Genomic DNA, 144179 nt, shown 5'->3' with positions numbered 1-144179 from the left:
GGGGCCAAGGGCACCACACCAAAAAATGGAAGGGTGGAACAAGTGCAGTCCTGTGATGTTATGCAATTGTGTGCTTGCAGTTTATGCACTCTTGACTAAAATGGTCAAGATCTCTATTACAATGGTTCTGTGCTGCTTAGCGCCAAAATAATAAGTAGGCCTAAGTAATAGAAATGGGGATTTTGCTGGGACAGTGGGACAAATTTGCAGCAGAAACAAGAAATCTGCTTTTTTTTTCTCCCAAGAGTATTTTTCAAAAAGTAGAGTGGAGGTAGAGTATCTTTTTTTTTTTAAATAGCTGGCATAGAGTATAGTCTAATAATTAATGAAATCACATATGTAAATAGAACTTTATTTTTTATTCAAATGTGAGAACTGAACGATGTCATATGGGAAATTTCAGTGTTTCAGCCATGTTTGGCTTTCAGTGCAAAGTAGTTTAGCTTATTGCCTTCTGTAAATGCCTCCTCGCACCTCCAAGTTCTTGTTTGTGCAAAAATAAGTTTCAGTATAAAGAAAACTAATCATAGGCACTTTGTAATGAAGAATAGTAAAAGGGGGGGGGGAATTAAGCACCCTTCTCTCTTCCTAGTTGCCCCATGAAGTATTACAAAATGTAGTTTACAACTTTCCAACCTGGATAATACTGAAAAAGCTGAATATGAGACCATTTACCTGTTTTCTTTGCTGTTGAGTTGCCATGCTTTTATTCTCCCCTACATCTCCTGGTGCAGTTAACAACCAAAAATTACGTTTTATATTCATCCCCCCCCCCCCCGGTTATGTATCATCTGCAAATGGAGGATAGCTGCTTCCTAAAAATAAGAACTTTATTTTTAAAGTAGCTTATGCAGCAAATGTATGTGATACATTTGTTTTTGTTTTTCCTTGCTCCTCCATAATTGATTGTACTAATAAATTTATTGCTTTGTTCTTGAAAATAATATTTCCTTTTTTAAACCATAATCATTTAACAAGCTTTACGGATTTTTGCTTGCAAAATAATGGGCAGCGAAATGTACTATTAGACACTTTCCTATTATTTCAGTGAAAAAAACTCTTTTTAACAGTTTGCAGTTTAATAACTTTTTCCCTGATGTATTGAAATGCAGTTGCCCAGAAGACCATCTAGTTTCATTTCCTTCTTTCACAGTAGCGACTTAGATAGATCTAGAAATCTGTATGTGGAATAAGAAAACAATAGGCTTCTTCCCTGCGGTGCTGCCCAGAGGTGTTGACAGTATAAGCCAGTATTCCCAACAACTATAATAGCTGTGAAGTTTGGAGATTAAGTACATCTGGATGGCACCAGGTTGGGGAAGTCTGCATTACATCTGGAACAATATTCAGTACTGCCTGAATCAAGGTTTCGCTTAGCCTTGTCCTCTATGAATTTAAAAATATCTAAGCCAGTAACCACTGCCGTCTTTTTGTACAAAATTATACTTTCTTTTGTCTATTCTGAACTAGTTTCAGCTGATTTCATATTACCTGAATTCTAGGGAGCTGTTTCTTCCATACAGTGCTTAATAAACATTTAGTCTCTCCCTCTCCCTCTCCCCCTCTTGGTAAATTACAGAGTACAATATTTCCACCCATGCTTGAAAAGGAAAAGCTAGAACCAATGCCATGGTCTGTACTCTTCAAGTTCTACATCTTTTCTGGAATGGTACCATGCCACTTGAATTGCGTTCTTTATTTCAGATGTGGTTTACCATATATTCACATCAATATATTAGCTGTTCAGTTTAATCCTGTTCACAATCATCCAAGGAAGGAATTGTTTCTTTTGCTGTTGCTGAATATAGTTTGTTTCATTGTGCTATCTACACATCACTAATATATTTTCCATATCTCCCGATTTACTCATTATCATTCTATATATATTTAGTTCCTAACTATATGTTGCATTCATGGTTTGTGCTAAGTAAAAAAAATTAGGCCAACCGTAGCTCCTGGAATTCGGGAATAGATTACAGACTCTTCTGTGATCTATTTATGCTAGCCTACCAACCTGGTATGGTCCACTTGTGCTATAATTATAAATCCCAAGCCACATAGCCAGAGTATAAACAGTGTATTTCCACACTGGACTGTTTGGGAAAACAAAGTTCCCAGTTCACCATAAAATGAGCTTCAGCAGCTCTCTTTAACTGCTGCTCCTGGCACAGGAAAGCCAGCTATCAAGTTCAAACCAAAATTCTGGGACCTTTTGGCTTATAGTAAGGGTATGGCATGTCAAGAATCACATATGTACTAAAAGTGGGTGGGGCTCAGAGCCATTTGAGGAGGACATTTTAACAGAAATTTTTCCCATGCAAATAGCCAAAATCTTTAACGTTGCCCATGTGGTCAGGCTTTGAGGGTTGCAAAACGCATGCTGATGGGTTTCATGTGTCTTGCAACAGTGCTCATGTCCCTGCATAGCTTAGAAAGCAATATGTGAATGCACTCATTGTGTCCGGAGGAGCTCCTTCCCCACAGAAATCCACTTTGGCACATATTTTAATCTCTCCGTATTATGCAAGGACCTTTTATTTCTCCAGACCTTTTAAGTCGTCTTCATTTAGAAACTGCAGTAAAAATTAAAATCCATATTACTTTTTATTTTTAGTATCGTTATTTCTGATAAGTGTTGCTTCCCTGTATGAAGAAATATATTTGCTATAAACTTCTAGATCTCTGGTTTAAAATGATCTATTCTGATTTCATAATTCAATATTTTGGTTTACTCAATTGTTCTACTGAAACTGATTTTTAAAACTTATTTCCTATATTAACCAGACAGTTATTGCCTTAAATGTTTTGTCAGTAGTATAATAGCCTCAATTAATCTATGTTAAATTGAGTAACCATGCAGTATCAGACCAAGATTAAATTAATGCAGAATATTGGGAACCAATATGTGCTTAAGTGATTTTAATAAAAATTTATCAGACTGTGATATTTCCTAGCTTTTCTGAGTCTTTAAAGTTGTATTTATAGATGCTCCAATTATGAATTATGAATTCTTCCTATGATGTAATACAAATGAAACATTCTCATGTGTGAAGCTTAACTTCCGTTGACTGTTTGGATAAGCCCATTTGTTTAAAAAAATACCAAAACTCTTTACAAAACAAACTACATGCGATGATGATGATGATGTAAATGGGGAAGGAAGGGAAGCAATCATTCAGACACTGAGCCTGGGAAATTACGTGCCAGGCAGAAAAACTAAATATATTTGATCATGCTGCTTTAATCTCCTTCCTTGCTCCTCTAATGACCTCCCCCAAAGAAACCCAATTCAAATGGTGGCTGAAACTAACTTGAGGGGAATTTTCAGAGGAGTATGAGGACATAATTCAGTTGAAGCCCAAATTGGCTTGCTTACAGATTTCAGTACTGGAGGCAGAATATAGAAGGCTAAAGACACTGAAGTTACAACCATTCTTTATGGACTTAGGCAAATCACCTTTTAACTGATTGATTACAGTGATTGTTTGACTCGATGTAAACACTAAACAATAGAATATAGCATCTCATGTAATTGATAAGTTTAGCCATATTGAGGTAATGCATATATCTTAAAATAGGTAATATGGAGTTGGAATACTTGTTTAATTTTTATCCTGCCTTTATTATTATTTTTATAAATAAAGCGGGGAACATACCTAATACTCCTTCCTCTTCCTATTTTTCCCACAACAAGAACCCTGTGAGGTGGGCTGGGCTGAGAGAGAGGGACTGGCCCAAGGTCACCCAGCCAGCTTTCATGCCTAAGGCGGGACTAGAACTCTCAGTCTCCTGGTTTCCAGCCTGTTGCCTTAACCACTAGACCAAACTGGCTCTATACAACAATTCCCTACAATTCAAAGAAAGGACCTGAGAATTTTTGCTTTCAAGAAAATGGTTTTACCCTAACCATTATCTGACAGCCTTGAGTTCCCAGGGCTGATCGTTCATTCCTAGCAGCCAGCCTTGCATTTTTTGTTGTTAACACTTTCACTTATCTTATTAGTGCCTGTTACCTTCTCTGTGCTTCAGCATTCTGATGCCTAATTGCTTTCTAGCTGAGCCAGTGTTCTTGATTGGACTTGAAATATGTATGGGCTAGAGGCTTGATGTTAGGCCTCTGTATTCTCCTACATTTTCCCTCTCTGCATCTTAAAGGGATATTTCATTTTAAGCTCCACAATTTATAGATTATATTTTAATTAAATTTATTGTAGCTCTATTATTCGTTACCTTATTTAATTATTATAAACACCAACATTCTCTTTTGGAAAACTGGCTTTTCCCTGTACATTTAATGCAAAGGAACATTATTATTTACTGACCCAAGGTAATTCAAGTAACTCTTAGAATTGAAGGAGAAAACAGGATTATGACCCATTTCAAAACAGATTTTCCTCATGCTCCTATATTGGGAAAAAAGTGAAGTAAGCCATAAAAGGCTGCAAAAGCTGTTTTCAGTAGCAGTCGCAGGTTCATGAGAGAAAAATAGCATTTTTAGGGATTTGCATATTTTGTTCAATTTTCCTACTTTTGTTTACATGGAAACAGCATTTATCTTGCAATAAAGCACAAGCCCCTGCATGAACAGCAGTTAATTCAATGAATTACTCTAAGTTAAGTACAAAATATTTTTTATTTTTTTTATAACTTTCCCTGGCTCTATAATTTGGATTACACCTTTTGAGAGGGCTGTAGGTGCGACACTGAAGGGTTTTGTGGGCTCCACTTCCAATGTCCACCTCTTTTTTTTAGATCATATATCTTCTCCAATATAAATTCCTAAGGCAATCACAATTGTCTCTTGAGAACAGAGCAACTGGGGGAGTTCAAGGCATTTTGCTGCTAGAGGTGAAAGTAAACAATCTCAATGCAACCAAGATAGCTTAGGGGTGTATCTACAGACTGTATGCTGTACAGTCCTTTCCTCCAACCTATTGTTGCTACTTCAAAGCATTTGATGCTTGAGGTAGCTGCCTCACTGTGCCTAATGACAGGACTGGCCTGGAAATAGAAATGTGGATCACCAAACCAGAAAACACTGTAGGGACACTGGTATATATTTTGCTATTCCTTCTGCATGTGAATTGCTTAAAAAAAAAACAGATTTATGTGGCAAGATAATGAAGTATTTGCTTGGCTTAAATATGGACGCATCACTGCTCCCCCCTCTCAAAAGTTAACAGACACAGCTGGAGTTTGGGGCCCTGACATTGCTGGACTACCAGCTGGGACACTAATGAGAAAGGGAGGAATGCTACTGCTTGAGAACCCATTGCCATTATGGTCCACAAGTTCATCAATATTGCTCCTGATGGTTGGCTTATTGTGGATTCCTGATTGGTTTGGGTGTGGCTGTAGGTCTTTGCCATTGTTGCTGGCATTCTTTGTGGCCTTTTTTGTCTAACTCTTGACTATCATCTATGCCACTGGGCATTTGTCCCTCTGGCTTTCACTTTCATGGCTTGTCACTGCTGCTGCAGCCTCTACTGTCCACACCTTCCATGGTTACCATGGCAGATATTGCCACTGTTTGAATGGATTGTCTTGCTCTCTCAAATCTGGTGTGGCCGCTCTGACTCTTGATCACTGCGCTGTGGCTCCACCATTGCTCCTGTGATCGCTGATTATTCATAGGACATGCTGGACAAAGGACTGAGTTGGTGCTGAGAGATGGGACGATTGGTCAGCCTGAGAAATTGGCCTACTATTGCCAGGAGTGTGGTGGATGCTTCAGGGGCTTATCAAGTGGGGGTAATGATGTTGGAGGGTGAATCTAGGTGGATTACTACTATTGTTTATTAAATTTGTGTAACACCTGACTCCTGGTGGTTCACAAATAACATGAAAAACAATGAAACAATAGAATAATGAGCAAGAATCAAAAGTGGCAAAAAAAAAAATGGACAGGAGCAAAACACAAATCCACACAACCTGAAAGGGGGCTTCAATCACCCTTCTCAGTATACCAGGGTGCACCTGGGATCAATGCACAGGGAGAGGTTGCATAGAGGCATGGTGGGACATCCAGATCTTGGGGGAAGCCTTATTCCAAAAGAAGGTGCTGCTACAAAGAAAGCAAATTTCTAGGGTCCCAAAAGATGTTAAAGGAGCCCAGAGCATGCCAACCCTGCTGGATCAAATCAACCAGGCACATAGTATGAGAGAAAGGTGGTTCCTCACATAAACAGGTCCTATGCCGTGTAGGGCTTTATAAGTAACAACCAGCACCTTGAATTGCACCTGGAAGCAAACCAGCAACCAGTGCAGCTCATGAAGCGGGCATTACATGGGTATACCAGTACCCATCATTGCCCACACTGCTGCATTCTGGACCAGTTGAAGCTCCTGGGTGGGCAGCCCCATGCATAGTGTGTTTTAATAATCAAGCCATGAGGTGACCAGGGTGTGAGTGTCTGAAGGGCCTCCTGATCTAGGAAAGGGTACAACTGGCACACCACCACACGAAACTGTACAAAGGCCTTACTGGCACACAGCTGCCACCTGCACTTCAAGCAGGAACTATGAGTCCAGGAAGACACCCAGATCACACACCACTCTTGAATGGGGAAGGGCCACCCCATCCAAGGTTGGAATGGAACAAATCCAGATCTGGGTGGCCCAAACACCCACAGCCACTCAGTCTTGGTAGGATTCATTTGGAGATGATTCCTCCCCATCCAAACCGATGATACCGAACTCAAAGGTTTCATGCAGATTTTGAATAGAGGGGGGAGTAGAACCCTGCAGCACCCCACAAAGGAGAGGCCTAGTGAATGATCTCCATGCTCAACCAACCCTGACTGGAGCCAGACTTGGAGAAACCCTAACCTTTGTAAAATGGTCCCCGCAATCCCCAACTCATAGAGCCAGCTGAGAAAGGATACTGTCGATGGTAGCAAAAGCTGCTGAGAGATCAAGACATACAGGGATCCCCAGAGCTTCTCAGTACTAAATTCCAGCATGAAACATGACTCATATGGGTCTAGGTAATCTGTTTCCTCCTGGGTTCTCATCAAATGGAGACCACTCATCTTCTCAACAACTTTTTCCAGAAAAGGAAGGTTGGCGACTGAACAACAGTTATCAAAAACTATAGGGTTCAAGAATGACCTCTTGAGTACAGGGCACACCCCTGTCTCTTTCAAGGCAGGAAGTACTATCCCATCTGTGAAGGAAGCCAATAACATAGCATGGACCCAACCGCAGGTCACCTCCCTAGCCACTTTTTCAACCCAGGACAGACCCGGATCCAGTAAACAAGTGACCGAGCAGCAGACTGAGGACCTGTAAACTTCCTTAGGAGTCACCAGCTCAAACTCATCTCAGAACACAATACCAGACTTTGCCCCAGGCACCTCAGCCAGCCCTATCATGTCTGAGTGAATCTGAGCAATTTCATTTGCCAGATAGCCTGGATAATCCTCACAGCTGCCTAGCAGATGTTCCAAGGGGCCTTCTCTATCCAATAGGGACCAGGTCACCCTGAACAGGACCACTGGATGGCTATTAGCAGATGCACTAAGGGTGGAGAGATACTAGTATTTTGCCACTCTTATTGCCACAAGGTAATCCCTGAAATGGGCTTTACCTATGTACAGTCAGATTCTCTTTGAATCTTCCTCCAGCGGTGCTCCAGATGTCTCTTCCGATGCTTTATCTTCTGGAGCCTCTCAGTATACCAGGGTGCACCTGGGATCAGTGCACAGGGAGAGGTTGCATAGAGCATAGAGGCAATATGATCCAATGCCTCAGCCACCTGTCCATTCCAGGCAGTGACTAGGGCCTCAGCAGAACCACCCACCAGATCCTCAGAGAAAACCCCATATTCTCTCTGGGATCCCATTGGGTCCATCAAACGCCTGGGTTGGGCCAATCGAATGGGCCCTGTCTCCTCAGACTTAATGTCACCAGATGGCACACTGAAATCCCCAAGCACCAACAGCCTTGGGAACTCTTATTTACAACCCAGCAATGGAATCCAGCAGCTTAGGCAAGGATGCTGCTGGGCAGCAGGGAGGGTGATAGCAACAATCTCAACAGTTCCATTGAGCCCAACTTCATCCAGAGAGCCTCACATCCAGTTGTCTGCAGAGTGGAGCCCATAAAAGCCTGTAACAATATACATGGATGACAACACCCCTCATTACCTCCCCTGGGCTCTCAGATGGTGCAAAACCTGAAACACAGGTTTGTTTGGATGGGAAGGTGACTTTCACTTCACTCCTCATTCATAAGGAGAGAAGTATATTCAGGGGAGAGATGAATGTTTGAGAGCTCCTGGGGTAGGAGGAGGTGTAATGGCCATTTCAGGAGGCAGAGAAGCAAGCCTGGTTATCAGCCCAAAGAGGCAGCGAAGCATCTCAGCAAGGCCTCTATTGCTTCTTTTTTAAAATGCCAAATTGTTGGCAAGTAAGGCCTCCCTCCCACTGGAAGATTAGATCTAGAATGAAAACTCTGACTTGGCATGTATGATGGAGACACGGATGACCAATATTGTCTGGTACCAGATTCTCTTGCCAGGTTTCTGCAGTCAGGAGTAGAGATGCGAAGGGCACCTTATGGAGGGGTTGACATGGTTGCAACAGATTCTAACCCAGGGCCAAAGTAAAATAAGAGTTCCAAGTCTGTGTACCTGATGTTTGGGGAGGGATTCTGTTGGTGCACTTTGTGCCCTGCAACCCAACAGTCTTCCTGTCTGAGCTGCAAAGCTGCTAGTATTTGGAGGCGTCAACATTCGCACCAAGACAATTTTTTCAGAACAGCTGAAGTGTCACGAGTGCACTGCCATGGGGCAAAACATGGCAGCGCCCACATGACAAAAGGAAGTATTAGTCATAGGGAAAAGGAGAAGTAGTTAGTAGGACAATAGGAAGCAATAGCCTGGAAATACCTTGGAGGGACTGAGCCGGCACTCAACCATCAACACCATTGTCCCGACAACGAGCAGGGCAGAGACAGGTAGGGCGAGGTCAAGACATGCGCAGTCACAGACCCAACAGCCCGGACATGACCAATTAAGGAGTTCCGGGAAGGAGGGCAGAGCAACGGTGGGGGGGGGAGGAACACTGGCGGGACAAGGTAATATATTTGAACCTGTTACAATGCCGCGCTACTCTCGGCTTTTTACCCGAACTGTACCTGTTCTGAATAAACCCGGAAACTCTTTTTGTAACTCAGCGTCTGCAAGTTATTCACGACAAGGCGATCCTTACATAAAGCCGAGAGTAACATCACAAATCCGCTAGCCTCTACTGAAATTTTTTTTTTTCGCGAGACACACAGCTAGCAATGACTACATGAGCCGAAACCCAGGCATCTGCGACCCAGCATGGAACCACAGAGGTCCCCACGAAACCGGCGGAGTTGACAATAGAAATCGAAGGCACGCCACCCTGGGGATCAACCACGGAACGGCCCATAGACTACAGCTGCAGCCCGGTGTGGGGCGCCCGGGAGAAAAGACGCCCCGCGAACCGGCTATTCCCCGGAGATGACGGCACAGCAGAACCCCAGCCGGAGATGGCCCCAGCAGCCTGGAGCCAACAGTGGTCACCCGTACTGGCAGGGGGATTAGTCGGATGGCAAAACGGGCAACGACCTGCAACGCCGCACACCATCCCCCCAGACGTATCGGCCAGCCTCACAGCCCTGCATTCCAGGATGGACGCACTAGAACAGAGGATAGAGTATTTGGTGATAGCCAAAAGAAAACGGGAGGCAAATCAGGCACACAGCATGACTCCAGAGCCCCGGACTGCTCCGGTGGATGGCATGACCTCTCACCTATGGGCTGAAGCCCCTAGGAACAGCGGGGGCACGGATGCCTTCACCGTGGAATTTAGAGGTGATCCCGTGACTTTATCCTTCTTCTTGAACAACGCCGCAAACTACCTACAGCATTATGGACATTGCTTCGCGTCCGAGGGGGCACGAATTACAGAACTTGCAGCAAAACTGAAGGGCAAAGCCGCCGATTGGTATGTGCAACTATCGGAGTCCTGAGATCCTGCCCTGGCATCCTGCCACACCTTCCTCGCGGCGCTGAAGCAACACTTCGCGGACCCGCTGGCGAAAGAAAGAGCAAAAAACGCGCTCAGAGTACTCCGCCAAGGGCGCAAATCGGTCGCCGACTATGCCCTTGAATTTCAGACCTTGGCGGGAAAGCTCCCAGACTGGTCAGAAGCGCCCTTGATCGAACGATTTAAAGAGGGCCTCAACCGGGAAGTTTTGCAATGGACATTGAACCACGAAGACCCGGGCTCCTTAAGTGCATGGATTTGAGCGGCTGGGCAAGCTGAACACGCGCTCAACACTTTTTGGCTGACGACAGAGAGCGACGGCCGCGTCCCCGGCGGGAGAGAGCCAACACCAAGGCCGGAGCCCTCCTGGGACAGCAACAGACGATGCCTCGCTCGGGGGCAATGCCTCCGATGCGGCCACAAGGGACACAGAGCAACTGACTGCAACATGCCTCGCAAGGGAGACCCGCCCCTTAGACCACCGCAGACGATGAAGCCCAGACCGCGAACCCCACCGCGGAACCTACCCGGAAAGGCGAAAACCCCAACGCAGATCGTAGCGGGAAAAATCGCTGCCACGGATGAGGCAGAAGACGACTACTTCACGGACGACGCGTCAAACTCACTAGCGCAGCCAGCGGGAAATGAATTCCACCTGTTCTGAACGGCGCGAAGGAGCAGATGGGAGAGAAGATGCGCGGAGCCGGAAACATGAGTAAATCCATCCCGATCCTCAAGATCGCCATTGAACTAACTTTTGGGGACCAGACTGTCACAGTCGGAGCCATCATAGACTCGGGATGTTCCAGAAATCTAATCCACCCTTCCATAGTGGCGGCACTGAAACTACCTTGTTTTTCACTCCCGGAACCACTGGAATTCCAGCAGTTAGATGGTTCCACAGCAGTGGGGGGACCGGTGACTATGGGGACGAGGGTGGTTGCCCTTTGGCTGGGCACACACCGAGAAGCCATACAATTTGTTGTCGCCCTGGTGGGCCGGCCCATGGTCATTCTAGGCATCACATGGCTCACTCGCAACAACCCCCACATCGATTGGAAGGCCCGATCGATCGCATTTGACGATGGGACATACAAAGTACCGGCCGAGGCCAAGAACATCACTGTGTCAGTGGGGAGGGGAGAAATCGTTCAACCTCCGGGAGAGGGATCCCTACTGGAGGGCCTGCCATCCCAGTACACCAATCTTGTGGACGTATTCGGTGAAGTGGAGGCGGACGAACTACCCCCCCATCGTAAAACAGACTGCCGGATCGAATTTCTTCCCGACGTGAAACTGCCAAAGCCAAGAACGTATGCGATGTCGCAGCGGGAAATGGCGGCTTTGAGGGAATTTATAGACAAAAACCTCACGCGGGGCTTCATCGAACCGGCAAACTCCCCAGTCGGTGCCCCCGTACTCTTTCGCGAGAAGGAAGATGGGACGCTACGCCTTTGTACCGATTATCGAAATTTGAATGCAATATCTCTATGTAACAAGTATGCGACGCCCCTGGCAAAGCAATTACTAGCACACCTATGCACGGGGAAAGTCTTCTCCAAACTGGATGTGAGGGAGGCATATTACCGTGTGCGAGTTTAAGCGGGTGACGAGTGGAAAACGGCTTTTAACTGCCCCTTGGGCTCCTTTCAATACAAAGTCCTACCATTCGGTCTAGCGGGAGCCCCGGGGGTATTCATGCAACTCATTAACGAGGTTTTACATGAGTTCTTGTTCAAAGGCGTACTGGTATACTTTGATGACATTCTGATCTACTCGGAGAATGAAAGGGACCACGTAGAACTAGTGCGGCGGGTGCTTGCCAAACTCAGAGACGCTAAACTGTACGTTAAACTATCGAAATGCGAGTTCCACAAGTCCAGTATAGACTACTTGGGCTACAGGATCTCCGTAGAGGGGGTGGAAATGGACCCGGGGAAGGTCAGGGCTGTCCTCGAATGGGAAAGGCCCCGGAAACGACGGCAACTACAATCATTCCTGGGATTTGCAAATCACTACAGAAATTTCATACAGGGGTTCTCTGAGATAGCACTACCATTGGCGAATTTACTATGCACGCGGGGCACAGGGGAGACCCGTAAAGTGAAGAACCCAGGGGCGGTACTCAACTGGACCCCCAAGTGTCAGGCAGCGTTTGAAAGTTTGAAAACCCTATTCACATCTGAACCCATTTTGGCCCACCCAGACCCCGACAAGGAGTTCGTAGTGCAAGTAGACGCCTCTGACTTCTCCACAGGGGCCATCCTACTGCAAAAACACGCTGCCGGAACCCTCAAGCCCTGCGCATATCTGTCTCGGAAGTTTTCCGAAACAGAGAGGTGCTGGCATGTATGGGAGAAAGAAGCATTCGCCATGAAAATGGCCCTGGAGACTTGGCGCCACTTCCTGGAGGGGGCAACCCACCCCTTCAAGGTATGGATGGACCATAGGAACCTGGAAGCCCTCCAGGCGCCTCGCGCCTAAACCCAAAACAGATCCGCTGGGCACAATTGTTTAGCCGGTTCAATTTTAAGTTGAAATACATCCCCGGGAAGAGAACCTCCTAGCAGACACGCTCTCTCGACTCCCTCAGGATGACGAACTGGCTCCCGAAGTCATGGGAACAATATTCTCCGCAGCCCAACTGGGCCTAGCCATGACTACCAGAAGCCGCACCGCGGAACGGGCCAACCCTCCCGCCCCACAAATGCCGGCGGAGCCACTCAACCCGAACCGCAGGCGCGCGCAGACACTGGGGGGGCTTCAAGCGGACTTCGCCTCCACACTGAAATCCAACCCATGGCTTTTGACGAACCCTGGGAAAGTATCCATGGAGCAGGGTCTCGCATGGGTTGGAAAGCGACTGTATGCCCTGGACTCACAGCGAACGACAGTACTTGGCCGATCGCACGACAGCAAGAAGGCTGGGCATTTCGGATTCCTTAAAACCCTCCATTTGATCCGGCGCCAATTTTGGTGGCCGTCGATGCAGAAAGACGTCAAGGAATACATCAAGTCCTGCCCTGTTTGCGCAGCGACCAAACGACTGCCAGGAAAGCCCCAGGGATTACTGCAGCCAGTAGCTAGCCCCGCCCGACCATGGGAAGAAATTTCCATGGATTTCATCGTGGACCTGCCACTCAGCCAAAAGAAGACGGTCATTTGGGTTGTCAAAGACTTCTTCTCCAACAGGCGCACTTCGTGCCCTGCACTTCTGTTCCAACGGCACAGCAACTGGCGAAATTATTCTTGACCCACATGTACTGCCTGCATGGCTGCCCATCCCGTATAATCATGGATAGGGGGTCAAACTTCACCTCCCAATTTTGGAGGGCCTTTCTAAAACTCATCGGTACCAGACAGGCCCTCACAACGGCGAATCATCCTGCGGGAGATGGCGCGACCGAAGTTCTTAACACTGGAACAGTTCTTACGTGCTTACGTGAACTACCAGCAATCCAACTGGGTCGAGCTACTCCCCCTCGCAGAGACGGCATACAACAACGCCGTCCATCAAAGCACGGGGAAAACCCCATTCGCTGTGGTCTCAGGAAGGGACTTCGTCCCCATCCCCGAGCTCCCGCAGCCACCAGAAGCAGCAGTGGACGCTGGAGAATGGGGAGCAAAGATCGCGGAGTCCTGGCCAGTCATCAAAGATGCACTCAGGGAGGCGCAAGCCGCATACAAGCTACACGCAGACAAACGCAGATGCGAGCAGCCGACTTTTCAAGTAGGGGATTTGGTATACCTTCCCACAAAATTTATTAAATCCACCCAACCATCAAAGAAGCTGGCGCCAAAATTCATAGGACCGTTCCCCATCAGAGGGATCATAAACCCGGTCACAGTAAAACGGCTGCACCCAGTGTTCCACTGCAGCCTCCTCAAGCCGGCAGTCCAACACTCACGGTGGCACCCACAGGAACCAACCCCAGTGCCCATCATGATCGATGAGCAGCAGCATTTCGAAGTAAGGGAAGTACTGGACTCCCGCAAGTGTAGGGGAACCCTCCAATACTTAGTAAAATGGCGACACTTCCCACAACCCGAATGGGTAGCAGCTTGCGATGTGCGAGCCCCCGATTTAGTCCGCACTTTCCACGAGGCATACCCTGCCAAACCCGGGGTTTAAAGATTTTCCCCTCCTTGGGAATCCCCCTCCCCTCCCCGCTCCCCCTCCCTCTTTCTTCCATTGGGGAGGGCGGTATGTCACGAGTGCACTGCCATGGGGCAAAACATGGCAGCGCCCACGTGACAAAAGGAAGTATTAGTCATAGGGAAAAGGAGAAGTAGTTAGTAGGACAATAGGAAGCGATAGCCTGGAAATACCTTGGAGGGACTGAGCCGGCACTCAACCATCAACACCATTGTCCCGACAACGAGCAGGGCAGAGACAGGTAGGGCGAGGTCAAGACATGCGCAGTCACAGACCCAACGGCCCGGACATGACCAATTAAGGAGTTCCGGGAAGGAGGGCGGAGCAACGGTGGGGGGGGGGGAGGAACACTGGCGGGACAAGGTAATATATTTGAACCTGTTACAATGCCGCGCTACTCTCGGCTTTTTACCTGAACTGTACCTGTTCTGAATAAACCCAGAAACTGTTTTTGTAACTCAGCGTCTGCGAGTTATTCACGACAAGGCGATCCTTACATGAAGAGTTTATGACTGCCATGACTTCCATGGGCCTGTCTCAAATAATGTCTGCCACCATCCATTAAGCTGGCTTTTCCCCCCAAACTGGGTTCTGTGGGCCTAAGTGGAGAGGGGGAAATCTTTTTAAAAGACTAAGGAGGGGGGGAAAAAAACCTTAGACCTGGGCAGAGAGGGTTTTTTCCCCCTTCTTAGTCTCTTGCAAGGTACTAAGGGAAGATCAATCAATCAATCAATTTATATAGCCACCCATCTCACACTGGTGACTGTGGGTGGCTAACATAGGTTTAAAAACCAAACAATTAAAAAAGCAACAATAATAGAACAATAGTGTCCAAGGACAAATTTAACTCAAACCATAACAAAATACAGAATCACACTGGCAGGTTCATACAATCCCAGACCTCATGTCCAGGGGAACATCCAGGTCTTTAAAGTCTTAGGGAAGGCTAGCAGGGTCAGGATCAAATGAATCTCAAGGGGTATGGTGTTCCAGAAGGCTAAGCATGCTTCTGTCAGCCCCACTAGGTATACCAGACCATGAAATCAACTCCACAGGAAGGCTAAAGACTAAAACTACTTTTATTAGGATTGGCTGTAATAACAGAATCTTGCAAGTCTGTGCTGTATTTCCTCCTCCTCCTCATACTTCAGTGAATTAGGGAGGTGTCTGTCTGAGCCTCTTTCAAATGTTACCTGGCCATTCTGGGCTTAAAAATGCTTCAGCATCTTTCGCCTAGGCAATAACTTCTGCGTATCTCCATCAAGGTAACTTTCCTTACTCTCTACAGGTTTTCTTAACCAGGGTTCTATGGAATCCTAGGGTTCTGCGAGAGGTCACTAGGGGTTCCCTGGGAGATCACAATTTATTTAAAAAATTATTTCCAATTCAGGCAACTTCACATTAAAGAGGTAAGTTTCATTTTTTTGTTTTTAGTTTAAGAACACTGTTAATGCATATTTAGAGGCCTACACATGAAACAAATATAATAATTTTGTAACTTGTGGCCTATGTTTGAGCCTGAATGTGTAGGGGTTCCCCAAGGCCTGAAAAATATTTCAAAGGTTCCTCTAAGGTCAAAAAGTTGAGAAAGGCTGCTCTACAGCTTCCTGGCTCCTGCCAGATGGCACCATCTAATACTACGCCCACCCTGTCAGCCTTAGTGGGATAAGCAGAAATGATCAGAGAAATGGTCCTGCAAATAACCTGGCCCCATGCTGTGAAAGGTTTTACAGGTGAAAACCCTTTGAACTGAACATGATGTCCTACAAGGAGCCAGTGCAGCCTGCCGAGCTGTGATGTCATATGGGCATACTGAGGTACATACATAATGGCCTGCATCAGAATGCCCATTCTGAACTAGTTGCAGCTTCTGAGTGATTTTTAAAGGCAGCCCTATGCAGCCCTATGTCTACTTTGTAGTCTACTTTGGAGATGACTGAGGTGTAAGTGACTATGAGTTGTGCTTCCCAATCAAGAAAGAAAGGGTACAGTTGGTGCACAAGATGGATTTGTGCAAAGGCCCTCCTGGCCCTGATTGCCACCTGTTCTTCAAACAGAACTTGTGAATTTGAGAGACCCCCTCCCCCTCAGTTGTGCACTGGTTTTGTCTGGGGCAGTGCTACCCCATCAAGAACTAAAGGTGGAAGATCCCCTCATCTAGGAGGGCCTAGAACACAAAACAACTCTGTTCTGCTAGAGTTGAGTTGAAAATTGTTCTCCATCCCAATCCCCCACAGCCTCCCAGAACTGCGAAAGTACCCCAAAAGCATCACTGGGTCAGCCTGGGATAGAGATGTAAAACCGAGTATCATCAGAGTACTGATATTAACCCTGTGCTAACAAATGACCTTACTTAGCAGGTTCATATGCAGGTAATCCTCACTTATTTTATTTATTTATTTTATAAATTTATTCACGGCCTATCTCTTCCCAATGGGGGGACTCTGAGCGGCTTACAATAAAACAAGATTAATATATAAAACCATTACAATTACAAAATACAATAAAAATATAAATATAATAAAATCTACATGGTGAAGAGATCTTAATCAGACCTTCAGTGTGGTAGGTCCCTCTGGATCACTTCACAGTGCTAGCCATCCCCAGGTGTAATTATTTGCCCTCCCATTGCAGGCCTGCTTACCTACCACTGAACACCCACACTTTTCTGTAAGAGACTGGGGGGGGGGGTGTCTTAGTCCTCTGCAGAGAGTATTTTTCCCATAGTCCCTTGCAAAGACACACACACACACACACACCGGTTCACTAAGTTCCGGCAGAAGGGGTAGGGCTTGTACCTGGCACTCAGAAGCCCACTCCTCTTGATCAGGGGTTCCAGGAATTATTTTTTTACAAACAGATTCTGCAGCCTGAAAAAGTTTGAAAATCCGTGTAGAACTTGGCCTTTTACGTGGAGAGTGCTCTCTCTCTCTGGAGGAGGCAGACATGATTCCTTTATTCAGAATTGTAATGGATGGCTCCATCCCTCCACTGTGGGGATGTGACTGATTTTCATCCTAAAGAATTCCAGCATGTGCTAGCATGGAAATTTAATGTGTGTGTGTGTGGGGGGGGGGAGGGTATTTAAAAAAATGGGCTCAGGAAGAAAAAAAGTATAAAAAGCATAAAGTACATAGGAATGAGATTTACAAGCATTATAAGATTAAGTAAAAGAAATTCAAAATAACTAACACTATTAATAATAAATCAAGATTAAAAATAATAATTTCTATCTAGTCTAAAAAACTATCCTTGCTTAGCCAATCAAATAAAAACGTAAATGTTAAAACCTTATGTTTGAAGAAACCTAAATGTTGGATGCCGCATAAACCCATTTGTGGAAGTATAATCCAAGAATGGTTTCCACACGGAACTGAATTCTATATCAGATTTGTTTTTCAAATATAAGGCTGCTTTTAACTTTGATGCAGACTCCCACGACTTAATTTGTCATTCTTCTACAGAGGTAGGTAAAGGTAAAGGTTTCCCTTGACGTAAAGTCCAGTCGAATCCGACTCTAGGGGGCGGTGCTCATCTCCGTTTCTAAGCCTTGGAGCCGGCGTTGTCATAGACACTTCCGGGTCATGTGGCCAGCATGACGACTCGGAACGCCGTTACCTTCCCGCCGAAGCGGTACCTATTGATCTACTCACATTTGCATGTTTTCGAACTGCTAGGTGAGCAGGAGCTGGGACGAGCAACGGGAGCTCACCCCGCCGCGCGGTTTCGAACCGCCGACCTTCCGATTGGCAGCTCAGCGGTTTAACCCGCAGCGCCACCGCGTCCTTAATTTGTCATTCTTCTACAGAGGTACTATATGCAATTTCTAATGAGAAGCAAAAGATTCTGACAGCTGTTATCATATAATAAACCCGTTTGTTAAATACCTTGTGGTAACATTTAGTACAGTAATTTTTAACAGGAAAATAGAAGGTTGGAAGGAAAATTTAAAATCTGTTTTATTATAAATCATTTTCAAAAATTTTGGGGCTTTACAGCATTGCCACCAAATATGAAAAAATGATCTAGCCTTATTGCTGCACGATTGATGTAACAGTAGGGTTTCTTTTTCCATAAGTGTTCAACTTCAGCTAAGACCTGTCTGATATGGTTGCATCTGTTTAGATAGACCTTAGCATCACTAGAGCATGCTGGGTCCTCCACAATAATGAGGTACTGTTTCTTTTGAGGGGATTATTATATAATATAATAACGATATATATATAATATTTACACAAACAATCTGCAAGTCTTGTTCACTCAATAGAAGCAAGCCAGTCATAAGGTGATATGATCCAATCTATAACCCAAGTTAAGTAATTAGCTTGATAATGCAGTTTAAAATTTGGCACTGCCAGTCCACCTTATTCTTGTAGAATTTGAAACTTAGTCTTTTACTGGACCATTTAAAGTTAGTTATTGGTCTCTACTACACATTTAATACTTTGTCTTCAATTCTTACCTCAATCTTTTTTTTTTTATCGTATGGCATAGCAGTTTGGTGTTCATGCTGATTTTTCTTGGTGGGAAATCCTTATGTGGTCCAGGAGCCAGATGTGTAGACTATTTAGCCATGACAAGTCACGTTGCCCAGGGTGGCTAGTCTACATTGCACCGAGTTGGGCTGAGAGAGTGTGACTGGCCCAAGGCCACCCAGCTGGCTTTCATGCCTAAGGTAGGACTAGAACTCACAGACTCCTGGTTTCTAGCCCAGAACCTTAACCACTAGACCAAACTGGTTCTCTACTGCAATCATTTAAAATAGGAAATTAAGTCTTGGCAAAAAAATTGTTTTTACTGCTGCAAATCTTAACTAAAATAATTTTAACTTTCTCCATCTTAAAATATCTGCCATTATACATTTCCAAGTCTGCAAATAATTATTCATAAACAAGTACCTATACATTTCTTTTGTTTGTTAAGTAAATTGCCAGGTATCTGACCTTTTTAACAGTAATATTAAATCCTGTTAGTTGTTGCAGATACTGTTTTTCTTCTTCAGGTATATTCCATGTCATCATTTTGGTCTTACTCTTACTAATTCTCTTCAGCAAAGGATCGTTACCTTGTCGTGGTGCTGGAGCTTGAGCACCTCAATGATGCCATGAGCTAAACCGTGAAGGGCCACCCAAGACGGGAAGGTCATGACAGAGAGGTCAGACTAAATGCGATCCCTGGGGAAGGTAATGGCAACCCACCTCAGTATTCTTGCCGTGAAAACTAAATGGATCAGTACAACCAGAGATATGTCGGTATACCATCGGAAGATGAGACCCCCAGGTCGGAAGATGGTCAAAATGCTACTGGGGAGGAACAGAGGATGAGCTCAACTAGCCCCAGACGTGATGACGCAGCTAGCTCAAAGCCGAAAGGACGGCTAGCGGCCGACGGTGCTGGTGGTGAACGGCGAATCCGATGTTCTAAGGATCAACACACCATCGGAACCTGGAATGTAAGATCTATGAGCCAGGGCAAATTGGATGTGGTTATTGGTGAGATGTCAAGATTAAAGATAGACATTCTGGGCGTCAGTGAACTGAAATGGACTGGAATGGGCCACTTCACATCAAATGACCACCAGATCTACTACTGTGGACAAGAGGACCACAGAAGAAATGGAGTAGCCTTCATAATTAATAGTAAAGTGGCTAAAGCAGTGCTTGGATACAACCCAAAAAACGACAGAATGATCTCAATTCGAATTCAGGGCAAGCCATCTAACATCACAGTGATCCAAATATACGCCCCAACCACAAATGCTGAAGAGGCTGAAGTAGAGCAGTTCTATGAGGATCTGCAGCACCTACTGGACAACACGCCTAAAAGAGATGTTATTTTCATCACAGGAGACTGGAATGCTAAGGTGGGCAGTCAAATGACACCTCGAATTACAGGTAAGTATGGCCTGGGAGAACAAAACGAAGCAGGACACAGGCTGATAGAATTTTGCCAAGACAACTCACTCTGCATAACAAACACTCTCTTCCAACAACCTAAGAGACGGCTTTATACATGGACTTCACCAGATGGACAACACCGAAATCAGATTGATTACATCCTTTGCAGCCAAAGGTGGCGGACATCTGTACAGTCGGTAAAAACAAGGCCTGGAGCTGACTGTAGTTCCGATCACGAACTTCTTCTTGCACAATTTAGGATCAGACTAAAGAGATTAGGGAAGACCCACAGATCAGCTAGATATGAGCTCACTAAGATTCCTAAGGAATATGCAGTGGAGGTGAAGAATCGCTTTAAGGGACTGGACTTAGTAGATAGGGTCCCGGAAGAACTCTGGACAGAAGTTGGCAGCATTGTTCAGGAGGCGGCAACAAAATACATCCCAAAGAAAGAGAAAACCAAGAAGGCAAAATGGCTGTCTTCTGAGACACTAGAAGTAGCCCAAGAAAGAAGGAAAGCAAAAGGCAACAGTGATAGGGGGAGATATGCCCAATTAAATGCAAAATTCCAGAGGTTAGCCAGAAGAGATAAGGAATTATTTTTAAACAAGCAATGCATGGAAGTGGAAGAAGACAATAGAATAGGAAGGACAAGAGACCTCTTCCAGAAAATTAGAAACATTGGAGGCAAATTCCAGGCCAAAATGGGTATGATCAAAAACAAAGATGGCAAGGACCTAACAGAAGAAGAAGAGATCAAGAAAAGGTGGCAAGAATATACAGAAGACCTGTATAGGAAGGATAACAATATCGGGGATAGCTTTGACAGTGTGGTCGGTGAGCTAGAGCCAGACATCCTGAAGAGTGAGGTTGAGTGGGCCTTAAGAAGCATTGCTAATAACAAGGCAACAGGAGACGACGGCATCCCAGCTGAACTGTTCAAAATCTTGCAAGATGATGCTGTCAAGGTAATGCATGCTATATGCCAGCAAATTTGGAAAACACAAGAATGGCCATCAGACTGGAAAAAATCAACTTATATCCCCATACCAAAAAAGGGAAACACTAAAGAATGTTCAAACTATCTAACAGTGGCACTCATTTCACATGCCAGTAAGGTAATGCTCAAGATCCTGCAAGGTAGACTTCAGCAGTTCATGGAGCGTGAATTGCCAGATGTACAAGCTGGGTTTAGAAAAGGCAGAGGAACTAGAGACCAAATTGCCAATATCCGCTGGATAATGGAAAAAGCCAGGGAGTTTCAGAAAAACATCTATTTCTGTTTTATTGACTATTCTAAAGCCTTTGACTGTGTGGACCATAACAAATTGTGGCACGTTCTTAGTGGTATGGGGATACCAAGTCATCTTGTATGCCTCCTGAAGAATCTGTATAACGACCAAGTAGCAACAGTAAGAACAGACCACGGAACAACAGACTGGTTTAAGATTGGGAAAGGAGTACGGCAGGGCTGTATACTCTCACCCTACCTATTCAACTTGTATGCAGAACACATCATGCGACAAGCTGGCCTTGAGAAATCCAAGGCTGGAGTTAAAATCTCTGGAAGAAACATTAACAATCTCAGATATGCAGATGATACCACTTTGATGGCTGAAAGCGAAGAGGAACTGAGGAGCCTTATGATGAAGGTGAAAGAAGAAAGTGCAAAAGCTGGTTTGCAGCTAAACCTCAAAAAAACCAAGATTATGGCAACCAGCTTGATTGATAACTGGCAAATAGAGGGAGAAAATGTAGAAGCAGTGAAAGACTTTGTATTCCTAGGTGCAAAGATTACTGCAGATGCTGACTGCAGTCAGGAAATCAGAAGACGCTTAATCCTTGGGAGAAGAGCAATGACAAATCTCGATAAAATAGTTAAGAGCAGAGACATCACACTGACAACAAAGGCCCGCATAGTTAAAGCAATGGTGTTCCCTGTAGTAACATATGGCTGCGAGAGCTGGACCATAAGGAAGGCTGAGCGAAGGAAGATCGATGCTTTTGAACTGTGGTGTTGGAGGAAAATTCTGAGAGTGCCTTGGACTGCAAGAAGATCCAACCAGTCCATCCTCCAGGAAATAAAGCTAGACTGCTCACTTGAGGGAATGATATTAAAGGCAAAACTGAAATACTTTGGCCACATAATGACAAGACAGGACACCCTGGAGAAGATGCTGATGCTAGGGAGAGTGGAAGGCAAAAGGAAGAGGGGCCGACCAAGGGCAAGATGGATGGATGATATTCTAGAGGTGACGGACTCGTCCCTGGGGGAGCTGGGGGTGTTGACGACCGACAGGAAGCTCTGGCGTGGGCTGGTCCATGAAGTCACGAAGAGTCGGAAGCGACTAAACGAATAAACAACAACTTACTAATTCTATATCCTGATATGAAGCCATACTGCTGTATATATTCCATTATCAGTTCTAGAGACTGGTTTGGATGAGTAGTTGTGACTACAACATCATTTGTATATAATTTTAATTTATATTAGTGGCTTGCTAATTTGATTCCTGAAAAATTATTTAACTGTCATATCCTCTTTGCCAAGAGTTCTAATCCCAATAAAAATAAAACAGAGAAGGGACAGCCTTATTTTATTCCCTAGTAGGGAAGTTTGCTTTTATGCTAAAGTTGAAGCCTTGGTGGCTGAATGGAATGATCAGCTGTCCCAGCCCAGGGTATCAACTGAATAACTTCTAAGGGTTTATTTTCTCTTGAAGGAACAGGAACACAGCCTGAAAATGCTCTTGACCCTATGCTGTCACTGAGCACTCCAGCTGGTGCCGTGGCAAGGAACATTTTTTTCCAGCTGCAAATTATCTATCAATTGCATCACTTCTCTGAAAAGTCTAACCTGGCCACTATTACTGATGCTCCAGTTATCTCCCAATTAGACAACTGAAGGAAGCTGAGAAATTATAACAGGTCCAGAATGTGGCAGCCAGGCAGGAGCGTATGTTGCCTGTTTGGTAGAGTTTCAGGTTAAATTCCACATAAATCCCTAAATAGCTTGGAACCTGCCTATATGAAGGAGTGGCTTCTCAAGTTCCAATTGTCATTGAAGAGCTTATTGCAGGTGTGAAAGGTGAAGACTTTCTCCATGGTGGCACCAGCTGTATGGAATTCCCTGCCTACAGAAGTTCTGCCTGCTCCCTTCCTTGTCTTTTAAGAAGAGGCTAAAGACCCATCTCTACAGTCATCCATTCTTATCTAGTCATTTGTTTTAATCTTGGTACTACAGTATTATGGTTCAAGCTATAAACCATTGTGTTTGGGAGCATTCTTGTTTATAGATTTATGTCATGTTTTGATTTAAAAATAAAAACTATGTTGAATTCCATGAATGATATTTTTGATCTGTCGTTAACTGCCACAGGCTGGCTTGCTGGGACATGAGGATTATAGATATGATGAATTTCAGTGCTGCTCATTGCTGATGCAGTGTTGTTTCTACCACACAGTCAGTACTAATGCAAATTAATATGAAACTAAAAATGAAAGGGATTCTTGACTGAAGGTACTACCTCACTGTGAATTTTAATTAGTTGTATTGTCCAAAAAAAGGACATGTGGAAAGAAAAGATATTTCTTCTTTCTTGGGAACAAAACAAGCTTAACTAGTAAAATCCAGTGTTTTGAGGGCTCTGTACTATTAACACCTGTGGCATGCAGAAATTCAACCGATGCAGCTTCACTTCGCCTACAGATGCAACAATGTGGGAAACAGAAACTGCATATTATGAACCTGTTAAAAGACCATATTTATGGAGTGGATGAAAAGATGACAATCCTGTTACCATTTTGATAGTCCAGAATTACACCATGAGTTACCTTCATTTTTGCTGCAGTCAATTACCAAACAGCAGTTCTTATAAGAGCAACAGAAACTTCTCTCATTCAGAAACTTTTAAGGCACAAAACCGTGATTGTTTTGAACTTAAAAAATAATGGATCTTAGGGGTACAGTCAGTGCCCAAAATATTGCTGCAGGAATCTATCCACTTCAGGGCTGGAAGCATCCCTGAAAGGAGAGGTCGTTGTGCAACTTTTAAGTTCTGGATAAATAATAGGGCTGGATTGTGGTCTAGCCAAAATAACTGCATAAACAGCCGCTCAGATTTAGCGCACTGACTGGGTAGGTGGCGGCTTGAGGGACTCTTCAGGGTGGAGATGCCTCATAAGGCTTCCATTGGAATTAATGCTTTTCCTTACACGTCAACAGAAAGTTGTCGAAAACGACGTTTGGAATTATGTAAAAACAAGTTGTTTGTAGTGACAATCAAAAGGCGGATTTTCGAATTTTCTGCAGGAGCAGCAGCCTTCCTTCGCTGAGAGACAGAGAAACAAGCAAGCGCGCTCTGGACAGTCTGGACCGGACTCAAACGATACGCTGGCAAGGTCAGCTTTACTCAACACAGCCCAGCTGTACAATAGAAAGCAATTAGGCGGGTCACGTGGGCATTTAGGAATGCGATGCATGCGTGTATGGGGGTGGAAGGGAAGGATCTGCAGCGGCCTCACCACAGCGCCCTATGCTTTTGCAGCAGGAGCAGCCGCTGGAGTGGCAGTCGGGAGAGCCAACCGGAGGGGGCGATTTCTCCCCCGGTCCTCCAATCATGGGAAGCTTTAGGTCCAAGCTACATCCTCGGCTCGGCAGGGTCTCGTGTGCGGGAGAAGTGCTGAATGCCTGCGTGTTTTGGAAGGGACGGTGCAGCCCGCCTCAGCATCTGTGAAGTGAGAGGAGCGGGTGACAGTGGCGGTAGCCGCCGCTCGAGGTTGCAAAGGTGAAAAAAGCGATGCTAAACAAGCTTTGCCTTCCGCCTAGGGGTTGAGTGCGTCCCTTTGGGCATCTTCAAAGGCGAGGGTTTGCCGCGACCGGGAAAGAGAAAGGCTTTGTGGAGGAGAAAGTTTGGGGGCGCGTAGAGACGGACTCCGAAGTGGCGAGCCTGGGCTGCACCCTCACGCCTTTTCCCTCCATTCAGTCGCGGAATCCTTTGAAGGCGGATGCCAAAGGACCTTCCTCTGGGCGCGCGTCTTGCTGCTGCTTGTCTAAAAAACAAAAAAGGGGGGGGGAGTTACGGGTTGTTCCCTTTTGGAAGCCCCACCTGGTATGTTTCTCTCCCTTTAATCGCCCGTTGGAGCAGTGATTCATCAACAGCGGGAGGGGGTTGAGCCTCTTGGATCAAGAAAACTGATGGTGTCATGGTGAAAAAATTCGTATATATGCATGCAGTATGGATGCCAAAGCAGTAAGAGTTTTTGTGGGATTTTTTGCTCAGCACGTCTCTTTGGAAAATAGAGTTGGGAGGATCTATTTTTAACGTAAATATAACACGGGGAGGGAAGTGGTTTTTTTCAACATAAATATTTAATGTATTGTCAGTTAATAAATGTATCTAATTATATCTGTGGGTTTGAGTTTCAGTTCTATCCAGAGAGAGTTATTTGCACTTAGCATTTCTATGTGCAGGATGATGCATGTTTAGATAGGAATAAAGCAATTTAACAGTGCAGGATTGAGTTCTGAATGAACTGTGCAGGAGAGCAGTCTAGAAGCATTGATTTATTTATAATTTTGCTGTCTGTGGTTGCCCACTTTACACTGATTGTGGTCAGGAATGTAGTTTTACAAAGTGTAAAAGTTTCTTTGAAAAGATGGTGGTGATAGCAAGTGTACATCCTGACATCAGATTCCTCCTTAACCCTCCCCTGTGTCTACTGCAAAAGAGGGAAGCTTGCTATGGGTGTAGCAAAGGGGATGAAGTCTGCACAAGAAAAGGAACAGTTTAATTGCATGCAGAAAAGGGCCTTGTTTCATTTACTGACCAGTTTTATTCACCTGCCAAATTGCAGTACACCTCGAAGATGCTGCATGGGGCTATGGAAATGTTTTCTTGAGTACTGTATTAAGAGTTCTTTTCAGCAGTAATAATTTTAAGTGGAAACGATAGGTTTGGGGATGCAATAGTTAGATGGCTGTCAGACAGGTGTGTTCTAGTCTGGGGTATCTGAGCTGGTGCTTGACAGGGTAGTTGTGGCAATACAGTGAAGGAAATTTCCAGATAAGTCATCTTGAGCTCTTGAAGAATAGGAGTGATAGTAATCTAACAAGCAATATTTTATACAGAAAATTTGTTTAAGATGGCCCATGCCTCCCTGGGGATAACAAACAAACAAACAAACAACCCTCTGCTGCCATTATTGAATTATCAGCAAATCTAGACCATTTCTGCCATTTTAAAGATGATTTTTTTACAGAAAAATAACCAATCTTCTTTCTGGGTAATTACAAACTATTGAGAAATAAATTACCAACAACTTGAGACTCTACCGATGCCAACTTGAAGTAGTTTAATGTGGTTGGACCCGTCAGTGTGTACCTATCTCCCTGTGAAATGTCGCATTAATATCTGTGATTTATTTTGGAACTGGTTTCTGTGTGTTCCCTGGAATGCTGGAAAGTGAAATGGCATGTCAAGTGGGTGGCTAATAAATTGATTAAATAAATAAATAAATTTATGCACCTGCTAGATTTCTCTTCTGGAGACTTTGGGAGTAAAAATGGTGGGCAGGTGGAGGTCATTGTTTTCCTTTACATTTCTCCTAGTTATTAGGTATGAGAAGGGGTCTTGGGGATTGTGGCTCAAAAATGGGAGGAGCTGGGGGATTATTTGAAAGAGGGCCTTAAAAGGCTGGGGTTAAGGTTCTAAGGCTTTCAGAGAACAATGGGAGGGTTTAGGATGAGTGCAGAAGATGAGGTTGTAGTGTTGAATGAAGCCTCTGAATTGTTAATTTTGAATGACAGAAGGGAGAAAGTATTAAATGTATAGATAGTACTTAAATTAAATATACTAAATATATGTATTCATATACTAAATATAAATTAGTTGAAATAAGATGTCAATTTTAGTTAAGTGTTCATCCTGACCCAACCAACTTTTTGGAATATGGCTGCTGGCATAATTCTTATTTGAAAACTCTTGCTTAAAGAGACTGGGAGGAACTCTCATTGTTTTAGATACGTGTCACTTGCCTGTATTGGGGGTGGGGAATGATTTTAAAAAAGAAAAATGAATTATTGGGCTGAATGGATCTTGTGTGCTAAGAATGCTGGATGAGTGAGAAGATTTGGAAAGGATGTTTCTGTGAGAAAACTCTTGAATGAATTATTTGTGTTTGGTGGCGCAGCCCTGACTTTTGCCATGTGTTCATGTCTTGGGCAAGTCATTTGCCTTATCCTCAACAGTTTGCTAACAGTGTAATGATGATTTGTGATTAATTGCACTTTGCCTCAACTAGATATCACTTGAAAGGAGCTTGAAAATGTAAGAAAGAATATTCAGAGGGACATTATTTTATTTTTGATTGTAGGCATTTCACCCAGGAATAATTATTGTCCTGAAACATAAAGATGTATCACCTTAAAGAAAACTCCTCAGCTAGCTGAACTATAGAATGTTTTTAATTATCCAGTCTTTTATTTGAAATATTGATCCAACTGACTGGAACAAATTGACCCTGATACTTAATCAAGCATAATTTGGAAAGGAAAAGAGTTCAGACTCTACTCCAGAAAAGATCACAGAGGAAATATAATTGTTTATTTCAATTACTGTAATAGAGAATATCAAACCTAGCTTCTGATCATCTTTTCCTAAACTATATTTCAGACTAAACACAGTTTTGGAGGGAAACATAAGAGGAAAGACTATTTTAGTTTTTAAAAACATATAAAAGTTTCTAATGTTTTCCTTACAGGTTTATAACAAACTTTAAGATAAGTCAACATTATTTTTGAGATAGATTGTTTGAAGCTGAGAAAAGTGTAATATAATCTAAGAAATAAAAGACTGATATAAGATACCTTATGGTGTACAACTTGGTCTGCTCATCATTATGCTATGCCAATATTTCCTGATTCGTAAAATGTGGAACATTATATTACAGATGAAGATGAAACCAGACTATGTATGTTCAATTGCTTTTTTAAAGTGCTATTTCCCACATTATATAGCTTTATGAAAGCTCCTTTTGAGTCCCAGAGGTGTAGAAAGGTGAATTTTAAATCTTTTAGATAAAATATTTGGAAGCATTGTTTTCAGGTTAATTCTTCTTTATATGTATATCCACTTGACAGAATTCCTTTTAGGAACTGGGGATACTTTGTTAAAATACTGTATCTGGCAAGTCACTACTTATTTCAACATTCAAAGGAATTAGGAAATTCCCAGAATATTTGCATAATGAACACTTGAGGAAAAGAAAAGCAGCCTTTGTACAGAAGCTATCTATTGAGAGATATTTTTTTTTATTTCTGCAGAATCCCAAGTATTTTTTTAAAAACCCATCTGAGCAGAGTTGCATTTGATACAAGCAATGAGGGAAAGCCGGCTTTAGTCACACACAGCTCAGTAGCTGGGCCACGTTTCCATTTTATGTTGCAGGTCAGAGCAAGAAAATTGGCTAATTGGGCAGGGGAGGGGACTGGATCCAATTTTAAAAGAATAAATGAGCTTGGTGCAATGAAATTTATGATTGGGTATAATGTATTGGTGGATGATATGAGTTTGGAGGCTGTCATTGTTTTGGAGGATTTTAAAGAATAAAGATGTGCTTAAGGCCCCTGGGTAACTATAGGGTCCATTGTGAAGTTACAGAACGGGTGATTGTAGATTGTAATAGGAAGGTAGAGAAGGGATTTACACACTGCATTAATTCAAATTATTTTGAATAAAATCAATAAAATTCAATCATTTATTGAATATACACAATTAGCTGGGTTTACTCACCACATTAAACAAAAAACATTAGGGCTTAATGTGATGGATGAATCCAGAGTTGGGGAGCAGGTGCAGATAGAGAACTAAGATTTGGAGTTTATAAGGAACTCTTGAGGCTGAATCCTGAAGCTGTTGCAATTTGTAGGTAGCTGATGCAGATTTTTGTATGTGGAGAGGCTGTAAAGTAGTGGAAGCTTTTCTAAATAAAATACCTTATGAGAGTTTAGGTAAAGGGAAGATTCTGAACAATGTGAGTCTTAGATCAGTATATTATATGTCATGTGAATATTGTCAGCCCACTGGAATGGTAGGTTGTTCTAGGTCTTATAGTCCATGAAACATTTTGGAAGTAAAATTTCAAATAAAATTCCAAAAAGATTCTCAAGCTACTTAAAACAATCTTGTAATGTAACCCTCCTTTTTAAAAGAAAAGGTATAGTTAGAAGGGAACTATCATATTGTACAAAAAATGATTTGCAGGATTAGACTGGTATGATCATTTATACTGGGGCCAAACTTTACAGCTTAAATAGATAGAAAATGATACAAGAACTGATATCATTAATAGGTTGCTATGTGTTTTTAAAAAAGAATTGGCTACACTTTTTCCCCTTGCTCTAGAATAAGTGCAGGTAATTTGATTTGAATTGGGGCCCTGATTGTTATGAGAAAAAGTTTGACGCTTTGGTCCACACTGCAGTTAGGATGACATATCAATATCTGCCACTTACCTTGCCAAAATGCAATTGAATAGTTTCAGCTCTTAAGTATAATTAATCTTGCTTGTAATCCAGACAGGGCCTGCTTCAGGCTAAGGCCAAGTAGTCACTTGTCTAGGGTGCCAAAGCTTAGGGTGCACCAACACCGCCCCTCCTTCTGAATCAATCTAAAAACACAAATCTTTGTATTGGTGGGAGGTGACACCATCAGTCAGTACAGCCAAGGATGCTATATAAACCAGCCTATATTCTGAGATTTTTCTTAGAAGTCCTGTCATACATGTAGGTCTCAGTTAGTGCAGTTAATGAATCCCATGAAATGATCACATTATTTGAATTAGCACTATTTGAAGTGATATTTCTATGGAAAACACAGTAATTGGTTCCCATTCAACAGAAATAGGCAATGAAAATTTTAAACATAAATTTTTAGATGTGTATTAATGAAATATTACAGTAAAGGACATGAATATATAATTTAAATTTATGGTTTACAAAGTCAGAGTAGTTACAGAAACCAAAATTTAAAAAAAAAGTCTACCATAGATTCAAGCATTCCAACATCTTGTCCTATTTTAGCCTTGACCTTGTTCATGTCATTCAGTTACATCAAATTGTTGCAGAACAAGGCTCTTCTTTTTTAAACTTACAGTGGTTTCCTCTGACGTTTTGCACTTACAAAGATTAGCAGTGCTTAAAACCCCAACCACAACTGCACATGTGCTAGCCTCAATTGTGTACACACTAGCCTTGTATTAACTGAATTTTGGGTTGCATTAAATGTGACCTGATACCAATTTACAATTTGCACTAAATTGAATATTGCATTATTCAAACTTGCACTAATCGTGACCTATGTGTATTTGTAACTTCTAAGAAAGACTGTTCTGGTAGAGGCATGAGATGTCAGTTAATGAAAAGCAAAACATGTGTAGAAACAAATATTAAACCATTGCTTGAGGTGTTTTGGAGGATCTGTAAGAAAAGCCCTCTTGTTAGAACTAACAAAAGTGAATAAACTGGGAAGTACAACCACAGAAATGCCAGGATGTTAAATTGATACATTATCATTCATCTGATAGCCATGATTCAGATTTAGAGAATAGTCATTCTAATGGACTGCTGACCCTTCAGTGTAAGCAGCTAACCCACACAAGCAGCACTGGATGGTGAGCAGAAGTTCTGCGTTTAGAAAAATATGTTTCACTTGTTACATCGTACAAAGCTTATGTTTTATGAGACAAACCTCTGAATATACTATGGTAACTTTCAAGGTTAAGAATTTGCCCTGCTTTCTCTTTCATAATACTGATAGGAATAATTAAATTACAGTATAAAGAGTAGCTTAGAATTATTTTCCAGAAGTTTAAAATGTTTTTGTCTTACTTAAATGGTTATAATAAGTGTAGAACCCAAGCAAAAATATTGTAGTCTGCAATATTATTTTAGAAATATTCATTGCAATTCATTGAGAACCATATGAAAAAAGTAGTTCATTTTATTCTAAAGTATAGAGAGAAAATCTGTTGAGCAGAATCTATAAAATAATTAAATTAGAATTCTGCACTTCTGTAGTTTTTACTACCACAACAGTCCATATCACCTAGTAAGAGAGGTGCTTAAGGTTATTCATTTGCAGAAACATGACTAATTAATTGCTAGTTAAAATATGTATTTTGAGTGCTGGAAAAAATAATAAAATTTATTCTGCAAGCTTGCTTCAAACTTGGTTCAGTTTATAATAATGTTACACAATCAAAATAGCAAGCAGTATGGTTAAGAGAAAACAAATATATTAAGTGATCAAGTTATTATTCACAAGTTTGTCTCAAATAACATCAGGCCCTATGTAGTAGTAAAAACATAGCAAGTTATTGATGTTGGCTTTTATCTCTTAAAGTAATAAGGAAGAGGATATGAAAATGGAACATAAGTAATGGAATCACACACTATTGTGGTATAGAAAATTGCTAGAAATTCACAGACATTGAAAATTGCAATATTATGTCTTTGATATAACCTGATTCCATTCATATTATTGTATAAGGCTCAGGATTTGTAAGGTAGATATCACAAAATTGAAAGGTAGTTGGAATATATTTTGTTTGTTCAGAATATTCTTGTGAAATTCAAAACAAGTGCTTTATTTTTTTCAGCCCAGGCATATTTAATTAAAATTTCCACTGTGGGTTTCAGTTCTGCAGCCTCATAGCAAAGAACTCATTTAGTATGCATTGTAATTATCCAGTACTGAAACAAAAGATGAGCTTTTTCTCTTTGATTCATAGGTAAATGAGACAAATACCCAAAACAAAAACTTATAGTGGTTCATGACATGCTAGATCAAAGTTTTATTATATTAAATTTAGGGTATATCTCTCACATAATGTACATGCTTAAATTCATGAATTCAACACATGAACTCAGTGTGCTTCCCAACATGGGACACACACCAAAACTAACACTTGTATGTGGTTCTCAGATATCCCTCAGCATCTCTGATGAAAAAAGTATTACATACTATAGTCTTTTCTAAGGCTGTATCATGCAATGTGGTTCCTTTCCTTTGCATTTTAACATGGCGATGTGTCGTTTCTCAATATGATTTTAGCAAAGCAAAAATCTGAAGACAGTAAGAAATTTTTGGCATAGTCCTAGCAAAAAGTTGCTAATATCATAAGCAATTTGGAGAGAAGTACTGGCGATATGCCTCTTCCTTATAAATGAAAACTATTGGTAGGGCTAACAGGGTCATACTGCAAAAATGCATGGAAATGCAGAACAAGCAAGCTGTAAACTTTAGGTTTGGTGTTTTAGAATTGCTTCTGAGTTTAAGGCTTATTGACTGATACCATTTTTAAACCATGTGTTTCTTGTTCTTAAACATCTAAACTCTGTCTTTGATTCTGTTGTTTGGGATTATGAATTAATTTGAGGTTAGGCTCATCTGGGCTTAAGCCACATGCCATGTAATCATGAATCTGTCAAATTATGTGTAGGAAGATTTCTTTTATTACAGAGTAGCCCTAGCCCATAATACAGGCTTACAGAAGGCTTAGCAGTATCTTCTATAAGAGTGTACACTTCTGATGTTGGTAATGGCTGTTGGCTGGGTGCCTGACAAATTGCTGAGTTAGGGTAGCATGGTAACACAAGCACAATTACACTGCTCCAGTACAGAGGCTTCAAGCAGTCACTTCTGTATCAGTGCAAAACATGGAAGGTCTTGGGACAAATGGAGGAGGGTTTAGGTTTGTGTGATAGAGATGGATTTGCTGGCACTTAGTATTAGTCCACAGCCCCCTCATTGAGTGTCTGGCAGCAATAGTCCTCCCTTGCCTTCGTGACAGTTTCTGCTACGGAGCATAGGCAAAATGGAATCAAGTGCATTAATGATGTGATATGGCTATGGTGATCATATTTTCTTGGAAAAAATAAAGGACAAACCTGAAAAAGGGGCAAACCTGAAAGAGGTTCATAAGCAGAAAAAAATTGTTTATAACTTTGCCTTACAAAGGAAAATTCAAGAGCAAAACCAAGAAAAGTTTTACAGAACCACATACTTTAATAAAAATATATAAAATCAAACGGTGTATGTAAATTTATTTTAAAAAGACAATTTAATTTCCATATTTTTCTCATGAATATGAAAGATTGTGCATGAAGTGGTACCGTTTGTATGGTAAAAGTTAAATGACCGAAATAAAGGACAAAAGTGACTTTTTGGAAAATAAATCTAAAGACAGCTCTCTGAAAAAAGGACTGTCCTTTATAATAAATGGTGTATGGTCACTGTAGGTATGGCATAAGGCTGGTCTGTTGTACTATAATGGCTTCTGCTAATATGCCCAAACTCTGTCTTTACGAAAAAAAAAAGCCTACCAACAGGCATCTTCTGTCTTCGAACTCTTTCTTGAAAATGTAGGCAGTTTTGTGTAGCAACTGTGGTATGTGATATGTTCTAAAGTGTGAAAAAGCATTCACCTGTTTTAAAAAATATTTTATTACAGAATCATTTATTGTATCTTGAAAAGAAAACACATTTGGGAAAGTGTGCAATAGCATGGAAATGGAAGGATTCCCTCCACCACCACCTCCTGAAGGTAATAAAAATATTAAAAATTTGTATGTTTGTTCATGTTGAATTGAAAATGCTTGCATTTTAAAATACTTTTATTTTTATTTATTTATTTTGTGCCTTCAAGTCAGTGTTGACTCCTGGTGACTGTCTGGACTAGTCCCTGCAATTTTCTTGGCAAGATTTTTGGAAGTAGTTTGCCATTGCCTGCTTCCTGGGGCTGAGAGAGAGGGACTGGCCCAAAGTCACTCAGTTGGCTTCATGCCTAAAGTGGGACTAGAATTCATGGACTTCTGGTTTTTAGACTGGTGCCTTAACCACTACACCAAACTGTCTTTAAAATAACCTGGTTAAAATAACCTGGTACATAATTTCTTAAATGTTGTTTTACAATTCTGAATTATATTGTTTTTTTCACTGCATTATTTGTTTTCATAAACTCATAGGCAGAAGGTTCTGTGTATAGCATGTGTTTTGGATTTCCTTAGATTCCATTGGGTGACATCATTCATTGGCACTGGTTATTAAAGATGAGAAGTTGTTTCTAGTAGTTTTTCCATTTGTTATATATTATCTCCTGTCTGGAACTGGATTTCTATTATTCTGAGATGTGATGGGCTGGGTATACTTATTTATTTTTCAAATTTAATACAAGGCTATTTAAAATGCAATTTTTATTTAGGGTGGATAAGTCAATATACTTGTTGGGACAGAGCCAGTGAAAAGAATATGTGAATGTGTAATTTTCTGGAAAATGTTGGCTAACATAACTTGGGAATCTCTTTTCTGTATCAGCTATACCTGTGTGTGTTCTGGCTATGGTTTTAACTGTTTGACATCTACATGGAATCACTGGGTGAGGTCATTGGTTTGGGGTCAGGAATCATCAATATGCTGATGATACCCAATTATACTGCACATCTTGACTCCAGGCCAAAGAAGTGATGCTATCGAAGTCCTTGCCCAGTACCTGGAGTCTGTGCAGGTCTAGATGGGGAGGAACAGATTCAGGCTCAGACGTGACAAGAATTAATTCTGTTTGGTTCTCCCAGTTCTGGAGATATTCCATCTTTGGTATTTGATGGGTTTACTCTTCCCTTTGTGAGACTGGTCACAATCTGGGGGTCGTCTTGGACTGACAGCTCCTGCTGAAAGAGAAAGAGCTTTTGCACAGGTTCATCTGGTGTGCCAGTTACACCCCTTCCTGGACTGGGAAGCCCTTCAGACAGTCACTTACACCTTGATCACCTCACAATTGGATTACTGTAATGCCTTCTACATGGGGCTGCCCTTGAAGACTACCCAGAAGCTACAGCTGGTCCAGAATGCTGTGGTGTGGGCAGTGATGGGCATGTCACAGTATCAGCATGTGTCCCCACTGCTTTATGAGATGCACTGGTTACCAATTGGCTTCTCGGTCCAATTCTACATACTGGTTATTAGCTATAAAGCCCTTCATGGCATAGGACCTGGCTACTTGATGGACCACTTGTCTCCATATGTTCCCACCTTTCCAGTGAGTTCTGGTAGTGTGGACACATTCTGAATCCATTGAGCAAACAATGTCATCTTGCAGGACTCAGAAAGCATACCTTCTTGATGGCAGGTCCTGTCCTTTGGAATATTATGCTCAGGGATTCACACTGCTTCTACCTTACTGAATTTCCACAAACTATCAAAAACCTGGTTGTTTTCCTCGGCTGTGGGATAGGATGGTGGTCATGTCCCTTTAGCTTTTTGATTTTATTTGTATTAAGGCCTTATGTTCAGCTGTACTCTCTTTTTGATATATGTTATTCTCTTTTAATTATAAGTGCCCAGAATTACTGAGGAGTTGGCAGCTTCAAAAATTAAATTAAATTAAAAGAATAAAATATGGTTTGCTCAGTATTTTGATCTTTGGCCATGAGACTCTCTGGCTTTGAAAAAAATGATTGTTTTTCTTAACTCTTAGAGTATCTGAGAAGATGAGTCTATTTAAGGTTTCTCTAACCTAACACGATATTTTTATTAAAAAAACAACATAGCTGAGTGCCTGGTGTTTTGTGTTTTTTTGTAATTACAGTGCTTTTGGTATCTTTCATATTCTCATGGCAGGTGGTGTTGGGCAGGCTCTGGATTCACGTGAATGATGGAATCCATAACACCCTGACTGATACTCACTGAAGGATATCCGATATTTGCTGAAAATTTGCTTTTGCTGTGTTTTATATGATGCTCAGTCAGTGCTGTATGCTCACACATGTAATCGCACATGCCCAAGTGTTTGAAAGGGATCACCACCTTTTAATTCAGCCATAAATAATATAAATTATTATTTTGCTGGAAAAGTGTGAAAATACTGCCCAGCAGCAGTCATCGTTTTCTTCTAGTATGTATGAACAATAGTTTAACCCCAAGTGTAAATAGCTGTCTCTTCTGATGTTGCTGCCACAGACTTCCATTGTACAGTGTACATTATACAAATGCTTGTGAGTCACGTATCATTAGGTCATTGTCTGGGTTATCTCTATGGCTTCCTTGCAATGCAAAAAGGTTTTATTTTTTCAATGTGAGATAGTATATCCAGATCTTCTGGGTCAAGTTTAGGATGAATCTGATAGATTTAATAACTGCATTGTACTATACTGTCTTGTAAAGCAAAATGTATTTTTGTTTCATAACCTGGAAATGCCACTCTACCAAAAAAACAAATTACTTATTTTCTGAAGGTTTGGGAAGGCCTGGTCTGGGTGGAAAGGCATCAAAAGTTAAATCTGTTCTCTAAACCTTTGGCTGTGGCCAGAAGCACTGATACAGCTTTACCAGTGTTCAGAAACTTTATTTGTGGCCTGGAAGTGTTGTGCAAAAGCCTCTGTTGAATGGAGAATGTGAAACTGCAGCTTTGGGTAATAATTTAATGATACTCCCTCTAAAGAAAAATATTTAGAAAAAGTAGAGTACTACTCTGAATTACAAGACTATATTGTATGCCATTTTATAACTTAATGAAACGAAGTCTGACAGCCTGCAATCCTATATATGACATCTCAGAAGTAAATTCTACATATGATTGCAAAGTAGTAATTAAATTGTGCCCTGGATGTTGATCATATTTGTAAACTATGGATTATTAACATTCATGTCATCTGGGATCAGGAGTTTAACAAAGAACTTAATAGGAAGCCTGCATGACAGAGCCTTCTTTGAGGATTGTAAGAATATTGCTTAAACTGAACTTTGTACTGTATGGCATTTGTTTGTGAGAAATGCCCATTTATGCACACAGACAGTTACAAAGGATGGTATAAATAGAGCCAAGATTTAAGTTGAATGAGAACAGCTTCTGAATTGTAGCCCTCAATAGTCTTTTTTGTGGAAGCTGCTGGTAGATTGTTTGGTGTCTGAATTTCTGTTTAAAAAAAGAAGAGTCTTTTATAAAGAAAGGGAAAAACCAAAGTCTTCGTATTTAATTTAAAAAATCAGAAAAATAAACTTAGGTAAACTAGCTTTAATTATTTTTATGTAACAGCTATGCTTTATAACAGAGAAATAGAACAGAAATCTTTTTTCTTTCCCCTTAGTGTAAGCAAGACATTGTTCATTGTTTGCTTATACATGAAAGAACGTATTTCCAAATTAAAGATAAATCTCCCAAGTCATGCTCAGCTCCTGGTGACTTCATAGACATGTCCAGCCAGTTTTCTTGGAAAAAATACAGAAGTGGGTTTGCCATTCTGGGATGTTTTTTTTGACTTCCGAGTGTATCCTGTAGTTTTGATATACTTTTAAGGCCCTAGAAGTTTTCCAAGAAAACTGTTAGTCTTAAGGCGTACATTTTGACTTTAAAAACTACCATTGTATTGATTCCTACTTCAGCAAAGGATCGTTACCTTCTCATGGTGCTGAAGCTTGAGCACCTCAATGATGCCATGAGCTAAACTGTGAAGGGCCACCCAAGACGGGAAGGTCATGACAGAGAGGTCAGACTAAATGCGACCCTGGGGAAGGTAATGGCAACCCACCCCAGTATTCTTGCCGTGAAAACTAAATGGATCAGTACAACCAGAGATATGTCGGTATACCATCAGAAGATGAGACCCCCAGGTCGGAAGATGGTCAAAATGCTACTGGGGAGGAACAGAGGATGAGTTCAACTAGCCCCAGACATGATGACGCAGCTAGCTCAAAGCCGAAAGGACGGCTAGCGGCCAACGGTGCTGGTGGTGAACGGCGAATTCGATGTTCTAAGGATCAACACACCATTGGAACCTGGAATGTAAGATTTATGAGCCAGGGCAAATTGGATGTGGTTATTGGTGAGATGTCCAGATTAAAGATAGACATTTTGGGCGTCAGTGAACTGAAATGGACTGGAATGGGCCACTTCACATCAAATGACCACCAGATCTACTACTGTGGACAAGAGGACCACAGAAGAAATGGAGTAGTCTTCATAATTAATAGTCAAGTGGCTAAAGCAGTGCTTGGATACAATCCCAAAAACGACAGAATGATCTCAATTCGAATTCAGGGCAAGCCATCTAACATCACAGTGATCCAAATATACGCCCCAACCACAGATGCTGAAGAAGCTGAAGTAGAGCAGTTCTATGAGGATCTGCAGCACCTACTGGACAACACACCTAAAAGATGTTATTTTCATCACGGGAGACTGGAATGCTAAGGTGGGCAGTCAAATGACACCTGGAATAACAGGTAAGCATGGCCTGGGAGAACAAAATGAAGCAGGACATAGGCTGATAGAATTTTGCCAAGACAACTCACTCTGCATAACAAACACTCTCTTCCAGCAACCTAAGAGACGGCTTTATACATGGACTTCCCCAGATGGACAACACCGAAATCAGATTGACTACATCCTTTGCAGCCAAAGGTGGCGGACATCTATACAGTTGGTAAAAACAAGACCTGGAGCTGACTGTAGTTCAGATCACAAACTTCTTCTTGCACAATTTAGGATCAGACTCAAGAGATTAGGGAAGACCCATAGATCAGCTAGATATGAGCTCACTAATATTCCTAAGGAATATGCAGTGGAGGTGAAGAATCGATTTAAGGGACTGGACTTAGTAGATAGGGTCCCGGAAGAACTCTGGACAGAAGTTCGCAACATTGTTCAGGAGGCGGCAACAAAATACATCCCAAAGAAAGAGAAAACCAAGAAGGCAAAATGGCTGTCTGCTGAGACACTAGAAGTAGCCCAAGAAAGAAGGAAAGCAAAAGGCAACAGTGATAGGGGGAGATATGCCCAATTAAATGCAAAATTCCAGAGGTTAGCCAGAAGAGATAAGGAATTATTTTTAAACAAGCAATGTGTGGAAGTGGAAGAAGACAACAGAATAGGAAGGACAAGAGACCTCTTCCAGAAAATTAGAACCATCGGAGGTAAATTCCAGGCCAAAATGAGTATGATCAAAAACAAAGATGGCAAGGACCTAACAGAAGAAGAAGAGATCAAGAAAAGGTGGCAAGAATATACAGAAGACCTGTATAGGAAGGATAACAATATCGGGGATAGCTCTGACGGTGTGGTCAGTGAGCTAGAGCCAGACATCCTGAAGAGTGAGGTTGAATGGGCCTTAAGAAGCATTGCTAACAACAAGGCAGCAGGAGACGACGGCATCCCAGCTGAACTGTTCAAAAACTTGTGAGATGATGCTGTCAAAGTGATGCATGCCATATGCCAGCAAATTTGGAAAACACAAGAATGGCCATCAGACTGGAAAAAATCAACTTATATCCCCATACCAAAAAAGGGAAACACTAAAGAATGTTCAAACTATCTAACAGTGGCACTCATCTCACATGCCAGTAAGGTAATGCTCAAGATCCTGCAAGGTAGACTTCAGCAATTCATGGAGCGAGAATTGCCAGATGTACAAGCTGGGTTTAGAAAAGGCAGAGGAGCTCGGGACCAAATTGCCAATATCCGCTGGATAATGGAAAAAGCCAGGGAGTTTCAGAAAAATGTCTATTTCTGTTTTATTGACTATTCTAAAGCCTTTGACAGTGTGGACCATAACAAATTGTGGCAAGTTCTTAGTGGTATGGGGATACCAAGTCATCTTGTCTGCCTCCTGAAGAATCTGTATAACAACCAAGTAGCAACAGTAAGAACAGACCACGGAACAACGGACTGGTTTAAGATTGGGAAAGGAGTACGGCAGGGCTGTATTCCCTCACCGTACCTGTTCAACTTGTACGCAGAACACATCATGCGACATGCTGGGCTTGAGGAATCCAAGGCTGGAGTTAAAATCGCTGGAAGAAACATTAACAATCTCAGATATGCAGATGATACCACTTGGATGGCTGAAAGCGAAGAGGAACTGAGGAGCCTTATGATGAAGGTGAAAGAAGAAAGTGCAAAAGCTGGCTTGCAGCTAAACCTCAAAAAAACCAAGAATATGGCAACCAGCTTGATTGATAACTGGCAAATAGAGGGAGAAAATGTAGAAGCAGTGAAAGACTTTGTATTTCTAGGTGCGAAGATTACTGCAGATGCTGACTGCAGTCAGGAAATCAGAAGACACTTAATTCTTGGGAGAAGAGCAATGACAAATCTCGATAAAATAGTTAAGAGCAGAGACATCACACTGACAACAAAGGTCCGCATAGTTAAAGCAGTGGTGTTCCCCGTAGTAACATATGGCTGTGAGAGCTGGGCCATAAGGAAGGCTGAGAGAAGGAAGATAGATGCTTTTGAACTGTGGTGTTGGAGGAAAATGCTGAGAGTGCCTTGGACTGCAAGAAGATCAAACCAGTCCATCCTCCAGGAAATAAAGCCAGACTGCTCACTTGAGGGAAGGATATTAAAGGCAAAAATGAAATACTTTGGCCACATAATGAGAAGACAGGACACCCTGGAGAAGATGCTGATGCTAGGGAGAGTGGAAGGCAAAAGGAAGAGGGGCCGACCAAGGGCAAGATGGATGGATGATATTCTAGAGGTGACGGACTCGTCCCTGGGGGAGCTGGGGGTGTTGACGACCGACAGGAAGCTCTGGCGTGGGCTGGTCCATGAAGTCACGAAGAGTCGGAAGCGACTAAACGAATGAACAACAATTGATTCCTATCTACTCCCAGTGTTATGTGGAGGCCACTTAGAAGGCCATTGTTTTCCCATCCCTATTTTAAAAGAAAAGGCTGGTGTCAGAGAAATGGATTTTAGTGCTCAAACTACATTGTGCAGCTATTCTATTTTTCAGTCTTTAATAAATTATTTTTCTGTAATGAAAAAATAAAGGCCAAGGAGTGCGAAAACATGGGAAGACTACAAATGGAATGCATACAGTAACTTGAAAATGTTAATGTAGGTGAAGTTCTTGGTAACACAAATTTCTTCCATTTAATTTTAAACATCAGTATAAAATGAGGGTAAGAATATAGTCCTAAGTATACTCTATGAGTAGAAATGTACTCAGAAATAAACAGAGCTATTATACTTGTTTTCCAAATGGCTACAACCTAGATGTCTACTGTTCGATAAATTTGAGAACCCTCTTATATGTTCTCAAAAAGGCCAGACTTTCCATTCTTAATCTTTCTTTTTTTGAGATGTTGATTGAATTTAAATAGATGAGGATATGAAAAGTACTTATTTCCCATTTAATTACTGCAGACATTCCCTTGTCATGGCTCCATGTCAAAAGCAGAAGTTAGGCAGGACCATGATTCAGATAACATTAAATATGCATGTGTTGCTAATCAAGTTCTGAGTTTTGTCTATGTTAAGTATTTATTTAAATATTTTTTTTGTTTTATTGCTCTGAATTGAGATCTAAATCAGAAAAGTCAGAAGAGATCCAAGTCAGAAAATGATAGCAGCTGATAATATTAATGTTTAATGCTGATTGAATGGTAAGAATCAAGACTTTGATCATGTTGAGAGTTATGAATAAAGAACAATATCATCAAGTCCTGTTAATTGCCACCACTGGACAAGATAAAGGTACATAGGATAAATAAGAATGATGCTGACTGGGACAGGGCAAAATCTGATCTTGCTGTAGAGTCAATCAAAATAAACTAAACGTTTAGCTGGAAGGATCAAGAGAAACTGACAGTTCCAGATAGCCTCTAGTATTGCTTTGTTCATTAGAAAGGCAAAAGCTTTGAGAACTTCCCCAAGGATGCTATTAAATAACATAGCTATCTTTAGCAGATTATAGACTTCATCTGTTTTGGAATCCATCTTTATTTAATATATTTCAATACCACTCCCCATAGGTTTACATTTGGATTAAAGTTTCTCTAGCAATATAAAATCTCTGGATGTTATTAGATCAGTTTTTTCCTAGTAAACACCCAAGTCTGACATCACTGATCTTTTGAAATATTCCAGATATAATTTTTAATTAAAAAGAAGCTTATCTAATGTCTTTGTGTAGGTATCTGTTGTCTTTCCCTTGCCCAGTAGTTTATTTCATGTACATACGTGTGTGTGTGTGTGTGTGTGTATATATATATATATATATATATATATATCATGTTATTAAATTAGTAATGTATTGTGAGCCAAGGTGCTAAATATTTTATCAGAGTTTACACTGAACTAACATGTAACTTAAAATTAAAGCACTGCATGCTCATAGTGGAGACATGTTCCATACAATGGGAATATATAGTCATAAGAAGGCAAGCTTGTGAATGTTTCCTGACAGGATTTGTTTGAACCCAGACTGTTCCTTTCAAAAAACCAAATTTGTTTATTGTTTTTGCCAGCATATTCTCATTCCTTAGTAAGTAGAGGAAGTAGATACTTTCCTGTAATAGATGTACAATCACTTTCATATCATTTCCATTATCTTTTAAAAGTACACAGGTTGTCAGCTAATATTTTCTTGAACTCTCTTCACAGGATTGAACTAGAGCGGTGTTTCTCAACCTTGGCAACTTTAAGACATGTGGAGTTCAACTCCCAGAATTCCTCAGCCAACTATGCTTGCTGGGAATTCTGCGAAGTCCACACATCTTAAAGTTGCCAGGGTTGAGAAAAACTGAACTAGAGTATACTTTTGAATTCTTCCTGACCTGAGCGTTCTTTCCATGGTTAATCTAGTATTCTATCCATTCCGAATATTTCTGGTTTCTTGCTGTGCTAGCCAGTCAGAGTCTTAAACCAAGAGTCATTTTGATGTCCAATCCTAGTTTTGTAAGAAAGTAACAAGGATGTTACTTCAGACATAACACTGACCAAGTAAAAGGGGAAGTTTTGACAGGAATGATTAAGAACAATTGGAAGGTATGTATGTTCACACCTACACCACTCCTGAATTAGCCATTAGTAAATCTAGATTTAAATAAAGAAATGCCAGAGATATTTTTCTTGCTACAAAGGTAGCTAGTGCCAAGTCAGTGAAGTCAGTTCCCAAATATGGAAATGCTAAGGCTTTTCACATACCAGTGTATATTCTACATTGTAGGGTTATTGTGGTGATGAAATGAAGGGAAATCCCTGGGTAAACCTGGAAGAAAAATGGGAAATGAATCAAATAAATCAGTGTATTTCAAACTTGGCAACTTTGGATGTGTGGACTTCAATTCCCAGAATTCCCTAGGCAGCATGCTGTCTGGGGAATTCTAGAGTTGAAGTCCACACATCTTAAAGTTGCCAAGTTTGAAAAACCCTGAAATATGTTTTTAAAAAATGTAACATGGAATTTAGTGAAGGAACCAGTGTTGTCAAGGTTTTCTGGCAAATGTTAACTTGTTTCCCTCCTTGCAATGTGAGTCATGAATCTCATCACCTTCACAAATAAACACGGTGAAACCTGCTCCTTGGCATATTTATTTAAAGTAAGTCCTCTTGCATTCCCTATAGCCAAAGGATATGAGAAGTGAGAGGCCATAGAGAAATAATACAAGCACAAAGCCAAAAAGTTGTTCTTCTATACTTTACATTCTCTTAGGTTAAAGCAAATGAGAAAAACAAGAATTTCCCAATCTGATAAATAAAAAGGGAAATTCTTTGATCATGCGGAGGGTGATCATGACCCTCACCCCCATCAGTCATCAAGATACCATCTCCTACAACAGTATTTTTCAACCTCAGCAACTTTAAGATGTGTGGACTTCAACTTCCAGAATTCCCCACCCAGCATGCTTGCTGGGGAATTCTGGAAGTTGCAGTCCACACATCTTAAAGCTGTTGAGGTTGAGAAACACTGACCTACAAGATTAAAGTAAGATTTTTTTTTCTTCTGCTCCCCGCTTTCTCTTCCCAGGGTGCTGAGGAGGGAATGAAATCTGCCAGATTCTGTGATTTCTTGGGGACTCCTTTTAAGGCATAAAGTAGTAATCATTCCTCCTAAGAGAGACTAACATAGGAGTTAGCAACATGGCCAAGATGTCATAAAGATTAAATTTTTTAAATTACCAAAATATTTATTTCCAAATCTTGTACAGTTTTTTTTAACTAAGTCCTTGGATCAGAGTCTGCAATCCAGGGCCCTAAGAAGTTGCAGAATCCTGTTTAAATCATTTCAGTAAGATTTCTTAAGAAAAAAGATTTCCTGCAACAACTTCTGCCTTACCAAAATCAAAATAAAATGGACCTTGCACGAACCAGAAATAGTCGTGTTTATATATTTGAACCAATGTTTTAGCAAGCTCTTTTGACAAAATCAAGAGTTGCTTTGATATGCATGTTGATTCATGCACAGGTAGATAAAATTTGCAGGAAATTCTGGTTAATACGAACATTGGGGTCCTTGGTATGCTTTTAATTAATTGTATAGTTATTGTAAAATGCAAAGAGAATGGAATTTGTTTCATCCAGATTGTTTCATCCATCTCATAATATCTGTTTCCTTAGAATAGTACATTCTGATGGCTCAGTTCCTCAAGGACCTCTATACTGAATGTTGCAACAAAGAAAACATTTAACATCTGCTACATTCACCAATTAGTTATAATTTTCTTGGTTGCCTTTTAAAACAGATTTATTCTGATTATTATAGTGTGTGAGTTCCAGTTGCTCAGTTTTTCTTTATTGTCCACTGTGGATGTTGGTTCAATCCCCAGAGACTTGTAAAAGAGGATATTTAGTTTTTACATTGAAATTCTTTTTGGTTAATGATTTTCTGAGGGCACAGAAAAAGATTTTAAACAGACATAAGAAAACTATATGATATGCTAGCAGGAATGTAATGTCTAGTGAATATTCTTTGTAGTCCTTAAGGGCAATAATGTCAAACAAGCTAATTAAGTAAAGGCATAGCTACAGTGTTAGTAAAATATGCTAGCTCAATTTGGGTGAAAAATATTGCAGGATGTTTGAAAGGGCTCAATTAGTTTCAGTTTTGCCAGAGGAATACGCAGAGCGTGTCTTAGGTGATGAGCAGCTAATAAAAAATTTTTATAGTTCAGGAAAACAAAACAGTTTTGCATGGGTGGCCTTAACTTTGTTATGCTTTTAAAAATATTGGATAAACTTAGTTGCTGATATGTTCCTTTCATAACTGTATTTGGGCCTTGCATGTAAAGCCTTAAGAGAAGTGTTTCTACTTGAAGGGAAAGGTTAATAAAAACATTATAAGAAAGTTTGATACGCAGACACACACAATTAGCAGGTTGAAAGTTTCAGTAAAGAAATTGTGAGCTGCCATAAAAATTCGTTCATTATGGTTTTCAAGAAGTGTTCATGCCATGATATTGGCTATACGGAAAATCACTTGATATGAAACAATTTAAATGTTGAACGTGTATTGGAGATTCATACTGGCTTTATGCACCTTTTGATAGAAGTGTAAGGATGCTGATCACTGAGATTAGATTGCCTGGATTCTTCTGTATCAGATCTGCTGAATTTTTAACATGTACTTCCTGTACACTTTCAACACCAGCTCCAGTCATCAATGTACATTATAATTTTGAAAATAGACATTCTTTGGATTTGAATTTAAGACTGATATGTGAAGCGTACTGAAGCCCAAATGTTAAGTGTTAAAAGTGTCATTGTTACTCATTTCATACCCATTGTTGGTGAAGGTTTTGGTTTGTCTTTTAAAATGTCCACTTTTTAGTTTTAGGAAATGACATACCAATCACTGCTGCTAATGAAGATGAAGAAGAAGGAGAACAGTTTGACTTTGATAGTGGGGATGAGATACCAGAAGCAGACAGACAAACTATTTTGCTGCTGCAAGAAGAGACAAATTTTATAGGTAAATGATTCCATGCAAAATAAGCCACAGGAATGTTAATTTTTTGTGAATATGAATTGCCTTTTAAGGTAACTCTCTAGTCCTTGCAAATATTCACTCCCCTGGGAATCATGGATTGAATCAGAAAGCAGTTCAGCCCCTCAGAAATTAAAACTGTTCATTGCATGAAAGCCTAGATGAGCTCTGTCCCAGGAAAAACTGCACATAGATTACTCTTAGGAACCTATGCATATAGACCACTTTCAATGTATAGATTCAGAGATTCACTCAAATGCCAAGAGATGCAGTTTTCTGGAATTCTCTGCCCTGCCTTCCATAAGAATTTGCAAGGGCAGTCCAAGATAGAAACTTATAGTATAAAAATTGTCATATTTTCTAATGCTCCTACATTAAATAGTAAGAGCTGTATAATTCAGGACAAGTCACTGCTTGAGTTGCTAAAGTTTTCCTATCTATGTCAGCCTGGTTCCCAAGAACCATGAATGGAAAGAAGTTTACAAGATTCAGGACTGTAGAAGAAAATTCTATTTTACTCCTGTACCATTTTTAAAATCTTAAGAGGCCTTTGGGGCCTGAAATGAGAGGTGGGGATTAGCTACAAATATTTTTATAGGTGTTATACAGAGGACCAATAATAATGAGAGTGAATTTAGGTGTCGTTTTAAACTAGCTTGCATACAAGTAGAATCCACAGTTTGAGCATTCAGTGTATTAGGCAAACTTTAGATTAACTGGTTTGGCCTCAAGATTTATAACAGAGTAGAGGTGTTGAGTGCTTCAAATCTGAAGAAAAAAAGGATGTGTTAGAGTGTACAGGGCACTTCTCTGCAATTCCTTAAATCTAATGGGTCTTTTCCTGGGATCGTATGGTGACTGCCCAAGTATGAGGGAGTTCTTTGGGGAAATGGTGCAAGCCACCAACAGACAAACTGATTTTATCTTCCCTATGTTTCCAGGGAGGCTGGAATTAGGAAAATAAGCAAGTTTGTTAAAATTTATATAACTTCTACCTTAGCACTTATTACTAAGCCTATGCTATATACTTACACTAACATCTATGTGCATATCCTATTCCTAAACAGTCCTGTAACAGTTCTGTTCTCCTTTGTTGCCTGAACTAATACCAAAATCTTTAGTCACTTTCAAGATGGTTGGCTTCAGCTGCTGTCAGCCACTGTTCTAGACTGCTCCTTTGCAGTTTCTCAGTCTGTGCTGAGGTGGGAAAAGGAAGGTACTTTACCGCCTGTTGGTTGGCTGTAGCTTCTCAGCACTTCTGCTGGAGTGGTGAACCTGCTGGTCTCTGCTTCTCCTTTCAGCTTGTCTACTGTTAGTTTGCTGGGGTCCAAGCCTGCTCCTCCTTCACCATCACCTTCCTGTTGAGTTGATGACTGCAAATTCTTCCTCTCTCCTTCTCCCACATGATATAAATCTTTCTCCAAACACACCCATGCTTTAGTGCTTTCAGAGTTTTCCTTTTATAATTGGAAACCAGGTGTGGTCCAGTGCTCTTTAGGCTGCCTTAAAGTCCCAGGGGATAGAACAAAGGGAAAGAAGAGCTCACATTGGTCACTGCAAGGCTTTTCTTCCCCAAGAAGTGAGCTGCATTATCCTGGGAAAGGCACAGCTGCTTTAAGGAGCCCCAGACCAGTACTATAGAATTACCCCATGTGTTCGTCAAGCACCTTTTTGCCTTCAGGTCTGAAGTCCAGCACAGTCCTAGAAAGTAGCTTGGTTTTGAAGGGAAGGAGAAGGCATATTGTAGAGGGAAGCTTGGTTTTCTCTCATTATGAGAAGAGTGGTTTTGACAGCAGCGTGTATCTTTTGTATTCAAGGGAATGAAAATCTAGAAAACATAGAAGAAACTGAGAAAATGCAGAGCACCAAAGCAGAGGGCATCCTACCACGGGTAAACCCATACTCTGTCATAACCATTTCGCCAGTGCAGGAAAAGGAGCCATTGCTGTCACCAGAGCCAAGCGCACAAGATGGAACTATAAGTCCCACCCTCTCAAGTGGATACTCGGTTCCGGTGCCTTGTGGCTATGCTGTGCCATCCAATTTGCCATTGATATTGCCAGCGTATTCCAGTCCTGTTATAATACGCAACCTATCTGTGGATGAAGAAGGTAGTGTGGAGCTATGGATGACTACATTCAAAAAGAAAGAATACAATTTTATCAATAGTCCTCTAATTTCTTGAATGTTTTGAAGCCTCCGTGTAATCCAAAGCTTTGCATATTGCTCAGGGGGTTGTGCTTTGAGATTTGCAACCCACAACGCAGCTTAAATATCATTGTTAATATCAGTAAGATTTCTATAGATTAATCCTACTGATATCGAATCTAATGGAGACGGATATGCTGACAAGCGGACCCTGCCATAGCGCGGGAATAACGCTAGGAAGAAGAAGAGTTTTGTGGAGTTGAGAACTTGTTTCTTTTCTACTAGAAAGTGTCTATTTTATTAGGATTGTGTTCTTAATAAACTTAAGAAAGAATTTATTAATAGGAGCCACCCCAAATCTGCTCTTCCCCCTCAAATTCTCTCTGCTTGGTTTGTCAGGCTTTTGGAAAACTTTGAAGGGTGTGCAAGAGGTATATGGGAAGAAGAAGAGGAAAAAAGTCTTTTTGCAGAAGCAGAAGTCTATTTATTTTATATTGGATTTCACTATATAAATCCTTATCTGTATTTCTCAGTTCTTTGAAATGTGGTGTCTATTCCTAAACTACAATTAGATCATATATTTTGCTAACAAGTTATAAAATGAAATGGGTTTTACATGTGTTCATAGAAGGATGTAGCATGTTCTATTTCATTTTGCTTACTTATATGAAATATTTATAATCTTTCCCATATCCAGGGGAGCTCATAAAATGTAGAATTATCAATGGAGGCTTTTAGAAAACCACTGAACTATATTTAAGAGCAGGAAGTTTTACTATAATGAACGTTAATTTAAAATGCTTTCACTTTAATATTACTGTGACTGAGAGATTGTATCTTTTCTTTAGCAAGTGTTCATATTACAGCTGAAGATGGTCATTCAAATTCTCAGAGTTCAGAAGAGCCTCAGAACAGGTAAGTCAAATACTTAACGACATTTATTGTGAAAGTACTGCAAAATTGTAGTCTCAGTGTATCTGGAGTTCAGTGAAGAAGGTGGCAAGTGTTTTAGTCTTAAACTGAGGACATCAGTAGGATTAGTATATGTTCAGGAAAAAGTTAATCCTTCCACAGTCCATCTTTTCATAGTCATATTCCACTTCTTTAACATTGCAGTTAGACAAGACCATGGCCTATAATGCCTGTCTGTTGATGGAATGATATCCATCTATGAAATAGATTCCTGCTCTTCTTCAAGCATGTCCAAAATCTGGTCCAGAGGACTGGTGATGTCTGATTATGTATCGTTGGATATAGGCTGGTATATCTATTGCTACAAATGCCTTATTACTTCTTTGAGGGTAGTCAGGCTGTCATGTCATGCCTATGATATTTCCAAAACTATCTATTTGACTATTGAACAAATAGTCAAAGATGCTGCACTAAATGAACTTTCTTGTCTAGCAGACATATGAATAGAGGTTTTATCCTTTATTTTCTCCTCTAGTACCTACTATATAGCAGATGCTCTTTCTGTGCAAAACCTGTTCTGTTCGTTCCTTCAGCCTGACTTTATCTGCACCTGCGCTTCCACTTGATTATTATTGTGACTCATTTCTGAGTCATCTTCAAAACCTTCCCTTTATAATATGTTTTATCTTTTGTAAGCAGTTTGGGTGGAGATTACCCATTTAGAGCTGTAGACAGTGCTTTTCAAATCAAGGTATTTTGAGGGGGGCGGCAATGAAAGGTAAACATTTGCTAGGCAACATGGACAAAACCAGATTCCTAAATTTAGACTTCTAGTGGAAACATACTGGCAATAATCCACATGGCCTTATTTAAACAAAGGCCACCTGGTCTCTTGAGTCTGTGAAAGCAAGGCCACTTTTGCAAACATTCATTTCTGGAAGAAAGTCCTCCTGTAATGGCTAGAGATTCTGTTTGTTCCTACCCTGTCTCTTCCTACTGACAGAGCTGCATATTAATCCATCTTTTCCATTTGTTTTGTGTGAAGGAGACCATGATGAAAGCAACCACTCTCAGTCTAGATCAGAAAGAGGGTTGAGGAAATGGTTAAATGGATTCTTCAGTAGCTTCTTGGCAGTCAATGCAATCAGAATGTGATTTTTCACACCTGCTAGTGAGTAGTAAAGATGAAGCAGAAATGTAGCACAGACCATTAATAAACAGGCTGCTTTTTACTAGGGTTCTGGAATACTTTGGATTTGATCTCCAAAAGGTGTTTCAGAGTGCCCAGGTCTGCCAGCATGGTACTTCCCTACAAAACTTTAGAGGATCCGCATCTTTTCTAGTTGAGAGATGATATAAAGTGTTGCACAGCCCTGTTTTATACATGCAAGGCCTTAGGTTGAATTAAGACAACATTCTTTACATTTTAGATGATGAATGAATAATAGTATAAATATAGGGAAGGTAAGGGAGGCAGCTGTTTTAAGGCCTGCTGGACTCCCCTTTTCATCCAGTCCTTGTCCTATACTTCAGCATACCTGATCATGTGGGGTAGAGCTGTAATGTCTGAACCGCAAAAATCCACGTGATCCTGTGATGGCAGCAAATAGTTAGATTCTTCTGTATCTCATTGCCATGTCTACTGGTCATCCAGTTGTTGTGCAGCCAAGATATAGTAACCCAAAATGCAGGGCCTCGGTAGAAAGGAAGGAGAACACTTCAGGGATTGCTGCTAGCTGCTTTCTTCATTTTCTCACTCTCTTCCTTCCTCCTTCTGGAGGAATGAGGAGAGGGAAGATAAGCATACCTTATTTGGTCTACAAAAATCTGGATTACCTCTAATCTAGACAGAGGCAAAGAGATATAGAAAACTCTCACTCTGCAGAGTTATAGAGAAGCTTAAGAGAGGGAGGCTGACTAATGAGGGGCTGAGCTGTGGGGGGGGGGAATGCTATGCAAATGTATGACTGTTTTCTAAATGGGAGGAGTGAAGCTGTCCCCCCTAAATCGAACAGTTGAGCATTACTTTAGGTGACTTGGGAGATGAGGGGAGATCTGTGCCAGAGGCCTTGTCTGAAAGCGTTGCATTGAGGCCCAGAGAGCTCTACTGATGTCCCTACTAAAAATATGCTTGTCTGTGTTCATTTTTTTCCTGCACAGATTTCACTTTAGCCCAGTGAATCAGGCTTGCTCGCCAGTTCTCTCAGAAGCAATTTAGATTTTTTGAAGCATATTTTAAGTAACAACAATATATTGCTGAGGACTACATTTCACTCTCTAATTTCAGTAACTTATATTTTAGTAATTAAATGGAATCCCATATTCCCTTAATCTCATTAAACTTAGTGGAGGTTCCAAGTCAACATGCACAAGATCGTGCTTCAAGTCCAATTGAAAACATGAACATTATCCTTATATTCTCTCTGTATGCTTAATTTATAGTGAAGATAATCAGGGGAGCAAAGATGAGAATGCCTTGGCCAAATGGGTGGCTGATCCTGCAAATACAGAGTGGATGGAGAGTGAGTATGGATGATCAACAGTTCTTCTGAAGGAATTTGTCGGTCTTGGGTCAGTGGCTCGAATTGCTGCTTTTATCTGATTGTTTAATTACAGTCTGGACCAACATCTTCTGGATGCCTGGACTGTTTTCATTTATTCAGATGATATTTACAAATTCCAAGTAGGGGATGTAAAATGCTCTGGAAAACATGATAGTCTGAGTATGTAATGAACTGTTTCAAGCAACTTGGGAGTCTTTTAATCTCAGAACTGTTCTGTTCCAAGTTTGAAAGGCTACTAAAATATTTGAAATAGTCTGTCTGGTGCTGGGGTGGGAAATTTCATGACATTTCAAGCTTGTAACAGTTTGAAAGATTATGTTTTGCACACCCTGAATTCAGAGATTGTTTCTCTGTTTGCAGGAATGCTACAGTAGTTCACAAAAATAAATATTGTATTATGTCCAATTATATCTTAGTATTCTTGAGGAAAAATTGTTGCTTGATATGGAAATGATTTACGTGTGCTAGTTAAGTGAAATAAATAAATGAAATTGGAAGGCATATATCTTGTACAAGTTCAGAAAGATGTAAACAAAGCCTGAAAAGCAAAATACTGCATTTGTTGTGTGTTTCCTTGTATTTCTTCAGTGAATCTGGAAAACCTCTTCACTGTAGGGATACCTGATGATTTAAACTTTGGAAATACTAATTTGAATTGACCTTCTGAAATAATATGTGCATTAGAAATTAATTTCCCTTTTTGTTGTAATTACACCCACTTCTTGGCTCAAAATCTCACCTACTAGTGAATATTTGTTCATTTTTTAAAAACTTTATACTATGACAGAAATGAGAAAGAACAAATATGAATTCATAGACATCTGAAAGTGTACTAGAAAGACAAGTTAAGCACATATGCTACAGTTTAAACAATGCTTCTGAAAAGGATGTAAAATAAAAATGGATTGCTTTCTGTAGCGTTTATACTTAGGCTAGATAATGAGGTATCGGTGCTGAAAATGTAAATTGTCACATGAGCAATCGTATAACGTGTGAAATCACAATATAGAATGTGCATTTTCAAATCTAAAATGCTTATTGTTTAATTTTTACAGAGTGCAGTTATGCAAATGTATTTATTAGAACATAAGTTTATAGCTTGGTGAAAGGTGAAAGGTCCCCTGTGCAAGCACCGAGTCATGTCTGACCCTTCAGGAGGATGCTGCTTTTGCGATGTTTTCACGGCAGACTATATCGGGATGGTTTGCCATTGCCTTTCTATTGGCAGATTGCTGGGAAAGCCTTTGGCCCAGGAGAGATCAGAAAAGTCACACACCAGGCATTTCTATAAAAATAATTTATTTACAGAAAGCAAAACAAAAGCAAAACATATTTAAAGGACTCGGCTCTCAATGAGAGCAGCCTGGCTTACTACATGCCTGCACAAAAGGAAAGAGGAACTAACAAGAAGTTCGGGTGAGTTCCTCCCCCCCCAGGTGATGCAACCATTTAACTCATGAAATGGAGACAATTAAATTCAACCTCTTCACTTTCCCAGTTGTCATCTTCCCCAACAAGCTGGGTACTCATTTTACCGACCTTGGAAGGATGGAAGGCTGAGGAAGGTTTCCGAGGAAGGTTTATAGCATAAGTATCCAAAATGCTTATTTAGATATATAAACCATAAACGTGTTCTAATGAATACATTTGCATAACTGCACTCTCTAAGAATTAAATCTTTGCAGATTTCTTTGCAAAAAAATAAAAGTATCTCAAAACTTTAGACCTTCTGCAGATATCTCATAATGCAAAGCAGAAATTCAGGACAGTGCAGAGGAAATCAAGAGGCTAGTTCTGAACATTCCTTTTTGCATCTTGTTAACTCACTTGAAGTTGTGAAGCAGCATCAGATGATATGCTTCTGATTAGAAAAAAACCCAGAATATGATGTGTGTGTATGAGTGTGTGTATTTACCATTATTTTATTGTCCTCCATAAGCTTTCTCTAAGTGTTTGTCTTACTAATTTTTACTATTTTTTAAAGGAATCTCTCCAATAATAATGCACTGAGGGTTTTTTCTTTTTCTTTTTTTGGTTTTAGATCCTCATGAAGTAATATATGATGATGTGCCAAGAGAAAATTCAGACTCTGAACCAGGTATAAGTTTAAATTCAACCTTTAAGATTTGGAATTACTAATATTAGAGGGGGAAATGGACATTCCAAGTAGAATAAATTTTTAGCTTTTCCCTACCTGTCGTTCTATTTATACTTATATATTTATCCTTATCCTTATATACTTGTACTTACATACTGGTCCTTATACTGTATGCTGTCGCCATATAGAATAGTGGTGCATAATTTCCAGGTTGAAGGCTTCATTTGGCTTTAGAATAGCATGCTGGGGACTATGCATCCAAACTGGTAGATGGGGCCAAGATAAAAATGAAATTTTATTTCACTTCATTTGCATATAATTAAAATTATTAAAGATTATTACTCTCCAGGCACATTAAAAATTATGATTTAATAATTGCTGGAGGTTTCTGAAAGTTCACCCAAGGACTCTGGGTTGTGCATCTCTTCTTCAATTTTGTGTTTACAGGCAGATCAATCCTTACTGAAGTGAGAAATTTAGTTTGGGGTTAATTTAGATCAGGGAAATCATTCGGAATGTGCATGTCAAGGTTGGAGTGCATTTATTTATTTATTTGTTGCTTTGTTTCAATAATTTATATGGCTGGCTATCTCATAGCAGTGACTCTGGGCAGCAGCTGTGTTCTGAAGAACCCTGGAACATTCTGTTTTTCTTTCCAACTACAGATAGACTCATCCATTTCAGAAGTGGTTATTATAGTTGGTAATTTTCAGGCAATAGTTTGTGGTCCAGAAAAAATATGGAATGTTCCAGTGTTCCCTGGAATGTTCTGTCACTGGAAGTTTTGTACTTCCCTAGAAATGATACCCAGCAAAAGGAGTAGTCACTTCTCAATTCAAAGGGATGGTCATAACATTTAAAGCCCTAAACCATGCAGCACCAGAACACATCAGGCAACGCCTTGCCAAAATTGAATCTGCCCATCCTGTTTGAGTTCTGTCTGGTCATTGAGGGAGGGTCTGTTGAAAGTTCTGTTGAAATGTTCAGGTTCTTTTGAAGGGTCTGTTGAAATGGAGTGTAGGTACCATGTCAAGCCTTCTCTGTAATAGCCCCTGCCTTACGTTCTACAAACTATGTGCAGAACTGTGTGCAGTTTCAATCCATATACCAGTTAAAGTTGTTTTATTTCAACATGCTTTTGGTCTCAGCTTATGGCTTTTCCTTTTTCCTTGATGTTCCATGCTGTTGCACATCATCCTTCAAATCAAATATCATATTGTTCAAGGCTGAGGGAGGATGCAGCCCTGTTGAAGTGGCACAAATACAATTCTCAGCAGCTGCAGCCACCATAACATTTGGAAGACCACAGAATGCTTAGTCATATGTGTGATGTTGTTGTGACACTATGGTAGACAATGTGATATGCAAACTCCTCACTCTAAGTAGTTCTTCCCCTCTTGTTATCATTACCATAAATCAGGTTGAATATGTATTATTGTAACAGAATGGACTAGCATTACCATCTCTTTTCATCCTTCATCTTATGCCACTTCCCCTCTCTTCTTTACACTAGGGTGGATGGGTAATGTTTTTCTAAACAAGTGAAGGGTTTGCCAAAAGCCAGTTTTATCTCAAACCTATTGTTTTGTGCTTTTGTATATTGACTTATATACAGTTTATGTCTACCATAACCCATAATTTTTTTCCGGGAATACTACTTCATGACCACTTGTCTGATGTGTTGATGCAATGTGTTGTGCTGTCTAGATCTTTCTTCTGGACTTTCATCTCTATATAGGTTATCTTTTATTGATCTTAGTTGTATTTCATACTGTTGCTCTCTGCCATAGTTCATTTAGTATGTTTAGAGTATTTGCAACCTGTTCATACTTTGTGTCTCACGTGATAAAAATCACTGCCAAGGGATGATTCCTTGATTTTACATTCAAGCATAGATATATTTTTTCTGAAATCCTATGTATGGTGACATTGTATGCCGCCAGTACCTACTAATGGGGGAAAAAATACACATACGCAGTAGTCTGACTGAAATCATTTGTTTTTAATCTCAGTATTTAGCTGGGTAGTTCTTTTATAGTGTTACCTATCTTAACCCACCCCACCTCCCTTTTGTTTATTTATCAAATTTGTAAAGGTTCCTAACTCTATGATGACTTTGAATGGTGTACAATATTAAAGACAGATTGAAATAATCAAAAGACCAAAAAATGAAACAATAACGACTGAGTGTTCAGTTGGAACAAAGCAACACACTATCTTTCACAAAACATTCCCCAAGGGACCCTGCTACCTACTGTAGCCTAAGGCCTGGGTGAAAAAAACCAAATGTTAAGAGCTTGTTGAATGAGGTCAAGGTAGGGGTCATACGGAACTCTGAGGATGCTGTTCCACAAGGCAGGTGCTATGACAGAGAAGACCTGCTTCCTGGGTCCCATCAAATGATTCTGTTTAATCAATGGGACACAAAGCATTTCAATTCTAACTGATCACACAGGATGGGCAGAAACTACAATAGATGGACAGTCCTTCAGGTAGTCATGCTCACTGCCATGAAGGTGGTAACCAGCACCTTTAATTCCACCCAGAAACCTAGTAAGCAGGGCAGTTCACAAAACAGATGCTAGATAGACATCCTGTGGCATGCCATAACTGCTTGTGCTGCTGCTTTCTGGACCAGCTATGGCTTCTATGTGATCTTCAAGGGTAGACCCGTGTAAAGCATGTTGTCTAATGTAGTCTAATGCAAGGTGACCAAAGCAATAGCCTTCAATACCACAACTGTGGTATCCCTCACCTGTTTGCAAGGGTTAGGTATTGGTGGCACTGTTTTACAGTGGCTCCATTCCTTCTGCAGTGGACAGTTCCATTTAGTAGCTGTTTTGTTGTTTATTCGTTTAGTCGCTTCCGACTCTTCGTGACTTCATGGACCAGCCCACGCCAGAGCTTCCTGTCGGTCGTCAACACCCCCAGCTCCCCCAGGGACGAGTCCGTCACCTCTAGAATATCATCCATCCACCTTGCCCTTGGTCGGCCCCTCTTCTTTTTCCCCTCCACGCTCCCTAGCATCAGCATCTTCTCCAGGGTGTCCTGTCTTCTCATTATGTGGCCAAAGTATTTCATTTTTGCCTTTAATATCCTTCCCTCAAGTGAGCAGTCTGGCTTTATTTCCTGGAGGATGGACTGGTTTGATCTTCTTGCAGTCCAAGGCACTCTCAGCATTTTCCTCCAACACCACAGTTCAAAAGCATCTATCTTCCTTCTCTCAGCCTTCCATATGGTCCAGCTCTCACAGCCATATGTTACTACGGGGAACACCATTGCTTTAACTATGCGGACCTTTGTTGTCAGTGTGATGTCTCTGCTCTTAACTATTTTATCGAGATTTGTCATTGTTCTTCTCCCAAGGATTAAGCGTCTTCTGATTTCCTGACTGCAGTCAGCATCTGCAGTAATCTTCGCACCTAGAAATACAAAGTCTTTCCCTGCTTCTACATTTTCTCCCTCTGTTTGCCAGTTATCAATCAAGCTGGTTGCCATAATCTTGGTTTTTTTGAGGTTTAGCTGCAAGCCAGCTTTTGCACTTTCTTCTTTCACCTTCATCATAAGGCTCCTCAGTTCCTCTTCGCTTTCAGCCATCAAAGTGGTATCATCTGCATATCTGAGATTGTTAATGTTTCTTCCAGCGATTTTAACTCCGGCCTTGGATTCCTCAAGCCCAGCATGTCGCATGATGTGTTCTGCGTACAAGTTGAATAGGTAGGGTGAGAGGATACAGCCCTGCTGTACTCCTTTCCCAATCTTAAACCAGTCCGTTGTTCCATGGTCTGTTCTTACTGTTGCTACTTGGTTGTTATACAGATTCTTCAGGAGGCAGACAAGATGACTTGGTATCCCCATACCACTAAGAACTTGCCACAATTTGTTATGGTCCACATGGTCAGAGGCTTTAGAATAGTCAATAAAACAGAAATAGACATTTTTCTGAAACTCCCTGGCTTTTTCCATTATCCAGCGGATATTGGCAATTTGGTCCCAAGCTCCTCTGCCTTTTCTAAACCCAGCTTGTACATCTGGCAATTCTCGCTCCATGAATTGCTGAAGTCTACCTTGCAGGATCTTGAGCATTACCTTACTGGCATGTGAGATGAGTGCCACTGTTCGATAGTTTGAACATTCTTTAGTGTTTCCCTTTTTTGGTATGGGGATATAAGTTGATTTTTTCCAGTCTGATGGCCATTCTTGTGTTTTCCAAATTTGCTGGCATATAGCATGCATTACCTTGACAGCATCATCTTGCAAGATTTTGAACAGTTCAGCTGGGATGCCGTCGTCTCCTGCTGCCTTGTTATTAGCAATGCTTCTTAAGGCCCATTCAACCTCACTCTTCAGGATGTCTGGCTCTAGCTCACTGACCACACCGTCAAAGCTATCCCCAATATTGTTATCCTTCCTATACAGGTCTTCTGTATATTCTTGCCACCTTTTCTTGATCTCTTCTTCTTCTTCTGTTAGGTCCTTGCCATCTTTGTTTTTGATCATACCCATTTTTGCCTGGAATTTACCTCCGATGGTTCTAATTTTCTGGAAGAGGTCTCTTGTCCTTCCTATTCTATTGTCTTCTTCCACTTCCACGCATTGCTTGTTTAAAAATAATTCCTTATCTCTTCTGGCTAACCTCTGGAATTTTGTATTAAATTGGGCATATCTCCCCCTATCACTGTTGCCTTTTGCTTTCCTTCTTTCTTGGGCTACTTCTAGTGTCTCAGCAGACAGCCATTTTGCCTTCTTGGTTTTCTCTTTCTTTGGGATGTATTTTGTTGCCGCCTCCTGAACAATGTTGCGAACTTCTGTCCAGAGTTCTTCCGGGACCCTATCTACTAAGTCCAGTCCCTTAAATCGATTCTTCACCTCCACTGCATATTCCTTAGGAATATTAGTGAGCTCATATCTAGCTGATCTGTGGGTCTTCCCTAATCTCTTTAGTCTGATCCTAAATTGTGCAAGAAGAAGTTTGTGATCTGAACTACAGTCAGCTCCAGGTCTTGTTTTTACCAACTGTATAGATGTCCACCACCTTTGGCTGCAAAGGATGTAGTCAATCTGATTTCGGTGTTGTCCATCTGGGGAAGTCCATGTATAAAGCCGTCTCTTAGGTTGCTGGAAGAGAGTGTTTGTTATGCAGAGTGAGTTGTCTTGGCAAAATTCTATCAGCCTATGTCCTGCTTCATTTTGTTCTCCCAGGCCATGCTTACCTGTTATTCCAGGTGTCATTTGACTGCCCACCTTAGCATTCCAGTCTCCCGTGATGAAAATAACATCTCTTTTAGGTGTGTTGTCCAGTAGGTGCTGCAGATCCTCATAGAACTGCTCTACTTCAGCTTCTTCAGCATCTGTGGTTGGGGCGTATATTTGAATCACTGTGATGTTAGATGGCTTGCCCTGAATTCGAATTGAGATCATTCTATTGTTTTTGGGATTGTATCCAAGCACTGCTTTAGCCACTTGACTATTAATTATGAAGGCTACTCCATTTCTTCTGTGGTCCTCTTGTCCACAGTAGTAGATCTGGTGGTCATCTGATGTGAAGTGGCCCATTCCAGTCCATTCCAGTTCACTGATGCCCCAAATGTCTGTCTTTAATCTCGACATCTCACCAATAACTACATCCAATTTGCCCTGGCTCATAGATCTTACATTCCAGGTTCCAATGGTGTGTTGATTCTTAGAACATCGGATTCGCCGTTCACCACCAGCACCGTCGGCCGCTAGCCGTCCTTTCAGCTTTGAGCTAGCTGCGTCATCATGTCTGGGGCTAGTTGAACTCGTCCTCTGTTCCTCCCCAGTAGCATTTTGACCATCTTCCGACCTGGGGGTCTCATCTTCCGATGGTATACTGACATATCTCTGGTTGTACTGATCCATTTAGTTTTCACGGCAAGAATACTGGGGTGGGTTGCCATTACCTTCTCCAGGGATCGCATTTAGTCTGACCTCTCTGTCATGACCTTCCCGTCTTGGGTGGCCCTTCACGGTTTAGCTCATGGCATCATTGAGGTGCTCAAGCTCCAGCAAGGTAGGGGTAAATGATTAACCAGGTGGTCACTCTCCTGTGGGGCACTGTAAGGTTCAGTTCTCCCTTACCTTCTTTTTAATAGCTACCTGAAGATACCAGGTGGAGGTTATATACCGGTTTGAGGTGTAGTATAATCAATATGCTGATGATACCCAACCTTATATTACCCCACCAAACTGAGAGGAGATGCCGTCAGTATTTTGACCTAATAGCTGGTGGCTGTTAAGGACTGGATGGTTTGAAACAAGCTGAAGTTGCATCCCAGCAAGATAGTGCTGCTGCTTGTTCATCAAAGTGCTCTGATAGTTCTAGTGTCACTTCTTGAGGAGGTGTCATGGTCTCTTAAAGAGTAAGCCTATGACTGGGGAGTCTTCCTGGACTGTTGCCTGCTGTTTTATGGCAAGTGGAGTCTGCAGCCTTGTTTTGGCTGGTGTGCTAGTGGTGGCCTTACCTGGGTGGGAGAACTTACAATGCTGACTCATGCCCTCAACATCATATGGCTGAAGAATGTACTTCAATCCACTCTACATGGAGTTGCCCTTGAAGACCATCCAGAAGCTTCAGTTAGTCCAGGCTGCAACAGCCCATTTATTGCCTGTCACTCACTACCACACTCCAAGCCCTAGTCTTCAGTTAAGTTCCAAGTGCAATTCCAAGTGCTGGTATAGCTTGGCTCCAGACTATCCTCAGGACCATCTTTTCCAAGTAGACTTGACCTGGGCAACTCATTTTTCCTGGGAGAAACTTCTGGTAGTCCCCCTTTCCATGAATTATATAGTATGGAGGCTGGTACGGAGTGCTATTCTGTGGTAGCATCTGTACTTTGGAATAGCCTTCTGCTTGAACTGAGGTTGACCTTTACAGTTTTTGCCTTCAGAAAACTGCTGAAAAGCTGTTTTGGAGGACCAGTGCCTAGGATGTTATGTTTTTTGAGCTTTATGATTCTATGATTTTATAATGTAATGATTTTTTTTTTTTTTACTAAGAATGTTTTATTTTTTTGTTTCAATAATATAAACCATCAAGAGTCTTGGAATTGTGGTAGGAAATAAATAAATAAAAATGAGGAAGTAATGAAGTAATGGAAGAAAATACTAATCATTCTTAAACATGCACATAGCAGAAAAATATAATAGCTTATGTCCAAATTATACAAGATTTAAAATTATGACTTTTTATTTAAAAAACAGAAAGAAAAAAAGCTGCATTTCCTAGAAATTATATTTCCTAAGATTCTAAGCCTGAAGCCCAAATTTTAAAATTGGTGGTACGATAATAGACCTTTCTTTATAAATCTCTCATTACTTTTTATTTCTTGGATTGAAAATTGCAAAGAAAATAGTTTTATTTACAGGCATGGAATTTGGGGTAGAATTTTCAAAGAATATAACAAAATTCTATTTTATATTTTAATGGATGCAGAGGAGATGATTTATGATGATGTTGAGAATGGAGATGAAGGTGGAAACAGCTCTCTGGAATATGGATGGAGTTCGAGTGAGTTTGAAAGCTATGAAGAACAAAGTGACTCAGAGTATAAAAATGGAATACCCAGTTCTTTTCTACGTGGCAACCACAGAAGACAAGTATGTAATTCTAATAGCTTTCTCTAGCTTAGTTGTGCTTCCTAAAGCTGTAGTAGGCCAAACTGTATGTTATCCAATTGTTCTCATTATGTAATTCCAAACCATAACAAGTAAATTAAATGAGGAGCAGCTTTGGAAAGAATTATAGGGTTGCAGGAAAAAGTAGAAAATCCCATGGCACTGCATAAATGGATTTACACTTAGGCAGTATTAGAGTCCACCCTAATATGGATGCTCTTATTTCCTGACATTCCATGATGTAGTTTATACACAGTATATGGTAGAAGTTACTCTGTCACCTCGTTATGAAATCTCGATTATTTAATAGAGTGTTTAGTTTATTCCTTTATAACTCTCTATAACAACCAGTTGTACCCTCAAAATAGAGATACCAGTAATGTTCTATGTTTCACAGTCCTATAGTAGAAGTTAACTTCATTTTACTTTTTCAAAACTTGGTACACTTCAGGTCTGGGCTGAAAGAATTGGATATAGAGTGAAGAAAGATTCATAAAAGTAATAATAAGGAAAATTTTGAGATCATAGACTGAGGATAGATATTCTTTACTATACACAGTTTAACAATTTAACAATGATGTATACAGGTATCATATATTTAAGATTATGAACATAAATATGAAAAAGAGTTTTTTAATTGAATGTTATACCAATAACTAATTTTAAATAGTTAGAATAGTTAGAAAATTTTATATAGAAAAAAATAATTTAAATAGTTAGTGCTCCTTACTTTTAAAAACAGCCATAATAAAATCCTAAGCATAATTTGACTAGGATTGTTTCAGGACTAAAACCAAATTGATTGCAATGTTCAAGATCTTAGGGACAATAATTGGCTCCATCTCCTGGGTCCTTCTGGAAACTAGAATCAGCTGTATAAAACCCTAATAAAAGAAGGAAGTGTAATTGTATCACACGCAGCAATTTATTTCAGTTCTCTGAAACCAATAATTCTATGGCTTTCTAGCAGTTTGTAGCTTAATCTTTCTAGAAAGGGGTTCCTAGAGAAGGAGCAGTCCTACCTACTGTCTGGGAGAAGAGTTGTCAAGCTAATTTTGGTGATGACTCAGCTAATATACTGACCTTTGAATTGAATAAAAATCATTCCCAACTACCCGCTTTGTTTCCTTTGAGAATCCTAAATTAATTCATTGAAATTGAAAAACAGAAAGGAAAGTATACAAGTTGCTTAGATGATTTGAGATGAGGTGCTTTGTACTTGCTCCTGTCTTTTGCAGAATACCTCTTGCAACTGTTTTGCATAGCCCTATCACTTACAGCGAGAGCCATTTTGGTGTAGTGGTTAAGGCACCAGGCTAGAAACCAGGAGACCGTAAGTTCTAGTCCTGTCTTAGACATGAAGTCACTTGGGTGACTTTGGGCCAGTCACGCTCTGTCAGCGCCAGGAAGAAGGCAGTGGCAAACCACTTCTGAAAATCTTGCCAAGAAAACTGCAGGAACTAGCCCAGGCAGTCGCCAGGAGTCAAGACTAACTCACTGGCATATATGCACACAAAAACACGCATGCACACACACACAACTTGGAATGGTACAATATTGTGTCTGAGAAGCAAGTGGGTTTCGTAGGGGAAAGATTAATATCTTGGGTTAATGCTATCTCGTAGAAAAGTATACAAGTATTGCCTGGTGTTCCTGCATCTTAAAGGAATGTTCAACTTGTCCCATAGAGAAAGGTTGCAGTAGAGATTAAAACATTTTTCCAAGGACTGGTAATGATTAATTCCTGATTAAAATGCTTCAGGATGATCCCAGGATGAAGATCAGATGGGACAGCCAAAGCCACCTGTCTCTCAAATCCCTAAAAAAGGGGTCAAGCAAGGTGTATTTTAGTTTCAGCGATTTTCATTATCTATGCTAACTCTGTAGTGAAAGCAGTGTCTAAAATGGTGTTTCAAGTGGTGTTTCATACTCCCAAAGTTATTAGACAGTCCCATATCTGTGCTTTTATTTATTGACAGTGTAACCATTCTCTCTGCCACTCAGGTTGAGTAAGTGGCCCGAGGAACAGTCTTTGGGCTGTTCCTTGCAGTGCAAAGATGAAAAATGAATTATAAATCACATGAAAATGAAGCCTGTAGCTTTCTTAAATGGGAGATAAGTTGTAAAGCAGATGGATTATAAATAAGAAAGTAATTTAGGTCCTTCAAATATCTTGGGTTAATTTTCAGTTCTTTGGACTGAAACTCCTTTGAACAGAATAGTAAAAATTTCTATCTGTGCCCAAAGTTCTTATCCAAAGCTTCCTTTTCATTCATTGCAGTTATATACTTACTGCCCTTGAAATTTCTTCTATCAGCCTAATGCTATATGACTTGCATGTTTGCAAGTTGCTGGAAGTTGTTCAGTCAGAATTGTTAAGAACTCCATTTCAGGACCCTCAATCTATTACCAGTGTATCTTTACACTTGGAATCTGGGATGGCCTCCATTGATATATGGATGCTGGCTTGTCATGTTAAATTTTGGCTTCTCAGCAAACCTTTTTAACTGGTTCCCTGATATTTCTGGATGATTTTGCTTTATCATGGATGAAAGGAACTAGAAATTACCTTCAGCATTGTGGATTCTCAGGGGAATGTTTGATTGCCTTGTGCTGAAGTCAGCAGTGGTTGGATATAAGTAATCAAAAATAGTTGAGCATATCTGCTATCTTTCATGGGAAGGGGCTAAAAGAGATTTCTATACCTGCTAAACTGTATATTTACTGTTGCCTGTGTATCACATTGCAGAGCTTGCTTCTTAGCTAAGCTAAATGTTTTCTTCTCAGTGTTTATGAAAGAGAACTACAGCCATATACACATCACAGAACAAATTTGTCCAGATTGGAACAGATTGAAGTAACAGAGATAAATGTACATTGCTATAATGTCCCTCTAATAATTGGTTTAAGACCATAAATAAAGACTATGTCCTGTGCATTTCAAGAATGTATCTTACTAATAAATTGGAATTTATTTTATTTATTTTTATTTATTTATCAAATTTTATCACTGTCCATCTTCCACCAAAAGGGGGAATCAAAAGATTGCTATATATGAGTTTTAGAAGCAAAAAATACATATTCTTTCATGTTACCATTCTTTTTGTTATGTGGCCCCCAGCATGCATACTACAGCACAATCACTTTAAAGTAAAGTTTAAGATTGTATCTTTTTGTATGCTATAGCTCTCTCATGACCTAACCCGTTTAAAGGAGCACTATGAGAAAAAGATGAAAGATTTGATGGCAAACACGGTGGGAGCAGTAGAGATTCAGCAACTAAAGCAAAAACATGAGCTGAAGGTAGCGTAGTTGATTTTTGTGACCAGATATATGTTAAAATGATTGTTCTTCAGACACAGTGAATGTGTGTTTTAATAAACAAAGCTGATGAAAACAATTAGTATGTTTTCAAATTGTGCTGTTTGCATTACTCTCACCTTAAAAGAACTTTGTCAAGGATTTTATGCCAGCTAACTTCTCTTTGGACTACTGTTTTTGATATTTAGAGAATGAAAACCAAAATTAATTTTCTGTATGGATTTTTAGCTATGCTAATGCAGTCTAATTCACATAGATGAATTAATTGTTACTAAGGACTGCTTCAGTGACTAAGGTGGATGTCTCTCTGGAAGACCATATAGGTTTTAACTGTTTTGGAGTTTGAGTTTAAATAAATATGGTGGTTTTTCTTTTTCAGTTTAAATATGCTTTAGCATAAAGTAGTTAACATCTAATTGGGGATACCAGCATTACTTTGTCTTGTTATGGAATCAGAGGGGAAAACAGTTTCCATGAAGGAACAGAGATATTAAAACCGCAAATGCAAGCGAAAATTGAGAGCACTGTCCCTCTTTCTCCCCAAATTCAGCCATGCATGGTGAGCTGTGCAAGGAAATTCTGATACTGGTTGGCCCCTTCCCCAGTTTCTAGGTCTAGAGATTCTTGCAAACAAAGAAGGAGTATGATGATTTTTATAAATGTTAATTTGTTCTACTTATTCCAGAATTAGAGAGCTTCACAAGGGATCTAAGTTCCATGAAAATAAACCATAAGCATTAGAAGGTGCAGCAGTGTTTCCGAAACACTATAGTTCAATGTTCTGATCTCTTTGAGTGCATATTAAAGCTAACCTGGAGATATGGTGTCTCAATATTAAGATAAGTCTAGAGGGAGATGCAACAGGTGTGTGTAAGAATTGCAAGCGGGAGAATTTTTACTTAAATTCTGTTAAAGAGAAAAATGCTGCTGTTAAGGGAAAATAAACGTTGCGCATATAATTTAATTGTCTCTCTGTATAAATATGGAAGATACATTTAAAAAAATACTATAGAAGCTGGCATATTAATGACCAGGCATTAATCATTAGCATAGACTATTGACTTTGGTCTCCAGAACTTGACACCGTTCTTTTTACAAGCAATGCTTGTCATGTAGTATCTGCTATAACATTTGTAACATTTTGAATTTGACTCTTATTGTTTACTGAACTTGCAGGATCTGTTTGTCGCTGTCTTGCAGATGCAAAAGCTCATGAGAGCAGCAAGGGAGGGCACCAAAGATGGACTTGAAAAAACTAAAGCTGCTGTGAAGAAAGGTCGGTCATTCATCAGAACTAAGTCCTTTATTAGTCAAGGTATGCACTGATTGTCATTACTTTTTTAGATGGCTATACTAATTAACAATTTATGGGAAAATAGTATTAAAATATAATATAAACTGTTTCTCTTTCAAACCACATGTATTAAAACATTGCTTCAGAAAACTGAATTAGCTCATATGTATCCTTATGAAATATCATCCAGATTTTCAGTTAAGGAAATATTGATAAAGTATGCCCCAACCTCTTATTTTTTGAAAAAAAAATAGAATTGATCTTAAGATTCATTCCTCGTAATGAACCACATGCTTCCTACTGCTACCTTTATACTAGCATTGCAAGTCTTAAAATGTCCATTTCTGCATCTTTAGTAAACATTCTAAGATATACAAATCCTTGTCCTTGCTCTAATATTTTGCCCTTTATGTAGAACTGGCAATTCTTTGTTCCATTTCCCTGTCAAACCTCTACTTTAGCCTTTGATATATTAATTTTCAGATCCTAATTCCTTGTTACATCATACAGTTTATCTAACATTCACTGCAAAACATCTCAGCCAACAACCAGAATATGTCTACATAGAAAAGCACACAGACATTCATGTCCCTGAATACATGTTTCCATGAATACACCACAGATCTGTCTTACTCCCCATTCATTGTTGAAACACTTGCTAAATGTTCCATTTACTCTTCCACGTGCTGTCCTTCCATCTTACTCTGAATCACAGTCAGTGAACAACCTACGACTCTGTAGTTTCCCACAGTTTCTGTCAGTTAAGCCTTTTCATGTTATCACTACCTCTTAATCAGAACATATACAGTCAACCTCCTTTCTCATTCATATGTCTCCCAATGACTTGGTGAAGAACAACTATCTGGTCTGCATAGCCCCTGCCTGTGTATACCTGAACTGCACTTCCCAGATGCATGGCAGCATTCTGTATATTGTAGATTCGTGGAGGGAGTATATAGAATTAATTTCCTACTTTAGAGGATTGGTTATTCAAAAGAAATATTGCTGCACAAAAATTACTAGTAAATTTATCCTGAACTTTTCTTTAGAGCAATAAACACAAACAGAGAAATTGGACATTGTTACTCAATAATGGTGAAACAAATGCAAATGCTTACCTGAACAATTAATATTTTCCAGACTAATTCTCTTAATATATATGTAGATGAAACTGTAGCATAATAAATCATTTCTAGATCACAGAGCTACCTGTCTGGAAGAAGAGGAGCTGTTTATTGATGTAGATTGCATGCACACAGAAGCAATCATGACTCCAATGCCAGATGGATTATCCCAACAACAGGTTTGTGTGTCGGATGCTATTAAAATCCAGTCCCCAATCTTTCTGCATGTACCTTAATCTCTAATAGTCATTTGTAGATTCACTTTGCTACATCTTATGTCTACTTTATGTGCATTTGTCTCTGACAAAATTTAAATTCAAATGCAATTGATTGTCTTGATTGGTGAGGCAAATCCTGACATGTGATAAGGCTCTTAAGCAGAGTCTTTTAAGGGAAACTAAAATACAACTTAATTGCATGAACTTCTATAATTCTGTTGAACTCTGTGTAGACTTATATTTTGACATGCTCTTTCCTTATGGTGATTTCCTGCAAATCTGCAAGTTTAATCTTTCAATTAGTAGCAGACAATTCAATATATTATGGGGATGAAAGATACTTAATTATGAACATGTAGCTGCTTGCCACCAGGTGGCATAGTTAATCACATATGTGCGTCCTTTGCCACTTCCTGAGATAAGAAATGCTAGATCAAACAATTTAGTACAAGTATGAACTGACCCAAGATCTGGGCCCAGTTTAGCACATTAGAAAATACCTTGATTTATTTTAGGGACTGACTTCAAAGTGAGATTTTTGCCTTCTTCAGCTAGCTTGGGAAATCATGAAGGGCTGTACATTTTTATTTTTTATTTTTTTTAATAATTTTATTAAGTTTAAAAGAAACAATAAAAACTACAAAAAACAAAACACTACAAAAAAGAAAAAATAAAAAGTGCGAAACACAAGAAAAAAGAATTTTAAAGATTACATAAAGTGACTTCTGACTTTCAACAACAGGAATATACAGCAATTTCCATATTCAAACCCTTACTCTACATCAAACCCAGCTCACATTATTTCTATAAATCCTTCCATCAGCACATATACAAATCACTAATACAATTGCTCCTTCCCCTTATAGAAAAAAAAAGAAATAATACGTAAATCTATAAATCAATTTCCCTTCCTCTCAAAAAAAACCATTTAATTATTTCCTTCCTGTTACTACAATACAATACTTTATTGGCCAAGTATGATCAAACGTACAAGGAATTTGACTTCAGTGGAAGAGCTCTCAACATACCTACACAACATCAAAAATAAACAACAATAAAGCAACAATGTTATTTACTAAAACCATACACTCAAGAAAGGAAAAAAAATGAAGGAAATAACACTACAGCTATCAACCAACACACACTCATATTTAAAAGGAGAATTAAGGGACGGCATACTGCATCTGTTGTCCAACATATGTTCACATCCAACAGAGCATTACCGGTCACATCCAAGCAGTCATGTCTTACCATACATTGTCAATCATTATATCAGGCTACATTAATTAGGAATTCAACAGAGCAATGGCACGAGGAAAAAAACTGTTTCGATGTCTAGATGTTTTGACATACGGTACTCTGTAGCACTGTCCTGATGGTAGAAGTTGAAACAGTTTATGTCCAGGATGTGAAGGGTCTGCAGATATCTTCTACTATTCTATATATTTCTGTCCACTAGAACAAATATCAAACCGAATATATATTCTTAATTTTTTTTATCCCACATCAAAATAATCCATAACATCTACTTGTCTCCATGTTACACATAAGGCATTTTTCATAAAAACATCAAACAGCCCAACTGCCACCCTTAAAGAATCAAACTGCTCAGTAGAAATCCTTCCCCAAAGCAAAACATTACATTGGCCCGCCCCACCCGATCATCCAGAGAGGGCATGTTGCAGACCCCATCCATAAGAGAATTTCATCTGGCGGGGTCCAGGAAATGGGCCTTCTCTGTAGTGGCCCCCGCTCTCTGGAATATCTTTCCCCTGGAGGTGAGGCAGGCCCCCTCACTCCTGACCTTCCAGAAGGCCCTTAAGACCTGGTTCTGCCATCTCGCCTGGGGCAGGAAAGTGAATAACTATTCTTGGGGGTGGCTGGCACCCTAGAGTCCCTCCCACCAGCCTGGATTTTATACCTTTCTTGGATTCTATATTTATTTATGGTATTTTATAATAATTGTTTTTGTGAGATTTTAATGTTTATATTTGGAGCCTGATTTTATTGTAAACCGCCCAGAGTCCCTCTTTTGGGGGAGATGGGCTGTGGCTAAATTTGAATAATAAAATAATAAATAAATAAAACCATTTTGTTCCCAAAACAATCCCTTAGAGGAAAAAGCCATCAGTATCTTGCAAGTCAGACTGTAATTCCTTCATCACCAAAGTGTATTCATCGCCTGGCATTTCTTCGAAGAGTTCACTGTCGGGAGAAATATCTTGCTCTTGATAGAACTCTTCCTCTCCTTCCAGAGCATTCACAAGCAACTGACACATTTTGGAGCAGATATTTTCTAAAATATCCCGAGTATCTTGCAGAAAAACTTGAAGGGTATCATGGAGAGTCTCTCTGAGATCACAACGAAACCCAGAACGAAGCTCTGAGAAGATTTCCTTAAGGTCGTCCATCTTTCAGGCAGTAGATTATGGCACCCCTGGAAGCTTGGCTAGCACAGATCACAACTAGTGGGCTAATGAAAGGCTTCCAAAAGTTATTGAGTGATCTTGGGAGATACTGACAAAGAGAAGGTGTTCTAACCAGCGGCTGCAGCGCCCAAAGGAAGTGGATAGAAAAATTGAAGACTCAACATGGCAAAGTCAACGTGTAGGAGAATATTAAATCCTTCAAATTAAATACAAAAATAGTAACAGGGAGATGATTATTTATTGTCAGTCCTCCTTAAAATTTAAATGGGAAATAAGCTAACAATTAAAAAAAAGTTTTAAGATTAATCCAGAAATAACAATAAGCACCAAGAGATTCGTTTCTTCTTGCTGTGGAAAGCCTCTCTTGGGGTAGAAAAACTTAAAAATATATACATTGGGTGATTTGGAAATGGGAAAGGCTCGACCTAGTGTCCCATTAGGCTGCAGCGTGGTCTGGAAAATGATGGCATCCCCGACTCCTATCGCCTCTTACCAGATTGACACAACGCTGTTTGTGGTCCTCAGGCTACAAGGTGACATTCTGGAGCACAAATGGGATGATTCCAAGCATTTTCTGTCCATGAAAATGCTCTAGGGCATCAGGAAAAGCCTGCCTGCGCCCTCAAGAAACCCCCGCTGTCAGGTCTACTCACTGAGCTTGTGAGCAAAGCTGTTCAGTCAGCCATATTCCCACCAGAAATCCCAGGGCTGTACATTTTTTTAAGTGAAGCTTTTAGCAGAATAGGATTAAACTTGGAGGCTCAGTAGGCCCTTCTGGACAGATGGAATTAACCCAGTTTCATAGAGAATATAAAATACTGATTTAAGGAGAATAGAGTGAGATGACATTTGCTGCAAAGGATTGTCCCGAAGCAATGTGATTGGAGAATTCTGATAAATGATTCCAGAGACTGGAAAGTAGACTTGTCAGTCACTTGTCTTCATTCTTTGTAGGCTTCTCATCCTGTCTTTTTTTTTTTTTTTTGCTGAAATACTAACCTAAATGTAGCTATTACAACAGACATATGAGCCTGGTTCACAAATAATGCTAAGCCTTAATGTGGATTGTTCTTAGTTTACTATGATACATGAACTCAGTTACTGTTTTAAAAAGTCCTAGCTGATACATACAGATGTGTGAGAAGTGCTGGTTCCTGCCCTACAGTCCTGATTTTGTTCAGGTCACCCTGTAGGAATCTGCTGTACCTTCAGAGCTGCAAAATCAGCTGCAGCCTTACGGTATAACTCAGGATTTCACATCCTGCTGGACTTGATGTACTGTATAACCACACTTTCTTTTTGTTAGTTTAGAAAGATTTTTTTGTGAATCATTGTTTTAAAAAAAACATTTTTAAACTCTTCTTTATCTTATATCATATTGTTACTGAAATTGTATGCAGTAGTTTGACCAAAATAGTGAACAAAGATGATTTGCTGGTATTTACAGTTGCAGCAGCAAGGAATGAAGAATCTTCCCCCATCACGTTTTTTTTGTTTCTTATGTGCAAAATATTAAATAAATACCCTTTATTTAAAAGTATACGAACTCCAATCATGTAAATACATGTTGCTTGTAAATACAAGTAATTTTGTAGGTTTAGCGGAGATTACCTTAAAAACTACAGTGGCCATCCATCCTCTTACAGATAGGATTAAAATAGCTACTAGCACGTGTTCTGGAGTGCAATTTCCCCATCTGTTTTCATCTTTGTGTAGAGTGGTGTATAATTAAGCAAAGCAGCAGGTTTAGTTGTCTGTGAATGTGAGGCTGCAGGAAAAATATTTTTTTTAATGCAGTGCAGACAAAGGTAATTCTGGGTGTGAGAAGTTCAATAATATGGCTTACCTATTGTTGCTATTACCAACACATCTTTTAAAAAAAGGCTGGATGTCAGCATCATGTTAGAATAAGTAAATAACATGTCTGTTTCACAGTGGAAATTGATTTTAAAAATATGCACTTCACTGTGAGACAGGCATGCATTAAATCATTTTAAATGACAGTACATCTTCAAATTGTGAAATTAAATTGCAAGCAGTGAAATTTTACTCCCTGAATATTACGTATAACATTAGCTGCTTTCCATGATAGACTTTTTAAGACTTTTTAAGATGTCAGTTTGCTAGATAAGTAAGATTTTAGCTTCTGACTGTTTTTTTTCTCTTAATTTGAGCCTATTTTTTGTTTCTCCCTGTTTCTTTCTTTCTGAAAGTTTTTTCCCATGGTTTTTTTTATAGGGTAAATTTCCATAATTTAGATGTCAAATATAGAAGATTGTAACAAGAATGGTATACGTGCAGTTGAAAGATAAGGAGCAGGCCTCTGAAATAGTGGATAGGCTCTTTCATTCATGAAATTCTCTTCCTGCCTTCACTGAGTTATCATCTGACCAGGTTCTCCTCTTAACCAGACAGAGGTTGTGACAAAGATTGTTTGAGGGAAAATGTAGTACGTAAGTGGATACCTGTGCAGAGTTATCCTTGAATGGCAGTTTAATTAATTAATTAATTAATTAAATTTATCACCGCCCATCTCCCAAAAGGGACTCTGGGCGGTTTACAATAAAACAAAAGTTTAAGTATGACTGTCTCTCTTTTAATATAATTTAACAGGTCGTTCGAAGATACATTTTAGGTGCTGTGGTTGACAGTGAGAAAAACTATGTGGATGCTCTCAAAAGGATATTAGAGGTAAGTAACTGCCATTTTGAAACCAAATAAATATGAGAATGAACAAATATCATTTGTGTAATTCATTATTGCTTCTTTGTACTTGTGAGAACAATTCATTTGATTATTGCTTTTGGTAATTACTTGGTGTCTTTTAAAATTTTAGCAATATGAGAAGCCTCTTTCAGAGATGGAACCCAAATTACTGAGTGAGAGAAAACTGAAGATGGTCTTCTATCGAATCAAGGAAATTCTTCAGTGCCATTCAATGTTTCAGATAGCACTGGCGAGTCGCGTCTCTGAGTGGGATTCTGTCGAAATGATCGGGGATGTCTTTGTTGCATCAGTATGTAAATGATCATAGCTTTGGGGTCACTCAAGTCTGTTTAATTCATAAATGAGCTCAACAAGTGAAATTCCAAAGAACAAAAACCTCTGTCCCAAGCTCAGATCAGATTCCTTTGCACTCCTAAGGCCAGCAGGAATGCAATGGTTGCAGCATTTTGCTTGTCTTGTTCCTATTTTGGTTTTAATTTTATCTTCCTTTGGCACTGGGATGGATTATAAGTATTATGAAGTAAATAAAATAAGTTAATAAAATTTTGTCCCCAGTCTCTGTCACTTTCGCTTGGTTTTGAAGAGTTTGAACTTGGCTAACTGTTACGAATCTATAGTTGCAGTATTTAGGAAACCATGAAATATCTACTGTGAAATAATGCATTTCTACATTTATTGAACACAATTTTAAATGGCCTCAGTTTTGGGTTTGCATTCAGGATCTCAAGATCTTAACAGAAGCTGCATTTTTCAAACCTTGTGTGTTATTAAGTCTTTGATAATGTAAATAACAATTTTACATTAGGTAAATAAGCTCAGAAGTCATCCCACTCCAATATCAAACAGATTTGTATACTTTTGAAAATATTTTTCCACTGCTAACTGGTTCATAAATTTAGGCTAATCATCTTAATTTTTTAAAAAAAAAATCTTAACCACATATCTTTCAAGTAGGAAAAATTAAATGTGAATCCTACGCAAAATAAAAGAGCCTCATGTGGCGCAGAGTGGTAGGCGGCAGTATTCCAACCAAAACCCTCCCCACGACCTGAGTTTGATCCCAGCAGAAGCTGGATTCTTGGGTAGCTGGCTCAGGTCGACTCAGCCTTCCCTCCTTCTGAGGTCAGTAAAATGAGCACCCGGCTTGCTGCGGAAGGTGACAACTGGGGAAGGCAATGGTAACCACTGTGCTCTATAGTCTGCCAAGAAAATGTTGCGAAAACAGCGTCCCCACAAAGGGTCAGACATGACATGGTGCTTGCACAGGGGACCTTTCACCTTTCACCTTCATGCAAAATAAAGGTAAAGCCTCCATATCCATCTTGTTTTCTTGGCAATAATGTGGAAGTGGTTCACCTCTGCCACCTTTTTTGAACTTCCCAATCTAGTTGACAACCCCAGGATTTCCTCTTCCTCCTCATCTCCCATCGAAGTACTAACCGGATCTGTCCTTCTTTCCCTTTTTCACCATCACTGAAGGTCAGTTAAGTCCTTATACCTGCTGGGCCAAATCAGAGTTACCATATACCATATTTATTGTTCATTAATTGATAAGGAAATCCTTTTAAGCACACATTTGAGTAATACAGTTCTACATCTTTTTAGTCATTTTAAAGCTCAGCTCTTTATATAGATACTTTCCAAATGCCCTTGCTGTCTATTTTGCTTAAGTTCCAGGTATTAGCATTCATATTTTACGCCAACATCAGTTGTTTCACTCTTTGAATTCCTAATTGCTTCTTGTTCAACTACTTAGGGGAGCTGGGCAGTGCCTTGCATGGACGTCATATCTGCTGACAAGGCTTTAAATTAAATGCATCTTTTAGATTCATCTGCTTTAATGAGTTCCTAACAGGTGGTTTGTGAGTGCTCCTGCACATTCCTAAGCACTTTTTCCCCCCTTTGATCCAAAGCTCTACTATGTAATTGTCCAACACTTAGTTGTTTCAAAACAAGCAGCTTTTGCATTGTTTTTGGAAGGGGGAGATGGGAAGGGGTAATTTTGCAGTATGTAGCCCATCCTGACACTTCCAACCTTACTGATAGACAGTGACAGCAGCAGGGAACTCTTGCGGGAGATTTCTGCCCTGAATGCTTCCTGGGCCACAGCAAGAGTCCCTAAAATAGCCTTCCCCATTTATATGCATTGGAGCACAGTTCTAAGTCAGAATGGAAATTTTCAGGAAATAAGGGTGCTTCATAGCTAACAATGAACTTGGGCACCCTGAAGAAAATGCATCAACCTCTATTGTTAGTAGTTAGGATTTTGAAGTAACTTCATGGGGGGCGATACCAACAAAAATGTCTGCAAATAACTAAGATCTATTTTCTGTGATTATTACTGCCTTTGCCACCAACCTCAAATAAGTGGTGATGCTGGGAAGAATTTCTCTCCAGATTTGACTGAAATTTTAAATAAAAATGAATTCATGGAGATAAGATATTACCTCATTTAGCACATGAGCTGGCTTATTTGAACTTTCATTAACATGACATCCCATTTACTCTGGCTACTTGCAGACTGCAAGTTGACCAAAAACATAGAACATTTCCAGGCATTGCCATCCAAATAGGTGGATGTACTGAAAGGCTTGGATTCTGCAGAGCTGCTGTACCATTATGAGTTGCTGTGGTTCATACTGTAGATGGTGACATCAATCTGTTTTTAAGTAGTTAAAAGTCATAAAGGTATAAAACATGTTTCAGAATTATGTTTTTTCAGACCTATAGCATCATGTCTAAGACTCACATTGTATGATAGATTTTATGAACTGCAGCTCACTTTATCGGATGGAGTGGCTTAAATGATACAGGATTGAACCAGATGTTCCTTGATTTTTTTTTTGCTATCGTAGTCTACCCTGGCTGTCGTCCTAACAATACCATAATATCTGTGACACTGAAATTATGAGGTATCATTTTAAAGGCAAACACAAAAACAATATCATTTTAGGGAAATAACATGTTTGAGATTTCTTGGCAAAAGCTTGGTAATTCAGCCATTTGTATAGATTCTAAAAAAGTGACAAATGTTTTTAAACAAAAGTTACGATTTTTGATTATATGCTGCATAATCTTTTAGAAACGTGCTTTGTATTGTAAGTGACATAACATTTATTTTTATTGTGTCTTTTAGTTCTCTAAATCCATGGTGCTAGATGCTTACAGTGAGTATGTAATCAATTTTAGCACAGCTGTGGGAATTCTCAAGAAAACATGTTCTACAAAGCCTTCCTTCCTTGAGTATTTAAAGGTGAGCATTTTGGATTTGAAACTCCTTAATTTTGTGGGGACAGTAGGGCTTCACAAATTGAAGGAAAGGACCTAACTGTATAAATATGACTAATGGTTCAGTTTTGATAGTTTGTGGACCACCGAAGCAACCATGACTATCTGGGAGGGTCATTATTTGGCAAATGTTGAACATCCAGTGTTTAGTTCAGCTTTAAGACTATGCATGAGCATGTGTAAATGCACATATATATAATTTACATATATATCTGCTCAAGAATCATTAAAGCAGTGCTAGTCAAGACATACATTTTATCTGTGCTCCTTTGAGAAAATTGTTCTGGCTAATATAAAGAAAACCCTTTTTTTCCCCCATTACAGCAATGTCAAGAATCTAGTCCTGATAGAATCACTCTCTATGGCTTAATGATGAAACCCATACAACGTTTTCCTCAGTTCATCCTTCTATTACAGGCAAGCCATGTATCGATTTTAAAATTGCTTGAATTTGCCATCTTCCTTGGTTGTTCGATAAATTTTAGTGGCTAAAACACTAACATAGTAATAGGATCTGATTGTTAGTTGTTTTCTCATTGGAAATCAATTATGTGATTAATTCTGAGTTCTACCCAAAAGTGCAGAATTTATCCTTTAGTTCATGGGACTGTTGTCTGGTTTTAGAGTCACCCAGGTTGTTGTACATAGATGGCAGTCGTAACTTCTTAGCCATTAATTTCCGGGAGATTATGTTTCCTCTAGTGTTCTTGTAGAACATTGAAAGGAACTTTGGGATTGTCTTTCTGGATTTGAACTTTTTTTAAAATCAGTATCAGTTTGAGTTTAGGATAGGAGTACGGTATGTAGACTGCTCTCTCTCTCTTGTCAAGTGATGGTCTTGTACAGACTGTCCATTCTGTTATTGTCAGATCTGTTGGCCAATTTTGATACTGTTCACCAAGGATTATTTGTGAGGAGGCTAGTTTGGACCCTAGATTGGCTAGATGGCCAAGCTTTTATATTGTTCCAACTCTGTTTGGAGGACTGGACCCTGTAAGTAATGATGAGCACCTTAGATTCAGGTTGGTAACTTTCATTCTTAGGAATCAAGACAAGGGTTCTTCCAAATCTTGAGAGCTGGGTTTTATCTTATACTATTACCATGTCATCTTAAGAGGTAAGAGTTGTGATCCAGAGCTGCTTCTCTCAACTCTGCTCTTCAGGTCTACTCTGCTCTTCCACATACTGATCAAACCATGATCATGTATGTGCAGGCATAATATTAGAGTACTCTGATTTATGCTAGGCTTCCAGCAACTTCAGGCAGTGGAGAATATAGCAACTTGATCGGTCCAAGGATCCCAATTTTCTTCTCTATCATGCATTAGTCCTCAAGAATGTTCTTCAGGGTTCTACTAGCTGCATATAAAAGTTTTTATGGCTCAGGACCTGCCTACCTTGTAGGAAATGCTCTGATTGTTTCATGGCTGGAATGTACATGAACTAGAGCTTTCTCATATTAGGGCTTAGGCAATAGGATTATTTCCTTGGAGGTTAGACAGGCATCAATGCTAGGTTATTTTAAACAACTTTGGAAAGCTTTTAAAAATTTTATTTTGATGTTTAATATTGAGTGTATATATAATTATTCAGCTGTTTTATGATTCTACTTAAATGTCTGCTAGATGTCGATGCAATTGAGTGCTATATAAATATTTTTTTTTTATTATTCTGTCAAATCCTAAGCCAAGGAATGGTACAAATTATGCCCCATTTTCACCTGCATGAAAATTATAGTTACTTTCAAAAATTGTAAGAGAAGTGGAATGCAAGAACATTCCCCACCTGGTAGCTACAGTAAAAGTAATGGTAATAGTTGCATACTTACATTGGTCACATTAAATTACAGTGCTATACTCCAGTGTCAGACTCTCTTGAGATAAGAACATAAAGTCTTTATCCTTTTGTCCTCTGCTTTTTCTGTCCCCCGAATGGCTTCCTATTGATGAAGCATATCTGTAGTACAGCTGTGAAGATTACTAAGTTGATTATTGTTGCTATTAAAAGAACCCATAAGATCTTTAGTTTCTTGGCAACCGTACCAAAGTGGTTTGCCCCTGCCACCTTCTGAGATGATGGAAAATTCAGTTGTAGAAATGGAGGTACCATGAACACTGGGGGATACTGAAGTTGTTTAAGGGAAACTAAAACTGACTCAGGTCAATATATATCTTGGACTTCAAAAAAAGCAGCTTTTAATATACTCAGAAAATAGAAGAGTAGGATCCCATGGAATGAAAAGCCCAAGGAAAGGAACTCAATAAGGGTGGGGATTTCTAAAAAAATGAGATAACTAGAGGCATAATTACAAACAGTTCCAGTGAAGGGTGAAAAAATCCAAGGGCAGCAATAGAAGCCACAAGTTTAATGAGGATCTGAAAAAAAAGTAGGACACATGGAATGGAAGGAGGATCAGGTCACAAAGAAAGAACACAGACATATAATTTGGAGCCGGTATCAGGGAAGCAGAAGCTCAGAATGAACTGAGGTTAGCAAAGGATGCAAAATATAAGGCTTCTTAAGCATGTTCAAAATAAAAAGAAAAAATACTGAACTGTTTTATTTCAGTATCTTCCTACGGAAAAATATATATTCCACTAGGAAGTTATGAAAGGCAGGTTGAAGGTGCAGAGTTGAATCCCGAGAATAATAGAAATGTCAAGGAATATGTTTCAATGATTTTAAAACTGCAGAACCAGGTGGAGTGCATCGTTCGGTAATGTAGGAGTAAATTAGTGAATTGGTTAGTCTGGCCAAACCCTTATGTATTATTTTTGAGAAATCTTACAGAACTGATGAAGTGGCAAATCACTGGACAAGGGCAAATGTTGTCCATGTCTTCCAAAATGAGGGGGGGGGGGAGATCTGATGGGAGGGTCCTAGAACAGTTAATAAAGAGATGGACCTGTTAGCTCCTTAAAATGAATACAGTACAAGAAGTTAACATGGACTTGCCAAGAACAAATCTTGTCAGACTATTCTATTCTCATGTTTTGGTTGGGCAAACGTTTTTGGATATGTTAACAGTCCTTAATGGACTGTTGTAAACATAATGTATCTTTATTGTAGTGAATCACTTTACCAAGTACTTCATGACATGCTGATCAGCAAACTAAAGTATGGGATGGATGGCATAATAGTTAAGTGAAAATATGTAAGCCAGCAGTGTAATGTGGCTGCAAAAAAGGCAAATGAAGCGTTGGGCTGCATCAGCAGCAGTTAATTTCAAATTATGGGAAATAATCATTCTGTTTGTTCTTCTTTGGTCAGAGAAGGGTAATGAGGAAAATTGGGAGAGTAGACATTAAATCTTTCAAAGAAAGATTGAAAGAGCTAGGTACATTTAACCTTGTGGAGGGAGGAATATGATTGCAGTCTTCAAATTACTTGAAATGATGCCATACAGAGAAAGGTGAAGACCTGTTCTTTCTCATTCCTTTGGAATAATGACTTTAAGTTACAAGAAGGCAAATTTGAACTGAGTGTTAGCAAAACTTCTTAAGTTATTAGGAGCAGTTCGATGTTGGAACCAATTACCCAGAGAGATTGTAATTGGACTGTAAATGGTACTTTGTAAAATCAGGTAAGTGTATCTCACGTGATATAACAGATATATTCTGAAAAGGATTCTCTTAGCTTTGGAGATGGTAACTGTGAGACTGATAGGGTGAAGTGACTTCCTTTTTCTAGACAAGAAAAATAATCTGAATTAGCTGGGGTCAGAGCATGACAATGGTCTTTTCAAAACCCTTTTTTTTTTTTTGTCTGACCAGGACATGTTGAAGAACACTACTAAAGGCCACCCAGACAGGCTGCCTCTACAGATGGCTCTCACAGAGCTTGAAACATTGGCAGAGAAATTAAATGAAAGGAAAAGGGATGCAGATCAGCGCTGTGAAATAAAACAAATAGCCAAAGCCATGAATGAGCGTTATCTGAACAAGGTTTGGAATAGCACTGCTTGTTTTCCCTTATTTCTTTTATAAAAGATGTTTGTTTGAAAAATTTGTATAGCCGCCTATCTCACAAAGATGACCCTGGACATTGGACAGAGTTTGAAACCAAAAAACAACATGGTTCATAAAATCAATACACAAACCACATTATGACACATGTTGGGATTGAAAATCCATTCCCCTTCAATCACTAAACAAAACAATCAAAGAAAGGGGCTGGCCCCACCTCTGGGCCCAAATGCCTGTGGCAGCATCCAGGTCTCTAATGCCTTGCGAAAGGCCAACAGGATTAGAGCCATCCAGATCTCTGAAGGAATGCTGTTCTATGGGGCAGGTGTGGTGACAGAGAAGGCATGTCTTGTAGGTCCCACTGGATGACACTGTTTAATAGACAGACCTGGAACATGCCATCTCTGCCCGTTCTAGTGGATTCTAAAACATTTAGGCTTTCTTAAATAGCTATTCCCAATATATATTTTATACAACTAAATTCCATTTGTTTTATGGACACTAACTGCCACCATGTTGATAGTACTGAACTTTGTTTTTTATCCCAAGTGGGAAACAGAAAAAAAAAGCCAAAATAGGAACATGTGCAATGAAGGTGCAAGAGTAATGGATTGCTGTATTCATTTGATAGGTTTGCAGTGCTCTGAGCATCCTCCTTACATTATCTCCATTGACATTCCAAAGACTAACCAGTTCTATTAACTCAAGTTTTCATGAATCATGACCACTTTATTAAATGAAGAGAATAAACTTCTCTGCCACTTTTTCCCACCAGGACTCATCCCATTACTCCTGACTGACCGATTTCAATTTTCAGGGCAACAAGCAATTCTGGGGAAACTTATGGCTTGCCACTTGACCTACTGTTTCTTTTGGAGTACGCTCAGGCCAAAAGAATTATTCAAGAAAGGGTCCTAGATAGAAAATTCCGGAATGAGGTCAGCCATATTCCTGCCCACCTTAGAGCTCACATAATTTATTCTAGATGGGAACTGGGCAGATACTTAAATACTTTAACCTCCCCTGCCCATCAAAGAAGCCAGGCTTGATGTTTTACCCTCCTCAGTTCTTAATTGGAGGCTTACCAAAGTCCCCGTGTGTATGAGAACCTGTCCATGTAGCACAAACGCTATTGAGACCATTACACACCCGCTTTTACACTGTCTTTATTACCTACATAGTTGAGGAACTTTAATTCTTCCTTTATTGACATGTGTTATAAGTCACGATGAAAGTTTTCCTGATTTTCTCCTCTCAGATAAGGAAACATTAATTACATACAAAGTTGCTAGATTTTGCCTGGCAGCAATTAAAATTTGCAAACAGATAATTAAGGGTACTGGGCATGAGTGAACTTATAGAGAATTCCTCTTTTATTTTTAGTTTTTTAATCTTCACCTGTTTTTACAACTTTTGTGGACCTTTAGACCCTCCCCCCCGCTTTGGTCCATAGTACTACTCTTGATATTAAGAATTTATCTGGAGAGATCTTATTGTTTTAATATTATAGTATTGTGTCAGCAATACTAGCTTTTACTTATCTTCTATCTCTTTTAAGTGTCAAGTGTTATTATTTAAATGGGTGTAATTTTTCCTGATTGTATTTTACGCTTATCTGTGACTGGAATAAATATTTGATTGATTACTGATGATCATGGCACTATAGATTCAACACTGTAAAGGGAAAAATTTATTACATAGCAAAATTAACAAAATACTATGGACTCATGAAACTGGTTCATATAATTTTTAAAGCAATACTTGTGCAGGTGTGAAAGTGTGTTATGAAAACTTTTTTTATTATTCAGTTACTCAGCAGTGGGAACAGGTACCTCATCCGAAGTGATGATATGCTAGAAACTGTTTATACAGACAAAGGAGAAATCATGAAAACCAAAGAACGACGTCTGTTTATGTTAAATGATGTGCTGATGTGTGCCACTGTAAATATTCGGTAAGATTCTAATCACATTCTATAAAATTATTGCTAAAAGCATAAGAGATAAGACACATGAACTGGAAACTTCCATTTTTTGTTCTAATGACTCCATTCTGCACTGTTTTCGGTTATATGTATACAGTGAATATAGTTCAGGCTTCTAGCTCAGTGGCAGAGCACATTCATTTTACACAGAAAATCCCATGTTCATCTCTGAGGACTTTAGGCAAAACTGCAGTATAGGATGCACTGAGATGAAAGGCTGAAAAGTTGTAACTGGATAATTATCCTCTCCCCCCCACATTCCCCAAAGAAAGGTTTGAAATTCAAAGAGCAAAAACAGTATATAAAGGGGTGTATGGACCTAATGGAAGCAAGGATGTTTTTCAAGGATAGAAAGGAATGAAGAGATATAGCAAAAGGTATTAGGGTAATATAGATTGAGTTAGAGTTCCTTTTCTTTTTTCAGTTATATTGTTATTACAATCAACTTCTCTTCTAACCTCCATTACATTTCCCTAATGAACGAACACTCAGCATACTAGGAAATTAAATAACAACGCTAAAGAAGATGGTATAAGGGCTGGAATGGGATGGGATTGGTACTTATTAAATAAAACTGATGTAGAGACAGATGTGTTAGAGATAATTTAACAGCTAGAAGCCTTTCGTTAATTCCTTAACTTCAGGAAAATAAAAGAAAATGCAAATGCCCAGTTGTCCACGCAAATACAATTCACCAGTCATATAGGATTAGAAGGCCTTGATGTGATAAGATCCAAAATTTCACAGGACTGTGTTCCACTACTTATTCATGGCAACATTTTGTATTTCAGAAAATAGTCTGGAATATCCAGATCTAGAGGAAATTGATGCTATATTACTTAAATCTTTCATCTCCAAAAAGCAAAGGTGTTTGTATCTAGTTAAAGCCTATTCATTGAAAACTGCTTTTGTAAACAATCAAATCTTCCAATTCTAAAATTGTGAGATTAATGTCAGTCAAATATTTTGCAAATCAACTTGCTACTTTTTGAACTGCTGCAATGTGTGTGCATCTTTATGGACATCTCGCCCCACCCCCAACACTTTGCTTCATTTTTCTTCACTGGAATTAGACTGGGAATGTGCAGCGTATGCTTGTACGGAAGGAAGTAAAAAAACAAAAACAAACTGTTAGATCACATCCCTCTAAATGAACTTTTCAATGATTGGTTTTGCACTCAAATCATCACTGATATAAATGATATAAAGCACTATAAAACCAAGGTAATAAAAATAAGGTCTATGCCAGAGTTCCGCAAAGTGGTTAGTATCAACCCCCAAGGGTCGATGGGACCATCCAAAAGGTTTGTTTATTTATTTATTTTATTTTTATCCCACTTTTATTATTTTTATAAATAAGTCAAGGCAGTGAACATACCTAATACTCCTTCCTCCTCCCATTTTCCCCACAACAGCAACCCTGTGTGGTTGAGCTGGGCTGAGAGAGAGTGACTGGCCCAAGGTCACCCAGCCGGCTTTCATGGGGACTAAAACCCACAGACTCCTGGTTTCTAGCCCATTGCCTTAACCACTAGACCAAATGTTATTGTTGTTCTTAATCATTCTTATTCATAGTACTATTATTTAAAGTAGTATTTATTAAATTATTTTCATTTAATAAATGTTTGGGGGTCGATGAACAATCTGAAACTTCATGAAGGGGTCAATGAGCTGAAGAGTGTGGGGACCCCTAGTCTATGCCAATATGAGAAAAACACAAGTCAACAGTTTTTGATTGAAACTGCCACATGAAATGCTCTCCCTATGGACAGGGTCATATAACAATCCTACGTATCTGCTGCATTTTGTATCCCTGCTGTGAAATTTGTTGTTCTGAATTTCATAGTCTCATTTAATGATGTGGGTGGCATATATCTGCAAATGTAGGCTAGGTGGATCTCTTGCTACACAGAAGCTCTTTTTCAGCAGCATTCCTATGGCAACTGAATATGTGCTTTGGCTCCACTATCTTCAAGTAAACAGACCATGCTGGGGTAAAATTTCTCCTGGAATAAAAATGTGCACTCAGGAGAGCAAAGATGGACTCACTAAAATAGCCATATGTATGTAAAAGTGTGGGAAACTAGATTTATTACTTCCCCAACCTTCTCCATCAGTCTAAAATCAAAAGTCCTGTGGTGATGAACATACTGAGTTCTTTGGATTCCAGTTCTCTTTTGCTACTTGCCCCCTCTTGGATTTTTGAAAGATTTTTCTGCTTCTGTTTTTAGCCCACTCAATTAATACTTTCCTCTCCCTTCCTTGCATGCTTTGTGTGATCTGGGAATATTACACACGCATATTTTGATGTTTTTATGCTTTGCATAGCCCATCTGTGTTCAAGATCTCGGAACAGTTACACAAAGTGTTTCCTCAAAATGCAGTGTCCTGTGGAGCAACAGGAATTAAACGTGGCTTTTTCCTTTTGGTTGATAACATTCTGTACTTCATACAGAAATTAATCCCCCCATTTTTTTTCTCTGGAAACTTTTTCTCATTAACAAAAAGGTAACGTAGTGGAACATTTACAGGAATTTTGTTTTTGTTTTAAAAATGAGAAAGGTTTTCATGACATCTACAATTTATTTTGTAGTTTTTGTTAATGCCAAACACAAAATAAGGTAACAGCAGTGAAAATCTCTGTGCATTGGATAGTAAATCCAATTTTGCTCAATGGGGCTTTTTCTCTGGGAAGTACATGTAGAATTAGAGCAAAAAGAAATCTATACACTGGGGAGATTTATGTATGAGAAGAAAAAAATGTCTGAAACAATGTAAGAAATAAAAAATGACCTGTTGTCAAATATTTCTGTGGCTTTCTTTCAGTTCTTCCCATGAAAGTAGTGGTGTTGTGAGTGGCCAAAGGTACTTACTGAAATGGAGTGTGCCACTTGGGCATGTAGATGTCATAGAGTATGGGAGTAATGATGGTCAAGGCGAGAACTGCAGATTCCCTTTGCAACCATCTTCTGAGATTATTGTTACCAATGCCAAGCCAAGTAAGTAGCAACTGGTTATTATTTGTGGATGTACTTCATTACTGTAGATGGGCTTGAAATGCTTAATATGACCTTTACATTAAGTTTTTTTTAATGTTAATATTCAGAAAGCATCTTAAGGATTTGTCATGAGGATGGAACACATATATTTTATATCGGTAGTATGTATTGTGCTGGGCACCTTGTTCAAACTAGTGATTTCTCTTTTTGTGGTTGAGCTACATTGGCATTTATTCACACAAGTAGCTTGCAAACTAGAGCAGGCCTCTTAAACTTCCACTTTCAGTAGCAGTTGTTATTAATCTGGATTAACAGATGGAATTTGCAGAATTTCCCATTTGGAATGGATCCACTTAATCTGAACCTTTGTATCTTCTGAAGTACATTGCTGTGCTTTCCCACTCAACATAGGTTAGAAAAGGCTTTTAAAGTTGTCTTGTTAGGAGTAATTTATGCATTGTTGGATTCTTCTTAACAAATCAAAGCAACAACAAAAAACCTCTGTTCATTCTGAATAAATACTCTAAACAGAAGTATTATTAAAGTACTAGCTACTGCCAACAGGTTCAAGTTTTCAAATTGACACCAAGTCTGAGTGTGTTTATGTTTTTTATTTAAAAGAGGCATGAGGGAATACTTATTTTAATGGAAGGAGAAGGTTTGAACCTTTCCCCTTGTCTCATGCATAGTTTTCATGATATAAAATGTACCTCCTCTCCTCAAGCTGCAGGGGTGAATGATAAAAAGCAGGTTTGGGGAGGCTCTTGGGATAGCAGAATAAAGTGAAGGGAAAGGGTTACACCCCCCCCTTTCTATTTTCTCTTGTTTGATCAAATTAGCAGTAGTCACATTTATTTATTTTATTTTTATCCCACCTTTACTATTTTTATAAATAACTCAAGGAGGCAAACATACCTAATACTCCTTCCTCCTCCTATTTTCCCCAAAACAATAACCCTGTGAGGTGAGTTGGGCTGAGAGAGAGTGACTGGCCCAAGGTCACCCAGCCAGCTTTCATGCCTAAGGCGGGGCTAGAACTCACAGACTCCTGGTTTCTAGCCCAACACCTTAACCACTAAACCAAACTGGCTCTCTATCTATTGACTGCTGTGTATTTTTCTTAACCAAAAAAATGACAATGTCTAATCTCATGTTTGCTTTTTCATGCTTCTGAGAGAGTAGTTCATGTGTTCACTCTTTGGAAATAAATACATTGCCTAGTGATCAGACATCTACTTGTACACTGGGATTTTCCCCTATCTTTCTGATTTCTGTTGTCCATCTATGCCACCAAGTCTCCTCAAAGTGTTCCTCAACAGTGGGCTGGTAGAAAACTGCTTTTATTTTTATTGTAGTAGGAAGTGTATTATTTGCCAAATGTATGCATATGGTAGAGCCAGTTTGGTCTAGTGGTTAAGACATCATGCTAGAAACCAGGAGACCGTGAGTTCTAGTCCTGCCTTAGGCTCAAAGTCAGCTGGGTGACCTTGAGCCAGTCACTTTCTCTCAGTCCTAGGAAGAAGGCAGTGACAAACCACTTCTGAAAAAGCTTGCCAAGAAAACTGCAAGGACTTGTCCAGGCAATCTCCAAGAATCGGACGCAATTGAACTGATTAAAAAAAATGCATGTGGTAGAAAAGGGTAATAAAACATACTTAGAGTTTACATTTTTGCCATGTCTTACTGCACTCTCAAAAACCACCTGAGGTAGTTGCAGAACTGCCCATCCCTGATAGTTTTCCTCATCTTGCCATATCCGGCAGAGTGAGCAGGCTCCAGATCTCCTCAGTGAAACAATGTCACTTGCTGGGGCCTCAGAAGCCTAATTTCTGTTATGTCACCTGCCTTATGGATCCGCCTCCCCCTGGTGATAGGGATGGCCCTGAGCCTGTTGGCTTTCAGGAAAGCAGTGAGGACCTTGCTTTTCCCCCGGGCACTGGAGCCAGAATGTTGATGGAGCAGGCATGGTGGGGATGATTTATGGATGTGAGTTTTATCAGGACTTCAAAGTTGTTTTTCATTTTGAATTTTTTAAAAGAAAAAATAATCACATTGCATTTTTATTCTTGTTCACTACCCAGTTCCTTTTATTAGACGGGTGGCCATAGAAATTTGTTAATTAAATAAATAAATTTTGTGTAATGCTAGAGTTCTAAAGTTTTCATCAATCTTCTGTTCAATCCCAGTGTGTTCCATTCCTCTCCATCTTCAGATACTAAAGAGAGTTCTAGCTTTGCAGAAAAAATGAATTATTCATAGTCCATGTCCTAACAGTCAGAAATCACGCTGAGACAAGGCGTAGGTCTCTAGTGTTTATTACTGCTACATTAAACAGAATCCTAACAAACTGAAGAAGCGTGGGAAAAACCCAGACATATAAACCCCAAAAGCTAAGGCGGATCTGATCTGTGTCTCTTTGAATGGCTGCTTAATTCCTCAATACTACGCATGTGTTTTCCACCCTGGATCGAGGCCCTCTCCTGCTCGCCGTCAGTACTCATGACAGTCCATTTGTTTTTTCTGCGTATCAGGTAATGCCACAATAGTTTTCCCTCTCCAAACCTCTGTAGCAGTTTTCCAGTCTTTTAATTTTTTAAATAAATAATCTATAAATAAAACAGGTGGGGGAAGATAGGCAATCTTCTAGTAGTCCCAATCTGTTTTCCACAATAAAAAGAACATTCTACTTTTGTTGCAAAATTGGTTTTACTGTATGGCTGAAGGATGACCCATCTTCATCCTTGTTAGAGAGTTGCCAGAATCAAAGACAAACATTGCAAGAACCTGTTTACTCTGGGTTGGCTTTTGGTAATGGGATAGTGACATAATTCTTCCTTTACATATTAAGCTTAATTTGGTACTTATATTAAGGTTTCAACAGGTGGCAGCACTTGGCCTACCCAGTGTGGACTCAGAAGCTAATCAGGGTTGCTCCCAGTTAGTACTTAGATGGGAAATCTCCAGGGCTGTAAGTTAGACTGGAAGGTAAATGATCTCAGAAGAAACCAGTAGCTAACTGCTTCCATATTGCTGGCAAGAAAACTACATGCATGTAGTATTTTTCAAGAGTAGATCTCAACTTGAAGGAGAATTTTCTTTTTGCTTTGTATAAACTTATCTGTACTATCCTCCAAGTAGCTTAAATAACATAAAAAGCATGCAAAGTTTTTTTTGAAACCCCCCCCCCCTAGAAACAATAGAGTCCTGTCTGTCCTTTCCATTTCAGTTTTGAATTGAGGACAGCCACTATCTGCATTGCTTATTCCAGCTTTTCCATCCTGGTGGTCTCTGGATATACTAAGACAAGAAAAATTCCCAGCTATTGTAACCAAACTGGCTGAGAATGGTTAAAATTGTACTAGTAATACAACTGGAGGGCACTATTTTCTATAAACATATTGCTCAAGTTCTTGTTGATTATGTCTTCTTTGTGCAGCTTTTTCTTTGTTTTATTCCATACTGGTGACAAGAATAGATGCCTTCTAGACACAAAATGGAGTTGTGGACTATAGAGAGAGGAGAGAGAGAGAAAGAGAAAACACATAAGCATGTTGATTAAATAAGACAATACCCCACTCCTTTGGTCTGATCAGTATCCAATGTGAACGAAACGTGGCATTCAGGGTATACTGGACAATTTAGCCACTGTGGAAATTATGCAGCTGGGTGGGTTGCAGTTTTATTTGATATTATATGACATTACAGTGAAAGAAGTAGCATGACAACTTCCTTAGCACCAACACAATTTGCTAATAACTTTATGAGGCAATTTGGACTACCTAAGAAGTGCACTTCTTTGCAAAGCCACTTGAAATAGCAACATAAAATTATTCTTTAGAAGCTATCAAGTGAAGTGTAGGAGTAGTATTTCTCAAACTTGGCAACTTTAAGAAGTGTGGACTTCAACTCCCAGAATGTCACAGCCAGGGTTATTGCTTTACTTTGGCTTGCCTTATGAATGAAATCTTGCCGGGAACAAAGTTCACATTCCAAAAAGCGAAAGAGGAAGTTCTGGGTGCTGAAGCAACAGCACGTAGCCACAAAGTGCAGTTGGCATGGAACCCACATGACTCAGAAATCTTGACCTGCAAAAACAACAGTCAGAAGAAATCCTGTCAGCACTCTGGGTTTGGATGAGCTCCCCTTGCACAGTGTAAGAGTTAAGTGCACACAGTAGTTGGGTTCACACATTGCACTAAGCTGGGATATGATTTGTTTGTAAATAATGGATTTCACCTTATCACACTGAATTGAAGCCAGCCAATTTTTATCTATTCTCTAAGCCACTGTTAAGCAAACAGTAGCTTACTGTGATGTATGAACCAAATCAGTAAATATCTACTGTATGTTAGTTTTTTCATATGCCATTTCCAAACTCTTCAGTTCCTTGGAGAAAAGGCAGCTGCTTTATGCTGCTTTTACAGAGATTGTGAGATTTTCTAAGAAATGTGAAGGGTTGGGTGCTTAATTTATTGTTATGAAGTAAAAAAAAGTGTGTATACGTGTATCTGTGTGCTCTTTATTTTACAACCCGTGTTAAATTCTGTAGTTCTTTCAAGGCTCCCAGGCTGGTTGTGCTTCCTTTAACTGATCCCTCCACCCCACTGGATGTAATATCATCACTTCCTCCCTTGAGACATTCCTGTGCTGTTGCTGTTCAGCTTGTGAAAACTTTTGGGGTTTTTTTTGGTTATTGTTAAAGTAAAGAGTATTCTAGAGATTGTACACTTAGAGCAGTATGATGAGCTTTAATAAAGACAAAGAGTCCTTTTAAGAGCAACAGAATGTCCCACATCATTATGCTAACCATCTGTCATATGATGGTAGGTACACTAGAAGGGTCTTCAAAAAAAGTCTCAACATGAAAGAGCGTTCCTCTTGAGATCCAATACCCTATATTGATTGAAATATATAAAGTGTCCAGCTATCTGACTTCTTTAAAAAAATATAAATTTTATGTAAATATGGCTTGCTTGTAAATGGTGGTTCCAGCTTATCAGACTGAGTGATTTTGATCTATTCAGTAAGCAGGTAAGCTGCAGTAAGCTGAGTTCACTTGGGACTTCCAATTGATGCTCTACTCATTTATTTCTCAGTGCCCTGTTGCAGCACTTGAGAGCCACATTGGTGTAGTGGTTAAGGCATCAGGCTAGAAACCGGGAGACCATAAGTTCTAGTCCTGCCTTAGGCACAAAGCCAGCTGGGTGACCTTGGGCCAATCACACACTCTCAGCCCTAGGAAGCAGGCAAGGGCAAACCACTTCTGAAAATCCTTGCCAAGAAAACTGCATATGTAGGCCTGTATATATGTCAGGCCCAGCCCAAGAACGACAAGTCAGTGCATTCAAACTCCAGTTCTTCATTTGCTCTCATTGTACAGATAGAATCTTGCCAGACTAAAGCTAATCTAACGGACTCAAGGGGAAATAACCTGGGAGACTCTAGGGCAGGGCTATCCTGAACCTCTTTGTTCTTCCTCCATTGCTTTCCAGACTGTGAGTCCAATTATCTCCTCCTTGCCCTTGGAATGTGCTCCCTCCTTCCTGAGAACCAGTGGGAGCACCAAAATCCACCACAATATATGCATTAACAGTGTTCTTAAACTAAAAATAAAGAATGAAACTTACCTCTTTAATGTGAAGTTGCCTGAATTTGAAATAATTTTTTAAATAAATTGTGATCTCCCAGGGAACCCCTAGTGTTCTGTTGCAGAACCCTAGGGTGCCACGGAACCCTGGTTGAGAAACCCTGCTGTAGAGAATAGATTTAGGTTAAATATTAGGAAGAATTTCCTGACAGGAAGAGCTCGCAACAGGTGGAACAGGTTTCCTTATGAAATGGTATGTTCCCCTCATTGTAGGTCTTCAAACAGAGGCTATACCTATCTGATGTGCTTTAACAGATCCTGCACTAAGCAAGGGATCAGGCTAGGTGACCTCTGAGGTAACTTTCGTGCTATGATTGTATGTATTGTAAGACTTTCAGCATCACCACTTCCGCTTGCTCCTAAAAAAAACTGATTTAGATTTGCTTTGCCAGTTTTCTGGAATCTATGAGTTTTAAATAATAGATTAATTGAGAAGATTAGTTTGGTATAAAGTTTAAGCTTTTATATCTATTATGAGAACAATGTTTAATTCCCCAAATCACTGAATTATAACTCTGTGAAATTAAAGTAAATATGATTTGATCAAATTTCAGTCTCACTTTAATTCCTGTCATCATCATTTGTGAACTTGTTTAATACATAATCATGTTTCGTTCCAATTGAGAATGCAGGTTTTTTTGTGAATTATGTTTTGTAAATATAACTGGATTTATCATGCCAAGCAAACATCAGAATCTCCTCTGCCATTCAGGTTGTTCATTTATTGGGCATGAGAGCCAGGAGTGGGCGGCACTTTCAGAGGTAACCAAGGAAAAGCACAGGGCTAGTGGCAACTATTGTTGAGGGTGTAAACAGCTTATGTAACACACACACGAACACACATACACGCACGCAAGAAGTTTGTAGAGCAGGAAGAACTAAAAATACATAGTTGCTTGATCCCTAACTTCAACATTAATAAATAATATTTTATGCCAGTCTGTTGGAGATTGACATCTAAATCATTACTGAAAGCTTTCCTTCATTTGAATTCTGTTTCTGTAGGATTTTTGGTTTGGTTTCTCTTTTGTAATAAAAACCTTGCTTCAGAATGCTTGATGAGGTGAAAAAGTGACATTCTTATCTAACTCATTCTTGCATTTCAGTATTATAAGTGGATCAGGTCTACACAATTGTTGGGTCTCTAACAACCACAATTATTTTCATATTATTTAGATCACAAATAGTTTCATATTAGAACAGGGGGCATCGTTTCGTTGGTCCCATGTTGTTGATCTGTCTATGTGAGCATGTATGCACCTGACTGTATTCAAGGTGGTTCTCACTTATTGGCCAGTGGTGCATATTTATACAGAGTGGAAAAAACTGGGTTGAAACACGGCTTTCTAACCTGCCCCATTTCTACCCTCACATAAGCTATTTTAATTGGCACAGTCAAGATCCTTTAGTACAGAATTCAGATAACTTAATTCTAAAATGGTAAGAATTCCACATTCTTAGTATAGGGCTTCTTACCAAGAAAAACCTTATGGTGCAGGATTCCTTAGGTTATACCATTTCAAGAGACAGGTGCATAAAATTACATAGCGAAATGTTGCTAGGTTTTTGTATGTGCACAAACATATATACCCTGCTGAAATCATTTGTGTTGAATCAATCTATAAATAAACATGTACATAGATTGATTGACTGATTGATTATGTGCCATTATGTCATTTTCAACTAGCAACCACATAGTAGATAGATTTTCTCCATGATGATCTGTCCCTAAACTGGTCTTTCAGGTCTTTCAACATTGCACCCATCACCATGGTAACTGAGTCCATCCACCACATGTACACAGAGGCTGTTTTAAACATCTTATTAACCTGTTTATTTAATCATGTATTATTGAATGGGCCATCATTGCTTGAATTCATACAAAATGCTAAGTCATAAACCATGATCTACAAATTGTAATTATTGAACTGACATTATGTTTTAAGTGACAAACAACATGGCCTAGTGAAAACTGTACAGTCTGTGACACCTTCACAATATTCTTCACGATTACCATCACCTTCAAGAATACAACTTATTTGTGTGTCCCACCTTAATAATGTCACCCATTCTCAGGAATATCTTAACTTCTTTGAGTGTCTATTACATTTAGCATATGTATAGTAACTGTCAATTCATTGAACAGGAAAATTGAACTCAGTTTTTGTCAAAAGTCCAAAATTCAACCACTGATGCCTAATGGTCCTTGGTTCTTCCTGTGCTGCTGTTTCTATATCATTTATGTAAAGGCTGTATGACTGCATTAATTATATATGTGTTTGGGTAACATGATTAGCATAGGTTATGATTAGTTGTAAACGTACCCAAATGCAGCTGGCATTTCCCTGAATTTTTGGAGCACATGGGAATACACATGTAGAACCATAAAGAAGCTTTGTCTTTTCCCAGAAATATGTGGCTGCTGCCAGCAGCACCACGGGAGTGATTTCATCTGAACATTGTTATATACACACATGCGGAAATTAGAAATAGTAACATCCTCTTAAAATAAAAGTTAAATTTATGCTGAATCCCAAAAGATAAAAGCAGTGTTTCTAAATTTGCATTTATTTCTGTTGGAAAAGTTGCAGATTTGGAACGAACGGCAATAATTTAAATTTCTTTTTATTGAATAGTGTATACAAGTAGACTAATCTACTCCAATTTATATGTTTAAATGGCAGACTGTCCTACTAAGTACTACTTGTTCAGAAAACCTAACCAGAATGTACAGATTCTCTTTCTAATTACTGAAACAAAATAATTCAGCTTGTGCTTCTGCTGATTCTGGCACTTGCTTTTGTTTAATGCATTCCCACTGATGCTACCATTCGTCATTTTGATATCAGATGTGGACTCTTTATTCTGTTTCTGGTAGAAAACAACAAATGCCTGTATCTGACATGCTTAAAAGACTGAGCAAGGCAGTTCTCATGGTTTTTCTCTGAAAAACATGGCTATAAATTAAATTCCAAAATATGAAAAGATCACATTATTTCCTGTTCATGATAAATAGCTTATATTTAATAACTTAATAATTAAATTGTATTTAATTCTTGCGGCCTAATACTTCTTGCTGTAATTTAGGATTGGGTTAGGTATGATGTTTGGATGGGTTTTTGTATGTTTTGAAGGAATTAATAGGTGCATTGAAAATAGAATCTGTATTTCATAAAATGGAATGGAGAAAGCACTTGTTTTTACAGCATCTATTGCAGCATCTATTAGGTACTGTTCTTATACCTTTAGTTGCAAAGTTTGCTGTATGACTAATAACTGTCTTAAATTATGCACACATTTAATTGTATATTCTTAATGTGTTTCAGACAAGCTTTATATGGGACCAGGGCAACTTTACCATGATTTGCAGAATCTCTTACATGACTTGAATGTAGTTGGCCAAATCAGTCAACTAATATGCAGTCTGAAAGGAAACTACCAGGTAACAAGTAATGGATATAGAATTACGTTTCCAGATCAAGCAAACACCTATACTTTTTTTGTATGCTAATGGGATTATTGTTAAATGGTAAACCGTAGAGTTGTAAGTAGATTATAGATGCCTTGCTGAGTTTGTTGTATTCCTCTACTTGCATATGTGCAATCTAAGCATAGGGTATTTTAATAGGGTATTTTTATTCAGTGATGTTAAGAAAAATCTGTCATGTACTTACACCATGAGTTAATAGCAATGTTTCTTTAGCATCAAGCGTTATGCCATCAGGTCTGTTTAAGCATTACTTAATCCTGACAAGTTTTTTTCTCTTGTTTTAATCCATGCTGTACAACGCATGTGTGCATGTGTTCCTTTCAACTAAAAAATTACATAGATGGCAGTAGACTTGTATTATTTAATGCAGGCCTCTCCAGATTGCAACTGCAGTGGAAACTTCAGCTTAAATTCTAATGGTGTATCTTAAATGGATTGTTGCCCAGCTTCACAGGTTTTTAAGGTTTTTGATACAACAGGAAAAATAAACTTAATGTAAAGTTTTATTAACTTGAACATCCTTTTTGTTGTTGTTGTTCCATCAGAATTTAAATCAATCAGTGGCTCATGACTGGACTTCAGGTTTACAGAAACTCATTTTGAAAAAAGAAGATGAAATCAGAGCTGCAGACCGCTGTCGCATTCAACTTCAGCTTCCAGGAAAGCAGGACAAGTCAGTAGCAACCTTGAACTAGAGAGAACATATATTTTCTTGAAAGCACTTGAGAGGTGTAGGGGCAGAAGTTGTTATGAAAGCCAACACAGTAAAATGTAGCTTCTGGGCAGGATGAAGAAGGATCATGTTTAATGGTGCATAATAATAATAATAATAATAACAATAACAACAACAACCAGGTATTTAGAAGCAGGTCTTGATAGGATCTATATTTACGCATGATACATTTTTCTGGCAGTTTTCCAGCACTCCATTGCTCTTCAATAAGCTCCAGGCAAACAGTACATCATAATTTCTGCTATGTTCAAGATGTGAGTAGGAGAAATTATAACTCATAAATACAGAAGTTAAACGTTTTTTAGGTGGTCAAGGGAACTGAAATGAAATCCCACTCGCTAACTGATGCTGTGTTTGTTTATTTAGTCAGTGTTCTTTCTGTATAAATGGACAGGTTTGAGCCACCTCTCTAGACATTTGATATAGTTTAAAAAAAGCAGAACTTCATAAGGAATCAAATGTTTCCTTCCCACATATGAGAATGGAGAGTGGGCAGTTGTGCCTCCCCCCATCCTGACTGCTTATTACTTTCTTATTCTCTAATGTATTTCAGAAGTTATAAGAAACCCCAGTCTGGTCAATTTCTATAACCATTTCACTATGCCAATACAGAAGTTCTAGCTTTGATTTTATATCAGCAGCACCCCACAGGTAAAAGAGAAAGAACTACAACTCTGTCGCAACTTGTATTCTTCAGTGTAAGGAGACCACAATTACCTGAAAGACTGTACAAAGGTTACAAATATAGAATATTGTTCACTTTTGCTATGAATGAAGTCAGAATGATGGGATACAATGACTGTGTATATCAGCCTCCTGTCCTAAACCACAGAAACAGGAATATTTTCATCCCTCTCCCATCTGGGAGAGTTGATGGGTCTTTATCTAGTATTAAATAAAGCCTACTTTCAAGTTATGGTATGTTCCTCTCAATGTTAAAAGAAATACTAATTCTGTTGCATAGAACGTCTAGTAATTTATTTTGTGCTACAGTTGCAGCTAATGAATCTTTGTTTTCTTCCTGCCAAAAGAGTATATGGAATATTTTTATTTTATGTGTAACAGGAGTATGTACTTGTTTTCCTTTATTCATAATAGATCAGGACGGCCTACTTTCTTTACAGCAGTGTTCAATACATTTACACCTGCTATTAAACAATCTTGGATCAGAAATTTACAAATGGCGAAGCTTGCTTTAGGTAAGATTTTCTTTTGCTATGCTTAAAACAATTATAAATTAAACTGAAGGTGCCTTATGAATAATTGTGAAGGAGAGAAACACTCACAGAGAATCAGCTATAAAAGAGTTAAATCTGTTATTTTGGATGGTGACCAGGGCCCAGCAAAGCTTAGAAAGCTCAAAGTCTAAGAAACCAATTGGGAGAAGGGAGATTTTTCTTTTTACTTGAGCAAAGGAGGGCAGCTCTATTTGCAGGGAATCTCCTTGGCTGGCTTCTGCTGCTAAGAACCAACCATTTCAGTCCTGGAATAGGGTCAGGCAACTCTGAAGAAATTATCATCTAAGGAAAACATGGAGCTAGATGTAGTCAGGCTTCTTTTGCTAATCTGTATTATGTATTGATTTGAGCTTCTTTGTGTATCCCTCTGCTATTTTATTCTATGTCTATGCATGGTGGGGTTCCTCTTGCTGGCAAAAATTCTGATTTCCTTTTTTTCCCTTCTCTCTCTCTCCCTTCCCCATTATTCTTTTAATGCAAAATTTGTTCCTTGACTGCTAGTATACATAATAAACACTATATTCTAAACACTTCTAACAGAATGTGACACAGCTTGTTAAGCAAGTCTTTCTTTCTTTGTAGTTTCTATCAATTTCTATTAACCAAAGTTCCTAATCAAACCTTTTCATTACAAAATTTTTTTTAGAGATTTTATAAATATTGGTTATCTTTTAAAATGTGATTTATGAATGCATAAATGTTGCCTACTGAATTTAAGCAGCATAAGGCTGCAGAGTTTTTCTAGAACTTCCCATTATTAATCTTAACCTCTATGCCCTTATGTATTAAACACCTTTGTGGGTATTTAAAAGAAAACATTTGATTACTTGCTTATTCTACAGAGACAGTTACTAGAAAATATGTGCCTTATTTATATTTAAATGGTAATTTGAAATATAAATACACTACAATAATTTATCAAAAAGAAAGCTATTACTTTTTTCCCTTTTGCCATTATAGCTGATGAAAATCTGCTGGGTTGGTTCTGTATAGATGATGATGGGAACCAGATTAAAAAAGAGAAACACCCACTCCTTGTGAAGTACATGCCTGTGATGATGGCCAAACAACAGGAATTTAAGGTAAATAGCATTAATTTTGTTTGCTAAGTAGCTAACGTACTGATTGAAACACGCATGGGCTGATTTACTTTACCTAAAGTTCATTTTTTCTTTATTAATGATTTGGAATGAAAGTACTTTATTACTTATTTATTTAATGTCAAAAATCCAAAATTGTCATATAACATAAAAGACTGTCAGATTATAAAGCTGGTTAATAACAACTTTGTACTTACATTAGACCCAAGTCTAATGTTTGTTTGGGACTGCTCAATTCAGTTTATTGAAAGCAACTTTTCTTCAAATGAGTCAAGGTTTATTATGCTTTCTAATATTTTTTAAAGCTGTCTTTTATCATGAGTGCTGTCATAGCACAATGGCTGTAATTCTTGCTTTACGGATAGAAGGTTTCTAGAAAGTGGCAGAAAATAATAAAAAAAAAACTTTCCTTTTCCTGAGCTGCCTAGTTTTCCCTGTTTTTTCTTGTTTTTTAAAAAAATCCTCAGATGACTGGAAAAATAGTAAAACAATTCACGACTGTAATTTAAAAAAATGTTGATAGATATTTAATCAACAACCATATATTTAAAAGGTAAGAGTTATAGCCTTTGTGCTCAGAGGTTTTTCTGAGGAAAGGGTATTTTTAAAAGACAGTAGGAAGAAACAGGGCAGATGGAAAGGGTTTTTTAAAGTCCTTGTCTGCCTGCATATATGTACATTTTAACTTTGAATATATACTTCCAATTTAGCTTTGCATGGGTATATACATATACGCACATGCACATGTACATACATGCACATTTAAAAGTTTATATATCAGGAAGATCCATCCACAAGAAGGAAAGTTATTGGCTATTACTTTCCTGAAACCGAAAAGTGGGAGGGCAAAGCAGCAGAGGAATTGTCCAGTGGGCCAACATAGCAGCCTGCAATCTGGACTATATACCTTGCATGTTGTTGCCAAAGTGTCTCAGATTGCTCTGTATTTTCTAAAACTGGTTAAGAGTCAAGCCAGCATGAGCATAGAAGAGTTTAGAGAATAAGTATGGATTATCTAGACCCCTTTCAGTCAGGTTTCAGGCCTGGATATGGGATGGAAACGGCATTGGTTGCACTTATGGATGATCTTTGGCGGGAGCGAGATGGGGGAAGTGCATCCATCCTTGCTCTTCTTGACCTCTCAGCGGCTTTCAATACCATCGACCACGGTATCCTTTTGGGGAGGCTCAGGAAGTTGGGAGTGGGCAGCGTGATTCTGCGCTGGTTCACCTCTTTCCTCCAGGGCCGGTCCCAATCGGCGGTGATAGGGAGTGAGAGATCCGACCCTCGACCCCTCCTTTGTGGGGTGCTGCAGGGTTCAGTTCTCTCTCCTCTCCTATTTAACATCTACATGAAACTGCTGGGTGAGATCATCCATCACCATGGGATGAGGTATCATTAGTATGCTGACGATACTCAATTGTATATCTCCATCCCGGGTGAACTAAGTGATGCTGTGACCAACGGCTCTTGAGTGTCTGGGGGCTGTGGGAGTCTGGATGGGGAACAACAGGCTTTGGCTGAACCCTGGTAAGACGGAGTGGCTGTGGGTTAAGGGCTCTGCCATATCTGGGACTTTGTCATCTTTGGTTCTGGATGGGGTTGCACTGCCCCAGACAGACCCGGTACATAACTTGGGGGTCCTCGTGGACTCACGACTCCTGCTCGAAGAGCAGGTGTAAGCCGTGGCTAGAAGGGCCTTTGCACAGCTGTGTGTTGTGCACCAGTTGCGCCCTTTCCTGGATCAGGAGGCCGTTCGGATAGTCACTCATGCCCTTGTTATCTCCCATATAGACTATTGCAATGCGCTCTACATGGGGCTACCCTTGAAGAGTATCTGGAAGCTTCCGCTAGTCCAGAATGCGGCTGCGCGGGGTATTTTTTGTGCCCCTAGAAGGGTGCATATAACAACTTTGCTTCGCGAGCTGCACTGGATACCAGTTTGCTTCCGGGTCCAATTCAAGGTGTTGCTTATCACCTTTAAAGCCCTACATGGCATGGGACCGGGTTACCTGAGGGACCGCCTCTTCCCAGCTTCATCAGCCCGTCCCATCCGGTCATGCAGAGAGGGCATGCTGCGGACCTGTCTGCAAGAGTATTCCATCTGGCGGGGTCCAGGAGGCAGTCCTTCTCTGCAGTGGCGCCTGCCCTTTGGAACATCTTGCCCCCAGAGGTGAGATTAGCCCCATCACTCCTAGCCTTCCGGAGGGAATTGAAGACCTGGCTCTGCCATCGGGCTTGGGGCAGGGAGGAGAATAATCATACTTGGGGTTGGCTAGTGCCTTGAAGTGCCCCTCCTACATAAGGATTGAATGAGACCATAGCCATCAGGATTTTATTTTATTTGGTAATTTTTAAAATTGTTTTAGTCTATATTTTACATTGGAATTTTATTGTATAGTTGTTGTTTTATGCTGTAAACCACCCAGAGTCCCTCCGTTCGGAGGAGATGGGCAGTGACAAATTAGATAGATAGATAGATAGATAGATAGATAGATAGATAGATAGATAGATAGATAGATAGATAGATGATAGATGATAGATAGATAGATAGATGATAGATGATAGATAGATAGATAGATGATAGATAGATAGATAGATAGATAGATAGATAGATAGATAGATAGATAGATAGATAGATACGCTCTTAGGAAGACAGGCCTAGGGATAAGTCTTAGCCTTCCAGCTCCAGTGTAGTACATCTACTTTATTACTTTTCTGGTTCAGGGTTTTTTAAAAAACTTTCCAAGGTCTTTTGAATATGCTAATACTTAAATGTTCTAACATTTAATCTATTGCTTTAATTGGCAATAGAATTTTTTAGAATATATTTTCTGTGTTTGAATGCTGTTTTTTGGCTACTGAGTTTACATTTTAAACTGTTTTTAGAAAGTTGTAAGCCACTTGGAAAAAAATACCTTGGTTTTAGAGACTTACAATGTTTAATAAATAAAGTGATCTTGAGTTGGTTAATTAAAATAATTATTGGAATTACTTTGATTTTTTTGGCATTGTTACCACCAAATTCCAGTCCTGAGCTGTATCCAATATTACACAAGCTGACTTTCACTTATGTACCATCCATGCCTTCTCCTTGTTCTCCTTCCATCTGAATTATCTCATGTAATTTCAGTTCTCTGAAGGCTCCCCAAATCTCTGAATGAGATTGGAGTGTATGACATGAGGCTGCAAAATAGGAAGCACTTTTCTTTTTCCCATTGTCTTCAGTTTTACTGGCAAAGAGCCAGAAAAGGATTATTATATTTTTTGATAAAGCTTAGCCAAAAATATGATATTTTTACTAACAATCTTTATTTTGTGTGTTAAGGTTGAATGTGCTGCTTATAATCCAGAACCTTATTTATGTGAAGAAAGTGATCCAGATTCTCTATCTACAGAGTATGGTTTTCTTTGGGTAAGAATTTAATTTTTTTCAAAGTTCAAATAATAGAATTTATAGAGAATAGAATAATATTCTTGAAATTAATCCAGTTTTGTAAATTCAGTTTCACAATTAGACTTGGGACCAAGCTAGATAACTTACTGGTGATTCTGTGTTCTTAAAAAAAGTCTGCTCATTTGTTTTTTGTTTTGTTAAGATGAAAATTTAATAAAAGACAGTTGATGTTTAGTGCATAAAAGCAGCAGTGCAACTTTCCCAAACTTTTCTTGAGGCATCTTTTCTTGGAAATGTTTTTAGAATGGGAGGCACAGCCAGGTTAAGAAAGATTTAAGCATCCATTCTACCTGATTTGCAATCATGCATATTAAAACTGTTTTAAACCTTTAAAAAAATTGATTATGGGCACAGAATGATTTCCTAGTATCTTGTCTACTTCGGCCCTTGACCTTCAATAATAACAAGAAAGTTACTGGTATGGCTGTATCCTTTGAAGTTACGCAACAGTGTATCTTGTGGCCTGAAGCTGAGATAGATTTCTGTGACCCACATCCATCTATATGAATTTTTGCAAATCATCACTTGTTCTCAAAGTGTTATCCCCCTAACACTTCAAAATGTTTGGGACATTTGGTGATGAGAAAGAATGGGGAGTGTTCAGGGAATAACGTGACAAATCAGAAATAGTTGTGGGCATATGACTCTTTTTTTTGTACAAGTGGACTGAGATGTTTTTAATCTTAGCAGAGGTAGGAAATATATTTAACAACAGAAATCATGGAAGTTAATAATTTCTTAAAACCTGGTCATTCTAAACCATTGTTTGCAGAGAGTCACTTGTAGGGTGATCCATTATAGAATTATGTATGTACTGTTGGATTAACAAATAAAAGCTAGAAGTGTCAAGCATCATAGCTCTCAGAGCAAGAATTATAAGGATTAAAAAGCTGCTTTTCTAATAAGGGTCAAAGATTTGTATAGATGAATCATCTGCCTATGACAGCAGTCAGCCAAGTGTTTTTAATGTATTTTAACACATTTCAATGTATTCCTTTTAAAAAAAAAATGTAATTCTGGTCTGTGACCGTATTAAAGATTGATTGATTGAAGCTAGACGTGTCACTATTAGCTGAATATTATACATTTGTGTGTGTGCGTGTGTAGCACATGATGCTGTTAAAGAGATAGAATATGTTTCTTTTAGGGAATAGAACTCTGGTTAACAAGTGAAATATTTTTTTCCTATATTTTCACTGAGTAAGGTAGACATGTAGTATCATTATTTTCTTTTAATGTCCAGTTTCCAGACAGACCTTAATTTAACTGCTTAGAACTTAATGATTTTTTGTAATGAACTTTGCCATGTATGTTATTGATTGTAGAGTTGTTGCTTATGAAATAAATTAAAACTTTTCTCTATAATACAGATTGGAAGTTGTACTAATCAAATGGGCCAAATCGCCATTGTATCATTTCAAAACTCCAGTCCAAAACTTATTGAATGCTTCAATGTGGAATCAAGAATTCTCTGTATGGTCTACATTCCAGAAGATGAGAAATCCAAAGAATCAAATAATATGTTTCCTGAGCCTGGAGAGATGTCTACAAAACCCATCAGTGTGCCTACTATTTGTCTAGGCATGGAAGAAGGAAGGTATTTTTCATATTTGTGTCTCACCTCTTTAGATTATTTAGCTCTATATGCTACAGAGAAAGATAGCTAAAAATGCAAGTATCAAGTATCTGCTGCACCAATTGCATATTTCTGGTGAACAGCTAAATCTGAACGTAGTTATTTTGAAAGGTCTAATTTATTTAGAACTCTGCATATCCCTATATGAAATGTTATGTTCTATTTAAACAAATGAGGATGCTTTCCCATTATTTGCAAGCAATGGGATGTACTCAGAATTAAAATAAATGGAAATGGGTGGTGATAAAAATATGATAAATTAAATTAAATAGCATTTTAATTATAATTTGTTACTATTAAATTAAGGCTAACTCATTGACTATTCTATAGTAATATGGCCTTAAACTAGATAAAAAGTTTTAGGTGTTGATGGTCAATCTTTTACCCCGTCTTTCTCATTCTCTCACTAATTCCATGCACCATGGTTCCAGCTGTTATGTAGGCCAACAAAAAAGAATTAATCTTTATTCAAAAGCCTAAGATATATGAGATGCAGGTTTAGGTATTGAAAAATTCTACATGATAAAGAAAATAATTGTCTTCCAAGTTGAAAGCATTATTTTACCTGCATTAGAAGAAATATATGCTTCCCTCTGTTCTTTCTGAGTCTTCTGTGTAAGTGTTTCAGCAAGCATGCACTGTGTTTTTGTAGCTGACAAATTATCTCCTTGTAAATTCTGAAATAGGATAGAAATTGAGTTTGTAGAGTGACATAAGCTTTACTAGACTCTGACTTGGATCTAGAGGAGATACAATGTTATTTTGAGACAGTGGACATATTTAGAATTGCGAGTGTCCCAGATACTCACATATAATTTCCCTTTCTTGTTGCATCTAATACAGACAGTGTATGCCATGACATCATTGTGTTGGGCTACCCTGCACATCATTGGTATCACATGTACTGTATGTGTCTATATGTGTGTGTATACGTGTGTGTGTGCCCACACATACATACTGCCCTGCATTAGGTGTTACAAAAGGCAACGAGTAGAGAAGCATAGAGAGGAAGAAAATTTTGATTAATGCTGAATCTGTATCCCTTTTTGTTTTTATATCATGATTTTTTAAAAACATTTCCTGTTCTTTTTAAATAGCATCTCTGTTTACAAAAGTAGTCAAGGCTCCAAGAAAGTCCGTCTTCAATACTTCTTCACTCCTGAAAAGTCTACTGTGATGAGCTTAGCATACAAGACTCACCATTTATTTGCTGGCCTAGTCAATGGAAACATTGCAATCTACACCAAATTAGAAGGTACAGAAATTTTATGGGATATCCAGAAGGGTTTCTTAGTTGGAGTATTTACAAACAGATTTCATTGCTCTGTTTCTTTCTTTTTTCCCTAAATTCATATTGCCAAATATTTCTTTTTCACCATGGCTATAGATTACTGTTGGCACCATTGGCCATCAGAAATTACATACATACATGTTTGAAAATCTGCATAGGCTGTAATACATAAGCAGTATGTGTCTCAATTTTTCCATGCATATTGAGAATAGGAATTCTTATATTAGAAGCAGGTCCCTGGGCTACATGCATCCATTGAATTCCTGATGGCACTTTTTCCAGGATTTAACAGATCAGATAGTCTTCTACAACCTAGAGCATTCAAATGTGCTGGCCCATTTCTTGTAAGCCATTTGCTCATCGGGGCTGGGAATCAGGAGAACTGTAGCCTTTTCACAGCTGGAGAGCAGTAGGATGGTGAAGTCTGCTGTAGAGACTGCATTTTTAGGTCATGAAGAATTAATTCCAAATCTTTCTATGAGATGGCATGAAAATATCTATTTTAAGGTATAACATAAAATGGCTTTCAGGTTATGTTTTGGGTATGCATGCACGCACTCTCTTTAAAGTATCTATTGTAGTATTAATTGAAAAAAAAGTAATGTATATTTAAATGTTGAAGCCAGTAGTCTGCCCTAAAACAACATATTTTTAAAAGTTCTTTTTTATATCACAGATTCATTATTTTGGCCTGCTAAATTTGTTTGTGCATGTTTGTGTGTGTGTGTGTGTAATTTTCCACGTTTTCTTTTCAATGTATTTCTTGTCAATTTCATTCAACATTTTATTTATTCATATCCTTTTGAAATCTCTACCGATCTCTTTTAAAACAAGATTCCCAGCACAGTGACTGTCTTTGAGCTTTGCTTTTAATGCATCTGATTAGATGCTGCCATGAATTACAGCTACTCATCCACCTCATCCTCCTCTTGGGGAACAAACCAACCCTGCAGCCAACTTCAGGAGAAGAAAGAGCTTCTTTTCCGGTTGCAGGAGAAAGTGGAAGCAGTCCAGGGGCAAGGAAGCACCTGAGCAGAGCAAATCCCTTTGCTGTTTCCTTTGCAGTTACCACTGCTGACATCACCAAATCACATCTTGCTGCTGCTGCTGCTAAGAAAACCCCAGCGCCCAACCTTTTTAGATAAAAGGACCACAGACTTGCTTATCTTCATTTCAGAATGATTCCACCCAGAATGATAACCGCCCAGAGTCCCTCCTTGTTGGGGGGAGATGGGCGGTGATAAAAATTTGAAAAATAAATAAATAAATTCTTTCTACAGGAGGTGGAAGCCATAGAATAGCTAATCCAAGTTTCATTTCTGAATAGGCCATAGCTGGGTATATATTAACAAGAGAGCTCAAAGCGCATCCACTGCATAGGGACGGACTTTCTCTAACGCAGCTCTCTGTTCAGCAGAGCTGGGTTGTGCTTTACTTAAAGGCTGCTGTGATAGTGGCTCACTTTGTGTCTCAAGAAAGTACATGCTGTTGTCTTCAGGCTCCCTTCTTCCCAGATAAGCATTTGCTTCCTCCCAGTTTGTAACTATAATCTTTGTAAGGCTCAAGCTGCTTTTCCAATCATGCCTGAAGGGGCAGCTTAATGAAATGCTGACCTATTTTGTCAGATGTATAAATAAAGGCTGGGACAGAGAATTTGACCCAATAATAATTGGTATGAGCTGTTACTGGAGAATCCAAGTTGCACTACTTAATACTGCAATTCAAAATATTTTTCATCTGAGTTTGCCAACAATTCCTGGTGTTGCCAGTTTTGTGTAAATATCAGCAGAAGAAGAAAAAATGAAATGCAGATATATTTCTGTCGGCCTCTAATGCTGGGTAACACTCAAATTCAGTCAGAGAGTCCATGTGTTGCATTTCAGCTGCTCCCACGCTGCAGGGAGAAATAATCTGGCCAGTCTTTAATGTTCTGCCCACAAAGCACTTACATTTGATTCAGAGATAGTGATTCCATGAACCTTGTTCTGGTGATATCTCCATTTATTGATCTGACATATTTATAAATCAGCCTCCCATTAGCATTGAAGGCAATGTACAAAATTCAGGCATTTTGTACCAATTAAAAAAAAAAGCAATATATTCTTAACCACACCATAAAAATAGAAGCAGGAGAGCGTTTGTCATCATGAAACCAGAAAAGAACTTTAAAAACCATTAGAATTTCAACTTGACAATCAGTTTTGGTCATCTGGAGTATAAAGCCAATGTGGGCTAGTCTGATCTCTGTTGGCAGAGTTCTACATTCAGGGCACTTCTATCAAAAAAAAATCTGCCACTTTTGGAGTTCATCAGTGTAATTTGTCCAGGTAGAGATAATTACTTTAGAAGTCATTTTGTCTGTTTGGAGCAGATTCGTGTATCTCAAGTTCTTTAGAGCTTTATAGATTAGAATTGGCATCTTGAACTGGGCAGTTTTCAGTGTAGAATCCAGTAAAATGATCTGTTAAAAGGGTCTTATTTTTCAGAGAGACTTGTAGTGGTGAAAGGAGCAAATACAACTCAATTGTTCTTTGTTATTCTTGCCCAACTAGCTATGTCAGTTGAAGAATTAAAACACTGAATAGGGTCTTGTCTCTTCATTAGGAGGAATTGCTACAATGGTAATATCATGGAAAGTTCTTGTTTTGCCCTTGGTATATATGGACCCTTTCAACTGTTGATGATAGTTGCAATTCTGAATAATCATTGAAGTAAATATTAATTTCAAAAGTGTTAAAACTAAATTTCTTTAAACTATTACTATGTATTTTTAATCTTGCTCCTCTGAAATAAAAGCAAATGGTTATATAGTCACTATTTATGAGATTGTTTATCTGCCATTGCACTACTCAATTAACAATCTCTATTCACAGGGTCAATTTAGCAGCTCTGTTGAAATGCCAGTGGCGCTACAGAATAGGGAAAAAGAAGGAAGATACTGAACAATAAGATGAATACTAGCTAAATCAAATGGAAGAGAACTCTTCCCCAGACATTGATGGGAGGGAGGGGGGAAAGGGGGATATTATATTTAATTAAACCTAACAAATCATGAATTACTGTCCAGAATTAGCTTTATAGAACTTTGAACTTCCTTCTTCTCTTTCTGTTGTGAATGTTGTGCAAAGACAGCTGTCAAATGTGTAGTGGAAGGCAGGCAATTAGTAGAACAGTTCCAGTTTAGAAAATGAACCATTGGGTTAAAATGCTAATGCGTGACAACAACTTCTATTTTGTTTTTAACAATATAAATCATCTCCTCATGTAATATTTGGAAAATAGGCTTGAACAGCTTTCCTCCTGACATGAGAGGGTGGCCATTACCTCTTTAGGGTTCCAAAGAAAATGCAATAGAATTGTTACTTTTAAATACCCACCCCATGGCTATAGACTTTGGTCAGAAATGATTTTGGAATAGCACAAAAGCTAGAAAAAGTCCAGCATGCACTTTAGGCAAGAAGATTTTATCAAAAGTAAGTATGGCAAGGTAATTAGCTTATACATTAAGTGATTTAAAAAAAATGTCTTTCTTCCTTTTTTTTTTTTGCCAAAGATGGAACCTGGAACTCAGAACCTCAGAAAATAGTGAAATTGGGAGTTCTTCCTGTCAGAGGTCTTCTTGTCATGGAAGACACCATATGGGCTGCTTCTGGTGGACAGATATTTATAATTAATGTGGAAAGTCATACTGTAGAGGTAAAAATAAATAAATTTCCTAATATAAGCACTTTGTTTTGTGGCTTTTAATGTCATTTTCTGTATGAGGTATATGTTGTTGAATAAAACTTGCACATGAAAATAGGGAATATTAATATTCTGGTCTGATCATGTGGCACATAAGTACGGATTCCTATAAGAGACTAGTACTTTCTATGCTGAATGCAGATTTTTTGTTTACATTTACTGGCCCTGTCTAAAACTGTCAGTCTAAATAATGAGTGAACTAATATGTTGGATGCTTATATGAATCAGCCGTGATTGAAGCTGTGCTTTCAGGTCTATGCCTCTCTTTTCTATCTCTTTGTATTCTTTCTCCACTTTTTAAATTGTCTGTAGTAGACTTGCCACCATCCAGTTAAGTTGTGCTGGGACTGCAACTCCCAGAATTTCTAGGGTATCAACTTGGAGAAAGCTGGCATATCAGCTCAGAGATGAGAAAGGGAGCAGACTGGTTATATTTGTATCTCCCACGTACTGAGTGTGGATAAATAATCTGAAATCCAAGTTTTTGCTTTTAGTGAACAGCTTTTTTATAAGTTTGAATCTTTGTCTCGGATATCTCTGTTGCCTTTCCAACTCTGTAGACCTTCTTTTGAGGACTGTAACTTCTTGATGTCATGAGCACTGATGGTGAGCAGGAGGGGGCCCCTATCCAGGGGGGAAAACGCATGCGTAGTAGTGGGGAGTTGAGCAGCCATTCAAAGAGACACAGAACAGACCCGCCTTGACTTTTGGGGTTTATCTGTCTGGGTTTTTCCCACGCTTCTTCAGTTTGTTAGGATTTTCTGTCTAATGTAGCAGTAATAAAACACTAGAGACCTATTCCTCGTCTCAGCGTGGTTCCTGACTGTTAGGACACTTGCCCCCTGCATCAGATTTTCACGGGTTGTTGAATTTGGAAGTACTAGGGACCTGACAGACCTGTTTTTCAAAGAAATTTAATTCAGTAGAAATTCCTCTTTGTATGTGTTTTTCTGACTGCATTATGGCTTTTGTTTTACAAAGATGTCTTCCTATATGATTGTTGTAGTTTCCATCTCAAATAAAAAAGAAAGTGTTTTTTAGTGAGCTTTTGACGTGAAAGTGCAGAAATTAGTCTGTAATGGATGACTTTAATTTCTGTGAATAGTTATTACAGCATTTAATCATTCAGAAGGGATGAGATATACCTTGCAATACATTTTATTTTTGTAGAACAATCTTGGCCCTTCCATCCTATGTTCTTGCCTTTAGGAATACCGTTAATATCTCCTTGCCCTGCAGCAAGATAGAAAATGAAATACCATGCATAACATACAAACGTCACCATTTTGTTGCAAAAGATATACTCACTGGTATTCTTCCTTTCCTCATTATCAGTTCTCCAAACTTGGATAATCATAATCCTGGAGTATGTCATAACAGAACTGGTTTCTTCCATGGCTCTGTGGTGGTGGGGGAGATGGGCGGTAATAAAAATATTTATTTTATTTATTTATTTAATTTTTATCCTGCCTTTATTATTTCTATAAATAACTCAAGGTGGCGAACATACCTAATACTCCTTCCTCCTCCTATTTTCCCCACAACAACAACCCTGTGAGGTGAGTTGTGCTGAGAGAGTGGCTGGCCCAAGGTCACCTAGCTGGTTTTCATGCCTAAGGCGGAACTAGAACTCACAGACTCGTGGTTTCTAACCCAGCACCTTAACCGCTAGACCAAACTGGCTCTCTTGCAAACATGCAAGGAAAAGTAGGTACAGGGGTGCTTTTATGATTCTAGGAAGCACAGCTTCCACTGTGGGCAGATTTGTTACTCGTAGTGTAACAGAGTTAAATTTGATTTCCATTTGGAGTGCAAAAGATGCAGAAGACAATAAGCCGAACAATCTGAAACCCAACCTTGTGTGCCGCAGAGTGGTAGGTGGCAGTATCGTAATGGAAACATTCCCCACGACCCGAGGTCGATCCCAGCAGAAGCTGGGTAGCCGGCTCAGGTTGACTCAAACTTCCATCCTTCCGAGGTCGGTAAAATGAGTACCCAGCTTGCTGGGTAAGGTGACAACTGGGGAAGGCAATGGCAAACCACCCCACTCTATAGTCCGTCAAGAAAACGTCGCGAAAGCGGCATCCCCCCAAAGGGTCACACATGACTCAGTGCTTGCACCGTGGACCTTTCACCTTCACATGTATGTATACAGTATGTGAGTATGGATGAGAGTCACTGTGGCATAGTGGTTAAGGGACTAGAGTAGGAGCAAGAAGACCCAGGTTCTAGTCCTCCCCTAGACATGAAAACTGGCTGAGTTTGGACTAGTCACTCTCTCTCATCCCTGGACTGGGAAGTGAAAAAACATCTATCTACCAACCCACAGTGGGCCATAATGGTCCATAACCTTCAATGGCTGCAGTGACTTCATTTGGGTTGATATTTGTATGTAAATAAACAAAATGTATAAGATAGGAATGCAAGCATATTACCATTTCAGCCTTCCTGGGTGAGAATGGGGTAAGGCACAAGCTAACACAGACTGACACACACTGTCCTCAACTGATCTTTTTCCTGTGAGCTACTCATTGTTCCCTATTGCCTGACCAATTTGAGTCCCAGGAAACACTACCTTAGATAAAAGCACCTATTGCAGGAAATATTCAGTGTCCAGAAGACTAGTTCTCTTTTCTCACAGCACCACTGAGGAAAACAATGCTCATCTGAACATGTGCATTCTCTCTCTCTCTCTCTCTCTCTCCCCCCCCTCTCTCTCTCTCTCACACACACACACACACACGCACGCACACAGAATTAACACTCTTGGTAAGACTTCCTTCCTTGTGCTGCTAGTCAGCAGGCAGGGGAGTCAGGAATTCAGGGTCGATGAATAGGCTCCATGTGCAATAGCTATGCTTTTGATTTGATCAAGCTTCATTATTTATGCAGCCTTAAAGTGGTGCAAAGATATGGCTTCTCCTTGCTTTATTCTTCTTATGCCCTGTCCAAAGCGGTGCCTTCCCAATTCTGGGATGCAACCAGTTGGGATCCCCACACACATCATGTCTATCCTGTCCTTTTATTTATTTATTACAATATTCATATACTGCCCTCAATCACCAGACTCTGGTGATATATAATCAATAAAAACAAATAGTCCCATACAACCCTAGATTCCCTTCTAATAATCTTCATAAAAGGTAAAATAAATAGAATATAAAATGAAAAAGAAATCAGGAAAAAAGGCAGCCCAACAAACACATGCTCATGCCCCAAATGACCAGCAAAATGAAGCTGTCTGCCATCTCCCTAAAAACAAACAAGGTGGGGTCCATCCTGACTTCTGAAGTTAAGCTGTTTGATACTGGTGGGGTAGCCACTAAGAAGGCCTGCCTCTAGATACCTGCTCATACCAACTTCTCCCCGATCATTGTTTTCCCTACTTTTCTAACATAATTGCAGCCATGTTGCTGCTTAAATTTGGCAATAGTTTGTGCTAATAAACAAGCACAAAACAAAGCCCTTAGGCAGTGTTGAGCCTTTCTCACATACTCAATATTTTCAAGGCAAAAGAACAAATTATTTGGCACATTGCTTTGTGTTGCTGTTGCTTCCTACCCACTGTTCCTTTCTTGCTGTGTGTTTATGATGCTTGGACTCTTCCTGGAATCCCAGATTCAAGCTGAGGTCAGCTACACTTGAAAATGTTTTTGGTCTAAGCTTCATGCCAGCCACAGTAATAAAACTCATTTCAGTGGTTACAGGACACGTATTTAACTAGAAATAATGTTATATTTTAGGAATGATTGAAATATATTTCAGCTTTCATAAGCACTGCCCTTGGCTAGAAGGGAAGTTTTCCAAAGCTTTTACCCCAAACAGAGGCTAGCACAGCCATGAGCCAGTGTCTGGTTCCACTGGAGTTGAAACACTGTTCATGAGAGAGCCAAGATAATATATGTGTTGGCAAGAGAGGGGAGGGACAAGGCTGTGCCCTGTGTGGTATCCCATACTATTTATTCCTAAAGGGGTCTATGCAAGCACAGCAATATATAGGACTTGGTAAAGTGAAGGTGCTGGCCTAGAAACCAGAGACTGTGAGTGCTAGGCCTCCTTAGGCAGGAAAGCCAGCTGGGTGACTTTGGGCTCGTTACTCTCTGTCAGCTCAAAGGGTTGTTGTTGTGGGGAAAAGAAGAGGCAGGAGTATTAGGTACGTTCATTGCCTTGAGTTAATGATAGACAGATATTATTATTATTATTATTTTAACAATTTGTTATAATGTTTCTTTTCGAAGTAAGGTTGTTCAAAATGAGATTTCACCACAGTCATGGACTCAAGGTACCTGTTCCACTATCTGTGATTTCCGGCCTATCATTCATGTTGTAGCCTTTATATTGTCATGCTAGCTTTCCCTCTTAACAGTAATTATATATTGTCTCTTCTATAATTATATATAATTATAAAAACGAAAGATTATAATTTATAATTTAAATTTTCCAAAAACAAAGCCTGAAATGTGCCACATAAATAAAAATATCCCATCTTCCTTATTAGTATACATAAACACCACTGTTTCTTAAAAAGAGTAAAAGCCCTTCGCTTTTCATGAACAATGAGGCCCATTATACAGAACTTGCTATGCTTGAGAAAGCATTCTGCAGTCCTTGGCAGAGCTCTTCAGACTGAGAATCACAAAGGATTTTGTACTGTGTATAAATAGGGGGGAAGCAAAAGATGCAAACTATGCAACGTCGTCTTGTAGCAAAAAAGTGGCTTGTTCTCTCAGGCGCCACTGTGATAAAAGAATTGGCTGTAGCAGTGAAAATGTGTGCTGAAACCCTTAATGTTGCCATAGTGTTTGAGGAAAAGAGCCTGACAGAGAAATACCGGGCTCTTCGGTCTGAAGGAAAGGGAAGATGGCATGGAAGTACGGATGAAACTTGCTTACGGCTAGTGCTGCTTCATATTGCAGAGAAATATCTTGGGAGCATAGCAACAACTATAATGGTTTATCATGGTCTGTGTAAAAGACAGAGGAACAAGTGGAGGGTTATGGCTGTTCACGTGCATGTTTTTTTTTTCCTGCAAGAAGAGAAAGAGACCCTCACCCAGCCATCAGCAAGCAAAATGGTCATGTTCTCCTTGCATGGGAAACAGGATGGTTCTAGATGTTCTCTCTCTGACAGAGAATGAGAGAAATTGCCTGGGGCAAAAATGATAAATAGGAGGAGGAATGAAAAGACTTCACATTAATGTACTAATTTGTAAGAATTGAAATATATTCATTAATCATTGTGCATAATGCTGCTAATTTTTAAAATTTTGCTCTATGCTTCTTCAGTACTGTGATGTAATCTCTGTCAGTTTCAGTTCAATTAGTGAGCTAATTCTTGCAGGACAGAAGTGTAGGACACACCATGAGAGAGCTGCATTAGAGCTATGTTGGATTATAGTGGATCCCCACGCTCTGGGTAAGGAGAGGTCACAGCTTCCTGATACTTGCTTTATAGCATTGTGCAGATGTATTGTCCTAACAGTCAGGAACCACGCTGAGACGAGGAATAGGTCTCTAGTGTTTTATTACTGCTACATTAGACAGAAAATCCTAACAAACTGAAGAAGCGTGGGAAAAACCCAGACAGATAAACCCCAAACAAGGCGGGTCTGATCTGTGTCTCTTTGAATGGCTGCTTAACTCCTCAGTACTACGCATGCATTTTCCCCCCTGGATAGGGGCCCCCTCCTGCTCACCATCAGTACTCATGACATCACCCTCCCCTCCAGATTCACATTCCATGTCAGCCCCCTCCCTTCCAGAGTTCCTCCCTCCCTCCAGGGTCTCATGAGAGTCCATCTCCCCCTCCAAGCTCCCATGGGAACTGGGCAACGATGGAAATTCTTCAAAGGAAAACTCCTCCAAGGACGAATCAGTGCTGTTCTCCAGGTCTGATAATGCTTCTGGCCCAGGTGGCTGCTGCTGGAAAATAGCTAGATAATTAGAAGATTCTTCCCCCCTCCCCCTTGGGAAATGCAAGCCGGAGGTGGAGGGCTGCGGCTCCCCCTCCTCCTCTCTCTCTCTGGCCTCAGAGCCTCTGGCGGGGGTGGAGGTTGCCAACTTACGAACTCCTCTGCTTGGGATTCCTCTGCTTGCTCAGTCAAGTGAGGAATCTCTGGTAGACTGCGAGGCTTGGGTTTGTGAGGGAAAAGCTGATGGAATCGTTGAACCAGTGCTGGTGCATGCACATCTCTGGCATTTTCCCACGTGCGTTCTTCCTCAGGGTACCCTTTCCAGTGTATTAAATATTGGATGCCCCTTCCCCTCCTCCTAGAATCCAGAATTTCCTTGACTTCGTATTCCTCCTCTCCCTCCACAATTACTGGAGGTGGGGGGGACATTTGCGATCGTAAGGTACTTGGGGGAGGGTCTTTGGCTAGCAAGGCTCTGTGAAAGACTGGGTGGATTTTCATGGATGCTGGCAGCTTTAAGCAATAAGCCACTGGATTTATCTGCTGTACCACAGTGAAAGGGCCCACAAACTTAGAGTCCAACTTCTTGGAGGGCCTGGTAGAGGTCAAAAACTTGGTAGAGAGCCACACTTTGTCTCCTACTGCAATCGCTGGCCCCTCTTGTCTGTGAGCATCTGCAGCTCTCTTGTAAGCACTCTTTGCCCTGTTCAGCTGCTCCTTTAACAACTCCTGTGCAGCTTGTTGCTCTTTAAGAAAATCAGCCACGGCTGGAACAGTTCCCTGCTGGGAGGAGGTGGGCAACACCCAAGGGTTAACCCCGTAGAGTGCTTGGAAAGGAGACATCTTGGTAGAGGATTGCACAGAGTTGTTATAAGTAAATTCTGCCATGAGGAGCAGGGCTGGCCAATTGTCTTGCTGATAAGTGGTGTAACACCTGAGATACTGCTGTAACCATTGATTAATTTTCTCAGCTTGCCCGTTACTAGCCGGATGATGCAATGATGATAGGTGGATCTGGACCCCTAATGACTGGAAAAGGGCCCTCCAGAACCTGGAAGTGAACTGAGGGCCTCTGTCACTCACCAAGTGATTTATCATGCCTCTATACCTAAAAACATGGTCCATAAACAACTGTGCTGTGGCTTGCGCAGATGGGAGGCCCTTGCAAGGAATAAAATGTGCCATGTTAGTGAAAAGGTCCAGCACCACTAGTATGGAAGTCAGCCCCTGGACCGGGGGCAAATCAGTGATGAAATCCATGGAGATTGTATCCCAAGGCCTACTAGGGGTGTGTAGGGGTTGCAAGAGTCCTGTGGGCTTCCCTGGGAGAGGCTTGTCTTGTCTACAGGTATGACAAGAAGCAATGTAACCCTTTATGTCTGCAGTCATCTTAGGCCACCAGTAGTCTCTCAGAGCTCTATGGAGAGTTTTGAAAACACCTCCGTGGCCTGCCATTTGATGGTCATGGCAAAGTCTCAGTACTTCTTCCTTCAATGAGGAGGGAATGTATAATCGCCCACTATGCCAGAGGATTCCTGCCTCCACATTAAATGGGGAGGCAGTGTCTTGCTGGCCCCTCTGGAGGTCATCCATCCTGGCCCTGGCATACGGGTCCTGTTGCTGCTGAGCTCTGACTCTTGTAAATAGGTCCTCTGCTTGTCTGCCTGCTGTTAAAATCTCTGTCTGGTTCCCCCTCATAGACTGCTGAAAGTTGTGAGGTTGTAATATCGTAGCCTGTACCTCCTGGTGAGTAGCGGGGGTTGCCTGAATGGATCGAGACAGGGCATCTGCCAAACAGTTCTGCTCCCCGGGAACATAAGAAATAACAAAATTGAAATGGGAGAAAAACTGGCTCCATCTGATTTGGCGTGGGGTGAGAGATCTGGTGTTTTGTAGAAGCTGTAAATTCTTGTGATCAGTGCAAGATTTCACAGGAAAGGTTGCACCTTCTAGCCAGCGCCTCCACTCTTGAAATGCTGCTTTAATGGCCAGCAACTCCTTGTTAAAAACATCATAGTTTCTCTCTGCTGCTGAGGGCGTGCAGGAGAAAAGTGCACAAGGGAGCAAAGTATTCTCTGTTTTGTTAGTATATTGCAATAAAACAGCCGCGATAGCAAAATCTGAAGCATCTGAATGCATTATGAATTGCTTCGTGGGATCAGGGTGCTTCAAAAGCGGCTGGGATGCAAAGAGCTGCTTAAATTCTTGGAAGGCTACTTGCTCCCTCTCCCCCCAAATGAATTTTGATCCTTTCTTCAAAGGCTGTGTGAGGGGTTTAGCCCTGTCACTAAATTTATTTATGAATCTCCTGTAAAAATTGGAGAATCCTAGGAATTTTTGTACCTCTGTCACATTCCGGGGGGGTTGCCAAGAGAGAATTGCCTGGACCTTAGAAGGATCCATGGATATGCCTTCTGTTGATATTTTATAGCCCAGGAAATGTAATTCAGTTAAATCGAAGGCACACTTCTCTAGCTTGGCAAACAGCTTGTTCTCTCTCAGTCTTCGTAAGACATTACGTACATGGGTTACATGAGTTGTAGCATCCTCAGAAAATATTAATGTGTCATCTAGATAAATGACCAGATACTTATCTAGTAAATCAGAGAAAATTTGATTCATAAATCGGGAAAATATGGCTCCTGCATTAGGCAAGCCAAAGGGCAAAACAAGGTACTCAAATTTACCAAACCTGGTATCGAAGGAAGTCAGATATTCATGCGCCTCTTTCATCCGGATCAGATTGTATGCATTCCTGAGGTCCAACCTAGTAAAAATGTTGTGCTTTCTGTAAGCGATCCAGCAGATCAGATATTAGGGGAGTGGGTAATTTTCCTTGACTGTGACTTTATTGAGGGAACTGAAATCATGCACCACTCTCATGGGTGCCTCCTGGTTTGCTGGTGCCAATGGGTCAGGCTTCTTTGGTAAGAAGAAGGTAGGAGCAGACGCTGGGGAAGTAGATGGTCGGATGAAACCCTTTTGGAGATTGGAGTCCAAGTAATCCTTTAAGGTGGCTAGTTCCTTGGGGGACATGGGATATTGTTTCCTTGCTGGAATCTTGGCTCCTGGTATCAACTCAATGGTGCAATCACAGTCCCTATGGGGGGGTAGTGCTGTGGCCTCTTGTTCGCTGAAAACGTCTGCGAAATCTGTATACTTGGCTGGCAACTGGACCCCCCCTGCTTCCGTGACTGTGTTGGTTGCTGGAGAGAGAAGAGCGGCTTGAATCTTGTGGTGCTGGCATTCCTTAGCTGGGAAGGAGACTGCTCCCGTAGTCCAGTTCAACAGTGGGTTGTGGATCTTCAGCCAAGGTGTGCCCAGGACTATAGGCACATCAAGTGATCAGTAACATAAAGTTGGATCCACTCAGTGTGGTCTCCCGTTATTAGCTGCAAAGGTTCTGTGAAACTTCTAATTGGCCCTGCCTTGAGGGGCTGGCCGTCAATGGTCTCAACTTCTATGGGACATGGTAATTCTATGGTCGGGATGTTGAGGTCTTGTACAGTCTGTACATCAATAAAATTGGTGGAAGCTCCGGAATCCATGAGGGCCTCTAGCTTGACCTGGTGCTCTGGGTTTACGTGCATTATGACTGGTAAGTAGTAAAAGGATTGCCTGGAATCCTCAGAATGAGCCCTTCTTAATTCATTGATGGTTGCCCTGCTGAGCTCTGTGGAGGGAGACCGACGGAGTTTCCCTGGTTGGAAGTCGAGGTGGAGGTGGCTCTTGGTTCTGCTGCTTGCCCTGGGGCTCTTACGGAATTTGCTTGGCTTCTCACTGGGCAAGCTCTCACCATGTGCCCCTGGACTCCGCAGTAGAAACAGAGGGCTCTCTCTCTCTCCTTCTCTGTCTCTCAGCCTCGGAAATAAGCCTCCTGCTCGCCCTGATCTGCATCGGCTCCTCTGGTCCTGAGTAAAGAGATGCTGCGGAGAGAGCTGGAAATCCTGGAAGCGCTCTGAGGCCCCTGTTTCTCCCCGGCTGCATCTGTCTGAGCTCTTCTAGCCTGGCATCTATGACCACAGACAGTTGATATAAACCTTCTAGGGTAGCTGGTGTTCCCTGGCGCAGTAATTCATTTTTAATTTCTTCATCCAGCCCCTGTTTGAATTGGTCTTTCAAGGCACCCTCATTCCAGTCTAGATCTCCTGCTAACAGCTTGAAATCAGCAATGTAGATTCCCACTGTCTTGTTGCCTTGCTTGAGCTTCCGAATTTCCCGGCTGGCAGTGACCTCTCTGATCCGGTCGTCAAAGTGTGCTCGGAACCCTGCCAGAAAATTCTGGTAGTCGTTGAGAATTGCGTCGTTGTTCTCCACCATGGGAATAGCCCATTTGGCTGCTGGGCCCTTTAGCAGACTTAAAATGAAGGTGACTTGGTTCTGTCTGTCGGAAACTCTGCTGGTCTGCTGTCGAAAAACATTATGCACTATGTGAGAAAGGTTCTCAACTCTCCTGCTTCTCCTCCAAACTTCTCTGGTAGACTGCCCTGGAATCTCAAGACTATTGGCGGAGCTGCTAATGGGAGCTGGTTGTTGTAACTGCTGTAGCATGGCTGCTTGTAATGTGTTGATCTGGAGATCTACTTGTTGATGTTGTTGTAATGCTGCTGCCAGTTGTTTGATGGCTTGCCGAATTTTCTGGTTTTCTGAAGACATTTTCCCAAATGTCTCTTCCTTTTATTTATTTTTTTGTTCCTCCCTCTTTCAATGGGAGTAGTAGAGTTTGTTAGGATTGACATCCTAACAGTCAGGAACCACGCTGAGACAAGCAATAGGTCTCTAGTGTTTTATTACTGCTACATTAGACAGAAAATCCTAACAAACTGAAGAAGCATGGGAAAAACCCAGACAGATAAACCCCGAAGTTTAAGGCGGGTCTGATCTGTGTCTCTTTGAATGGCTGCTTAACTCCTCAGTACTACGCATGCATTTTCCCCCCTGGATAGGGGCCCCCTCCTGCTCACCATCAGTACTCATGACATGTATGTGCTATTGCCCGAGGTCCTTCATTCTCATGTGTATTCATGTATACAGGAATGACTGGAGCCAGACTAAAAGATCTTTTAGCTGAAGAGTGATGTGCATAAAGTGTCAATTTTACTATTTGGGTAAATAATTTGCCGATACATTCAGAGGAGCATGAAAAGTGACACTAAGATTTCAGAGAAAAGGAAAAATTGGACTGACTAGTTCACAACCCTTTCAACAACTCTTCCATTTGCAGAAGGTAAATGAGAAACTAGCTTCTTAGAATTCTCACAACATTCAGTGTTTGACTAATAATAGTCCCACCTTAGGCATGAAAGCTGGCTAGGTGACCTGGGGCCAGTCACTCTCTCTCAACCCAACTCATCTCACAGGGTTGTTGTTGTGGGAAAAATAGGAGGAGGAAGGAGTACTGGGCATGTTCCCCGCCTTGAGTTATTTATAAAAAAAAATAATAAAGGCGGGATAAAAATTAAATAAATAAAATAAAATCTCATTTATTAAGAAAGTAATGCCAATGTATTAGTCCCCTTCATAAAAATACAAGTGCATTTGTTTAGATGACATACCGTTATAAGATCAACCCTACAGTGAACATTATGGAGCTGCTCATAAAGATGACTTCAAAGCCTCTAGTTAAGAAGAATATTATATAATCTCTAGGTTGCCTCCTAGAGATAAAGTATTCCAGCTTTTGAAGTGGTCTGATTATATTCTGTCCTATTCCTCACTATGGGAAGAGGAATGTTGGAGAAAAAGGCCTAACTGTGGCAAGATAATGGAGAAATATAAACATTTCTTTATCTGTACTTCTGCTATGCTGATTTCCAAAAAGCATGGCCTTGGGCATGTAAGAACACTCTGATAATAGAGTGGTAGTGCTGTGCCATATTTTGTATTTCTGCCTCCTTGTAAACATTCTTCCTGTCAGATGTATTGTTTGTGTATTGTATGAATCCATAGACAAGTTCAGATGACTTTATTACTATTTTTAGGATAAACTGTGGATGTATTTAATTTCTGCCTGCACTATTACTATAGTTGGGGAAGTATTATGCCTTGTACAGATCATCAGGCATAAATTCACAGGGGCATTTTTATGAAGTGATTAGGGAATGTTTGTGGACACATCTGTTCTCACTCAGGTTGAGGTTTTTCAGTGCAAATGTGGGTACATGGACTATAATGTATAAATCATCTTAATGTGAGTCTGAAAATGCTTTATGGTTTAGATGATTCAGAATTTAAAATAGTTATCTTAAATTTTAAGTTACAAGTTCCTTGAAGTTTAAAGCAGAAATGAAAATTGCAAGCATTTTAAACTAAAGTTTACTGTTATTGGTGTATTTATGCAGATAGGGACCCTGCTCAGCAGATTCCAACCCAGCTTTGTTTTTCATTCCACATTTGTTTTTTATTTTATTTTAAAGAGGCTCCTACCTCCTAGTAGGAGGTTTCTGCTTCCAGCAACCTTTTGACTACTGCTGACGCATCGGTTAGCTTTCCTCTCTGGAGCTTCAGCAATTCCACAAATGTTGTTTGTTGTAAAAAGAAAATGTCAGAATTGCAGTATGAAAGCAGTGAACAAGATATTGCATTAGTTGTGTAACTAATAACAGACAGGGCATGCCAGCAGGAACAGAAACTGATGGAAGAGCTGATTTTAAAATGCTGTGCTTGTGAGCAAAGGAAAAGGAAAGTGACTGAACGGATGTAGGGCCAGAAGGAAGGTGGTTGCTGGAGAAGTAAACTGAACAGAGCTGACCTCTAAGTAAACGTCATGGCCCAGTGGTCTATTTCCTTACTTTGCTGAAAAAAATACATGTTTCGCTCTAGCTGAAATCAACATGTTGCTGGCACAAAGCTTTTTATGAACAGGTACTTGTCCCCAGATATGAGAAAAGTATCTTTACAATTATCATTACTTATGTAAGGGGTAGAGTCCAGAATGCTATGTATCTTTCACAAAGGGATGAATTTCCTGGCTGCTGATACCAACTATATTAGTAGGTGAAAATTCATCACCTTCATAGATTGGTTTATAAGTCAGACAGAGGATTCTGCATTTTTCTCAAAACAAAACAAAACAAAAACAGGTAAACAGACAAACAGTAAAGCTTTTAAATCAGTTCTTTAATCCAGTGTTTTAATCCTTTTTTAGCATTTTAACTTGGAATAAACATCTTTTCAAGGCCCCAAGAAACTTTTGTTTCCTTGAAGGACAAGCTTTGAAATGTTTTAATGTTAATGTCCTCTAACCTGTAATATTGTAATCATGAAGAACATAGTAATGCTGCACACTATCATATGATATGTCTCACAGCGACCTCACATCCAAAAATAACCCACCTTTAAGGATTTATCCTTAACAGCAACCTGTCATGTTCACTGATTCAATGTAGTTTATACATCGTAACATTTCACATGCCATGGCGCTGACGCATGTTTCTGTTTGGGAGGGAGCTGCTGTGAGACCTTGTACCAAGCCCTGTATGTGAAATCAGTACAATGGAGTGTGTTTGGGTTATGTTATCTGTTCAAGGCCTTTTCCCGCAGACCATCAGAAGCCGTTAGGAGCACCTGGGATTGTGAACTTGGGAAGACTTTATGGGGGGGGGAGGGATTTCATTTGCACCGAGGGTTTTTAGTTTGATTTTGGTGCGCTTTTATCATTCTCAGCTTTCTCTGTGATCCTGCATACTATTCTTTAATAAATCAGATATCTTTGAATTCCTGCTCATGAGTCTGATGGTGTTAGAATAGGCAACCATTACACAACCTTTTTTCCCTTATACACTTTATTTTTACTTAAGTATTTTTAACATACGGAGTTCAGTAAAGAAACTGAGGTTAATTAATTACCTCTTATTATTTAGGCTTTTAAAAATAGTTTAATAATTAATGTTAATGATTTGACAAAATAAATGTAGCTTTCTTGGCTGTCACCCAACTGTTACTTGGGTGGTACCATCTGTTTCTGTAGATTTGAAGGAGAGGAATCACAACTGTTTTGTTTTTATTTTTTCCTCAGAAAATTATTGGAATCTTTATATTTTATTATTCATTGGACTATTTGATTATTCCCTTTAACAATAAACTCACTATCTTTTCAGATAAGCATAAGCCACATAGATAAATCATGGGATTTGTTCTGTGATTACTGTAGGATTTTATTGGTTCCATTCTTGTAAAACATTGGAGAAATTTGTGAATGACTCGTTCTCAGTATTACCATCATCACTGCAAATGGAGATATTTAAAGAGGCTTTGAATTTTTACAATGTCTTGAAGGCAGATAGCTGTCTCTGAAGGACTTTGGGGCAAAAAGGTTTTGGGAGCAGGATAGCTATCCTAACTCTTAATTGAAACTGCTTTAAATCCTTCAACTGCTTTAAATACAAACCTTAATTGTAAAGTTTCTGGAAAAAATATATATAAAGTATTTTTGTAAGATTTATTTATTTATCAGATTTATCTCTGCCCATCTCTTCCACAAGGAGGGACTCCCAAATATATTCTGCTTTCCAATTTGCAATCTGAATATCATACTAGAAATATGAAACAGGAAAATCTGGGTTGCAGTTCACTTAAAATGAAAGTTATGAATATCCCACAAGTATCATTTTTGGGGTGCATGTTTTAGTGTTTAATTGTGCTTTATTACAATATTTTGTGGTGTTATCTGAGTGTTGAAAATACATATTACATGATCCATTGTTAATAATGCATATGCAGTTAGAGCACTTGGGGTACAATAGTGAGTTAGTAATTGAGAAAAGATTATATTCTACCTACATTGAGAAAGGTCAGCCACTTCATTAACTATATTTTATGTCTATTTTTGCTAATTATTTTCATTCTGCCCTAATTTTATTCCCCCATTTTATCCTCCCAACCTTATGGTGAAGTAGTTAGGCTTAAATTAATGTTCTATTACCACCCATTTTGCTTCATGGATAATATACAGTTACTAACTACCTCCTCCCCCTTTCCTCATTTTTTTTAGCCACTTGATACCCTCCAAATGTTTTAATTATACTTTTCATTAATGCTCATCATTGTGGCCATTGGTTATTGTTTATGAGAACTGTAGGGAACTGTATGCCTACAGAACTGTAGGCCCTGAAGACTTGGTTCTGCCATCTCCCTTGGGGCGGGAAGGTGGGTAGCCATTCTTGGGGGTGGCTCACACCTTAGAGACCCTCCCACCGGATTGGAATCTTTAGAGTCACTAGGATTTTATATTTATTTATTTATATTGTATTTTATATTTGTAACTTGTTTTTATTTTTATGGGATTTTAACTTTTATTGTTATCGTATTAATTTTATTGTAAACCGCCCAGAGTCCCCCTTTTGGGGGAGATGGGCAGTAACAAAATTTGAATAATAAATAATCCTGCATTCGATTTGAGCTGACGTCCTAGAACAAAAACCTTTAGGAAAGAGGTTATGGGTTGAATCAAAACTTGTAATGAGGGAAGTTCACTGTATGCCAAGAGAAGAGAATGGGAAAGCAACTTTTGCCAATGTCTGACCTCTTATCTTTCTATTCTGGAAGATTAGTATATTCTTTGGAATTCCATGGGAAAAAGATACTAGAGGCCACGAGTCTCGGGGGGCGGGGAGAAGGGTCAACATTTAAAAAATGACAGATATATTGTCTTCATCCATGGGTACTGTCATGAGTACTGATGGTGAGCAGGAAGGGGCCCCTATCCAGGGGGGAAAACACATGCATAGTACTGAGGAATTAAGCAGCCGTTCAAAGAGACACAGATCAGACCCACCTTAACTTTTGGGGTTTATCTGTCTGGGTTTTTCCCACGCTTCTTCAGTTTGTTAGGATTGATGTCCTAACAGCCAGGAACCACGCTGAGACAAGGAATAGGTCTCTAGTGTTTTATTACTGCTACATTAGACAGAAAATCCTAACAAACTGAAGAAGCGTGGGAAAACCCAGACAGATAAACCCCAAAAGTCAAGGCGGGTCTGTTCTGTGTCTCTTTGAATGGCTGCTCAACTCCTCAGTACTACGCATGCGTTTTCCCCCCTGGATAGAGGCCCCCTCCTGCTCGCCATCAGTACTCATGACAGGTACAGTGTTGACACACAGGTGCTAAAAGGGTGGGGCTTGGATTGCAATGCTGCTGTACCTGTCATTTTGCAGATTTTGATGCAAATGGACAGACAGCCCCACAGACACTGTTGATAGGGACTATATAGGCCATTAGTGAAAATTGTTGCCCCTCCTTTCTTCAGCAGGGAGCAACTATTGTATGTTAAGTTCTGCATGATAAACATTTGGATGTCCTTGTGGCCATCTCTCTTTTCAATCCATCCTTGTTAGAAGGCAAGATAATGTTTAATTCATGGTACACTTTACAATAGGCACACAGTTATTTGTGAGAAAACAAATAAATATGGGTTATTGGTATTGCTCTTCCTACTGAATGTGTTTTAATGCCCTCTGTCCATCATCCAGTGCCATTTTGAAGCTCATCAAGAGGAAGGGATGGTGATCTCTCATATGGCTGTTGCAGGAGTTGGGATCTGGATTGCCTTCACATCAGGATCTACTCTTCGTCTTTTCCACACTGAAACCCTTAAACATCTCCAAGATGTTAACGTGGCTACTCTTGTTCACAATATGTTATCAGGTACCAATGTGATTTATTAATTACAAGACTGTTTGGTTGAACAACTCTTGCTTTGTGGGCCTGACATTAAATCTGAAGTGTTTAAACCTGGGGTGGTCATCCTGGACTCTCCAGATGTTCTCTACTACAGTCTCTTGCCATTGGCAGTTAATATCAAAAACATCTGGAAGGCACCAAATGGTCTAGTTTTGCTATCATTCGCAAATGTGACTTACCTTTTACTCATAACATTGGTCTGAATGGAGGCCTTAAGTACTGGCCTCTGGAAGTCAAGTGTTAACGTAATTCTAAAAAACTGCTGGATGAAGAATATAATAAGGTAGAACATCAGAGAGAGCTGGTTTGGTGTAGTGGTGAAGGCACCAGGCTAGACACTGGGAGACAGTCAGTTCTAGTCCACCTTACACATGAAGCCAGCTGGGTAACCTTGGGCCAGTCATTCTTTCTCAGCCCTAGGAGGAAGGCAAGGGAAGGCCATTTTTGAAAACCTTTCCAAGACAACTGTATAGGGATTTGGCCAAGGCAGTCGCCAAAGTCAACACTGACTCAAAGTCTGCACTGCATGCTTACTAAGGGTTTTTGAAATCAGGCTGATGAGCACTTGTGGCCCTAATGACAGGTTATCTACGCTAATGGGAGAACATCCATATCTATTGCCAGTTCTTTGAAATGTAGTAATTTTATTAAATGTACACTTTGCCCTCCCCTCTTTTAGTACTTTTAAAAGCCCTTAACTATGGGGCTACCTGATCACATGCAAATCAGCCATTTGTGTTTGCCTCTCTCCTGAGGATCAGGAGAATATTTCTTCAGTCTGTTGTCACTGTGCTAGAGGATTGAATATTTTGCCTGCAAGAGGTAAACTGTTTCTGTGTGTGCTTTAGAAATAGGTATTCCTGTGTGTTTGAAAAAATAGTTATTTGGAACATTTCTAATCTTAGCTGTTACTGAGAAGAGAAATGTAAACTATGCTTTCCTGCTGAAGAACTTGAGATAAACATACACCATTACAATTACACTTCAGCTGCTTCTATTTATCTGAAAAATACCCCCACCCACAATTTCGGCTGTTCATGTGACAGTTTCAATAGAGTTTTTTGTTTAGAGTAACAAAGATTAGGGTGTAGCTGAAATTCATTCGATGTGGAACAAGAAAAAGGGGGATCTGTTTAAATTTACTTGTGACATAGTCAAAAGCTGGAGAAAGTTGAAAACAAAACAGCAAACACATTGATCTGTCGGTAATAGACTTCTGAAAAGGGGAAAATAACAGAATAAAAGGAGTGTGCTTTTAAATGCATTAACACATAGCTCTATTGCTACATACTTTACTTGCACTTCTAATTCAACCTATTTTGGTATGGAAATATTTCCTTCATAAAGAATAGAACGTACACGTATACACACAAACACCTGTGTTTCCAAAATTAAAGTGCAAGTCTACACTCTGTAGCTGTACTGAACATGTAGGAGAAGGCAAGCTGTTGCTAGGGAGCGCAGATAGGCATTGCTAGATGTAGATATATTCCATGGACCATTATTTAAAAATCACTAGGCAAGAGGAAGGCATAAAAGCTATTGTGAATCACTGCTCAGTATTTAAAGGTTATGTCCTGCTCAGGACTGCTATTTTAGTTAGGATGACACCCTTCAGTAGTCATCCTGCCTGTTCACATACACATTTTGTATGTGAACAGGCAGGCATGAAGTTAGCTTTCATGAGTTCGTCATCACCATAGTTTGGTTTTCAGCTAAAGGTATGGTAAGATCTTTCTCACTAACAGAATACCCAGAACTAGAGACTTAATTAATCTCTAGTTAAGTCTTAATTCTAGAATTAAGTCTCTTAATTCTATAATTCTCACCAACTACAGTAGTCCTTGACTTATGACAGCAGTTAGGACCGGAATTTCTGTCACTAAGCAATGTGGTTTTGAATTGTGACCACATCGCTTAACAACAACAATACCTGCAGTCTTGGTTGCTGTTGTTAACCGAATTCCATGGACGTAAGGCAAGGCAACTTCCTGCCGGCTTCCCACAACCAAGTCAGTGGGGAAGCCAGCAGGAAGTTGCAAGACCCAGGCGGCTTGCAAGCAGGCCAGCAGGCAGGTACGTGGCTGCTACCGGGTGGGGGAGGGCATGAGGGTGTGCACAAGGGTGCGAGGGAAGTGCGGCAAGGCTTAGGGAACATGCACAGGGGTGTGAGGTTGTGCATGAGCGTATGAGGGAGGTGCACCAAGGCTTGAGGGTGTGCGAGGGTGCACGGCGGGGTACGAGTGTGCAAGGGAGGTGTGGCAAGGGTTGGGGAGGGTGGTTGGGGGTGTGTGAGGGAGGTGCAGTGAGGCTCAGTGAGGGTGCGCGAGGGTGCGAGGGAAGCGCGGCAAAGCTTGGGAAGGGTGCATAAGGGTGTACAAGTGGCGGGGAAGGTGCAGTGAGGCTTGGGGAGGGTGCGGGGGGTACACGAGTAGGGCACAACATGAGCACAGAGGGGCAGGGGGAGGGTGCACAGGTGGGGGAGACTTACCTCAGCAACTTGTAACCTTCCCTGCCAGCTTCCCCATTGACTTTCTGGGGAAGCTGGCAGGGAAGGTCGCAAATGGCGATCATGTAATCACAGGGCATTGCAATTGGTCGTAAGTGCGAGCCTATTGCCAAGTGCCCATATTGTGATCACATGACCACTGGGGTGCTGGAACGGCTGGAACTCCAAGGATCGGTCATAACCACCATTCATTCCACACCGTCGTAACTTTGAATGGTCACTGCATGAATGGTTGTTAAATCGAGGACTACCTGTATATCAGTTAGCTTTGCTTTCATCATCCCAATATCAGTTGTACCACAAGGAAACAGTACTTTATGATAGGATCTAATAAGGGCAGTTTTGATGATTGATTATGTGCCTCTTATGTTTTAAAAAATAGGAACATGTAAATACAACCCAGATTATTTAATTTACCCAGGCAGAGCAGAATAGGAGTAAAGCACCTGTCTAATCTCATCTAAAGGTATGCTAAGGAAAGAGGTCCTTAAACGATAGCAGATTCATATTACTTTTTATGGAAAACATGAAAGAAGGGAACATACTGTACATTCATCTAATACATACACTTCATTTGGAAATCACACCCACAATTTGTTCATCTTGTAAATAATTACACGTCAACTAAAGTGAGGGATCCAAAATGATTTCTCATCCAGCAAATTTATACAACAGGTGCCAATAGGGGCATCTTTTAAATGCTGTGTGCTCTCTGTGGTTATGTATGTGAGTGTGAGTCAGTGGTGATATTTTAACTTTTAATTTTTAGACGGTAAAATTGTTTTGTATTTTAACTGGTTATGCATTGCTGTGGTGTAGTATTATTAGTACTTCAGAGTTTGTCAATACAGAGAGTATAATATCCAGACACTTAGGTGTTCCCTGTATAATGTCTACAGAGATCCAAAGTATGTGGCTATAATCGCATGAGATGTGGATACGGGGTCTCTCTAAGTCTCATGCAAGAATGCTTTTATCTTGAGAGGTTTGATAATCTTGATGTTTCAGATAATTTTTTTAAATTTGGAGTGGGGTTGCTGTGACGTTGCATGAAACTATGAGATGGTGACTACTCACACCTGAGAATATTGCCTGTCATGCAATTTGAGCGCCATTAAATAAAATACACTTTCAGATAATACCTGCTCCTGAGGTGAAAACATTTTAAGTGTAACTTGTCAGCATTCTAGCAAGTGGCCCAGCTTGTTTGACTTGTAAATATTTATAGCCACTGAAAAAAGCTTGAAGTCCACTAATAACTAGAACAATGGGAGCCCTTCCGGTTTGTGAACATCTTATGTCCAGTCCTATGAGAAAGAGGTGACTCAAATAAACTTGTGCACAGCATCTTACATTAGCTTCAATAAAAAGGTATGGAGGATTCTGTTCTTCAAAACAAACCGTGTAATTCCCTGTGACAAAGCAGTTCACGGTACCTTGCACCACTTCAGGCCAGTGTTGCAAGACAAGGCTCCTCTCAGCCTTGTCCTCTAGGGCTGGCCAGAGCCCTTCCATGTACAGGTATCGGCACGTGATCAAGGGTGCAGAGTGCACTGAAACTGTTATACTATTTAAATTTAACCCAATTTAACACCTTAGGTGTTTTACTCCAGGTTGTAACTATTTGAGTCCAAAGTGGGATTAATTTATCCCAAAAGTACTCACGGGAAAGTATTGATAAACTGAACTGATTTGGAGCCATTCCTGAGAACTAAAAAATTGGAAAACTACACAGCTGCAGCCACTCTGTACTTATCTAAAACAGTGCACAGAAGTAAACTTAATGCATTTGTCATCTTACATTAATTTTACATTTCAGAAGTTCATGTTCTCAAGCAGGTGCTTCCCAACTGTTCCATCACATTAAAAGCAAAGGATTTCCGTTTGACTTCACCTTGAATTGTTTGTTCCCAAGTCTGCCTTCTGTGTTCAAAATGTGAGCATGCAGGATAATTGATAGCTGTTTTCACATGTGAAAACAATGTTATTCAACTAATATGACCCAACAGTTAGACATTTCTGTAGATCCTAGGGTCATGACAGGCCTTGAGCCTTCCTTCCTCCCTCCCCTTGATGTTAATGTCATCAAAATACTGCAGATTAAAACTAGGCAATGGAATATGCAGGTAATTTTGGTCATTATGGAGTGAAGATAATCATTGCCTCTGAAAAATACACAGTATCTTTATAATAGGCAATACATTTAGAATGAACACTATACACATGCTTATCCTTTATGGGATGGGAAGATTAAAATCTCTCTCCCCAATCTGTTCTGCAAATGTGAAAAAAACAAAAACAAATAGTAGATACTTTCATATTTTACACTGGATGGATATGTAAAATCCCAGAGAAGGACAGATTCAACAAGGAAGAGATTCACGTTCTGTTTATTTAAATCATCTAAGCTTTGAAATTAGGACCAGAGTACGGTGATTCATACCATATGGCTTCTAATAAGCTTGGGGTATAAGTTTGGAATGTGATTTGGATATAGGAGATACTAACATCAGCACTTTATCATGGTCAGATCACTCTCTGATTGCATTAGAGTTCTCTTGGGCTGTCCACCTACAACAGGAGGTATGACCTATTTAATTGGTTTATCCTAGGTACCTAATAACGAGAGCCAGTTTGGTGTAATGGTTAAGGCAGCAAGCTAGAAACCAGGAGTCTGTGAGATCTAGTACCGCCTTGGGTACAAAGCCAACTGGGTGACTTTGAGCCAGTTGCTCTCCCTCTCAACCCTAGGAAGGAGGCAAGGGCAAGGCACTTCCAAAAATGCTGCCAAGTAAACTGTAGAGACTTGTCCAGGCAGTTGCCAGGAGTCAACACTGGTTCAAAGGCACACACACGCAGGTACCTAATAAAGCCTAACTGGTACTAGAAGTAGCTTGGAGTTATTCCTGAAGTTCTGGTACACAATTCAGCTGAAGCCTTGGTCATAGCTTGGAATGAGAGCTGATGATGGCCTTGGATTAGAATACTCCTTGCTGGTGGATACCAGAGATCCCTCTGGTTTTCAGAGGAGTTTCAGGAGATGAAGCAGCAGAAAGAAGACTTTGGAATCTAACTGAATGTGTGCAAGAGACTTTATTATGGACTACCTTGTGGCAATAAGAGCAGTGAAATGTAATGATTTCTTTACTCTTATTGTGTCTAAAGATTGCAGACTGGCAGCCCTGTTTAAGGTGTCCCAGTCCCTCTTGGGGAGAAGGGGGCCAGATAAACTCCTGAAGGACCACTGAGAGGAATATTGTAGCCATCCGTTGGATAAAATTGCTTGAATCTGCTCCGAGCTGGACTTTGCAAGTCTAGCAAGATTGATCATGGTCATACCTAATTATCTGAAAGGAGCTTGAGGCTGTTGATCTTGAGGAAGTGGACAGGATCCTTGGCATAGTTAACTGGTTAAAGCCTCCAGGGGAATGACATGTAGTTGGGTCCAAGCAGTTGTGAATTTATCCTTGAGTGGGAGAGTAGCCTTTGCACAGCTCCATCTTGTATGTCAATTGCTCATTTTCCTAGGCCAGGAGGCCCTGCTTATGGTCAGTTGGCTTTCATCACCTCATATTTGGGCTGTTGCAATGTGCTTTACATAGGGCTGCCCTTTAAAATCATCCAGAAGTTGCAGCTAGTCCATAATGCAGCCACATAGGTATTTATGGGTTTGCCCTGGGTCACTCATGTAATACCTCTACTTTGTGAACTGCACTGGCTCTCCATGGACTTCCAGGTACAGTTCAGGGTGCTGGCTACCACCTATCAATCCCTTCATGGCATAGGGACCAGGTACTTGCGAGCCTGCCTGTCTCCCATTACTTCTGCTCATCTCACAAGTTTGGACAGGGTGGGGATTCTCCAGGTCCCCTCTATTACACAGTGCCACCTAATGGGACCTAGGAAGTGGGCCTCTTCAGTCACAGTGCCTATCCTAGCATATCCTCTTCTCCTGAGATTTTGATGGCCCTGACTTGGTTTGCCTTTCAGAAGACCTGGCTCTTCCCCTGAGCATTGGGCCTAGGTATTGGGTGAGCCCATTTTGTTGTGGCAGTTGGGTGGGGTTTGCTCCATGTGTGTTTATTTTTACTTCTTTTAATCATTATCTTGTTTATCATATTTATTGTTAGCCATCTAGAGTCATATGATCGTTGGGCAACCAAATCAGTCAGTCAGTCAGTCAGTCAGTCAGTCAGTCAGTCAGTCAGTCAGTCAGTCAGTCTATCTATCTATCTATCTATCTATCTATCTATCTATCTATCTATCTGATAAATAGCAGCATTCATTTTGAGCTGCTCAGCTGTTTTTTCAAACTAAAGACAGGAAGGAAGGGAGTACCCCTCCCTCAGATTCAAGCTATCTAGAATCACACAGCTTCCTCAGTCTATCAGCAGTCTATCATCCTATCTGTACTTTAGTCATTTCAGGATTACTGGCATCCAGACCTTTCACACTACTTCCACCTCAAATATCAGAAATGGCAGAGAAAGAACAGCTACAATAGACCATTATGAAGGCATTTTTGTAGGCCATTTTTGATTATTATTATTTAATTAATATCACTGGTTGTCTGTGGAAGTTGAACATACCAGTTTTATACATAAGTTAGGAACACATTGATTTCAAAGTATACTTTTGATAAAATCAGGGTTTTATTTTATATTTACATGCTTATTTATTTTATATTTACTTGCTAATGAAACAATAGGTCTGTCAGTTGTTTTCTGCATGAGGCATCAATCCTGTTTTTGTTCCCTAAGAAAATGTTTTATTAAGGCATTTTTTTCCATGAATAAAAGTAGGGCTGGAGCTTTTGACATATTTTCTGGTGCTGTGATCATTTTGTGCTATTCATTCACCTTCTGGCTACAAAAGGAGACTTCTGTGTTTCATTCAAGATTGCCCCTCTTACTAGTTCTGATGAAACACTCTGGCATTCTACTTCCCTGACAAGCAGCTTTCCCTTTGATGAATGTTTGTTAGTTAATTTTAGAATCGGTCCTTAGGGCCATTAGTGATTTCCTTTAAGCACAGAATGAAATGTTTAGTTCATATGTCGTGTCATGAATTAGTTTTCCCCAGCCCTGATGTGTCGGGTCAAGAGTTTCCAGAATTCCCAGTTAGATGCCCAAAGTCTTAAGAGTGAAATTGAACTCTGTAACTCCACAAAATCCTATTACACAAAACAGGTAGTTTGTAAACTGAAGAAAATTGAAAACAATTCTCCAATAAATGTGGCTGCAGTGCTTTTTAAGAATCTTTGACAAGAGTTTAAAAATAGCCTGATTTGTTTAAAAGCCCAGGTATTTTTTTATCCATACAGTTAATTTTGTTGTATGGTGTGAAATTTTTATTCCTTTCTTCCTCAGTTTTGGAACTGGGATAGCCATTGTCTTAAAACTGCATTTCTGCCAATTTTTTAAAAGATAGCTAAGTGGTCTTTCAGTTAACAGAGATCTTGTTGTAAGGCACGTTTAATGCAAAGTTGAAAATGTATGTTTTGAAAATGAGTCCGGGAAGAGACACTAATGCAGACTAAAATTACATTAGATTATCGGAACTCTGAAATCCAGGTATAAGTTAAAGCAGACACTGATTAATCAGATTTTGGATGCACTGGGAAATATCTGGTTGTACCCTGTATTATTTTTGTACATGAATAAAATGCCATTTTGAATATGTGTAAATATATAAAATATGCATGCATAAAATCCCATTCAGATTTAATGGACATTCTGCTTTAATGGACACCTGTTGCTCTGTTAGTCTGCTAAATTGATGGATTACACTTAGACTTACATCTAATCTTACATATCAGTTCAGAAGTGACTCCTGTGGAATTCTGTATCACCATATAAATGGATACAAGATTAACCATTTATAAATTGGGTTACAGGTTTGCTAGATATATTCTTATAGTGCCCTAAAGCAATAATTTCACCAGTACAATAAATTGAAGGCACTCACCTACATGCTAACCTAAGCTCCAAAGGATAATGCTAAAAATGTGGTGACTTAATCCAGCTGGGAAGCTGTAGCTCTGCCTAGCATTACATGTTGGCGAATTTACACTGAACATTAATCAATTCATAACAAACTGCCAATGTACTCTTGACCATTTTGCATTAGTATTAGGTACTTTTTAAAAAGTGCATCTGTACAAGGATGCTTGTTTTGTCCCTCAAAAGCAGGCCTGCACAATTTGTAGAGGGGCAAGGAGCACCTTGATGAATTAAAAATGATCATAGGCCGCAAAGGAACAGCTGGCGTGCTGATCAGCTGTTTGGCGGCTAGAGGAGTGGTGGCAATGCTGAAGCTGGTGGCGTTGGCAAGGCTTGGAAGCACTCAGCAAGGCGTCTTTGGGGGGGGAAGATCTTTCCTGGCAGCGGTGACAATGTTTGGCAGCAGTGAATTCATTGAATTTTTAAAAAACCCGAGTCTTGAAAATAGAGAGGAATTAGAAAACGAAAAAATGGGATAGATTATTGCTTGGCTAAGTGACCCTTATATTAGAGTGATTTATTGTGTGCTTGGAAAACTAATGAAACCCACAGTAACGTTTTTAAATCTGTAGGAGAAGTTTGTTTGTTTGTTTGTCTGTTTTCTATCCCGCCTTTATTATTTTTATAAATAACTCAAGGCGGCGAATACACCTAATACTCCTTCCTCCTCCTATTTTCCCCACAACCACCACCCTGTGAGGTGGGTTGGGCTGAGAGAGAGGGACTGGCTTCATTAAACAGTGTCCTTACAATACAACCATAACAGCAAGAAACCTGGTTTGGGAGTAATGTAATGTTCTCTAAATCTTGCAGGACAGCAGCGTGTTTCAGTGACTAGCCTCCTAGTGTGCCATGGTCTGTTACTGGTTGGAACCAATATGGGAATTATAGTAGCACTCCCAGTTCCTCGTTTGCAGGGAATTCCCAAAGTAACTGGTGAGTATAATATTCACAGTGCAAGTAAAAAGCAAACTATTATTAATACAAATGATGGTTCTTTCATCAAAAGTGCAGCAGTCAGTACAGGACAGATAAAGGAAGATTTATATGAAAAATGTTGGCAAACGAGCCTTTGCTGTAATCTTAGCATCTTGTTTCCCTTTTTTTATTTAAAGGACATTTGCAAACTCTAGCTCTTCCCTTTCTTTTTGCTTCTCTTGTTAAAAGACCAAACCACTGAAAGTTCAGGACACCTATGTAGCAAACAGGGTCTACTGAAGGGCAGCTCTGCATTGGCATTATTCAGCCCACACAAAGTAATTCCATCTAAAGGGAAATTCTCTATAGTATACATACAACTAAGTTAATGTTCTATGATCTTTTTATATAAAGGAGTGTTTAAACATCTGGGATAAAATTAAAACACATTTAATGTGGGTCTGTTAGCCATGATACATAGAGGGCATTTGGTAACCAGGAATACTCTCCTGAGGATTCCTTAAGAATTTATATATACCTCACAAAGCTGATGCATTAGTCTTGCCATGGTTTTACCTTGTTTTTCCCCCTATGCAGTGTTTTCTGTAAATACGTCATTAGACTAATGAATTGCTTTCAACAATCCATATGTTAACAGTTAAAGAGATTGTTTGCTAAATGTCCTTTGGACATATTTCAGACATCATAGTAATTAAGAATTATCATGAAATAAATGCTCCTGCACTTAGGTTCCCAAATTTTCCATTATTTAATCTGATACGTTGAGTAAAACCTGAGATCTACAGTATTTCACTGTTGCCAGTAAGTTTTATTGAAAACAAGGTCTTCAGCAGTGGATGGCAGAGAAAGTAAAGTTAAGATAGTAGACATGCCAGATAAAACTGATTCCCTGGCTCCTGCTGTTATAAAAACAGAGAACAAAACATGAACTGGATACCAGTTACAGCTTTGAAAAACAAAAGGTAACTTCCAGAGGATGTATTTGAAAACATTTCCGTTGGATTGTATCATACATAATGCTCAGCTGTGGATAGCTATAATTATGTTTATAATGTATATATAATACTATAAACCACATTTATAAGGTTTACATTCTGCATTTTCATTGTTCTTAAAGTGGAAAAAAGTATTAAATTGCAATTTTAAAAAATCTTAACAGATTAAAACTTACCCAATTAAAAACAGTTACAACTGAAAAATGAATAATTCAGTTCAACATATCAAAATATGATTTAAAACTATAACACCTTTAAAATGTGTAAGACAAGTAAACACCATCCAGAAAGAAATGTTGCAGCATTTGTATCAAGAATGTCTTCTCTTGGATCTCCATGTAGTAGATATGGCACTCTCAAGAGGGCATCACCACCACATCTAATTTGATGAGCCAGCACATAATGTAATGGGTTCTGACTTACTTCTGTCTGAAGATGCCCTTGCAAAACACTAGCGTTAAGCACTCCTGGCTCTGTTCTTCTATTGTAGCAGGAATCACATTTAGCTAATCTGTTACTAAGCGAACCACAAAAGCAATTGAAGACTTGAACTTGAGTTGCTCATAACTGATTAGTGTTTATTTTATATCACAGCTCCTTATTTAGGGTTAGGGTTAGGTAAAGCACTTTCATTCAGTGCTTTATAGATCCATTTTAAAAAAATGAGAGGCTGATGAAAAGAATTAAACTGCATTAAAATGGGTGTGTATGAATGTGTGTTTTTTCTTTTGGCTGCAGGAAGAGGCATGGTATCTTATCATGCACATAATGGCCCTGTGAAGTTCCTTGTAACAGCCTCTGTGACAAACAAGCGGAACAAAAGCAAATCAAAGTCCAGTCTGAATTGTCCTCATTCAGGCCTGAAAGATGATGACCAAAAGAGTGTTCCACCTGAGAGGTCCAGTTCTTCTCTAAGCAACCCAAATGACAGTGCCATTTGGTTGGGAGGCTCAGTCGGATCCATTGCTCAGAAAAGTGACTTGTCTTCATCTTCGGGGTCACTCACGTTGTCTCATGGATCCAACACAACGGAACCTAGGCCTGAAGAGAGTGCTGTCTATGAGCTTTTGAAAGAAGTCTCTCCTGACCAGAGTAAAAAACATAGATCCAGAGAAGGGAAAGCAATATCCATCTTAGTAATCTCCGGAGGGCAAGGACACAGAAGGGTGAACAAGAAGTGTAAGCAGCTGCGGCCAGATGAACTGGTGTCTTCTATAATGGTTTGGCAGATTCCACTATTAAAGATCTGAAAACATGATACAATGCGATTTGTTAAATGACATTTGCTTTGGTGTTAACACCATCATAATGAATTTATATTTTTATCTCAAAGCAAATTAAATATCAATGTTTGCAGAGGCCTCTTTATAAGATTTCTTTGTGCTGAATTGATGTGGGTTAGCTTGTTCAAACAAGTTTCTTAGACAAATCCTAAAAAGCCCATTTCAAAATTATATCTAAACAAAAATTTAAGTAGAAGTTCTTTAATTGAATATATATTTCATGTTAAGCTATTTTTATCATTTTGCTATTATTTATATTCAAATATTGTGGCCTAAAGAACATTCAGTGAAGGGCAAGGATCAAATAGTATTCCTCTGATGAGTCTTGCTTAAACAATTATTTCTCACAAAGCAATATGCACATGAGCTTCATTTCCCCCAGCATTTTTCGAAGCAGTCATTTTTCCAGGATAGTCTACTAGCTTAATTCCAGAGACTATAAATAAACCTGTAATATACTTTCTCAAGTAAGTGTCAGACACAATAAAAGTTGCTTGGTCAAATACTACAGTTTTATACTTTGGAGGGAAAAAGTTAGGGCTAATTTTTAATCATTAGTACGTAAAAATGAATGATATAAAAGGACATGTTAAAGATTTGACATGAAATATGTTTTACACCTTTTACTTATTAAGTGTTTTTTTTTTTAATCTTTTCGTTATTCCTAGTAAGTAGGAGGGAAAATAAACCCACTGTGGAATTTAGTAGATTCGGGCAGTTGCTCATGTTTTGGTGCTCCATTTGATTATAGTACATTCTGTCGCTGGCGATGGAACGTGCTCCATTTATGTGTATGGCTGCTTATATATTTTGATTAACATTAGACAATGGTGAGGAAATAAAATATAAACATAAAATAAAGAGACCCTAACATTAAAACATGCTGTTTTCATAAGAGTATTATTATTATTATTATTACTACTACTACTACTACTATAGTTCAGTGTTCCCCAGATACATCACTGTCTGATACAAGTGCACATTATTAATATAGCCTTTGATCTGAAGCCAACAAATGTGCATTTTTGCTATGAATACTAGTAAAACCCCAGCCCAGCATCTATAGAAAGAAGATGCCATGGCATCTATTTCCAAGCAATAAAGAAAGGAATTTGTATAAAGCAAGGCAACACATTTTCTTTTAGGAAGATGGAAAACTGCATACCTACTTGGGATTCAAACACAGGAGCTATTACTGCTGTGAAAAATTAATTGCTTGTGGCCAACAGCTACAACTCCAGAAGCCATGGTGATGACTCTGGACAATGGAAAGTGAGCATTGGCAGTCATTTTACAATTTGTAGAACTGTGTGATGTCTTAAAGCCTGGGCATACCTGAGCCTTGCCAGAGCTTAGCTGCAGGATGAGACCATTTATGTATCTCTCAGGCTCTATGCTTACCTGTTTGGATTTCTTTGGGTTTATATATGTAACAGTGGTATAATAGTTTCTCATGGGGATGGGATGGGATGGGAGATGAGAATTTAAACTTTAAAAGGACTTTGCTGTACCAATTAACAGTCTATTTACTAGGAGTATTAGTATAGTAGTATGTTGGATCACAGAGAGTTCTAATTCATCTTTTCTCTCCTTGATGAAGGGGGGGTTCTAGTAGGAAGCTTACATTAAAAAGCTGTGTTATGGCCAATTATTTCAAGTGTAGTAGATTGAATTAATCGTACTTAGAGAAGATCCAACTATATCAATGGACATTAAATGGTTCTACTGTTACATATGACTAAGTTTGGTAATAGTTATAAAATAATCAAGACATAAATGTGGAGGCTTTTTCCTCTCTTTTTCTGAGGATAGAAAAGGAGTAGGCAGAAACTGATTGGCATCTACCAGCAAATCATTGGATAGTTTGCAAAAATTGGAAAGCACTTTTAATATGAACAATAGATTTTCCCCTAAATTAGACCATTGGAAGCTTTGCTATTTAGTTGATCAAATATAGATTCATATTTGTGGATCATCCAAGTATACAACTTAGTAGATACCATGGGTAATTGATTCTGTCTCTGAGTTGCTCTTTTGCATATTGCTCCAACTGGTGGTGGTCTTGGTATTTTAGTCAAACACTGCAGTGGATGTCATAAGTGTGGTGCTCATGGCTGGATGTGAGACCTAGTCGTATATCTTTGTTTCCCCAGTAATGTAACATTTGAATTTCCTGCCCCTTAGTGCAGACGTTGTACTCACTGAATTCATTACTAGACAAGAATTTAACATAGTGAAGATATAAGTATCAGTTCTTCAAGCCCTAAATTTATAGAATAAGTATTCAGATTTGCAAGTGCGTTATCAAGTAACTTCCAAATGAATCTTTTACTGCAGAAATGGGCAGTGGTCAATAAAAAGAACTGATGATGTCTACAAAAGTTGGAAGAATCTTTTTATACTAACTTTAAGCACTTAATCATCTAAGTTTACATTCCTCAAACACCCCTGGTTTAAGTTTTTTGTTAAATACTGAATTTATTGCCATTGGTTGATGAAATGTGAAACTAGTTCCCCAATTTAAGGTTTTTTTGAACTTGTCTGTCTTGGACAGTATTTTCTACAGCCTAATTCAACCTGCTTTGGAAACTGAAGGGGCTTTGAGAAACAGTTTGTGATACAGCTTCCTAAGGAAAGTAAGTCAAAGATTCCATTAGGCTTTCTGTCTGGATCCTGGTTATTGAGGACTGCCAAGGAAGTTTCCTACAAGACTGTTATAAAATATGTGTGCTATATTACTGAAGAACTTTTTAAAAATCCAATAAAATTGTATATATGTATAGATTAAAATGCTAACCAGTACTGCTTTAATACTGGATTTAGAGTCCACACACACATTTACATGTGTTGCCAGGCAGAGCAGATTCTGCTTCTGATTCCATGTGGGAGTACAGGTATCTGGGGAAAAATAGGAGGAAGAGAACCACTACGTTTCATCAGATGTTTTCTAATATCTAACAGTATATTTGTTATAACGTGAGCCATACAAATATGTATTTATGTCCAAAATAAACTCAATAAACTGTGAATAAATAAGAGCTCAAAACTGTATTAGCTTATTCTTATGTTATTTGTTCAAAAGGCTACAAAGGGTACATGGAACTTGTAATATATTGGAAATAATCTTGAAAAACTGTTCAATTAAATACCATCCAGGAACAAAATGTGCTTATTTAAATATTTGGATGCCTGCTGGGGTCAATACTTAAAATGTCCTGGAAAACATGGATTGCTATCCATTGGTTTGAGCATGATGCCAAGTCTGTAAATGAGCAAAAGGTACCTTTGCAACTATCAAGGTTGAGCATCTAGAATTTAGTTTTTTAGCAGATTGGTGGCTTATGTACAAACCATGAATTGTGGTTTAAAATAACCCTTTATTAAACCACAAAGAATTTGATGTGACTTGTTCAGAAATGGATTCTTATTTTGTTTAAACTGTAATTCTTGGCTCACTGCAAATACAAGCAAGCAATCCACGAAATGGAAATGGAATTCTGTTCTATTTCTCCTTCCAAACACAAGAAGAGGGAAGGGGGGACAATCCTGGCAATTTGCAGAGACTCACTTGCATGTGGTGCTGATATTCCAGTATGGTTCTATGGTAGTCTCACCAGTTTGGTCCCTGGAGAATCAATTCATCCCTAATCCTAGGAGGATCCTTTGGCTGGTTTACCACAGCATTAAGCCATAAAGCACTTGGCTAGCAGGTAGCTTGTAGTGTGAACTCAGCCAATTGTATTTTATTCTGTGAATGATTATAGCTGGGCAAACCCTTTCTTTGAATGAGAGACTGCAAACATAAACATCCTTGATGATGGATAGATCTTTGCCTGATGCCTCTACACTTGTTTGACTGTTAGACCTTCGCTCTCTTGAGATTTTGGTGGTATACTCCTAAAAGAATTATAAGAGCCAGTTTGGTTAAGGACTGAGCTAGAAACCAGGAGACCATTAGTTCTAGTCCTGCCCTAGGCACAAAACCAGCTGAGTGACCTCGGGCCAGTCGCTTTCTCCCAGCCCTAGGAAGAAGGCAATGGCAAACCACTTCTGAAAAACCTTGCCAAGAAAACTGCAGGGACTTGTCCAGGCAGCTTCCAAGAATCGAACGCCATAAAACAGATTAAAAAAAAACATATAAAGTTAATAGTGTAATGTCAACTGAAATGTAGCAATCCATAATTCCTTAAAATACCAATGGCATTATCCAACTAGTTAAAATCCCTCTGGAACATCTCTACTCTAGCTTGAATTCTCAACTAAAACTTCAGGGCAAGTTTAATTTGCAGCAGGAGGCCATTCTATATTGTGGGGACCATCACAGAGAAGCTTCCTGGCCCTCTGATGTCCTAATAATGGAAGGTACAAGCAATTTCTCCCATGGTATTGATTAGACCAATTCTAACTGCAGAACAAGTATAATGTTCTCATGGTACATCACTCCAGTTAACTCATAAGCTACTGCATTTTGCACCAACTACAGTTTCCAAGTGGTCTTTAACAGGAGCTCCATGTACAGCATACTGCAGTAGTCTGGCCAGACAGCGATGAGAGCATGAGTCATTGTGACGACTCCAGGTAAGGTCACAACTGGTAGAACAGCCAGAGGAGCACCTCCTGGCCAAAGATTCCTCCCAACTGAACAGCATTCATGAGTCAAAGAGGACACCCACATTTTAGACCTGTTGTCTCAAGGACACTGTTGTCCTCAGGAAAGAGAACTTGAAGCCGGTAAGAAAACCTTGATGGACAATTATATTTTGTTTGGGCTTAGTTTCAGCCTGTTTCTTCATATCCAGACCTTAACAGACTCCAGACACTAGGAGAGGGCCAACTGCATTGCCAGAGTGGCCAGGATGGCAACATATACTGTAGTGGATGATCATCAGCATATTGATCAGACCATACCTTAACCAATGATCTCTCCCAGTGACTTCATAAAGATGTTAAAAAGTAGTGGGGAACAGCTGAGCCTTGTGATACTTCACATATACAAAACCCTAGAAGTGATCTCTCCTTCCCAGTAAGGAAGGAGTGGAAACACTGAAGCACAATGGTCCCAACCCTGAATGGCACTCCAGAAGATACCATGGTTGATACTATCAAAGGTAGCTGAGAATTGTAATAGGGCCAGAAGTTGGATTCTCAACTTAAACTTCCAGGCAAGTTTAATTTGCAGGGGGAGGCCATTCTATAATGTGGGGACCATCACAGAGATGGTCCCCACATCTCAATCCTGACAAAGGTTTCTGCTTGAGAAGTATCCAGATAATCCACTTCCCCTGGAGGGTACTCTGTTGTTCCCTAACACAGTCTCAACAAGGAAAGCTGGAGAGAGGATAGTTGTCCAATACAGCTGGATCAGGAGGGTGGGGGGAGTTGAGGAGAGGGAGCACTATAGCCTTCTTCAAGGTTGCAGGAATCACCCCTTTCATCGTGAAACACTAATTTTTAAAAAAAAAAAATTGCATAAACTTAACCAAAATTACACAAGAATGAAGATGCAAAAAGCAAATAATAAAGCACAATACACACACTGTGAAGAGGAACATTCAGTAACACATTCTTCCCATTTCTCCCCAACCACTAACCACTACTTAAATATTTGTGCTGTGTTTTGAACATTGGAAATAGTTGCTTATATCTGTTTAAGGTTTCATCTGTTGTTTTTAATTAGCCTCTTAACTCTTTTCCTAAAAACTGTATTCCAAGTGTCTAAATCTGCCTTGCTTTGTAATACGTCATATACAAGGGAGCCATTCCTGCTTAAATTGAATTAAATTTCTGTTACGAACATATATTGTCAGTTTTGCCATTGCTGCCTATTTGGTCTCCTATTTTTATATCATTGGCAAATTTCACTTTTCCAAAGGTATGCCAAATTTGTTCTTGTCGCTGCAACGTCTTAGTAAATTGTGCTACTTTATATTTTCTGGAATTAAGACTATTTGTGGTTTCAGTTCAAATTTTATCAAATTTTCTGAGTTTTAATGTATTTCCTTCCAATACTTTTGAGGTTTTTTGCATGATCACCACATGCGATATAATGTTCCTCCTTTTTTATAGCATTTCCAGCATTTATTATTATATTATTTGTCCATCTTGATAATCATTTACGGACTTATAATACCCCATCTGCAAAACATGTTATACTAATTTTCCCAAATTATACCTTGGAGTAAATTTTATTTTTTTTCCATAGCTCTTCCCACTTTCTTCTCATTTATTTCTCTGAGATTTTGCATCCACTTGATCATGCAATTTTAAATTTGTTCTGTCTCTGTGCCATATTTCAGTTATCAATTTTTATTGCATCCCAATATATGATCTTGATTCTCTATAAGCATTTCAAATTCAGTCATTTTTCTCAGAATTCTTCTTTTCTTGAGGTCACTTTTTATTCTTCCAGCAATTTGTAAATACATTAACTATGGTAAATTCCTACTTTCATTGATCAATTCTTGATCACTTGCTTGATTCAGCTGATCATTCCCCCGCCCTCCACTTGTATACAATCATGGCAAAGATATGTCTTGATAACATTTGTGTTTCTCACTTACATGCTTTCATCTTGTCTTCAGCATATGAGAAAGACAGCTTTAAAGCTGTTTGTTATGGACCTTTTTGCATTGCAGAATTAAAAAGCTATCCACTGGTGTTGGAGGAGGCTGAGCAGAAATGGAGAGGAAACATGCCAATCATCCTGAACTTCTGTTGCCACCCACTTCTGGTCCCTGATTTTACAGCCAGGTAATGGGTGATGACACACAACAGGTTTTAAACACATTAAAGTTGTCCTTGCATAGTGTTGGAATACTTTTAACACTGGTGCAGAGGTCTCACTCATAAAGCTGGAAGCAAGATGAAGATAACGTCTTGGGGATATGGCTGAAAGAAGTTCAAACGTATTGGCAATCTCTGAAGTATGATTAGGTACATGTGGAAGAATGTCTTATGGATCTTGCAACGCTGGGATGTGGGAGAAGACATGGGGCTTTATGCCAATAAGCTGCATTAATTATTACCCCCCCGTCCCCACCCAACTACCCTTGGGGAAGCTAAATGGGCGTGCTAGCCGTTCAAACACATACAATCAGAATCCTGACTGATAAAATAGCTTGTATTTTTTGCACCCCGGCAGCAACAGGTTTTCACCATTTGCTGGGCTATTAAAAAAAATTACAATCCTATGCACAAGTCAGTTGGAAGAGGTCCCGAATAATCCAATGATACTTCCTTCCGGAATCCACAGGGTTAGGATCATATCGTGAAGGTGCTGTTTGAAAGGGCGGCGCCAGGCGCGATCCATCACGAGGATAAACAAAGGGTCATTCTCACGCAGATCAACGTGCCACAAGGCCGCGCATGGCGATGCTCGGGCGCTCTTCGCGGCTAGGAAGAAGCAGCCATCTCAAAACAAAGGACTTCCTTCTATGAGGGCCGTTTGCAGAATCCGAGGACCCGACGCCAAGTAAGCCTCCAAGCTGGCGCCACAGCCCGCCGATCTGCATGCGCGGCTTGCCTCGTTTCAGTGGAGCGCGCGCTCTGGCACCCGCTCCTGCAATATTCACATACACGCTCACACAGGGACACTCGCGCGGATTTCTCCGGACGAAAACATAGGGCGATCCCGCTTACCCGCCAGGCGAGCAAGCTAGTGAGCTACAGGCAGTGCGGAAACGCTCTCCGTTCCGAAGCGTGGCGAGAGAAAGCCTTTTGCAGACTGGCCGCCTTAATCCTACGACCCGCGGCTAAACCAGGCGTGTTTCCCGCAATGGCCCGCGACTCGGCGGCGGCGCTGCGTTGCAATGGGCGGCCAGGCGCATCCCTTACAGCGCTGGATTGAAGGCGGAAATGGGGAGTTTTTGCGCTCTCGAAGAGGGGGCGGCTGCGCGGTAGCCTGAAATTGGCTCAGATCGTTCCAGCTGGACGGGAGTTCCGCCTTCTCGATGTAGACGGGATGCCTGACTGACAGCGTGGCTCAAGGTGAGGTAAAAGGCTCGAAGCCCTCCTTCAGGCAAGCAGATGCACTCCATGTAACTTCTCCTGCGGCGATCGGGCGTGCAAAGAGCGAGTAACGACCCCCGCTCTCTTGCAAGAGATGCACTGCAATTCCGTGCCTCGCATTCCCCGTTTTTGAATAGGCTGAGATTTTACGCTAGCTTCCCGCAGGGCCCCAGAACGATCCTGTGGCAAAGCGGGCGGCGAGGTCTGCAGTGATCCAAGCGCAGGAATGAACTTCCTATTCAGCTCTCTCTTCCCCATCTCCCTTTTAATTCGTATTGATTATATGCTTTTGCTAGAAGGATTTTGCTTACTGTGTGTGGTGAAGGGGGGAAATGAAAGGCTAGCGCTTTGCATGAGCTGGATCCTCCGAAGGAATGGTTTCGTTGCCGCATCCCCCGAAATTCGTAGTAGCAGCCTAGAACTCGGGGAAGGGAGCGCGAGCCAGCCAGGGACGACCAGAGGAATGTCTTGGTAATGGAGATTTGGAGCCAGGTCCCCCTGGTCGTTGCTTCCCCACCCCCTCTTCCATTAATCCATTTCACTGCCGGTACAGTAGGACCACAGCTGCACTGAGCATGCTCCCATCCACACTGGACATTCAGTCTCGCTCGTTCCTTCTCTCGCTATCTCGCCAAACCCTTAAAATAGGCAGAGAACTTCGATTTTATTTTCCTGGGTTGGTTGCATTTTTATTTTTCTTTACATTTTGCTTTGTGATCTGTTAGAGTGCTGTGTGTTCTGGCAAGATTATTCCAAGTTGTCTCTTCCATTGCGGAAATGGCACATAATACGGATGTTTCTTAATGTTTTTAAAACGATTGGTTTGACTCCCCCACCTTCCCCTGAAAATCACCAAGCCTTAGACAACCACCACTGCTTGCATCATGGTGGTTAGCAATCATTAAGAAATGCAGAACATTACTGGGTGAAAACAACAGGCATTTCTGTAAATGGTTTACAATCTCCACCT

The 144179-nt window shown here is 39.7% G+C and overlaps 2 protein-coding genes across 3 annotated transcripts in view; both read left to right on the top strand.

Moving 5' to 3' along the window:
- The window catches only part of CLN8 (CLN8 transmembrane ER and ERGIC protein), a 14441-nt gene extending 11504 nt beyond the window's left edge, over nucleotides 1-2937 (top strand). For both annotated transcript variants that reach the window (XM_063313875.1, XM_063313883.1), the window contains exons 3-4: nucleotides 1-1240; nucleotides 1281-2937. The exon at nucleotides 1-1240 is cut by the window's left edge and continues 3093 nt beyond it. The gene's annotated coding sequence lies outside the window, so the exon portion shown is untranslated. The remainder of the gene's footprint in view (nucleotides 1241-1280) is intronic.
- A 21797-nt stretch (nucleotides 2938-24734) lies between these two features.
- On the top strand, nucleotides 24735-138253 carry ARHGEF10 (Rho guanine nucleotide exchange factor 10). The gene is made up of 29 exons (XM_063313865.1): nucleotides 24735-24859; nucleotides 33585-33677; nucleotides 45682-45822; nucleotides 47655-47948; nucleotides 48834-48900; nucleotides 51340-51419; nucleotides 53503-53559; nucleotides 61016-61179; nucleotides 64384-64500; nucleotides 65719-65833; nucleotides 67009-67115; nucleotides 72197-72274; nucleotides 72420-72599; nucleotides 75447-75563; nucleotides 75923-76015; nucleotides 79372-79542; nucleotides 81372-81517; nucleotides 84374-84546; nucleotides 93520-93635; nucleotides 94229-94356; nucleotides 95515-95615; nucleotides 96615-96736; nucleotides 100083-100169; nucleotides 101582-101808; nucleotides 102945-103102; nucleotides 106692-106834; nucleotides 123264-123438; nucleotides 132799-132921; nucleotides 134658-138253. The coding sequence occupies exons 2-29, from the start codon at nucleotides 33638-33640 to the stop codon at nucleotides 135167-135169; spliced, it is 4032 nt and encodes a 1343-aa protein (XP_063169935.1). The 5' UTR covers nucleotides 24735-24859; nucleotides 33585-33637; the 3' UTR covers nucleotides 135170-138253.
- Nucleotides 138254-144179: the final 5926 nt, after the last annotated feature.

Source organism: Candoia aspera, chromosome 1 (genome assembly GCF_035149785.1).
Source record: "Candoia aspera isolate rCanAsp1 chromosome 1, rCanAsp1.hap2, whole genome shotgun sequence".
NCBI lineage: Eukaryota > Metazoa > Chordata > Lepidosauria > Squamata > Boidae > Candoia > Candoia aspera.
This window is presented reverse-complemented; position numbering and strand designations above follow the sequence as displayed.

What these genes read in the sequence shown, in the direction of transcription:
- ARHGEF10 (XM_063313865.1), top strand. Translation starts at nt 33,638, where the DNA reads ATGGAAATGGAAGGATTCCCTCCACCACCACCTCCTGAAG. An exon ending in AGCAAAAACATGAGCTGAAG is followed by an intron (nt 64,501 to 65,718) that starts GTAGCGTAGTTG and finishes GCTGTCTTGCAG; the next exon opens with ATGCAAAAGCTCATGAGAGC. An exon ending in TGGAAAGTCATACTGTAGAG is followed by an intron (nt 106,835 to 123,263) that starts GTAAAAATAAAT and finishes TCCATCATCCAG; the next exon opens with TGCCATTTTGAAGCTCATCA.